Genomic DNA, 142,533 nt, shown 5'->3' on the forward strand with positions numbered 1-142,533 from the left:
TAAACCACATTTATGCAGGTCTATACTGAACATAAAACACAGACTGCCAATTATATTAATAATGTTACCAACCTCTCTATCACATCATCTTATTGGACATTCCATAACATAACTTATTGCATAAGCAAAATAAAACTTATTGCATAAGCTATTGAAACGTCACTGCATCCAGTCTCTGGGCACATATCCTTTTGGCAAATGTGAATCTCCATAAATATGTGGAGACCACCTTTGGAAAACCACTAGTCACAAAAAGCACGGCCTTGTTAGAAGCCAACTCTTTGAACAAGTGATATTCACAAGCATTCATGTAATGGCACACAGGGAACTCAGCTGTTAGACCGAAGAACCATGTCTCTCGACTGCCAAAGGTAAAGATATATTACTACAATAATATATTTGATTAGCAGAGGATGGTTATTTTAACTACCCATTCATCTCTCGAGGGGATTTTATTTTGTCTCCAATATCTATCGTATGCACCGTATATACTCGAATATAAGCCGACCCGAATATAAGCTGAGGCATCTAATTTTACCACAAAAAAGACAGGGAAATCATTGACTCAAGTACAGTAGAGTCTCACTTATCAAACACTCGCTTATCCAACATTCTGGATTATCCAACGCATTTTTGGAGTCAATGTTTTCAATCTATCGTGATATTTTGGTGCTAAATTCATAAATACAGTAATTACTACATAGCATTACTGCGTATTGAACTACTTTTTCTGCCAAATTTGTTGTCTAACATGAAGTTTTGATGCTTCATTTGTAAAATCATAACCTAATTTGATGTTTAATAGGCTTTTCCTTAATGCCTCCTTATTATCCAACATATTCACTTATCCAACATTCTGCCAGCCCGTTTATGTTGGATAAGTGAGACTCTACTGTATAAGCCGAGGGTGGGAAATTTCAGAAATAAAAATAGATATCAAAAATTACATTAATTGGGGCATCCGTAGGTTAAATGTTTTTGAATATTTACATCAAGCTCAAATTTAAGATAAAACTGTCCAACTCTGATCAAATCATGAATCTCATCTTCTTCAATGTCAATGTGCTTATGTATCCTTTTAATAATAATAGAGTAAAATAATACATGTAATAATAATAATAATAATAATAATAATAATAATAAAAATACAGGAAAATAATACAAGTCATAATAGAGTAGAATCATAAAAGTAATAATAATATCAGAGTGAAATAATAAGTGTATTATTAATAATAATAGAGTAAAATAAATGTAATAGTAGCAACAATAATAGAGTACAATAATAAATGTAATAATAATAGAGGAAAGTAATAAATGTAATAATACCAATAATAATAGAGAAAAATAATTAATGTACCATATATTCTCGAGTATAAGCTGACCCAAATATAAGCCAACCAGGACCCTCACCCGAGTATAAGCCAAGGGGGGCTTTTTTTGTCCTAAAAAAAGGGCTGAAAAATTAGACTTATACTCAAGTATATACAGTAATCCTTGCTGTGGTTGTGAGATATGTTCGAATTTTTTCATCATTCGTTCCTGGAGGAATTGTAGAGATGCTCAATAAATATGTCTCTGTTTTTTTTGAAATTTGTTTTTTTGAAATTTGATATCTAAGATTGTCTGATTGTCTAAGATTTTGTGAAGCGTGTTCCATATATGATGGTAGCATCCTTCTTCCTCCCATTTCCAGCATTTTGTATTCATACTTTTATTTATTATTCCTAATTTCTTCGGTGTTCTATGCCATCTATAAAGCATTTTAATCCAATTCTCTTTAGGGTCATATGCGTATGACCCTAAATTTAAGTTTCCTGTTCCAATAGCCTTCCCATTCTTCCATAGATATTGGTCTCCCTATGTTTTTCACCCATTTAATCATACAATTTTTGACTAATTCAGTCTCTGCATTCCATTCTAATAAAATTTTTGTATATCTTTGAAATTAGTTTTCTTTCTGTAAATAGTATTCTGTCCCATAGGTTGTCCTTTTCCATTTTGGAAGTTTTGTGTGCATGTGCTTGCTCCGAGGCTGAGAGACTGTGACTTCCAAGAAAAAGCTAGGTGAAGGAATGTGATGTCTCAGGGACCTTTGGCCCATGACCCCGCAGCCATCATAGATCAAACTGAAGAGGATATGGGTTTTTTCCCATCTTAGCAAGATTCTGTTCCATTCCAGATGTCCCCTGTTAACATTTTCGTGCCAAAGCCAATTACGGACGCCCTTGAAACAGAGCCTGGTTCCCCGGAAAGTGTTGTGTTTGATAGGAAGTCCTTTCTCAAAACACATCGCTCCCATAAGCAATTTCTGAGACGAAGTGCGAGATTAGCGGAGAGAGACGATTGTAATTAAACCGTTTCCCTTGGGAAGTTTCGGGGAGGCAGGCATGTTGAAACATATAACTTCATTTATTTGGACTATTTTTGATCTTTCCTAAAAGGACAATTGCTTGACTATATACTCTGCATACTTTTGTTTTATTCTTTTATTGCATTAATAAAGATATTAGATTGTTTATTGGCCTCCGTGTTGGTTTCCAGTGCTCACACAGTCTAGGGGTGTCAGAAGAAAGGAGGAAAGGAAAAAAAAGGAAGGGAAGAGGGAGACCTAGATCTTCCCAGTAGATAATTTCGGCCCTCCAGGTGTTTTGTACTTCAACTCCCACAATTCCTAACAGCCTACTGGCTGTTAGGAATTGTGGGAGTTGAAGTCCAAAGCACCTGGAGGGCTGACGTTGCACATGCCTGGTATGTCAGGGAATTGGCGACCCCCGACTTGTTGATGAGCCAGGTCTCACCTCAGCTTACCAGTCAGACCACTCTGCAAACGGCAAAAGTGGCACCGACCAAGAATGACAACGTTGCTGATTTATATCTGCTGAAACTCAGCGGCACTGAAGCTTTATTTACATTATTTACAGTGCTAAATCCCAGAGCTATCAGGACACATGTTGCATCCACAAGATCACACATGGAACAATCCGTCTCTCTCAAAGTCCGCTCACAGTGCACTGAAGCACCTCCTCTGCATTCCACAGCCTGCGATGTATCTTCCTGTCACGTAGCACAAACGGAAGTCTTTGCCATTTGCCCTTCCAGCAATCAATCAAGGCTCGCTGCAATTAACCTCTTGACGGCTGGAATGCTTGCCGGAACGAACGCACACATTTCCACAGCAACAATAGATTAAACATTTCACTCAATATCGCAAAAACACTAACATGGTATACATGCTAGTAATGATATAACCTTACAAGGCAATGTCCGCAAAGGTGACAGCCATGACCGCTACCTCCCTGCTGGGGGGTCTGCCCAGTCCCACGCATGGAGTGACCCGTCGCTGGCGGCCGAGAGCAAAGTCCGTGGCCTGGAGGGGTGCCAGGTGTGGGCTGTCACCCAAGGCGGGGTCTCCGTGTCACGGGCGCCGCTCAAGAGGTGTCCTTTGTGGAGGAACAGCGGCTTGGCTTCTTCCGGCATCAAAGGGTCCCAGTGGCGTGTATCGTAGATGCGGACAGTGCCATCAAAGCCTTTGGGAAAGAAGGAAGAGATCAGGATAATCCATACTTTCTCCAGGCAAAGAAATTAAGGTTGAGGTTGAGAAAAATAGCTGCATAAGTAAAAAGCAACATGCAGAGTGTAGAGAAACCCATAATGAAAGGGTTAGGACACTATGAGAAATATATTTAGCCTGCAGAAGAGAAGGTCAAGAGGAGACATGAGAGCCATGTATACATATGTGAAAGGGTGCCGTAAGGAAGAGGGAGAGGCTTGTTTTCTGCTGCCCTGGAAACTAGGACTCAATAGAGCCATGGGTTCAAATTACAAGAAAGGAGACTCCATGTGAACTATAGGAAGAACTTCCTGGCTGTAAGAAGAGCTGTTCAATAGTGGAACTCTCTGCGTGGGAGTCTGGTAGAAGCTCCTTCCTTGGAGGCTTTGAAACAGAGGCTGGATGGCCATCTGTCAGCGGGGTTTGGATTGTGCATTTCCTGCATGGCAGGGGGTTGGACTAGATGGCCCATGTGGTCTTTTCCAGCCTTATGAGTCTGTGACACAAGAGAGTGCATTGCTAGAGCAGGACCTTGCTGGTCAGTGGTGTCAATGCTCAGACCATAATCTATATATATAAAAGAGTGATGGCATCACGGCGACCCACAAAACAACAAAACTACAGGCCCCCCAACCTCGAAATTTGACAACACAACCCATCATCCACGCCTCTAGGTTGATACAACAAAAAGAAAAGAAAAATAAAGTCCTAATTAGAGGGAAAGGAATAATTGTTTTCATCCAATTGCTGCCAGTTAGAGGACTAATCTCTGCCCACTTGGTCTCCTAGCAACCAACTCAGCTCAGGGGACAGGCAGACTTAGGCCTCAGGCCTCTTCCACAGATTATCTAATTTGCACTGGATTATATGGCAGTGTAGACTCAAGGCCCTTCCACACAGCTATATAACCCATTTATAATCTTATATTATCTGCTTTGCACTGGATTATCTTGACTCCACACTGCCATATAATCCACTTCAGTGTGCATTTTATACAGCTGTGAAGAAGGAGCCTCATATAATCCAGTTCTGAGCAGATAATATAAGATTAGAAATATACAGTAGGGTCTCACTTATCCAACATAAACAGGCCAGCAGGATAAGTGAATTATGTTGGATAATAAGAAGGGATTTAGGAAAAGCCAATTAAACATCAAATTAGGTAATAGTTATACACATTAAGCACCAAAACATCATATTATACAACAAATTTGACAGAAAAAGTAGTTCCATGCGCAGTAATGCTATGTAGTAATTACAGTAGAGTCTCACTTATCCAACACTCGCTTATCCAACGTTCTGGATTATCCAATGCATTTTTGTAGTCAATGTTTTTAATATATTGTAATATTTCAGAGCTAAATTTTTAAATACAGTAATTACTACATAGCATTCCTGCGTATTGAACTACTTTTTCTGTCAAATTTGATGTATAACATGATGTTTTGGTGCTTAATTTGTAAAATCATAACCTAATTTGATGTTTAATAGGCTTTTCCTTAATCCCTCCTTATTATCCAACATATTCGCTTATCCAACGTTCTGCCGGCCTGTTTATGTTGGATAAGTGAGACTCTACTGTAATACGATATTAAAAACAACAGTAGATAAAACTAACAAAGTGCCAAGTGTCATACCCTGTTTCCCCGAAAATAAGACATTCCCAGAAAATAAGACCTAGTAGAGATTTTGCTGAATTGCTAAATACAAGGCCTCCCCTGAAAGTAAGACCTAGCAAAGTTTTTGTTTGGAATTATGCCCACCAAACAGAACACCAAAGCATGCAGGCTTGGTAAATGTATGTACTATAGATTGCTGTACATGAAAATAATGATAGTAACAAGAAATTCTTAATAGGATTCACAGTTTGTCTGGTTATGCTGGTTTGTGATGATATCTACTGTACAGTATATAATAAATGTTCATTTTTTTTTGGTTCAACAATAAAAGTGAATTCTTCTTCATGGAAAAATAAGACATCCCCTGAAAATAAGACCTAGCGCATCTTTGGGAGCAAAAAAAATATAAGACACTGTCTTATTTTCGGGGAAACACGGTAGGTCTTTCACATATAGGACAAACAGATAAATACATAGAAACCAGATTAATAAATATAATATGAGATACACCATTAAAATACTATATAAATCATTCAAACGCTGTATAAATCACTGGAACGCATAAGGTCTTATACTTGGGTAAGTCAATTGTTATGGTTGAGCCTTCGGGCTCCGATAATAGAAGAAGGGGGCATAAGACTCCTCGAGAGTCAGACTCTTTCGAGGAGCGTGAACGAAAATGGCTCCGGGACTTGTTTACAGACCCGACAGATGAGGACTCATTTGAGGGTTTTTCTGAGGGTTTGGAGGAAGAGATGGCCAGCTCGGAGGAGGATGACATGGAATGGACTCGTGTGAGGGAGGATTTGGGTGTTGGGGAAACAGGCAATGAAAGCATGGGAGGTGAGTGGCGGGTTGCAGGATCAGACCCATGGACTGGCTGGAGGGATGGAGCGGGATCCACAGCTGGGGATGCTGTGGGGCGTAGTCAAAGGTGCTTAAGCTCTGATGAGGATGAGGATGTTGGGGCGCCTGGAATTGGGATGGCAGCTGACAGCGATGATGAGCTTGAACTGGGATAAATTGGGGTTTGGGATCAATGTCTAATTGCGTTGGGCAAGGTAATCTGGACGGACGCTTGGGCTTTTGTTGGGGAACTTCCTGAAGACGGGTGTGATTCGTTGCTGGATACGTAAGTTACCAAGGACACTGGGCATCGACGGCGGGAGGAACTGTGCGGGGTTTTTCTCTGTGCAACTTGTGTTTAATCTCAATAGCTTGGACCTCCGTCGTCTTTTTGACGGGCAATACCTACTCACACTGGATTGACGCTGGACTGACTGACTTCGATTCTGGATTATCCCTTCTGCTGCTTATCGGTGAGACCTTTGGATTCCTAGACGACTACGTTTGGCTATTGACCTCTGGACCAGATTGGGACCCTGCTGACTGCCGTTTCCCTGACTGCTGAGCCTGGACCTGGATATCGTTGGCTGTTGAACCTTAAATTGAATCCTGACTACGACCACGTTTTCCTTCGCTGCAGGGAGGAATAAACAAGCCTGGTTTAGTCTCCTGCTGTTTCTGAGTAGCAGAGAGGAATCTGCTACCAGTCTGTTGTTTACATTCTGACTCCTGTTGTCCTCCTTTGTTTGCATTGTTTGCCAGGCTGAAGTAAGCACTTTTGATTTAATCCGGATTATACTTCTGTTTAACCCGGTTTTTCCCTTTGAGTTGTTTAAGCTCAATCTGAGTTGTTTTTTGTTACCTATCACACTGAAGTCAAGTGTTTGCCCTGTTTTTTGTCTCCTACGGGCATTTTTAGTTCTGTAATCTCAATAAACTGAGTTTTGCTTTACTCACTGGCGTTCTGTCTCTGACATCAATGCTACAATGCCTTAGCTTCCTTGCAATAAAGGCAGCGCATGGTCGGTATCACTTACCCGAGACGGAGAGGCATCCCCTGAGGAGGGGCGCAAAGGAGACGGAGAGGAAATCTGCCCCATGGAGGCCGGATGTGGGTCCGCAACACTGAGCCGTGGCCAGGGTGTTGGCCGTGTCCCTGAGGTCCGTCAAAACCACGCGCCCGGAAGAGGAGAGGCGGGCGATCAGGGGGTCATCCGTGGCCGAAGCGTCCGCCTGGCACCTCCGGACGGCCGCGCACCAGCTCTGCTCTCCCGGTGCCGATGTTTCCGGCTGTTGCCCAACCGTGGTCAAGAGATTCGAGGCTTGCCGGGTGTCCGCACGGAAGAGCTGCCCCTTTGTGCTGCAGGCCAGGGCCGTGGCTTCGTCCAGGAAAGCCAGGGTCGAGATCCCTTCGCTGTTCACGGAGGCTAGAGAGGAAGACGAGAGAGGCGGCTACACTGTGGAATGAATGCATCTCAACACCTGGGAGTTGTAGTTCGGTGAAGCACCAGCACCCTTGGGCTAAAGACCTTGCAAAACTACAGCTCCCACCTTCCAGCCCTAAAATATAGGGCATCCCTTAAATACCCTGTTTCCCCTAAAATAAGACATCCCCAAAAAATAAGACCTAGTAGAGGTTTTGCTGAATTGCTAAATATAAGGCCTCCCCCGAAAGTAAGACCTAGCCAAATTTTTGTTTGGAAGCATGCCCGGCGCCCACCAAACAAAACACTATAGCATGCAGGATTGGTAAATGTACATACCAGTTGTATATGGAAATAATGGTAGTAACTAGAAATTCTTGACGGGAGTCACAGTTTGTCTGGTTTAGTTATATTGGTTTGTGATGACAACTACTGTCCAGTATAGAATAAATGTTCATTTTTTTGTTCAACAATAAATGTGAATTCTTCTTCATGGAAAAAATAAGACATCCCCTGAAAATAGGACCTAGCGCATCTTTGGGAGTAAAAAATAATAAAAGACACTGTCTTATTTTCGGGGAAACATGGTACAAGTTCCCTGTGTTGGAAATAATTGCACCCAGTCTCTGGGCACATATCTCTTTGGAAATAAATGACAATCATAACCTTATTGAAAAGGTCAATTCGACAAATGTGAATCTCCATGAACATGTGGAGACCAGCTTTTGAAAACCACTATTATTTATTATTATTTACAGCATTTTTACCCCCACCCTTCTCACCCGAGGGGACTCAGGGTGGCTTACAAAGATCAGCAAAATTTAATGCCCAAAACACAATCATTAAAATCAAAACAATACATACAAATCAGTTAATAATACTATTAAAACACAATATAAAACTTAAAAGCATGTATATAATTAAATCCATTCACCCAGAACCTTGTGCGTAAACTTTAATTCAAGAAAAGTATGACCGTGTTAGAAGTCAACCCTCTGAACAAGTGATATTCATAAGCATTCATGTAATGGCGCACAGGGAACTCGGTTGTTAAACTAAAGAACCATGTTTTTGGACGGCCAAGGACAAAGACATGCCACTACAAAAATATATTTGGTTAGAAGAGGATGGTTGTTTCTTTAAAGTTGAAATTGCAGCTGCAGTTTTCCCAAAATATATACACTCCTTTGAAACCCCTTAGTTTAAAATATGCACCCAGAGATAAACATATATATTATTTATTTATTTATTTCCTTCATTTCTATTCCGCCCTTCTCACCCGAAGGGACTCAGGGCGGCTTACAATCTGGCAAAAATTTAATGCCAATATACAATACAAGAAGATAAAACATAAGCAATTAAAACAATGTACTAATTTAACAAAATACAATAAATACATTTAAAACCATACAGTATAAAATCCTTGAGCCATTCGTCCACAAAACCTTGTCTTCTTTGGAAAATAACAAAGTCTTCTTTGGAAAATAACAAACATCTTGTATTAATTCCCCATACAGGCACATTTCTTATTTAACTTCAGTTATAGATAGGATATAGTTCTCTCTGTGTTGAGTTCACAGGATATCAGCCTTAATCAATAGTCCATAGTCTTTAAGTATAGTTGTACTCACTGAAGTCCTAACAGCAACATACATCCACCTCCACTGAGGCCTGATAAAAACATGCATCCACCTCCAATGAGGTGTAAAACAGACATTGAATATAAAAATGGAGTCCTGAGTCTGAACATGCTCAGTACAATTACATGTCTATAGTCCCTCCCACACCAAAGAGGTACAGTAAAACTGGCAAATCAACACACACACAGAATACAGGTTAGCAAATATATACATTAACAAATAAAGAGTGAGAGGCATAGGAGGTTGCTATTTCTGCCAGCCCTATAAGAGGCAAGGAACATGGCAAGGAAGTAAAGGACATCCCTTATAAAAATAGACTCACTTGCCAGCTCTATAATAAGAGGAAGGAATTCCTGGTCCTCAAATAAAGGACATCTCTTAATAAGGGCATCTTCCAGTGCTATAAGGGACAAGGTTTCTGGCTCTCAGAGAAGGGGCATCCCTGTTAATAAGGCCTTCAAATATCATCACAAAGGTCATGGATTCTTTGAAGCTTCTAGAGCTTCTGGCTCTAATGGTTGGGTCCTGCAGAAGGTGGACACCTGCACGAGACAACACGGTTAGTGTGTTCTGTTGTTAAAGTGAAATGTTATATCAAGTTATGCTGTTGAGTGTTTGCAACTGTGTGTTTCCGGCAAAGCACTCCAGCAGTGCAAGAGTTAAGCACAAGCCAACTTGATTGATTGCCCACAGGACCAATAGGTCAGGGCTTCCGTTTGAACTGTCTGACCGGTGGAACTTTCATCATGAACTGAGGAAAGGTGAGCGGAGAAGACTCGCCATGTGTCCAGAGAGCTATGGCTTTCAGTAAGTGTAAATACTTGTAAAATAAAGTAATTAGACCTGCTGAGATCAGCAGTAAAACGACGACTGAGCTGTCGTTTTGTTGGTGCCACTTCTGCTGCTGCATCAAGTGGTCCTTCGGGTGAGCAGACGGAGAGAGCTGACTCACCAAATCAGTCAGGGTGACGGATGATTGATTTAACTCTTTAGCCCATCATCCATCCCCAGACCCTGACAAACACTTACCTGCCATGAAGAGGGTCTGCTTGGTTTCGATGTCTGTCACCTGGACGTTGTCCGTTCTTGTCCCATGGAGGACCCGGGAGGGTTTCCCGGAGGTAGTGGCCATCTTTGCCCAACCATCCTCTCCTCCCGGCTTGGTAGGGATGCTGGTCACGGGCTTCATGACATCTAAGGATGGCGAGAAGGGATAGAAAATTGAGTGTGACTCCAACAGGGAATGCTGCCCTTCACCTGCACTCAGGTGGCACCTACATCACCTAGGACATAGGTGTCAAACTTGTGGCCTTCCAGATGTTTGGGCTTCCTGTGAATGCACAGTGCCCGCTTTTATTTCTAGTTCTTTTTACTTCCCAGTTAAGACTTGAAATCGAGGAGATGAAATTGCAATAGTTTAATTCTGCAGAGTAACTACGGGGTGGTCTTCCAATTAAGACAAGCCGGAGGTCACGTCAAGAAAAAGTGCCACGTTTTACTATGTCCGAATCACAAGGCCGAATTGATGCCAAACACACATGCATACAAACCAAGAAATGAAAACTTTCATAGAATCATAGTTGGAAGAGACCACATGGGCCATCTAGTCGAAACCCCTTCTTGTTAGAGTATTTGCAGCGCAGCAGTAGTTGGATGGAAGCAGTGGAGCGCAGAACGAAGAGACACTCAGAAACGTTGGTAAAACTATTTACAAAGTTTTACTGTATGCAGCAGTAACCAACACAGACTTGCAGACGACAGACGAACACAGGACTGTTCGGTTCTCCAACAGAACTTGTCTCGAACTCTAGGCAGACAGAACTCAACTGAACTGATGCAATCGTTATGCACAAACACTTGTGTCTGCATACTCCCTAGTTCCAGCCACACATCTGTCAGGGTATTGTGTATTGTGAAATGTTAAAATCAATCTGGATACAGCAATTATGGAGTTAATGAGAGTCTGCTATGATTGATGTATCACAGGACCAATGGGGTCAAGTGTGTTTTGACCGGGACGTACTATCTTGGTCCTGTGGAATGCGAGGGAGTAAAGTTTTCCTGTGTGGAACGGAGAACAGCGATGAGCAATGTGCTGTGTGTATGCATGGGTGCTTTCGGCAAGCACTCATGGAGGAAAGGACTGAATTTGCTCTATCTGTAAATAGTTCATGTAAATAAAGTTTAATCAACAGTTGGACTTCGTCTGCTGGAGTGAGTTTATCCAGTGCTGTTTTCCACACGGGGAAACAGTCTGGAGAGAAGGAGGTGAACCGGGATGGTGAATTTTTTTGGATTTCACTCTGCTACCCTTCATCCCCGCTGACAACATCAAGGTCATCATAACTTCTTGGCAATTAACTCTTTCCACATTATGGTACATTCTGGATGATGCAATCAGTTGCAATACAAGCATGGCACAAATTGCATTTAAACACTATCAATACACAAATCCCACATTAACACTTCTGCCATGCAGGAAAAGCACAAATTATCCCTGACAGATGGCCATCCAACCTCTGATTAAAAGTATCCAAGGACAGAGCTTCCACTGGACTCTGAGGCAGAGAGTTCCACCGCTGAAAGTTCCGTCCGAACTTTGGAAAAGCAAGCAATGGCGATGAACCCAATTTTGTGGAAGCACAGCACTCATTCCACACTGTAGGGGATTCTTTTGACAGTTTGCACTACTGTAACTGCCCAGGCTACATGTTATGGAATTTTTGGAAGCTGCAATATTACAAGTCCCTTAGCCTTCTCTTTCAATGACCATTGGTGCCTTGTTAAACGGCACATTCCGGGGTTCCACAGCCATAGCAATGAAAGTGGTGTCAAGCAGCAGTCCTTCTACAGTTAGGATGCACTTCTTGTGAATTACAAACATGTGCAATTGTGAATTCATTATTGAATTTAGCAGTGAATTGCAAAAATTTGTGATTGTGAATTCATTATGGAATTCAGTAGTGAATTACAAAAAAAGTGCAATTATTGAATTCAGTAGTGAATTGCAAAAATGTGCAATTATGAATTTATTATTGAATTCAGTAGTGAATTGCAAAAAATGTGCAATTATGAATTTATTATTGAATTCAGTAGTGAATTGCAAAAAATGTGCACTTATGAATTTATTATTGAATTCAGTAGTGAATTGCAAAAAATGTGCAATTATGAATTTATTATTGAATTCAGTAGTGAATTGCAAAAAATGTGCAATTATGAATTTATTATTGAATCCAGTAATGAATTGCAAAAAATGTGCAATTATGAATTTATTATTGAATTCAGTAGTGAATTGCAAAAATGTGCAATTATGAATTTATTATTGAATTCAGTAGTGAATTGCAAAAAATGTGCAATTATGAATTTATTATTGATTTCAGTAGTGAATTGCAAAAAATGTGCACTTATGAAATTATTGAATTCAGTAGTGAATTGCAAAAAATGTGCACTTATGAATTTATTATTGAATTCAGTAGTGAATTGCAAAAAATGTGCAATTATGAATTTATTATTGAATCCAGTAATGAATTGCAAAAAATGTGCAATTATGAATTTATTATTGAATTCAGTAGTGAATTGCAAAATAGTGTATTTGTGAAATCATCATAGAATTCAGCACTGAATTGCAAAAACATGCAACTATGAATTCATTATTGAATTCAGTAGTGAATTGCAAAATAGTGGATTTGTGAAATCATCACTGAATTCAATACTGAATTGCAAGAAACGTGCATTTGTGAACTTATTTATATCCTGCTTTTTATCTCTTTGATTGAACGGTTTTGTCTCTCAAAGAGATAAAAGTGGTATATAAACTAACAAACCAACATAATTTAATAGCAGAAATGTGTCCCTAAAGTCTTGTTGTGCAAAAATCACTTTGGTGGCTCTCTTGTGTAGTAATTTGGGGGTGGGGGTGGATTTTTATTGCACTTTTAATTGAACCTTCATTGTATTTTAATTGTTGTACCCATGACACAACTATTTAATTGTTTTTAATTCCTTGTATTTTCCTTGATGTTTTGTATTGTGTTATCGATACCTGCCTTGAATCCTTATGGGGAGAAAAGGGGAGGATAATAACAAGTAAATAAATAAATGTCAGGGCTGCTGTATTTCTTTGTTCTAGTGTGTTGTGTGATTGATAGCTGCCTTGAGTCCTTATGGGGAGAATGGGGAGGATAGTAAGTAAATAAATAAACACCAGGGCTGTCCCTTGCTGAAGATGGATGTTGCAAAGCTCCATTCCTTTTCCTTTCTATGTCCACTTACAAAGGAGCAAGTTGTGTACATCATAGAGTTGTTGTGACCCAAACTAGACTTGTTTGATGTGGCATCAAAGTGAAAAGACACCTTTGCCTTGCTCACCTGTCTCATCCGGCTCCATGCGCCAAACCTGAAGCGCATTGTCGGGAGGTCCGCTTGTCAAAAGTAAACTAAAGGGAAAAAAGAAGCAAAGAAGGAAACTCTTGAGCAAAGGAGAGGATCTGTTATGATCACCTGTTGGATAGGATCTGCTGGAGTGAGCCTTGAAACTGACCAAGAAGGCAGACAACAAACAACACATCAGTATTTTATAGGATTTCAGACTTATGCCGAAAGTGAATATCTAATGCATGTGTGGTCATCCTGATCCAAGGTCTATGTGACCAGTGCTGAATATATCCAGAGCTTGTTTGTTGTTTAGGAAGATGCTCTCAAGATATTCCACTGGATGTAGCCATAGCCTCTGGGTGTTATCCCTGGTCATATAATATTGCATTTCGCAGCATTTCTAGTATAGCATAAAGGACAGAGCTCCGCAAACAATAAAGGCATCAGCTGTTGTCAAAATGGACTTGGTCAGGCTCACTAAAACAGATCAGCACACAGCTGAGTCCTTCATTCTTATTTCACTTCTTCACTTCACTTCACTTCACTTTATTTCTTAATTAGTCGCTCTTCACCAGAGTGCTCCGAGCGACTTACAATTTAAAGTATCATTCCACAATATAAAAACATTCAACATAAAAACATTCAACAGTGACTATTTGGCAAATTAGATCTGATTTACTTAATTCTCACCAACACACCCTCTTCCCAATCCCCAAGCTCTGGGCAACGACTCCTTTGTGGTTTCCCTCCAAGATTATACGAGGGTTGAATGAAAAGTAATGCCTCCACCTTCGTGACTTGGGTTTGGATGGGAATATTTTAATAAATCAAATGCAGAAATAATCTTTTTTTTTCCTTCAAAATATTCTTTATTTAAGTTTTTGCAATATATGCATTAAAAAGACATTAAGGTCAAAAGGGCAGGTAGGATGGCTAGATAGATAAGAAAAGGGGAAAACTAGAGAAAGAAAAAAAAGTAGAGGACGAAAAAGAGAGAGAGCAAGGAAAAAAAAGGGAGAAAAAGGGGAACCGGGGAACAGGGTGGGGGTTTTTTGACTTCCAAGTCAGTCCCAGCAGTTGTTTATTCTTTCTTTTTGTTGTTGTTATATATATATTTATTGAAGTATAAAATTATTTAATACAACGAAAGAGTGAGAATATTTTTGGTAATAGAAAGTGCAGAAAGGAAAGTTAAGATAGTAAGAGAAAAGTTTAAAAACCTAAAAAGGAAAAACCAAAAATACAAAAAGGAAAAAATAATAAAAAATAATACTGATTTAAAAAAAAAAATTACTTCCATCTTTGCCTTTGCGTTTCCCATTCTCTAGTCATGAAAAAGAGGGTGATCTGTATAATAAAAGACCACTATAGATCAGCCTCTGTCACTATCATAATAGAGGCAATCATTCAAAAATTTAAAAAAAATGATAGCCTTTCTGTTGGCTGTGTCACAGATTCTTTGCATTCGATAAACAGTAACTTGAAAATAAGAAGCCCAGAAGAAATTAATCTTCTGCTCATTCAGATTTGACCTTCATTTACTTTTCCTTTCATATTCTTCTACTTTGCTCCAGTCTGTATATTTTATCGGGGTCCCTGTATTTTTCTTTAGTAAAAAGGTTAGTTTGTCCATGTCTTTTATTTCTCTCACTTTCTGTAGCCATTCATCCATGCTCGGTAGGTCTTTTTGCTTTCATCTTTTGGCGAAACAAATTCTGGCGGCTGTCGTTAGATAGGTAAATATTCTGTCATCATTAGCCCCTAATGATGTCTTTTTTTTGTATATCATTGTTCTTTGATATTTACTTCGTTCTTTTCTTACTTCCTTTTTTTTAATAAACGTTTTCTCTTTGGACCATACCAAGGGGGGGTAAGTGTTTCTATTGTCATATGTCCTTTCATTCTTCTTTTTCATTTCTTCTAATCTATTTTATTAATTCTTAAGTAATTATCTACTTGACTCCAGTCGGTTTTTTTCCTTGGTCTTCCTTGTTGTTCGGCCATCAGAAAGGTCAGTCTATCCATATTTTTTATTTCTAGAATCTTGACAAGCCACTCTTCTGTCGGAGCGATTTTATTTTGTTTCCAGTATCTGGCATATGTAATTCTAGCCGCCGTTGTCAGGTATGTTAATATTTTTTCTTCGTTTGTTCTGGGGGGTATTTTGGAAATGTTCCATAGGTAGGTTTCTGGTATTTTCTGTAATTTGATGTCTAAAATTTTCTGCATACACTCATGTATTTTATTCCAGAATTCCTTTGCCATTTTGCAATTCCACCAAATATGGTGGTATGATCATACGCAGAATGCAGAAATAATCTTGAGAATGTGCTCTTTAACTACCACTATTCACTTTTCCACATCATCACCAGACAACTGGATACATTTCAGCCAATAATGAACACGTTTTCTGAAGCCGTCACGGAAGAAGTCGACACTCTGTTTCTGCAACCAACGTCTCACAGTTCTCTCAATGAAGCATAATGATATCCCCGCAGATCTTCTTTCATTCTTGCATTCTCTGATGAATAATAATAATAATAATAATAAAACTTTATTTATATCCCGCCACCATCTCCCCAACGGGGACTCGGGGCGGCTTACATGGGGCCATGCCCAGAACAATACAATATAGCAAAATATAAAAACAACATATCATAATACAATAAATAATCATGTACAGTACAACACAAAATCAAAAAAAGCAATATAACAGGGTGGGCCGCCTTTGGGGAATCTCCTTTGGGGTGACACCTTCTACTGTCAAGAATTCAACGACTGCACGTTGCTTAAGTCGCACTGACCATCTGCGCAGGGTTCCAAACTTCACACTTTAACAACACAACCGTTCAATGCTAAGGCTTCCCGCCAAATGGAACTAACTGTAGAGGAGAGTCTCCTGAACAAGCCAGGACCTGCCACATTTTAGGAGGAGTTACGAAGGTGGAGGCATTACTTTTCATTCAACCCTCATATCAACACTGTTGAATTAATGCAGCTTGATCCCACTTTAACTCTCCTGGATCAATGCTATCGAATCCTGGGAGTTATAGGTTTGCAAGGTCTTTAGCCTGCCCTGCCAAAGAGAGCCAAACTGTAACTTCTTAATCAAAATTAAGTACATAAGGAACAGTTTAAAAACTGCAGGGCCACCTACCTGGTTCTTGGCACATGCTTCAGACTGAACACGGGGCGATCCGAAAACCCTCCGTGCTCCACCTTGAAGTCTCTTTCCGGACACAATCCCTGTAAAAATGCAAGGCCTGAATGCATTGTAAAAATGCCTGAAAGCATCTGGAAAGTATTGTTCCAAAAACCCAGCTATGATTAATGTAGCTGGAAAAAGACACCGAGGCATGCATGTCTATCTATTCCAACAGTGGGTGCATCTACACAGTGGAATTAATGTTGTTTGGCACCACTTTAATACCTGAAGGGCGTCACCTTCTAAACACAACCCTCTCCCCAAATTAATTATTCCCTCAAAACTTCAAGGATGTATTTTGCCAAATTCTCCACATTTTAGATCCAAGAGCAGCTATTTTAAAAGCCAAAATAGACCAAGGGCCCTTCCACACAGCCATATAACCCAGAATATCAAGGGAGATAATGCACAATATCTGCATTGAATTGGGTTATCTGAGTCCACACTGCCATATAATCCAAGACCCTTCCATGCAGCTGAATAAAATCCCACACTTTCTGCTTTGAACTGGAATATATGGCAGTGTGGACTCAGATAGCCCAGTTCAAAGCAGATATTGTGGGATTTTTCTGCCTTGATATTCTGGGATATAGGACTGTGTGGAAGGGCCTTATAATAATACAATTCAAAGCAGATAATGTGGATTTTCTGCTCTGATAACATGGATTATCTGGCAGTGTAGAAGGGGCCCAAGAAAAACATATACTTAGGTTGCTGTGAGTTTTCCATGTGGTCATATGGCTGTGTGGAAATGCAGATAATGTGGGATTCTGTAAAGCCGTATGGATGGGACCTTAGATGAAGAATCTTGGCAAATATACTCGCTATCCCCCTTAAAAGGCATTTTAATAATATTAATATTAATAATACATTGCCGATGTATTCCCGGTGGTGATGGGCACATTGACTGCCGTGCCAAAAGATCTCAGCCGACATTTGGAAACAATAGACATTGAAATAATCACGATCTGCCAACTGCAAAAGGCCACCCGACTGGGATCTGCATGCATCATCCGAAAATACATCACACAGTCCTTGACACTTGGGAAGTGTTCGACTTGTGATTTTGTGGTGCGAAGTCCAGCATGTCTATCTTGTTTGCTGTGTCATACAATAATTATAATACATTGCCGATGCATCACACAGTCCTAGACACTTGGGAAGAGTCCGACGTGTGATCCAATACAACAGCCAGCAGAGTGTCTGCTGTGGACTCTTCTTGTTGTGTTTCATATAATCATCATCATCATCATCATCATCATCATCATCATCATCATCCTTCTTTATTTATATACCGCTCCATCTCCTTGAGAGGATTCAGGGTGGTTTCCAGCATGTACAAAACAGTCAAAACAACATACAACAGCATGAACAAATGAAAACATCTATATCTATAAAAGGGTAATGAAATTTTGGCCTAGGACAAAACAACAAAAATACACATCCCAAAAACACTAAACTTGGCAGCACAACCCCTCATCCATGCCTCTACGTTCATACAACAAAAAGAAAAGAAAAATAAGGTCCTAATTAGAGGGAGAGGATTAATTGTTTTTATCCAATTGCTGCCAGTTAAAAGGCTAAGCTCCGCCCACTTGGTCTCCTAGCAACCCACTCAGCCCAGGGGACTGACAGAGTTAGGCTTCACTTAGGCCTCTTCCCCACTGCCTATAAAATACAGATTATCAGATTTGAACTGGATTATATGGCAGTGCAGACTCAAGGCCCTTCCACACAGCTATATTACCCATTTATAATCTTATATTATCTGCTTTGAATTGGATTATCTTGACTCCACACTGCCATATAATCCACTTCAGTGTGCAGTCGGACACAACTGGACTTAATGTCAGGAGAAAACCTTTACCCTTTACCTTAACTACCACCAATTCCTCAATACTTTATTTTTCCCATACCACCAGACTTCGCCAGAGCAACGCGTGGCCGGGCTAGTAATAATAATAAACCTTTATTTAGATCCCTGTGGGCTGCAAAGCCATCCTTAAGATAGCCAGCTCAACTGCTCCTCAATTAAAACTTTACACAATGCCACAAAAACCATGTTCTGTTCCTGGTTTGAAAGTATTATTTCCTGTTTAATTGTGAGGTCCTGACTTTGAAAGTGGATGTCCTACTCCAGGAACTTGGTTTCTGAGGCTGCCACAATGGGTTGAGACTCTACAGTGAAATACTCATTGGGAAACTAGAGCAAAATATGTTGGTGCCTGCATTACCTGGTTCTCCTTGGCACACAGCCTTGGAGGCAAAACAAGCTGGAGGATCTCATTCCTTCTCCCGTTCCCATATCCAGCGACACAGACACCTAAATAGCGAAAAACAGAATTCAGGAATCCAGGCGGTGGAAGGGGCCCCCAAAGGTCATCCAGTCCAACCTCTCTGAAGGCATGCTTGTTTTTCCCAACCTGGACATTATTCCACAAGTGTGTGTATATATATATATATACACACACACACTCATTTCCAACAGACGTCTGAACAAACCTGAGGATACTTGTCACAGATACAGGCGAAACGTCAGGAGAGAATGCTACTGGAACATGGCCACACAGCCTAAAAAACTCACAGCAATCCAGTGATTCCGGCCATGAAAGCCTTCGACAAAACAAACTCCAATTGCATGCAAAGCTGTTTCCAACTGAAACTCTACCACTCCAATTCCCAGTCTCTATGATTTTGTCTCTCTGACTGCATGGCGCGAGTCAAAGAATTCCACTCACGTTTTTCTCCTGTCCACTCGATGACTCTGGTGGGATCCTGAAGCTCAAACACATGGAGGTCGTTGTACCTATGCAAGAGGAGCAAAGTAGGGAATGTGAGAGGGACCGGGGAGCCTTAGCAAACCTTAAGGTGAACATGAGCCAACATTGTGATGCAGCAGCTGAAAAAGCCAAGGCAATTCTCGACTGCATCAGTAGGAGTCTGCATCAAGGGATCTAGACTCCTATAACAATCCAATAATAGCTGCTCCCGTGACAAAATAAATGCTTGGTAGCCTTAATTGGCAAGTGAAGGTGAGCTTTGTTTCTTGCTGGTTACAAGCTCATATACACACAAACTATGTAAGATTGGGTGGATTAAAAGGCACCCAATCTTACATAGTTTGTTAAACTGCTGAGCTGTTGAATTTGCTGACTGGAAGGCTGGCGGTTTGAATCCGGGGAGTGGGGTGAGCTCCCGCTGTTAGCCCCAGCTTCTGCCAACCTAGCAGTACAAAAACATGCAAATGTGACTAGATCAATAGGTACCAACAGGGCCAGGCTGTGGCGCAGCTGGTTAGTAGCCAGCTTCAATAAATAAATAAATCACTACTGACCGAGAGGTCATGAGTTCAAGCCAGCCTGGGTTGGATTGAGTGCCCAACCATTAAATAGCCTAGCTTATTGTTGACTTAAGCAACATGAAAGACAGTTGCATCTGCCGAGTACGAAATTTAGGTACTGCTTTATGTGGGAAGGTTAATTCAACTAATTTACGACACCATAAAAATGTCCAGCAGAATGCGGGATGAGGAAGTAATCCATCAAGGACTCAGTGTCAGAGTGGATGATAAAGCAGAAGCTTCCCCTGTGGCCAGAATCGAGGACACCCTCATGAAGCCGGAAGCTGTAAAATGTTAAATTGCCTCTGTGTCTGTCTATATATGTCGTATGTCTTTTTTTAAATAGTTTTTATTGAATTTAAAATTTTTCATACATAATTATTTTTATCACATAGCAGATATTTAATGTATCATACAATACTTGTATCATTCTTTTATATCTACTGTTGTGATGCCTCATGGGCCCTGTAGTCCTGTTCCTAGTACTATTGTGACAGATGAAGACGAAAACATGGGGTTTTCGCCGGTTCAACAAGAGCTGGAGTCTCTTCACCTGCCGGATATTGATGTTTGCCCTCAAGAATTCAGTAAAACAGGCCTTGGGCAGAACTCCCCTCCGTTTCCCAGGAAAGAATTTTATTCTAAAGACAGAGGAGTCAGAGAAGCCCAGCGGAGGAGTTTGCGGATTGCAGCCAAACAACAGACTGATTAGGCCTGCTTCCCTTGGGAAAATCTAAGGAGTCTTGCATCTGGACAGAGTTGGGTTTCGTTTCTTGTTCTCTAGGGAAAGAGATTTGTTGGCGAGAAACGAGACCCAATATAGGTGGTTGACACGGGAGATTCTTTGCGGAGTCAATTGATCAGCTTCAGGAGAGAGATCGTGTGTGGACTTCGTAACCCCAGTTCCTTGCTTCCCGGATCAAGCTTCCAAGCCTTTGCCTGGCCTTGCTGTGTAACCACGGATGCTTCATGTTTCATGTTTTGCCCTGTTCCACGGACGCTCCATGCTTCATGTTTTGCCCTGTTCCTGGTCACGGACCTAGCCAAGAATCAAGTTTATTTCCAGCCTTGTTATCAAGCTTCATTGGACTCTAAGACTCTGGCATTTCCCCACACTATTGCTTGGCAAAGTGTGTGTTTCGGTCAAGTGGATTAAAACTTTGAACTCTAATATCAATTATTGGACAATACATTTTTGGACTATATTTGACCTCATTTGAAAGGTCTGCTTCTGAACTATATTCTTCACTTGTTTTTATTGCTTTTATATATTTCCTTAATAAAGATATTAGATAGAGATTGGCCTCCGTGTATGGTTTTTGGTGCCCAGCAGCCAGGGTTCTGACAACTGTTGATTTATATCTACTACATCATTAACATTTATCTATATTTCTTCACCACTGTGTACCCCCCCCCCCCCACCCACCCCGAGCCACTTCTTATGCATTGTCTAACCAAAATCTCATTTCTTCCTGAGGCGGTAGCCCTCCATCCCTTTTTTGGAGTCCTTTCTCAATAAATTTCCCCCATACATCCTCAAAATCATTTTTTTTCCATATTCCTCTTTTAACTTTTAATTTGCATGTTAGCTTATCATTTATTGCCAATTTCCATACTTCCTTATACCATTCTTCAATCTGTACGTCTATTACTTTTCTCCAGTTTCTTGCTATAAGCAGTCTTGCTATTGTCAATAAATTTGTTATTGCTTCTTTTTCTTTTTTATCGATCTTATTGTTATTATATATTGATAATAATGCAATACCAGGGTTTCTTTCCAATATATGTCGTATGTCTAATGGCATTGAATGTTTGCCTTGTGTATGTACATTGTGATCCACCCTGAGCCCTCTCCAGGGTGAGAAAGAAGGGAAGAATATAAACACTGTAAATAAATAAATAAATACCACTCTGGTGGGAAGGTAACGGTGCTCCATGCAGTCATGACCTTGGTGGTGTCTACGGACAATGCCGGTTCTTTGTCTTAGAAATGGATAGCTATTCCATATCTATCTATTAAGCAAGCTCTGCAAGCTGGGCTGCAGTTAAACATCAAGAAAACCAAGATTGTGGCAACCAGACTGATTGATAACTGGCAAATAGAGGGAGAAAACGTGGAGGCAGCGACAGACTTTGTATTTCTAGGCGTAAAGATCATTGCAGATGCAGACTGCAGCCAGGAAATCAGAAGACGTTTCCTTCTTGGGAGGAGAGCAATGGCCAACCTTGACAAAATAGTGAAGAGCAGAGACATCACACTGGCCACAAAGGTCCGCATAGTCAAAGCCATGGTCTTCCCCATAGTGACCTATGGATGCGAGAGCTGGACAGTAAGGAAGGCTGAGCGAAGGAAGGAAGGGAGACGCTTTTGGACTCTGGTGCTGGAGGAGAATCCTGAGGGTGCCTTGGACCTTGGCAAGAAGATCCAACCAGTCCATCCTCCAGGAAATAATGCCCAATGGCTGCTCACTGGAGGGAAGGAGATGAGAGGCAAAGCTGAAGTATTTTGGCCACATCGTGAGAAGACAGGAAAGCTTGGAGAAGATCACGATGCTGGCGAAAATGGAAGGAAAAAGGAAGAGAGGCCGACCAAGGGCGAGATGGATGGACGGTATCCTTGAAGGGACTGGCTTGACCTTGAAGGAACTGCAGGTGGCCACGGCCAACAGGGAGCTCTGGCCTGGACTGGTCCATGTGGTCACAAATAGTTGGAAACGACTGAGTGAATGAAGAAGAAAAAGCAAGCTCTCCAAAGGCTTGGTCACAAAGCCATGTTTTTACTTTCTTACGGAAGGTCAAGAGGGAGGAGACGGAAGAGGGAATTCCATAGTTGAGGGGCTACCACTGAAAAGGCCCCGCCAATCGCAGAACCAAGAGCAGGACCTCCCCAGGTTATCTTAACCTCCAAGGTGGATCATAGAGGAAGATATGTTCGGACAGGTAAGCTGGACCAGAACCCTTTAGGGTTTTATAGGTCAAAGCCAGCACTTTGAATTGTGCTCAGTAGCAGACTGGCAGCCAGTGGAGCTGACATAACAGGGGGGTTGTGTGCTCCCTATATGCCGCTCCTGTGAGGAGCCTGGCTGCTGCCTGTTGGGCTAGTTGAAGCTTCTAAACAGTCTGCAAAGGCAACCCCACGTAGAGCGCATTGCAGTAGCCTATTCAGGGTATAAACAAAGCGTGGACTACCGTGGCCAAGCCTGACTTCCTATAATTAAGTAATAATGCTACAACCATCATTGAATTAGGAAAAGCAATGCTACCGCAATAATACTAATTATACTTAAGTAATAGCTACAATTTTATATGGTTGTTGTATGTTTTCCAGGCTGTATGCTCCTTATTTGCTGTTCTGATTTTGGAGTTTTTTTTAATACTGGTAGACAGATTTTGTTCATTTTCATGGTTTCCTCCTTTCTGTTGAAAATCAGAACAATAAGGAGCAGGAATCAATCAGGGGCAGCTAATGACTCTGAAATAAGGATTCCCCCAGGCCAGGATGTGAGGCTGGGAAGGCAATTTAATGCTAATCGAGGTGATTAATTCCAACATTCACACTGGCATCCAACAGACAAAGAGTTCTTTCCCCCACCCAGGAACTTCCACAGATATATAAACCTTCCTTGCTTAGTTTCTCCATATGCCTCACTACCTCTGAGGATGCCTGCCATAGATGTGGGTGAAACATGAGGAGAGAATGCTTCTGGAACATGGCCATACAGTCCAGAAAACATACAACAACTCTGTGATCCCGGCCATGAGAGCCTTTGACAACACATATAATCATCTATATATATAAAAGAGTGATGGCATCAGGGCAGCGGACAAAGCAACAAAACTACAGGCCCCCCAACCTCGAAATTTGACAACACAACCCATCATTCACGGCTCTAGGTTGATACGACAAAAAGAAAAGAAAAATAAAGTCCTAATTACAGGGAGAGGAATAATAGTTTTTATCCAATTGCTGCCAGTTTGAAGGCTAAGCTCCGCCCACTTGGTCTCCTAGCAACCTCCTCAGCCCAGGGGACAGGCACAGTTAGGCCTCACTTAGGCCTCTTCCACAGATTATCAGATTTGAACTGGATTATATGGCAGTGTAGACTCAAGGCCCTTCCACACAGCTATATAACCCATTTAGAATCTTATATTATCTGCTTTGAACTGGATTATCTTGAGTTCACACTGCCATATAATACACTTCAGTGTGCATACTAAACAGAAAGACAACCATACAACAGACATTCAATACCACCACTACCTCAACAATTTCTCACCAACACCACCAGACAATGCAACAGCAACGCGTGGCCAGGCACAGCTAGTTTTATATAATATAATTTTAGCAATACAGTAAAGTCTCACTTATCCAACGTTCTGGATTATACAACGCATTTTTGTAGTCAATGTTGTCAATATATCATGATATTTTGGTGCTAAATTCGTAAATACAGTAATTACTACATAGCATTACTGCGTATTGAACTACCTTTTCTGTCAAATTTGTTGTATAACATGATGTTTTGGTGCTTAATTTGTAAAATCACAACCTAATTTGATGTTTAATAGGCTTTTCCTTAATCCCTCCTTATTATCCAACATATTTGCTTATCCAACGTTCTGCCGGCCTGTTTATGTTGGATAAGTGAGACTTTACTGTAATATTATTTTAGCAATAGTTGCACTCAATCAAAGCAACGGGATGCCGTGAGTTTTCTGGGCTGTATGGTCATGTTCCAGAAGCATTCTTTCCTGACGTTCAGCCTGCATCTATGGCAGGCATACTCAGAGGTAATATATATAGGTGTGTGTGTGTATATACCTACAGTAGAGTCTCACTTATCCAACACTTGCTTATCCAACGTTCTGGATTATCCAACACATTTTTGTAGTCAATGTTTTCAATACATTGTGATGTTTTGGTGCTAATTTCGTAAATACAGTAATTACTACATAGCATTATTTCATATTGAACTGCTTTTTCTGTCAAATTTGTTGTATAACATGATGTTTAATAGGTTTTTCCTTAATCCCTCCTTTTTATCCAACATATTCGCTTATCCAATGTTCTGCTAGCCCGTTTATGTTGGATAGGTGAGACTTTACTGTAATATAATTTTAGCAATAGTTGCACTGAATCAAAGCAACGGGATGCTGTGAGTTTTCTGGGCTGTACGGGCATGTTCCAGAAGCTATCTCTCCTGACGTTCAGCCTGCATCTCTGGCAGGCATCCTCAGAGGTAATGAGGATGCCTGCCACAGTTGCAGGCGAAACATCAGGAGAGAATGCTTCTGGAACATGGCTGTACAGCCCGGAAAACTCACAGCAACCCAGTGATTCCGGCCATGAAAAAGTCTTCGACAATCATGGCAATAATAATAATCTTATAACAACTACAGCCATAATATAATTCAGTGTTGTAGCAATGACACTAAGAATAAATGTATAGTAGAGTCTCACTTGTCCAAGCCTCGCTTATCCAAGCTTCTGGATTATCCAAGGCATTTTTGTAGTCAATGTTTTCAATATATCGTGATATTTTGGTGCTAAATTCGTAAATACAGTAATTACTACATAGCATTACTGCGTATTGAACTCCTTTTGCTGTCAAATTTGTTGTATAACATGACGTTTTGGTGCTTAATTTGTAAAATCATAACCTAATTTGATGTTTAATAGGCTTTCCTTAATCCCTCCTTACTATCCAAGATATTTGCTTATCCAAGCTTCTGCCGGCCCATTTAGCTTGGATAAGTGAGACTCTACTGTATTATTATTATTATCTACCTATAATAAAACATATTCAGTAGAGTCTCACTTATCCAACTTTCGCTTATCCAACGTTCTGGATTATGCAACGCATTTTTGTAGTCAATGTTTTCAATATATCGTGATATTTTGGTGCTAAATTCGTAAATACAGTAATTACAACATATGTTGTCGAAGGCTTTCATGGCCGGGATCACAGGGTTGTTGTATGTCTTTCGGGCTGTGTGGCCATGTTCCAGAAGCATTCTCTCCTGACGTTTCGCCCACATCTATGGCAGGCCCGTTTAGCTTGGATAAGTGAGGCTCTACTGTATATACTTATAGGAGTACCAGCAATAATAATCAAAATCATAATAAGCCTGGGCACTTACAGCCTCAAAGACTCGAAAAGCCACTCTTCCTCTTCCTCTTCCTCCATTGTTTCCTTTTCTGCTGGGGGAAAAACACGTGCTTCCGGGAAAGATGGGAAGGCGGTCACGTGAATGCGGCCTCACGTGACTGAGCCTGAGTGTTTCATCCTCTCGCCCAATCAGCGCCTTCCTTGGCTGACGTCAGCGGAGGGGAGGGGAAAAAAGGAGGTGCTCCTCGACACGCGTCGAGAAACAGCGCTGCACGTGTGAATGCGTCCAAGATGCTGGAATAACTGGAATGCGGCTCCAGATGAATGAAGGGAAGCTTTTATCATTTTCTTAAGGGTGTTAACAGTGTTGAGCCCCCCTTTCCACCCCCTGCCACAGCAGACCCGTGTCAGGTTAAGGGATCACGTGTACAATGCGTGTTCCAACCCGTCCCTGGTTTCAGTGTGGATTCTGGTCTGGCCTTAATTCATGTCATGTATTATTATTATTATTACAGTAGAGTCTCACTTATGCAAGCTAAACGGGCCGGCAGAAGCTTGGATAAGCGAATATTTATTTACAATTTTTTTAATTTATTTACAACATTTATACCCCGCCCTTTTCACCCGAGGGGACTCAGGGCAGCTTACAAAAATTGGCAAAATTTAATGCCCAAAGTGCAATAATAAAAACAAAACGATATAAACAGATCCATTAATAACATTATTAAAACACATTATAATTTTACAGAAAAAGTAGTTCAGTACGCAGGAATGTTATGTTTAATTACTGTATTTATGAATTTAGCACCAAAATATCACGATATATTGAAAACAAAAATGGCTTGGATAATCCAGAAACTTGGATAAGTGAGGCTTGGATAAGTGAAACTCTACTGTATTATTATTATTATTATATTTACATCTATAATAATAATACAATAGAGTCTCGCTTATCCAAGCTTCTGGATTATCCAAGCCATTTTTGTAGTCAGTGTTTTCAATGCATTGTGATATTTTGGTGCTAAAACATGGCTATGTGCCCAGGCTTTTGAAGATTAAACGATAATGACGACCCGGACTGATTTACGGCTACAGCACGAGGATTTTGGAGGAATGGATTTTAATCATATGTTTTTATATTTTTTATATTGTTTTAATTGTTTTATTGGATTTTTATAGCTGTTTTAATTATGTATAGGCATTTTGTACGCCGCCCTGAGTCCCTTCGGGTGAGAAGGGCGGGATATAAATGTTGGAAATAAATAAATAAATAAATAAATTCGTAAATACAGCAATTACTACATAGAATTACTGCCCATTGAACTACTTTTTCTGTCAAATTTGTTGTAAACATGATGTTTTGGTGCTTAATTTGTAAAATCATAACCTAATTTGATGTTTAATAGGCTTTTCCTTAATCCCTCCTTATTATCCAACATATTCGCTTATCCAACATTCTGCTGGCCCGTTTAGCTTGGATAAGTGAGACTCTACTGTATAATATAATAAATTCATGTCATGTACCCTCAAGTCATTTATAGTGGCCATAAGTGAACCTGTCTCTTTAAGAAAGGCTTTGGCCTTGGCCTTTCTCATTAGGCCTTACCAGTGTTCTCTGAATACAGGTGAACTATAACTCACTGATACCGATGTCAGTCACCCCCAAGCCCTGCCAGCATTCACAGTTGGCCATCTTGGGCCTGTGTGCCAAGTGTGGTCCAGATCCCTTGTTAGCTGGGTTCAGTGCTCTCTGGATAAGGGTGAACTACAACTCCCATATGCCAAGGACAACCACCCCCAAACCCTGCCTGTATGCATAGTTGGTCACGTTGGGTCTGTGTTCCAAGTGCTGTCCAGTTCCCTCGTTGGCTGGGGTCAGTGCTCTCTGGATAAGGGTGAACTACAACTCCCATATGCTAAGGATAACCACCCCCAAACCCTGCCTGTATGTATTGCGCCAAAATGCTAATGTGTATATATGTGTGTGTGTAAAGAAATCCTTGCAAAGATGTTTGCAGGAGATCTCTGCAAAAGAGCTCAGCTTTGCAGAGGCAAAGCCACGCCTCAAAACAATGTATCTGTTTGCTGGCAGATGGCTTGGTTTGTCAGTTGGTTAGTCAGTTGGAATTTGAGCTTGCTGGGAGAGCACAGAAAAAGGACAGGCTCTCTGGCTACGGTCAAGTAGCTGATTTAAATATGCTATGCTGTATATATATTAAATGCTGATTGATTAGTTATTGATCCTATGCAACTACAAGGACATTGTACGATTGCTGAACTGTTTATTTGACTTCAACGCAACAGTAAAGTTTCCTTTTGTTCTTTCAATTCCTCTGTCTGGTCTGAGTCTTTTGCACATGGTGTTAGCTGGACTCTGCTGATTCCGCTGTACACTCACCTGGTAACAGTATGCACAGTTGGTCACGTTGGGTCTGTGTTCCAAGTGTGGTCCAGATCCCTCGTTGGCTGGGTTCAGTGCTCTCTGGGTGAGGGTGAACTGTAACTCCTCGATTTCAAGGTCAGTCACCCCCAAAGTCTATCAGTATTCAAAGTTAGCTATGTTGGGTCTGTGTGCCAAGTTTGGTCCAGATGTGTCATCTGCTGGGTTCAGTGTTCTCTGAATACAGGTGAACTAAAACTCCCAGATGCCAAGTTTAATCATCCCCTGAAACCCCGCTAATATACAAAGTTGGCCGTGTTGGGTCTGTGTGCCAAGTTTGATCCAGAGCAGTCGTTGGAGGTTCAGAGTGCTCTTAAGACTGCAGGTGAACTATACATCCCATTTCCTACAATCCCTATAAATCATGGTCAATTCTCCACAAACCAGCGGTGCCCAGGTCATTTGAGAAAGGCATTTGTTTGTCTGTGTCCCAAGTGTAGTTTGATCCAGATCCGTTGGTGGGAGTTCAGAGTGCTCTTAGATTGCAGGTGAATTATATATCCCAGTCCCTACAATTCCTATAAATCATGGTCAATTCTCCACAAACCTCTCTTTCTAGTATGATCAGTCGCTTGGGGACCCAGCGGTGCCCAGGTCATTTGAGAAAGGCATTGTTTGCCTGTGTTCCAAGTGTAGTCTCGATCCAATGTCAGCTGGGTTGAGTGGATGCGGGTGAACTACAACTCCCATATGCAAGTCCCATTGTCCATGGTCCATCCCCCTCCAAACAGCGCCAGGATGTAGAGTAGGTCATGGGGACTCTGTGTGTCAAGTTTGATTTTGATCAGTCATTGGTGGGGGTCGCCGTGGTCTCTGGAAGTGAGTGAAGATACTGCAAGTCCCATCATCCATGGTCCAAACTCTTCCAAACCGCAGCAGGATGTAAAGTGGGTCTAGGGGGTTGCGTGTGCCAAGTTTGGTCTTGATCAGACATTGGTGAGGGTCGCCGTGGTCTCTGGAAGTGAGTGAAGATACTGCAAGTCCCATCATCCATGGTCCAAACGCTTCCAAACCGCAGCAGGATGTAAAGTGGGTCATGGGGGTTGCGTGTGCCAAGTTTGGTCTTGATCAGTCATTGGTGGGGGGCGCTGTGGTCTCTGGAAGTGAGTGAAGATACTGCAAGTCCCATCATCCATGGTCCAAACGCTTCCAAACCGCAGCAGGATGTAAAGTGGGTCATGGGGGTTGCGTGTGCCAAGTTTGGTCTTGATCAGTCATTGGTGGGGGTCGCCGTGGTCTCTGGAAGTGAGTGAAGATACTGCAAGTCCCATCATCCATGGTCCAAACTCTTCCAAATTGCAGCAGGATGTAAAGTGAGTCATGGGGGTTGTGTGTGCCAAGTTTGGTCTTGATCAGTCATTGGTGGGGGTCGCCGTGGTCTCTGGAAGTGAGTGAAGATACTGAAAGTCCCATCATCCATGGTCCAAACGCTTCCAAACCGCAGCAGGGTGTAAAGTGGGTCATGGGGGTTGCGTGTGCCAAGTTTGGTCTTGATCAGTCATTGGTGGGGGTCGCAGTGGTTTCTGGAAGTGAGTGAAGATACTGCAAGTCCCATCATCCATGGTCCAAACTCTTCCAAATTGCAGCAGGATGTAAAGTGGGTCATGGGGGTTGTGTGTGCCAAGTTTGGTCTTGATCAGTCATTGGTGGGGGTCGCCGTGGTCTCTGGAAGTGGGTGAAGATACTGCAATTCCCATCATCCATGGTCCAAACTCTTCCAAACTACAGCAAGATGTAAAGTGGGTCATGGGGGTTGCGTGTGCCAAGTTTGGTCTTGATCAGTCATTGGTGGGGGTCGCCGTGGTTTCTGGAAGTGAGTGAAGATACTGCAAGTCCCATCATCCATGGTCCAAACTCTTCCAAATTGCAGCAGGATGTAAAGTGGGTCATGGGGGTTGTGTGTGCCAAGTTTGGTCTTGATCAGTCATTGGTGAGGGTCGCCGTGGTCTCTGGAAGTGAGTGAAGATACTGCAAGTCCCATCATCCATGGTCCAAACGCTTCCAAACCGCAGCAGGATGTAAAGTGGGTCATGGGGGTTGCGTGTGCCAAGTTTGGTCTTGATCAGTCATTGGTGGGGGTCGCCGTGGTCTCTGGAAGTGAGTGAAGATACTGCAAGTCCCATCATCCATGGTCCAAACGCTTCCAAACCGCAGCAGGATGTAAAGTGGGTCATGGGGGTTGCGTGTGCCAAGTTTGGTCTTGATCAGTCATTGGTGGGGGTCGCCGTGGTCTCTGGAAGTGAGTGAAGATACTGCAAGTCCCATCATCCATGGTCCAAACTCTTCCAAATTGCAGCAGGATGTAAAGTGAGTCATGGGGGTTGTGTGTGCCAAGTTTGGTCTTGATCAGTCATTGGTGGGGGTCGCCGTGGTCTCTGGAAGTGAGTGAAGATACTGCAAGTCCCATCATCCATGGTCCAAACGCTTCCAAACCGCAGCAGGATGTAAAGTGGGTCATGGGGGTTGCGTGTGCCAAGTTTGGTCTTGATCAGTCATTGGTGGGGGTCGCCGTGGTTTCTGGAAGTGAGTGAAGATACTGCAAGTCCCATCATCCATGGTCCAAACTCTTCCAAATTGCAGCAGGATGTAAAGTGGGTCATGGGGGTTGTGTGTGCCAAGTTTGGTCTTGATCAGTCATTGGTGGGGGTCGCCGTGGTCTCTGGAAGTGGGTGAAGATACTGCAATTCCCATCATCCATGGTCCAAACTCTTCCAAACTACAGCAAGATGTAAAGTGGGTCATGGGGGTTGTGTGTGCCAAGTTTGGTCTTGATCAGACATTGGTGGGGGGCGCTGTGGTCTCTGGAAGTGAGTGAAGATACTGCAAGTCCCATCATCCATAGTCCAAACTCTTCCAAATTGCAGCAGAATGTAAAGTGGGTCTTGGGGGCTCCGTGTGCCAAGTTTGGTACTTATTCGTCATTGGGAGTTGGCATGCTCTCAAGAAGTGAGTGAAGATATTGTAAATCCCATCGTCCAAGGTCCATCTGCTCCAAACAGTGGCAGGATATAGAGTTGGTCATGTAGAGTTAGACACCCCTGCCACATACACACATACACATTTTGACTTTTATTATGTGTATCTATATATATAAAAGAGTGATGGCATCACGGCGACCCACAAAACAACAAAACTACAGGCCCCCCAACCTCGAAATTTGACAACACAACCCATCATCCACGCCTCTAGGTTGATACAACAAAAAGAAAAGAAAAATAAAGTCCTAATTAGAGAGAGAGGAATAATTGCTTTTATCCAATTGCTGCCAGTTAGAAGGCTAAGCTCCTCCAACTTGGTCTCCTAGCAACCCAATAAAAAATAATAAAAAACACTAAAACATTAATACAATAAAATACTATAATAACTAAAAATAATACAAGAAAATAATAAAATATAACTTACAATAAAATTAATAAAAAATGCAAATAACATCAAATAAAAATTACACAACAATTTTTAACCAATACCACCACCACTTTGCCACAGCAACGCGTGGCCGGGCACAGCTAGTAGATATATATATTGAAAGAAAGACTCATTTTCTATCCAATATTTTTATTTATTTCACACCAATGGGAATTACAAGAAGCCAAAGAGGAAGGAAAATGGGGGAAAACAAAGGAAATAAATAGAATTTCAAAAGCAAAGATAGAGACGCACGGGGCGACGAGTGCGAATGAAACCGGAAAAACAAGCCTTTTTCCTCCTCTTCCATGCCTTTCACGGTGAAAAAAAAATCTCTCGCCGAAAGAGGCGGTCCTACGTGTTATTGAACAGGGTTATATCCTCCGTTTCCTAAAAACAAAATAAATGTCACCGTTACCTTTACCTTATTGTATTAGGCATTTCCTGTACATTTCTTGTTGATGATGTTGTTTCAGGGAACGACATCAGATAGGAGTCCAAGGCCCTCATCAACACTGCCATATTGAACTGTATTACATGGCAATATGGACTCATCATATAATCCAGTTCAATGCAGTTGAACTGTGATCTGGCATTGCATTTTATGGCAGTGTAGTTGGGGACCTGGCCCAGTGCTTAGACCACTATGTCCTTCAAGAAATCCCAGCCAGCATAAACATTTCCAAAGGATTGCAGGTATGGTTCTGGTCTGAAAGATACGAAGAAAGTCTGAGAATGGACCTTCCTCTAGAAAGGAAAGACACTTACATTCTCATTTGTAACAGAATCGTCGTCCAGAGAAGCGTCCAGGGGCTCCATAGATAGGTTCCCCTTTAACCCAAGCTTCTTGCTGCAAAACGGGGAGAACTTAAAGTTACCGCCTGTCTGCACTTTTGGCAAACGAGAAACTGTATCTAGGATTATACACAAAGATTTTCCCCTCAACCCACTAACCATGAAAACTTGCTAAAAATAATAAACTGCACCGGAAGAAAGCAGAGAATACCACCTTATTTACACACAAAACTCTTAGCAACAAGGTGCAACACTTACGGTGAATTTTGCAGAAGATGCTTGAGAGCTGGACTCCGCCAAAAAGGAAAACCAGCCTGTTTAGGAAACCCTTCAAATGCTGATTTATTATTAGTAAACATTTGAATTTCCCCCCTTATTTTATACCTATTTGCCTGGGAATCACTCAGGAGGAAAAGGTGTCAGTGTTTTTGTTGATATACAGTGAAATGTTCAATCTATTGTTAGCTGTTGGACTGTGTGTTTCATTCCGGCAAGCATTCCAGTAGTCAAGAGGTTAATTCTGGCCAGCCTTGATTGATAGCCGCAAGGGCAAATGGCAGAGGTCTTCCGTTTGAGCTACCTGACAGGAAGATGCATCACAGAGTGTGGAATGCAGGAGGTGCTTCGTGCACACAGAGAACGGACTTTTGAGAGACACAGACATGCAAAATGTGTCCGGATAGCTTTGGACAGTAAGCTTTGTAAATACTGTAAATAAAGCCTTAGAGCTGCTGAGTTTCAGCAGTAATAAATCAGCAAGGCTGTCATGTTTTGCCAGTGCCATTTTCGAGCCATTCACAAAGTGGTCTGACAAGGGTGAGCTGAGGGTCAGCTCATCAATCTAGTCGGAGTCACCGCTTGAACTCTGACAAAAGGGTTATGAGCAGAAATAGTTTAAGCAGCTTTTCTCACAGCAAACAGTTTCAGGAAGAATATACTGAGGGCCGGACTGTGGTGCAGCTGGTAAATTGCCAGCAGCAATAGATAACTGCTGACTGAAAGGTCATGAGTTCGAAGCTTGCATTGGATTGAGCACCCGACCGTTTAATAGCCTAGCTTACTGTCCACCTAAGCAGTTCGATACAGCTGCAGCTGTGAGTAGAGAAATTAGGGATCTCTTAAGTGGGGAGGTTAATTTAATTTATGACACAAAAGCAATAATAATAATAATAATAATAATAATAATAATAATAATAATAATAATACTTTTTTTCTATTCCGCCCTATCTCCCCATGGGCAGATTCCAACATACAATGGCAATCATTCAATAAAACAAATACATACTAACATAAAATCCCAGAGAAACCCCGCATATAAAAATAACATTAAAACCTAACATCAATTTAAAATCTAACATCAGTAAATTAAACCTAACATCAATAAATTAAACTACATGTAGTTAAACAAAATTATATAATAACAAAATCCAAACAAACATCCACATTAATTTACAACAGCCAACTAGAGTTCACAGTGTGGGTTGGTTATGTGGTCAAACGATGACCATTGGGTCATAAAACTGTAACTATAAAACTATAAAACTGCCAGCGAGCGAAGAGCAAGGAGGAAATACTACAAAATCAAAAAGGACTCAGTGCCATAGTGGATGAAGCGACAGCTCCCCCTGTGGCCGGAATCGAACATAACCTCCTGAAGCCGGAAGTTGGAAAATGTTGAATTACCTCTACTGTCTGTATGTGTGTTGCATGTCTAATAACGGCATTGAATGTTTGCCATGTGTAAGTGCATTATGATCTGCCCTGAGTCCCCTTCAAGGTGAGAAGGGCGGAATATCAATACTGTAAAAAATAAATAATGCAGGTCACTATGCAGAGACAGAATGCAAGAACTACTGTGACTTACCAAGCATAGAAATATCTCTTGGCCATGACGCTAACAGTCAGCAAAAGCAAAGCCACGCCAACCAGGGAACCCAGCATTAGCATTTTTTGAGATTCTGGAGGAGATAAAAAGAAAGGAAGAAGAAAGAGCTTGCCTCTGTTCATAGTCTTACATCATAGTCAAACTTTGACCCTTCCTCAGGTGTTTTGGACTTCAACTCACTGTCCTGTTTTGTCTTTCAAGAACAGCCTTAAAACTCTGTGGTAAGTAAATGAAAACTGCTTTACTTCAGCAAAACATAAATAACAGCTCACTCAGTGGAATAATGCAGAAGGAAGCAAGGATGTCTTAGGGCAAACACAGTTCTTAGTCTCTGATAAATTCCCAAATCAAACAGCAGCCTTACTTCAGACAAAGAAACAGCAATAAATCCTTAGGAGCAGTTTCCCAGATGCAGACTTGAAGCAGGCACAAGGGGAGCGAAGAGTCAGTTTGTTACCAGCAAGAGCTGACTGCACCTGCTTCTGCTTTATAGCCCTGAGTCCCCTCACAGCTGCTCGGGCAGTTCCTAATTCCTCAGCTGCATTTTTGGCAGCTATTCTAGCTGAACGACATCCCTGCTCTGTTTCCTTTCGCCTCTCCTGAAATGTGGGTACTTGCAAAGTGTCCTCCTCAGATTCCAACTCATCCTGAGATTCATGAACACTTTCCTGATCCCCTTCCGCTTCTGAAGAAGAGGAATCCTTAACACCGTCCCACCCAGCACGTTCCTGGTCACCCTCCCTCCCGGCCTGGCCTGGCCCTCTCAGTCAGGCCACAATGCGGCCCCAAGGCAAAAATGTTTACCCATGCCTGTAATAATCAATTAAGACAAACCCACAAGGTTGGGTTGAGACATCTAATGCAAACAGTTATGACATTTTGGTTTACTAGATAGTACATACATGATGTGGACCATGGAACATCTCACCTGGTGTAATGTTTAATGATTAATATAAGTTGAAGACAACTGTTTACATGATTTAACAATTAATATAAATTTGAGGCAACTGTGGACGTGTCCCTTGAATCAATGATTAATTTATATAAGTTTGAGGTAACTGTGCATGTCTAAGGATTGCATTAATCAGTAAAATTCCATTGTTAGCATTCTGCGCATGCTTGTAAAATGTTATAACTGGAAGTCCACTCCAATAAGGTTTGGGCAGTTTTTTTTTTTAGCATGAGCTGAGAGTTGTCACCACTATTTTGTAAATAGTAAAGGGGTTGAAATCCAATTTGCTGTCCGTCTCTTCCTTCGGCTGAGCTCAAACGAATGTGACAGGTAGATTTCCCCAACAGGCCAAACGTTGTCCATACCTTAAGGAAACATCCCTAGAATAGTTTTCCAAACCTTCTTTGGAGAGAGAGGACACATCTTTTTGCATTATACACATGAAAACAAAGTCCAAAGCCATGCATTTAGGGTAAGCCTTGGAAAGTCCACGGAAACCCAAAGTGCAGACGCCGTGATACTCACTGGCGTTTTCCGGAGGGGGCCCGCTGTCAATGCTTCCTCCGAATCCACGGCCGCTGCAGGATGGAGGGGCCCACCCGTATTCGCAATGGCAGTTCTGGTTACTATTGCACACCTGGAGGATATCGAGAATGTGAGCAGCAGCGCATGGAATGAACCGAGAATCAGTCCCCCGTTTGCCACACTGGCCAAGACACATTTTGGCACCTCCGGTGTTAGCCCTGTCTGTCATACCCCAGCCACCTTTGGCTTCTGAACCTTATCTAGAAATGAACTTTGACCAGGATGAAGCTTATTCTGACCTTTTGCCCAGTTCTCCCAGCTCCTTTCAGTTACAGCTGCCGGCTGTTGATAGTTCAGATGCTTCCTTAATTGGGAGAGATACTAGAGATGTTACTCCCGTGGCTGAACCAGATGTCCAGAGTTCCCCAGAGAACATGCCCTTCAACCAAAGGGAGCTTCTTCATTGCCAGAGATCAGAAAAACAAGGGCTTAGAAGGAGTAACTGCTTGGCATCTCGAGGGGATTGTGGATAAGAAGATTCCCTTGGGAACCTTTGGGGAGTTTGGTCTCCCTTCGTTGGGATCTGATCTTCGTTCCATAAAAGTGTCTTGCACTGCAAACACTTTGCGGTGTCAACGTAGCATTTTCCTGAGAACACTTCACCGACTCCAGTTCCCTGAGTTCACCAAGCCAAGCCTCCTGTTCCTGGCGGCCAAGCCGAGCCGCGACTCTCGATTGAAACCGGAGTAAATTCACTTCCTTGCCTTGTTCCTGAATCAAGTTTGATCTTTGCTTCGTCTTGTTCCTGCTTTGATATCCACGATCTCCTAGTGACTTTGGACCTTGTTATTCAGCCTTGCTTCCTTGTTGTTTCCCGCTCAAACTTTCCAACAGTTTGAGCGTGTTTTGGTTTCGCATTTTGGACAATAATATTGGACATTTTCCTTCATCTTTTTGGACTTATTCATGCCTTTTCACAAAGGACTATTTCCCATTCATCCATTCCGCTTATGCATTCCTGAATTTATATTTGCTTTAATAAAGATATTATATGATTATTGGTCTCTGTCTAGTTTCCAGTGTTCACGCTGCCTTGGGGTGCAACACTGTCTCTCGGTATATTTGACCTGCTGATTCCAAAAATGGCACCAGTTTTTCCCCTTCAGCTCTAGTTTTTGAGATACTGATCATATGTCCGCTCCATAAAAAGCTAAGCTTGATGAGACACAGCACATCAGTTACTTTGGGTTTAAGCTATTTGGCAAGATGGGAGGTTGTCTGTGTAAGTGGACACCTTTGCCACATACGCACATACACGTTTTCACGTTTATTATGTTTATTATAGATGTCAAACATAGAGTAGTGCTTTCAAAAGTCATTACTGTAGAGTCTCACTTATCCAACATAAACGGGATGGCAAAACATTGTATAAGCAAAAATGTTGGGTAATAAGGAGGGATTAAGAAAAAGCCTTAACAGCCTGAAAGACATACAACAACTCCAGCCTTAAAACCTATTGGACCAGTGTGTTAAAGTGCTGAGCTGCTGAACTTGCAGACCAAAAGGTCCCAGGTGCGGAATGAGCGCCCGCTGTTAGCCCCACCTCCTGCCAACCTAGCAGTTCGAAGACATGCAAATGTGAGTAGATCAATAGGTACCACTCCGGAGGGAAGGTAACGGTGCTCCATGCAGTCATGCCGGCCACATGACCTTGTCTATGGACAATGCCAGCTCTTCGGCCTAGAAATGGAGATGAGTACCAACCCCCTGGACTTAACGTCAGGGAAAACCTTTACCTTTACCTACAGACTAAGAAAGCATTTCTCTGTCCTTGAGTTCCCACACGTTTCCCAGCTATTCTCAGAGAACGCCTGGGAAGATGAACCCTTAACCTTAACTTTGCATCTCGATCTAAGGAAGACTCCTCTGGCTCGCTGCCAGAGCCACCTGGACTTTGTTGACGTTCAAAATCCTGTGAAAGGTCACCCTTATCACTAACTTCAACTTCCCTGCTAGTCTGCGGCCTTCCTAACAATTCAGAGCCTTTAACATTTCCTTGGTCAACCTGCTGAAACCCAAATCCCCCTTCATCATCAGACTGAACCAAAACAGGGAAAACCTTTACCTTTAGCTAAGGAAAAGCCTATTAAACGTCAACTTATGTTTGATTTTACAAATTAAGCACCAAAATGTCATATTTTGCAACAAATCAACAGAAAATGCAGTTCAATACCCATATCGTTATGTAGTAATTACTATATTTATGAAGTTAGCACCAAAACATCACAATGTATTAAAAACATTGACTACAAAAACATTGTGTTATCGAAAGTTGTCATGACCGAAATCACACATTATATATACCTCATACCCTCTGAGGATGCCTGCCATAGATGTGGGCGAAACGTCAGGAGGGACTGCTTCTGGAACATGGCCAGGCAGCCCAGAAAACACACAACAACCCTACAGAAACATTGATTACTTTAAAAATTGACTACAAATTAAGATAGAATTGCTGCCTAGAGAAACAGCTGTGGATCTGGACGAGAGGCAGACTGTGTTGGATAATACAGAATGTTGGATGAGCGAAGGTTGGATCAACTCTACTGTATCAACAACAAAAAAAGCACTTCGTCCATTGATGATTTTTTCCAATTCCACTTACAATTTCTTCTTCTTCTTCTTCTTTTTTTTTTTTGATATTTTTCTAAATTCTATGACAGACTGCCATTCTTGAACCCTAAAGGGGTGGCATTTTCACAAGGAACACAGTGATGCAAAATAAAATAAATATATATAAGCTTTATATCCCATATTGGCTTATATCTATCCTGGCCTGGGAGGTTAACATCCTGGCTACTTACGCCTCGGTTGCTACACTTGGAGAAACTGCAATCGTAATTCAGAGACATCACTTCGACACAAGTTCTATTAATGCACATCTAGAAAAGGAAATGTCAAACGTCATGATTAAGTAATAGGGATATTCACGTCTTTCCCCCCATGTGCTGGATTGTGTCCAGACATATCTGCTCTGGTGCATCTTAGTTACTTTTAATATAAAACATATAAGCATGAGTCTCAAAAGGGTTGTGATTATCAGTATACAACATTCAAGTGCTGAGTTAGTATGAATTCATGTTGTAAATGTAGCTTGGCATGTTGTAAATGTAGCATGGCATCCGGTTGTTGTGATCATTTTAATTATGATACGCTTGATGATATTGATTTTTGTGTGATATTGTATGTAAATGATGCAGAAGATGCACGAAGGAGCATGATAAGCATTTATTTTACATTTATGTTACACTATAAGCATTTATCTTACATTTCTATATGCATTGATAAGAATATATACTAGAGTATAAACCGACCCAAATATAAGCCGAGGCACCTAATTTTACCACAAAAAACTGGGATAACTTATTGACCTGAGTATAAGCGAGGGTGGGAAATGAAGCAGCTACTGGTCAATTTCAAAATAAAAATAGATACCAATAAAATTACATTAATCGAGGCATCAATAGGTTAAATAACCTCCGAACCAGGATGAAGAACTTGATGAAGCCTTTTGTCAACAGCTGACCAAACAGGCACAAAGAAGAGATGTAGTAGTCATGGGCGACTTCAACTATCCTGATATCTGCTGGAAAACAAACTCAGCCAAGAGCACAAAGTCCAATAAATTCCTCACTTGCCTTGCAGACAATTTTATGGTCCAGAAGGTAGAAGAGGCAACAAGGGGATCAGCAACTCTTGATCTAATCTTAACAAATGCTGCCCTGCAGACTAGGACGCAAGGGAACAATGGCTTCAAACTACAGGAAAGGAGATTCCACCTGAACATTAGGAAGAACTTCCTCCCTGTGAGAAAGGCTGTTCAGCAGTGGAACTCTCTCCCCCAGGCCGTGGTGGAGGCTCCTTCTTTGGAGGCTTTTAAGCAAAGGCTGGATGGCCATCTGTCGGGGGTGCTTTGAATGCGATTTCCTGCTTCTTAGCAGGGGGTTGGACTGGATGGCCCATGAGGTCTCTTCCAACGCTACTATTCTATGATTCTATAATGTATATGGATACAGATATACAGGTACATGGATCTATATGTATATAGGATTTGCAAGGACCTGCAAACACATGAGGGGAAAATTCATATATAAAATTAATGTAGATAGATAGATAGATAGATAGATAGATAGATAGATAGATAGATAGATAGAGATATTTAAGTACATAGGGACTGCAAATGCATACAGGGGGTTAATGCCTATATATCTGTAGGAGAGATTGACAAATATTTCAGGGGAAAGGGCTTTTATAAGATTAATGGATATATATATTTCTTCTTCCTGACTTGCAAGGGCTTCTCTCCCTTTTCAAAACATTCCCTGGGTTAAGAGTGAGAGAGGCTTTGGAAAAGAAAAGCCTCTCTTTTTTGGAAAACACACTGATAAGGGAGGGTAAGAGAGGAATAGATCATAAATTGCAAGCAATGGCCTTGAATTCTGTTGTCTGGCCTTGAACTTGACCCCATTATAAGCCAAGGGAAGCTTTTTCAGCTCAAAAATAAAAGGCTGAAAAAACTTGGCTTATTTTTGAGTATATACGGTAATCAAATCAATGTCATTCCAAAAGTGTATTTTGGTATCAAGTGGGGACATATTGTTGGGAATCACCCTGGACTACTCAAGTCTAAATGTAGTCAGATAGATGATAGAGTTAGATTGAGGGAATCCTTTCCCTCTTTTCCAAGGCATGCCTAGATTGGCTTTACTGTATTTTCACTCTATCTTGTTCACGTCACATCCCTTGCTTTGAAGTTAGTAGAAGTGTGAATCTCCAGGGACACTAACTTCTCATTGGTCAGAATGTCTTTTATGGCCCCAATAAACTGGACCATGAGGTTGGAACCATTTTGGTTCTCTCTTCTCCCTTTGTTCTTCTAGATAACAAGTAGCGTCCTGCCATCTCTCCTGGCAAGATGTAACTATTTAGATGTTTGTTATTTTTCCTTTCTTATTTTTCCTTAGAAACCAGTCTAGAGTAGACTAGACAGCTCCCAAGCCTTTCTATCTACAATCGAGTTCTTTTTACCTGAATAAATACTTTTTGAACTTTTATTGAGACTCTGCACTCCATTGCAATCCTAAATGGTCAAAGGCTTCTCTTGAATTTATCGTTTAGAAGAGGGGGGTTGTTGCTTTTTTGACAACACGTTCTGTCCTGTTTTGTCTTTCAAGAACAGCCTTAAAACAATATGGTAAGTAAATGAAACTGCTTTACTTCAGCAAAACATAAAGAACAGCACACTCAGTGGAATAATGCAAAAGGAAGTAAGGAAGTCTTAGGGCAAATGCAGTTCTTAGTTTCTGATACAGTCTCAAATCAATTAGCAGTCTTACTTCAGACAAGGAAACAGCAATAAATCCTTAGGAGCAGTTTCCCAGATGCAGCCTCGAAGCAGGCGCAAGGGGAGCGAAGGCTTTGGCATTAGAGTCAGTTTGTTACCAGCAAGAGCTGGCTGCACCTGCTTCTGCTTTATAGCCCTGAGTCCCCTCACAGCTGGTAGGGCGGTTCCCAATTATTCAGCTGCATTTCTGGCAGATATTCTAGCTGAACGACGTCTCTGCTCTGTTTCCTTTCGTCTCTCCTGAAATGTGGGTACTTGCAAAATCTTCTCCTCAGATTCATGAACACTTTCCTGCTCCCCTTCCTCTTCTGAAGAAGAGGAATCCCTAACATATTGATTCTATAGTGAAAATGCAGCCTTGGTGATATCTAATATTTCTTAATGCCTTTCCTATCCCTTCTGGCTGTCTACAACTTGTGTTAACTTACCATGTCGGGACCACACTTTGACCCGTCTCTTATCGCCCCGAGGTCGTACACATCCCCCTCTTCGTGAAATTCAGTGCCCAAACACAAGATGTCATCCACAGGAGTCTGTATCACGCCTTGCCGGGTCGAAGTCCTTGGGATTTTCTTGACGTTGGTGCACTGGATCCTTCCGCAGAAGACGTCTCTGGTACAAAAGGAGAAGGATGAAAATTTCAGGAGGTCCTTCTTCGTCTTGGATGAGAGCCACCAAAAGCCACCTTAAGGGACCTTAAACTCTGGGCCATCTTCCAGCTTCACCTCTCAATCAGGAAGAAGAAAAAAGAAGAAGAAGAGGAAGAAGGAAGAAGAAAGAAGATGAAGATGAAGAAGAAAGAAGAAGAAGGAGAAAGAGGAAGAGGAGGAGGAGGAGGAGGAGAAGGAAGAGGAGGAAGGAGAAGAAGAAGAAGAAGGAGGAGGAGGAGGAGGAAGAGGAAGAGAAGGAGGAGGAGGAGGAAGAAGAGGAAGGGTCCAATTCTGGGCACCACAGTTGAAGGGAGATGTTGACAAGCTGGAAAGCGTCCAGAGCAGGGCGACTAAAATGATCAAGGGTCTGGAGAACAAGCCCTATGAGGAGAGGCTTAAAGAGCTGGGCATGTTTAGCCTGCAGAAGAGAAGGCTGAGAGGAGACATGAGAGCCATGTACAAATACGTGAAGGGAAGTCATAGGGAAGAGGGAGCAAGCTTCCTTTCTGCTGCCCTGCAGACTAGGACAAGGAACAATGGCTTCAAACTACAGGAAAGGAGATTCCACCTGAACATCTGGAAGAACTTCCTCACTGTGAGAAGAGCTGTTCAGCAGTGGAACTCTCTGCCCCAGGGTGTGGTTGAGGCTCCTCCTTTGGAGGCTTTTAAGCAAAGGCTGGATGGCCATCTGTCAGGGGTGCTTTGAATGTCATTTTCCTGCTTCTTGGCAGAATGGGGTTGGACTGGATGGCCCATGAGGTCTCTTCCAACTCTACTATTCTATGATTCTATGATTCATTATGAGAAGAAAACGGGATAGTACTAATTATAATCATTACAATAATGATGATGGTAACAATAAGGTCCTTCTGGCTGTCAAGTCACTCCATTACGTAAGAATATTAGACACATGCCCTAGAAGTCTAGGAGGAACTTACTCTTCTCTGCATTTCTTGTACTTATTGCCTTCCTTCCCACAGTTGCCAGTCCGGTCTCCTCTCATGTTCAGTGTTTTGTAGCAATTCAGTGGAGCAGGTTTCGCACCTAGACATTGGCGAAAAGGAGAAATTGATGGTCAGTAAGATCGAAAGAGAACATCTGCCTAAAGAGCCCACAGCTTCCATGATTCCACAGAATGGAGACATGGCAGTCGAAGTGGTGACAAACCCTTAAAAATCCACACACTGTTGGACTCTAAGGGTTGCAATCTGTGGAGGACAGATCCACTGAAATGCGTAAATGGTTCTGCAGCACATGCTCGGATTGCCTGAAGTGTCAAGGTAATGGTTAAATGTAGTGAAATGTTTAACTCATTGTTTCAATGTAAGAGTGTGTTTGCTTCGGTAAGCAATCCAGTACAGAGGTAGTTAATCGCATAGAGCAATGATTTGCTGCCTAGAAGGAAAAGGAATGAGACTTCCATGTGTTGTCGAAGGCTTTCATGGCTGGGATCACAGGGTTGTTGTATGTCTTTCGGGCTGTGTGGCCATGTTCCAGAAGCATTCTCTCCTGACGTTTTGCCCACATCTATGGCAGGCATCCTCAGAGGTTGTGAGGTATGGATAAACTAAGTAAGGAAAGGAAAGAATATATATCTGTGTAGAGTCCAGGGTTTGGCAAGAGTCCTTTGTCACTGGGAAGCCAGCATTAATGTTTCAGTTAATCACCCTAATTAGCATTGGAAAAGTTTTTGTCTCTTGCCTGGGGGCATCCTTTGTTCAGTCATTAGCTGTGCCCTCAGAGTGTTGGTTCCCATCTACTGTTTTGATTTTAAAGTTTTGTAATACTGGTAGCCAGATTTTGTTCATTTTCATGGTTTCATGATGTGGGCGAAACATCAGGAGAGAATGCTTCTGGAACATGGCCACACAGCCCGAAAGACATACAACAACCAAATAAGACTTCCGCTTTTGCCTACGTAGAAGGAAATAAGTCACAGAGAATGGAATTTGGGAGGAGTTATTCTTCACTGATAAGAGTTCTTGTAGTCGCCATTAATCTTGCTGTTAGAGCAACATGTGTCTGAGCAGCTCCGGCTGCTATTTGTATATATAGCTGTGTAATAAAGATTTATTGTTGCCGGGATCGGCAGACAGCTATGCAGTCTTATTTGTTTGTGCTACTAGGCAGATGCTGAGTTGCGTGGTGGAGCCTCCTTCTATGGAGATTTTTAAGCAGAGGCTGAGTGGCCAGCTGTATATTATACCCTGTTTCCCCGAAAATAAGACATCCCCGGAAAATAAGACCTAGTAGAGGTTTTGCTGAATTGATAAATATAAGGCCTCCCCTGAAAGTAAGACCTAGCAAAGTTTTTGTTTGGAAGCATGCCCGCCAAATAGAACACCAGAGTATGCGAGATTGGTAAATGTATATACCATAGAGTGTTGTACATGGAAATAATGGTAATAACAAGAAATTCTTGATAGGATTCACAGTTTGTCTGGTTATGCTGGTTTGTGATGACAACTATTGCATAGTATATAATATATGCTATGATCCTAAGCAAGATTAAATGACAGCACCCCATCACCCCAAGTAAGTGAGGAGCGAGTCTTGCCTTGGCCGAAGAGAACCGTGCAATGGTGTTGGAGGTCCAGGCATGCTCCAAAGTAGCAGTGGTGGTCGGTCCCGCATGGTATCCCATCCATCTTGTAGACGTCGGCTGGGCAGTCGGCCGAATCCCCGCTGCAATATTCTGGCAGGTCGCATTCATTAACGGCTTCCCTGCAGAGCGTCCCTTCGATGCTAACCTGTGGGAAAGAAGCAGAAACCTCACAGCTGAATCCAGGGGTCGGCATGAATCCTGTGAGGGTTTGTAAAAGAAGCACCGTGATGTAGAGAGTTGACTGGAAAGGGCATGTGTCGACAGCTGATTGGCTGAGCCAGTTACGAGCAAAGATTCCGATTGGCTGCTGTCTCTAGCTTGGTGCTGAGACAAACTGTTTTAACTGCCACTTTCACCTCGGAGAGTGACGAGAGTGCTGACTGGAAATAGTCAGGAAAGGAAATGGCTGCCAACTCTCCAAAGCCTGATTATTTATAAGGCAAATGAGTTATATTTAAAGACTGTTTAAAGGGACTATTTATTCCCTATGTTCTCTGTGTGAATTCAGAAAGACTGCTATATAAGCCATCCTTGTTTATCCTACCTTGTCAGCTCACCACAGCCGCTCCTGAATGAACACACGAGACTCTCTGTGGTATCACCAGGAACTTTTACTGTAGGAAACATGAACATCAGAAAAGCCAAGAATGGGAGGCTCCGGCCAACCCTCCTTTATATACCCTCCCCCTCATTTGAACAGTCTCTTCCCGCTCAGTAAAACCCCGCGCAAATTCCCCGCCAAGTCCATCAGCCGTTTCTCCTCCGAGTCCTGGGACGCAGGTGTCTTATCAATGTCAGTGACCCTGAAACTCAGAGCCACATCCAGGCTCTAGTAGCAGGGTTCTGACATGGCGTCCTCCTCCCCTTCGTCCTGGAAGGAAAAGATTAAACACAACTATTGTTCTCCGCTGTCCAGAGTTCCTTTATACTTTTTTAACAGGCTGCAATGGAATACCGGGTGTACCTTTCCTAGGTCCTTTGGTAGCCTCAGCTCATAGGTCACTTCGTTTATTCTTTTTGCTACCCTGAATGGCCCTATATAGCGTGGAGCCAATTTCTTGGATGGGAACCCCAATTTCAGGTTTTTTGTGCTCAGCCAAACCAGATCTCCTTCGCCCAATTTGTCCCCCTCTCGGCGCCTACGATCCGCAAAGAGCTTGTACTTCTTTTGTGTTTCCCGCAATGCCTCTACCACGGTTTGCCACCCTTGCTTGATTTTGGCCGGCCATTCCTCGTCGGTCTGGCCCTCCCCTTCCTTCCACTCGGGTAGCCTGGGGAAAGGTGCCACCTCCTGTCCGTATACTATTTCGAATGGGGCACGACCTGTGGCCGAATGTACGGCCCCGTTAAAAGCCATCTCAGCAAACGGAAGAAGGTCCGCCCAATCATCCTGTCTATAATTGGTGTACATCCTTAAGAATTGGCACAGTGTCTGTTGGGTACGTTCGACCCCCCCGTTGGTCGCGGGATGAAAGGCCGAGCTCAGGTTCCTTTCTGCTCCTAACAGCTGTAAGAATTTTCCCCAAAATTTTGCAGTAAATTGGACTCCCCGGTCACTAATTATCTTGTCGGGACACCCATGTAGGCGATATACATGCTTCACATACAAATCAGCAAGTTTTTCAGCTGAAGGGAGTTTTGGCAGAGCCACAAAGTGTGCCTGTTTTGAGAATAGGTCCAATATTGTCCAAATGTATCTGTGGCCTCTGCTGGGGGGTAGTTCGCCTACAAAATCCATGGCTACGCATTCCCATGGCCTCATGGGCTCCACCACCTTCTGCAATAGCCCCTGGGGCTTCCCCGGTGGTGTTTTTCCCTCTGCACATAATTCACACTGCGTGACGTACCCCCTGGCGTCTTTCCTCATTCCGGGCCACCAGCATTGTTTGGCCAACAGTTTAATAGTCCTGGTGGGGCCTAGATGACCCGCACCCTTGTTATCATGGTACTTCCTTAACATTTCTCGTCTTAAACATTCAGGAATATACAATTTCTTATTTACAAACACCAAATCCCCACACAATTCTCCCTTTTCTTTGTTTGTTTGTAACCATTTGTCCATTCCATACGCTCGCTTCAACTCTTCCTCCCATATTTCTCCTCCCCCCGTGGAAATGGCAGTACGTTTGTTTTCTTTGGCCGCTTGTGCTCGAGTTAGTACTGCCAGGCCCCATTGCTTATCAAGAAAAATACTCCCTTCAGATTCCTGAATTCCTCCCCCGTGCTGAGGCATCCGAGAGAGAGCGTCAGCGAGTATATTATGTTTCCCCTGGAAGAATCTGAGTCTGAAATCAAAACGGCTGAAATATTGGGCCCATCTAATTTGCTTCGCTGATAGTTTACGAGGGGATCTTAGATACTGTAAATTTCTATGGTCAGTCCACACCTCAAACGGTGTTCCACTTCCTTCCAGAAAGTGTCTCCAGCACTCTAGTGCTTTTAGAATCGCTAAGGCTTCTCTCTCCCAAATCGGCCAGTTTTTTTCTGTATCGCTAAACTTTTTTGACAGATAGCCACATGGCTTCAGGTTCCCCCCCTCGTCTTTCTGTAGCAGAACTGCCCCATATGCCCGGTCTGACGCATCGCAATGTAATACAAAGGCTTTAGACATATCAGGGTGCTGTAGGACAGGCTCCTCAGTAAAACGCTTTTTAAGGGCTTCGAAAGCTTCCTGGCATTCTATTGTCCAGGTCAGTTTGGCCCCTGGGGCCTTCACTTTGGCTGTTTCTCCCCTACCTTTAGTCTTTAACAAATCCGTTAATGGCAAAGTGAGGCGCGCAAAGTCCTTGATAAATGTTCTATAGAAGTTTGCGAACCCTAGGAAGGATTGCAGCTGCTTCCGTGTTTTGGGGGCTTCCCACCCCCTCACGTCTTCTACCTTCGCAGGGTCCATCGCCACTCCCTGGGAGGAAATCCTATACCCCAGAAAGTCTATCTGGTCTTTATTGAACTCGCACTTGGCAAGCTTCGCATACAGTTTTGCTTCTCTCAACTTTTGCAGGACTTCCCTGACTAGTTCTATGTGTTGCTCCTTAGTCCGAGATACTAACAATATGTCATCTAAAAAAACAAAGACTCCCTTGTACAACCATGGATGCAACACTTCGTTGATTAATTGCATGAACGCGGCGCCTCCGCCGCACAAACCGAAAGGGAGCACACGATAATTGAATAATCCGAACGCACAGGAGAAGGCCGTCTTCCACCTGTCCTCTGGTTTAATCTGCAATTTATGGTACGCTTCAATTAAGTCCAATTTAGTGAATATCTGTCCCTCCGATAACTGTGCGATCAAGTCCTTCACTAAAGGTAGGGGGTATTTATTTACAGAACTGATTGCATTCAGGCCCCTGTAGTCAATGCAGAGCCTCAGCGTTTGGTCCTTTTTGCGCCTGAACAACACAGGCGCCCCTAGAGGGGAATTTGAAGGCTCTATGAAACCCCTCGCTAGGTTTTTATCAATGTATTTTCTCAGTTCCTCCTTTTCCCTAGCCGACATTGGGTATATTTTTGCCTTAGGAAGCTCTGCTCCTGGGACTAGCTCTATCTTCACTTCAACTCTCCGCTTCGGTGGGAAACTGTCTGCTTCCTTCTCATCAAATACGTCCACAAAATCCCGATACTCTGGGGGTAATTTATCTGCCAGTTCTGCTATCCTGATAGAGTCTTCCTCCCCCCTTTTCCCCGGCTCCCTTTCCACTTCCTGGCTCCCTCCTTCCAACTTCATCCTGAAGATCATGCTCTTATCCTCCCAGTTGATTTGCGGGTTGGCCTGCCCCAGCCATGGCATGCCTAGTATAACATTATAGCTGGCTATTTGTGATATCACAAATGACACCTTTCCTTCCCAACTCCCTATCTTACACTTTACATCTTCGGCACTGTACTTAGCTAATGATCCCGATGCTGTGGATCCGTCCAACTGCGAAAAAGCTATTGGGGATTCTAGGTTCGTTCTTTCGCATCCCAATCCCTCGGCTAATTCAGGGGAGATGATGTTCCTGGAACATCCACAATCCACAAATGCTTTGCAGGTTGCTTGTTTGCTGCCACTTTCCAGCTGAATGGGGACCACTATCATGGCTTTGTCCTGACTTACCAACCCCCCCGAGTGGTGCCTCATCGGTGGTTCTTCCTCGGCGCGTTTCCCTGCCACGGCTCTTGGTTTGGGCGGGCCTCCGCCTTCCCCTTTTCTCTGCCAGCACTCGGCAGCCCTGTGGCCCAAACGGCCGCACACGAAGCAGCCCCTCCTGCTGGTGCTCACGTTCCCTGTCGGCTCCGTTCTCCTCCCGGCTGGGGTTGATCCCTCCTTCCGGCTCCCCTCTTTCATCTGCGGCCGCTGCTGTAGCCCTCCTCGGTGCCTCCTCGCCTGGGCCAGCGATGTCTCGATGCGCCCCGCCAGCTGAATCCATCCGCGCAGTGTGTCAGGCTCATCACGATGCACCGCCCAGGAGAGGATCTCCCACCTGAGCCCCTCTTTGAAGAGTTCTATCTTTGTCACTGCAGACCATTCCGGCACCTTTTCAGCGAGGCATTGGAACTCCTCCGCATACTCAGATACCGACCTCTGCCCCTGGGAGACGGTCTTCAACTCCTCCCTCGCCCGGATCTGCTCCAGTGGATCTCGGAAACGGGTCTCCAGGGCCCCCATAAAGCGTCGGAGTGACCCCAGACATGGGTCGCGCCGCGCGTGTAGTTGAACGTACCAGCTGGCCGCTCCCCTCTTCAACACTGCACCAATGGCCCGTACCCGGCTGGATTCCGTTCTAAAAGTGTGGGCATTGTCCTCCATATAGCCCCTCACCGTGGTCAGGAAAAAATCCAGTTCAGAGGACTCTCCCCCAAACTCGATCCTTAGTTCCTCTCGTCTCGGTAGGGGTCCCTGTGGTGGCAATCCCCAATTCTCCGCCCGTCGCAAGCCCCCTTGCGGGCCAGTGGGCCCCGCTGCTGCTTCCCTTTGTCCTGTGCCACGCCCGGCATTCGCCAGGGGCACCAGGGTCTCAGTTGGGAGCGTAGCCGGGATTCTCGGAGGCTTTTCCCCTTCGTCGTCACTCTCCTCCACCCGCGTCAGGCTCGTTTGGATCTTGGGCCGGGCACCGGGCTCCTTTCGCATTTCCCTTCCCTTCGGTGCTGGGAGGTCTGCAAAGCCCTGGCTGCTTCCCATGCTCACGTCCCACATTGAGCTAGCCCGGAGTTCCCTTCCTCGCTCCGGCTCCGCCAAAACCGCCAGGCGCTCCATCGCCCTCGACATCACTGCCAGGGTGGTCTCCATCGCCGACATCCTCTCCTCCAGAAACACCATCTTTTGCGGGCCTGGGGAAGGTGAACCTTCCTCTCCTCCGGTGCTATCTCCCCGCACCACTCCGCGCCTCTGGGTTACCCCATTTGGCTGGGCATAAGCGGTGGATGACGCCAGGGCCGCCAGCTGGTGGAACTCAGCGTCCGTCTCGGGAGTTGCCCTTTCCGACCTTCCTCCTCCGGCGCCCAAGAGCTCTTCATCCTCCACTTGCATGTTACACCTCACCGCTACAGCGGGATGGTGTCCGTATTCTTGGCTTAGTGTCAGCTCACCACAGCCGCTCCTGAATGAACACACGAGACTCTCTGTGGTATCACCAGGAACTTTTACTGTAGGAAACATGAACATCAGAAAAGCCAAGAATGGGAGGCTCCGGCCAACCCTCCTTTATATACCCTCCCCCTCATTTGAACAGTCTCTTCCCGCTCAGTAAAACCCCGCGCAAATTCCCCGCCAAGTCCATCAGCCGTTTCTCCTCCGAGTCCTGGGACGCAGGTGTCTTATCAATGTCAGTGACCCTGAAACTCAGAGCCACATCCAGGCTCTAGTAGCAGGGTTCTGACACTACCTCAGTGTTTCCCTTTTTACTACAGCACTTTTTATGTACTTTATCAGATTATAACCCATGCATTTTTGCACCACTGCCTAGCTTTTCACTATTTGTACCTGCTGAATTGTTTCTTTTGGTGGTTTTATTTATGGTCATATTGATGTTAAAATGCTGTTTTAATCTATGTAATGTTATATGCCTATTGTGTTCGTTTTATTGTAATGTATTCTTTTTGTTTATTGTGGATATTTGGGCTTCGCCCCATGTTAGCCACCCCGAGTCCCTGCAGGGAGATGGAGGCAGGATATAAAAATAAAGAAGTTGTTGTTGTTGTTTTTGTTGTTGTTGTTGTTGTTGTTGTTGTTGTTGTTGTTATATTGTTGCCCTGTTTGAACTTTTGAACTGAAGTAAAGATACTGTTACTTGTTACACAAGCCTGAGTGAGATTTTATTATACTGCAGGGTTTATCTTGATTCAGAAACTGTGTTAAAGCTTCAAATTATTTATTTCTGCAACCCTCAACAAATCCCAACTGCCTTTTGGGGGTCCCTGACACGGTCACCCGTGCTTTCCCCTCTCAATGTGATAAGGTTGAAGATCCCCATCAAAGCAAAATACCACAAATTTAAAAATGTAAGTTTTTAACCTGAAAGAACAGGATTATGTCCAACACCTGCTGGGAACTGAACATAGAAAAGTTCCAGAATCTCACTGGAGGAAAATTTCCAGAGTCTCAATGGCGGAACTAAACATTCCTAGAAACATTTTCATCCAAAACATTTTCATCAAATCTGGGGATAATTGTCAAGAAATTGTTAAATTGAGACTCATTCACCTTCCATCTCAACTTACCTCTTTCTCCAGCGATCTAGCTATCTGCTTAGTCGTACATACATAAAATGACTGTCACTTCCTGACTGTCAGCTGAAGCCAGCGGCTCTTATCTTTATTGAAGTAATTACTGTATATACTTGAGTATAAGCCTCATTTTTAGCCCTTTTTTAGGGCTGAAAAAGCTCCCCTCAGCTTATACTTGAGTGAGGGTGCAGGCCGGCTTCTATTCAGGTTGGCTTATACTTGAGTATATAGGTATCCAGAGTTGGACAGTCTTATCTTATTAAAGTCTTATTATTATCTTAAATTAGTTTTATATAAATATTCAAAAACATTTAACCTACTGATGCCTCAAATAATGCAATTTTATTAATATCTATTTTTATTTTTGAATTTGACCCGTAGCTGCTGCATTTCCTACCCTCGTCTTGTACTCGAGTCAATAAGTTTTTCCAGTTTTTTGTGGTAAAATTAGGTGCCTCTGCTTATATTCGGGTCGGCTTATACTCGAGTATATATGGTACATAGTCTTGCTGGAGCATAGCATTCGAGCACCCAACTTGATCGATTGCTGCATGGGAAGCCCTCTCTGCTGTCGCCGCTCACATTCCACAGCAATGACTAACATCCTGATGCGTACCAGAAATCACTCACTGTTTCCCTCTAGCAATAAATCTCTACTCTATACATTTAACTCTTACATTACTGGAATGCTGGATAACTTGTTGCATTACAGACACACAATCAGTTTGCTTTAAATCACTCACTGTTTCCCTCTAGCAATAAATCTCTACTCTATACATTTAACTCTTACATTACTGGAATGCTGGATAACTTGTTGCATTACAAACACACAATCAGTTTGCTTTAAATCACTCACTGTTTCCCTCTAGCAATAAATCTCTACTCTATGCATTTAACTCTTACATTACTGGAATGCTGGATAACTTGTTGCATTACAGACATACACAATCAGTTTGCTTTAATAATTCACTGTTTCCCTCTAGCAATAAATCTCTACTCTATGCATTTAACTCTTACATTACTGGAATGCTGGATAACTTGTTGCATTACAGACACACAATAAGTTTTCTTATATCACTCACTGTTTCCCTCTAGCAATAAATCTCTACTCTATGCATTTAACTCTTACATTACTGGAATGCTGGATAACTTGTTGCATTACAGACACACAATCAGTTTGCTTTAAATCACTCACTGTTTCCCTCTAGCAATAAATCTCTACTCTATACATTTAACTCTTACATTACTGGAATGCTGGATAACTTGTTGCATTACAGACACACAATTAGTTTGCTTTAAATCACTCACTGTTTCCCTCTAGCAATAAATCTCTACTCTATACATTTAACTCTTACATTACTGGAATGCTGGATAACTTGTTGCATTACAGACACACAATCAGTTTGCTTTAAATCACTCACTGTTTCCCTCTAGCAATAAATCTCTACTCTATACATTTAACTCTTACATTACTGGAATGCTGGATAACTTGTTGCATTACAGACACACAATCAGTTTGCTTTAAATCACTCACTGTTTCCCTCTAGCAATAAATCTCTACTCTATACATTTAACTCTTACATTACTGGAATGCTGGATAACTTGTTGCATTACAGACACACAATCAGTTTGCTTTAAATCACTCACTGTTTCCCTCTAGCAATAAATCTCTACTCTATGCATTTAACTCTTACATTACTGGAATGCTGGATAACTTGTTGCATTACAGACACACAATAAGTTTTCTTATATCACTCACTGTTTCCCTCTAGCAATAAATCTCTACTCTATGCATTTAACTCTTACATTACTGGAATGCTGGATAACTTGTTGCATTACAGACACACAATCAGTTTGCTTTAAATCACTCACTGTTTCCCTCTAGCAATAAATCTCTACTCTATACATTTAACTCTTACATTACTGGAATGCTGGATAACTTGTTGCATTACAGACACACAATTAGTTTGCTTTAAATCACTCACTGTTTCCCTCTAGCAATAAATCTCTACTCTATACATTTAGCTCTTACATTACTGGAATGCTGGATAACTTGTTGCATTACAGACACACAATCAGTTTGCTTTAAATCACTCACTGTTTCCCTCTAGCAATAAATCTCTACTCTATACATTTAACTCTTACATTACTGGAATGCTGGATAACTTGTTGCATTACAGACACACAATCAGTTTGCTTTAAATCACTCACTGTTTCCCTCTAGCAATAAATCTCTACTCTATACATTTAACTCTTACATTACTGGAATGCTGGATAACTTGTTGCATTACAGACACACAATCAGTTTGCTTTAAATCACTCACTGTTTCCCTCTAGCAATAAATCTCTACTCTATGCATTTAACTCTTACATTACTGGAATGCTGGATAACTTGTTGCATTACAGACGCACAATCAGTTTGCTTTAAATCACTCACTGTTTCCCTCTAGCAATAAATCTCTACTCTATACATTTAACTCTTACATTACTGGAATGCTGGATAACTTGTTGCATTACAGACACACAATCAGTTTGCTTTAAATCACTCACTGTTTCCCTCTAGCAATAAATCTCTACTCTATGCATTTAACTCTTACATTACTGGAATGCTGGATAACTTGTTGCATTACAGACACACAATTAGTTTGCTTTAAATCACTCACTGTTTCCCTCTAGCAATAAATCTCTACTCTATACATTTAACTCTTACATTACTGGAATGCTGGATAACTTGTTGCATTACAGACACACAATTAGTTTGCTTTAAATCAGTCACTGTTTCCCTCTAGCAATAAATCTCTACTCTATACATTTAACTCTTACATTACTGGAATGCTGGATAACTTGTTGCATTACAGACACACAATTAGTTTGCTTTAAATCACTCACTGTTTCCCTCTAGCAATAAATCTCTACTCTATGCATTTAACTCTTACATTACTGGAATGCTGGATAACTTGTTGCATTACAGACACACAATTAGTTTGCTTTAAATCACTCACTGTTTCCCTCTAGCAATAAATCTCTACTCTATACATTAAACTCTTACATTACTGGAATGCTGGATAACTTGTTGCATTACAGACACACAATCAGTTTGCTTTAAACCATAAGTGAAATTTCAAAACTACACAAAACAATACCCCAAGGATAATCACACCCACGAAAGTCAAACCTGTAATTGTGGAGGGTCGACAGTACTTTTTGGGAAGAACAAACACTTTGGGCCTCAAATGCGGAAAGGACCAGGGCTTTGATCTTACCTTGCATTTTTTGCAGCAGCTTCCGTAATAGCAGCTGGTGTTCAGTTTCAGGGTGCAGTCCTTGAGGCAACATCCACTCCTTTGGCAGACCTGTTGGTCAAGGGGATGATCGGGTGGGTTATGCATTCTTACTGGAGATTCGTGTTTTTAATGGAAGCCCCTGGTGGTGCAATGGGTTAAACCCTTGTGCCGGCAGGACTGCTGACTTGAAGGTTGGGTTGCTGACCTGAAGGTTGCCGGTTCGAATTTGATGAGCTCCCTCTGTCAGCTCCAGCTCCCCATGCGGGGACATGAGAGAAGCCTTCTACAAGGATGGCAAAAATATCAAAACATCTGGGTGTTCCCTGGGCAACGTCCTTGCAGACGGCCAATTCTCTCGCACCAGAAGCGACTTGCAGTTCCTCAAGTCGCTCCTGACATGAGAAAATGTGTTTTTAATGTGTTTTAATCTTATGTTTAGGGTGCATCTGCATCGTACGATGAATTCGGATTGGCAGAACCTGAACTGCCAAGGCTTAATGCTGTGGGATCCTGGAAGCTGTAGTTTCATGAGGTCTTTAGCCTTCCCTGCCAAACAATGCTGCAGCCTCACCAATAATAATAATTCACCAATACATCACACAGTCCTATTAAAAAATCTGGCTACCACTATTAAAAACTCTAAAATCAGGACAGTAAATAAAGCACAACACTCTGAAAACTGGGGAATTCCAGACATGAAACAATCGGGTCTCCCAACAAAGGATTCGCCTAGGCAGGAATCAGCCCGGCCTTGAAGCTACAAGGCGATTAATTGCAACATTCACACTTGCCTCAAACAACAAGAGTTCTTTCTTCCACCCTGGAGATTCCACAGATATATCAACCCCACTTGCCTAGTTTTCGACAGACCTCACAACCTCTGAGGATGCCTGCCATAGATGTGGGTGAAATGTCAGGAGAGAATGCTTCTGGAACATGGCTATACAGTCCAGAAAACTCACAGCAACCCAGTCCTACACACCTTGGCAGTATCCCATGTGTGATTGAATACAAAAGCTAGCATAGTGATCTTGTTTGTTGTGTACTAATCTTGTTGAGTATCAAATAATAATAATAATAATAATAATAATAATAATAATAATAATAATGATAACAACACAACACACCAGACATCACAGTTGTGGAAAAGAAAAAGGTTTGGATAATTGATGTTGCCATCCCAGGTGACAGTCGCATTGATGAAAAACAACAGGAAAAACTCAGCCGCTCTCAGGACCTCAAGATTGAACTTCAAAGAATCTGGCAGAAACCAGTGCAGGTGGTCCCGGTGGTGATGGGCACACTGGGTGCCGTGCCAAAAGATCTCAGCCGGCATTTGGAAACAATAGGCATTGACAAAATTATGATCTGCCAACTGCAAAAGGCCACCCTGCTGGGATCTGCACGCATCATCTGAAAATACATCACACAGTCCTAGACACTTAGGAAGTATTCGACTTGTGGTTTTGTGAAACGAAATCCAGCATATCTATCTTGTTTGCTTTGTCATACAACGTTGTTGTGTCAATAATAATAACAATAATAACAATAATAACAATAACAATAATACCTGTCATAAGATATACTGCTGGCATCATAAATTGGACACAGGCGGAACTGGACAATTTGGACAGAAAAACAAGAAAACTCATGACCATCCATCATTCACTGCACCCTCGCAGTGATGTTGACCGGCTATATCTGCCTAGAAGATCAAGGGGCAGAGGACTCTTACAAGTCAAACAAGCAGTCAAAGAAGAAGAACATGCCCTGGCAGAAGATGTCAAGCAAAGTGAAGAACCTGCTTTGATTGAAGTCAAAAATCAGAAACTCCTCAAAGCACAGCAGACAAAAAACCAGTACAAGAAAACCGCACTACAAACTAGAGCTGACAGCTGGCACAACAAAATATTGCATGGAAAGTTCCTTGACAAAATTGAAGGAAAAGCTGACAAGGAGAAGACCTGGCTCTGGCTCACGAATGGGACCCTGAAGAAGGAGACAGAAGGCCTGATCCTTCAGCCCAGGAGCAAGACATCAGGACAAAGGCAATTCAGGCCAAGATCGAAAAATCAGCTGATGACCCAAAGTGCAGACTGTGCAAGGAAACCGACGAAACCATTGATCCTCAGCTGCTGTAAGAAAATCCCACAGACAGACTACAAACAGAGGCACAACTATGTGGCCCAAATGATTCATTGGAACTTATGCCTCAAGTACCACCTCCCAGCAGGAAAGAACTGGTGGGATCACAAACCTGCAAAAGTCTTGGAGAATGAGCACGCAAAGATACTGTGGGACTTCCGAATCCAGACTGACAAAGTTCTGGAACAAAACACACCAGACATCACAGTTGTGGAAAAGAAAAAGGTTTGGATCATTGATGTTGCCATCCCAGGTGACAGTTGCATTGACGAAAAACAACAGGAAAAACTCAGGACCTCAAGACTGAACTTCAAAGACACTGGCAGAAACCAGTGCAGGTGGTCCCGGTGGTGATCGGCACACTGGGTGCCAGAATAAAATAATAATACCCTGCGTTATATCTCCTGCAGGAGAGCCTCAGCTCCCAGGATTCCATAGCATTAAGCCTTGGCAGTTCAAGTGGGGTCAAATTGCATCAATCCTACAGTGCGGATGCACCGCCTAATGCAGGATCTCCCGTTTTTGGCACGTTCAGGAAATCCAGTTGATTTTAAACTCTTGAGTTCTAAATTTACGTTTTCTTGGTCTGTATGACTTTAAGGTGGCTCTGATTTTTGCCCTATGTCAGTGGTTCTCAACCTTCCCAATACCCAGCACGCCCACATTTGAATACTTGTGGGGTTTCGGGGGAGATTGATTTTGTGATATGGGAGTTGTAGTTGCTGGGATTTAGAGTTCACCTACAATCAAAGAGCATCCCGAACTCCACCAACAATGGAATTAAACCAAACTTGGCACACAGAACTCCTATCACCAACAGAAAATACTGGAAGGGTTTGGTGGGCATTGACCTTGACTTTTGGAGTTGTAGTTTTCCTGCATCCAGAGAGCACTGTGTGGACACAAACATTGATGGATCTGGACCAAACTTGGCACGAATACTCAATATGCCCAAATGTGAACACAGGCGGAGTTTGGGGAAAATAGGCCTTGAAATTTAGGAATTGTAGTTGCTGGGATTTATAGTCCACCTACAATCAAAGAGCCCCTTGAACTCCACCAATGATAGAATTGGGCCAAACTTCCTACACAGAATCCCCAAGACGCTGCTCTATGTCTTTTAATGGTCTGATGTTTGATGTGTGTGGGACCTGCCTCGAACCATGAATAGTAGTATTAATAATAATAATATTGCAATGATAATAATAATAATAATTTTCTTAGTTATTCACTTGCCCTCCCACATTACGTCAAGTCGCCGCAACACAGAAGCGCTCACCTTATCCGTACCGCAGTCACACATTTCGTCGCCTTCCACCACGCCGTTTCCGCAGATCTTTATAAAATTATTGTCTTTGGGCAAGTTCATGAAGCAGTCCTTGCCTTTCTGGGCTAACAGGTTGCGGTAGGCGTTTTTGCTGCAGTTGCTGAGCTTGTAGCACTCCCTGCGACAGAATCAACACAACGGGCGTTCAATTGGATGACAGTGATGATGATGATGAAGAATATCCAGCTCCGATCTCTCGATTGGTTTACTTGCTTGCAAAGGGCCGGGCTGTGGTGCAGCTGGTTAGTAGCCGGCTGCAATAAATCACTACTGACCGAGATGGGCCGGATTAAGCTCCTGACCATTAATAGCCTAGCTGGCTGTTAAACTAAGCAGCTGAAAGACAGTTGCATCTGTCAAGTAGAAAATTTAGGTACCGCTTTATGCAGGGAGGCTAATTTAACTAATTTATTACACCAAAAAAAAAAAAAACATCCAGCAGCATGCAGAAGAATGAGGAAGTACTACCATCAAGGACTCAGTGTCACAAGTGGACGGTAAAGCAAACAATCAAGTGCCAGTTAACACCTCCCTAACAGAGGGCATCTCCAGAAAACAACAGCCAGGCTAACTCTGTGCAGACAACCTCACTGGTTGACTTCATGGCTACTCAATGCTAATCAAGCTGGCTAACTGCAACATTCACACTTGCTTTAAACAGACAAGGGTTCTTTTTCCCATCCTGTACATCATTCCACAGATATATATACACTCCACTTGCCTCACCTCCAACAGACCTCTGAAGATGCCAGCCACAGATGCGGGGAAAACATTAGGAGGGAACATAACCATACAGCCTGAAAAACTCACAGCAACCCACTAAAGTAGAGTCTCACTTATCCAACACTCTGGATTATCCAACATTGTTTTCCTCCCTCCCAGATCCACAGCTGTTTCTCTAGGCAGCAAGGATTGAACTTTTTATGGATTTAATTTCTGACAATGTTGTTACCTTAAGTTCATTTTATGCGATTCTATCTTTATTTGTAGTCAATTTGTTAGTAGCCGATGTTTTTTTAGTCAATGTTTTCAACACATTGCAATGTTTTGGTGCTAAATTCGTAAATACCGTAATTACTACATGACGTTACCATGTTTTGGACTGCTTTTTCTGTTGATTTGTTTGTATAACATGATGTTTTGGTGCTTAATTTGTAAAATCATAACGTAATTTGCTGTTTAAGAGGCTTTTCCTTAATCCCTAATGAAGTATGAATTTTTGGTTTACAGATGTTATGTTTAATTGTGTGTTTGTGTTTTAAAAGGGTAAGTATTACAGTTATTGCATCTCAGCACTCAGAGGCTGGTTGCCATGCAGAAGCAGGCGGAGCCAACTGCCCTTTTGTTGAAGAAGTGCAGAGTTTTTAAAAAAGCTGTCTGTGCTCTGATGAGGCACAGGGAAGATTGATCCTAGGTCGAGGGATCAAGGAGACTCAATTGTTCATTTTGAGTCAGTTTAAAATAAGTTTGGTGACTTATTTAATGTAGTCTGTGTCCTGGTAAGGAACAGAGAATCTGTGATCGTATATCACAGGGGTGACTGCGGTTTAAAAGTAGCAGAGGAAGAAGTTAGTTTGACTCACCTCATTCTAGTATTGTGACTGTTAATAAAAGTGCCTCTAAGTGAGAAACAACATTGTAACCACTAAGCTCTGTGCCTGAATCTTTACAAATTGGTGGCAGCGGTGGGATAAAAATATTCCCCCTGCCTGAAAGAACCTTAGTCGTTCATAGTCCCTTCACACCAACATTTTCACTTATTCAATGTTCTGCCAGCCCGTGAGACTCTACTGTATTTGAATAATTTGCTTCCCGACCTAGGTCAGGTAGAGGCCAATGTTTCCTTTTCCAGATGTAAAATAACATGTTTAATAGCTGCATGGTAATAAGAGTGGACTAAAATATAGTTTATAGAAGGGAGTGAGAGATCTGGGGGAGGTGGGGAGGCCTGGGAGCTTTCTGCAAAAGAGAGAACGGATGCTGCTGTATCTCATTCTGGCTTATTGCCCTTGAAAAACTATAAATCCCTAACTATAAGTCCTTTTTTATTGTTGGGAATCACCCTGGACTACTCAAGTCTAAATGTAGTCAGATAGATGATAGAGTTAGACTGAGGGAATCCTTTCCCCGTTTCTAAAGCATGCCTAGATAGGATTCACCATTGTTTCCTGCTTCACATCCTATTTAGGTCAGCCCACCCTTTGATGTTCCTAGAAATGTAATCTCTCCTAGGGCTTTGACGTAACTTCCCCAATTTGGTCCTTTATGGCCCTAGAGAAGAAGCAACCCACAAACATGGTCGCCATTCCTGCTTCCTGCTTTGTTCCAGAGAGGACGCACCTCTGTCCTCTATTAGTCAAGATGTAGCTTATCTAGAACTTTGTTATTTTAATCCGTCTATGTGTATTAGAACAGGATAGATTAGATAGTTAGCTCCAAACCTTTTCTATCCATCAATGGATTTCTTTTTACCTCAATAAATGCTTTTAAACTTTAAAGCTAACTTTGCATCCCTTTGCCTTCCTGATGACACAGAGGCCTTCCAAAACTCACACCGCGTAAGTATCACAGCTGCTGCAATTTTACTCTGCCATTTTAATGGGAATTTACCTCATAAAGAGGGTGATTAGAGCTTAACGGCTCGTCCATTCCCAACATTTATTAGGGGTGTGGGTTGTGGTGTTCGATAACAATTCTACAGTGTAGATGCACCCTGAGTCTCACACGTCTCCAAATGCAAACAGACACGAGTGCTACTCACGCAACAGCAGAGTACATGATGCAATGGCCCGGTTTGGAGTCACAGTCGCAATCACAGTTCTGGCCGTTGGGCCTCGGAAAATCATCATCATGCGCAAAGCCAATGGCATGGCCCAGCTGGTGTGCGGCAGAGGCCCCGCTTTGTAGCAAGGAGGGGAAGACCTGCTCACAGCCACAAAGAACGACAAAGAAAGAAGACAATGCAGGACATAGCCGTACAACAGTGATTGCAGAATCATTATCCGAATGTTGCTTATGGCAGATCAACATCCACAGTTACGAGAAGCTGAGGAAATGCTTTGCTGAGGCCGATAGCTAAACCTGTTATTGTTTTGTCCAGAACTGGACACAAGGCTACTATTCCAGGCGAGGAGGTCTGGCCGAAGCAGAAGAGAGTGGCCTATGTCTTCCCTCGATCTAGACACTAGACTCCTGTTTTCCCCTGAGGTTGCATGTCTGCATTCCGTTCAAAGTTGGAGAAACAAAAATTGTGCATTGTTTGCCTAAATCAGTGCAGACGTGCACACACAGGTGAAATGAACACTCCTGTCACGACCCAGGCTGCAGAGCACCAATAACCATACACAGAGGCCAGAATCTATCTAATATCTTTATTAAGGAAATATATAAAGTCAATAAGAATAAGTGTAGAATGTAGTTCAGAAGAAGACCTTTCAGGAAAGGTCAATTATAGTCCAGGAAAACAATGTCCAATATAAAATATTAAGGTCCAAAGTTGTAATCCAATAACCGAAACACTCACTTTGCCAAGCAAAGTGAGGGGAGATGACAAGGTTCTTAGTCCAAGGAACTTGAGGCAAGGCTAGGAAGTAAACTTGATTCTTGGAACACAAGGCTTGATACAAGGCAGCAAGGAACGAGGAACAGGGACAAAATCCGTGGTAAAATACTTGGCAAGGTCCTGGAAGACAAGGCTGAGTCCTAGGAAGCAAGGCAAGGTCCGTGGAGGTAAACAAGGCTGGGAACGGGAACGAAGGCTTGGAAACAGAAACGAAGGCTTGGAAGCGGGAGTAGCGCTGTCCACACACAACCTACTCCAGTTGCTGACGAATTGACTCCGCAAAATTCCTTCAGGGCAAAGAACCTAAATAGGGTCTCGTTTTCCCACCAAAGAACACTTCTCTGGGGAACCAGAACCGAAAGTCAATCTCTGTGTCCAGATGCATGACTCCCTAAAATTTCTCATGAAAGCAGTCTTAATCAGCTGAATGCCTGGCTGCGATTCTCAGGCTTCTGCGATTAGCCTGTTGAACTCCTTTCTGTTGTTGATAATAGTTACGGCGAGAAAATGGGGGAGATTTTGACTCAGGGCTTGTTTGGCAGCTTTCTGGAAGACAAACCTCCTGCAGGTGCAAGGGCTCCAATTCTGGCTGGGAAAATTCCAATTCTGACTGAAACGGTGGAAAACCCAAGTTTTCCTCTTCATCTGTCACCACAGCGCTAGGAACGGGACTACATGGCCCATGAGTCATCACACTATCCCCCTCCTCAAGCCCCCTCTCAAAATAGGGCTCTCTCCCCGAGGTGCGGGGCCGCGGCTTGGCAGGGTAGGTCTGATGGAAGCGGCGGGTTAAATCGGGGGCATGGACTGTGGAAGCGTCTTCCCATGAGCGTTCCTCGGGGCCAAAACCCACCCAGTCAATGAGATATTGCAGGCGGCGGCGGTGAAAGCGAGAATCCAAAATGTCCTGAACCTCGAACTCCTCCTCCCCATCCACCAAAACAGGAGGGGGGGCCGGCCGGTCTGCATCAGGGCGCACACCATCCGCCGGAAGGAGCAGGGAGCGATGGAACACTGGATGAATGCGCATAGAGCGCGGAAGTTGGAGTTTGAAAGTCACGGGGTTAAGTTGCGCCACCACCGGATAGGGACCAATGAAACGGGCATCTAACTTCCGGCAAGGGCGATGGGAGGGCAAAAAGCGAGTGGACAGAAGAACCCGGTCTCCTACCTTGATTTCGGGGCCCGGCTGGCGATGTTTGTCAGCGTGGCGTTTATAGTCCTCCTTGGCTTGGTCTAGTTGCTGGAGTAAAAGTTGTTGCACCGCTGTGAGTTCCTGCAGCCAGTCCTCTGCTGCGGGAACTTCTGAGGTTTCAACAATAGAAGGGAAGAAACGTGGATGGAAGCCGTAGTTTGCAAAGAACGGGGTTTCTTTAGTTGAAGCCTGGACACCATTGTTATAGGCAAACTCTGACAGCGGTAACAGGGAAGCCCAATTGTCCTGCTGGTAGTTTACATAACAGCGAAGGTATTGTTCCAGAGTGGCATTGGTGCGCTCAGTTTGCCCATCCGTTTGGGGATGGTGAGCTGAAGATAAACGAGAGTCTATGCCCAATAGTTTTTGTAGTGCTTTCCAGAAACGAGAGGTGAATTGAGACCCACGGTCTGTGACCAAACTCTTGGGCAAACCATGCAATCTGAAAACATGCTGAAGGAATAAATCTGCAGTCTCCTTGGCCGTGGGGAGGCCATCGCAGGGAATGAAATGGGCTAGCTTGGTAAAAAGGTCCACCACCACTAGGATCGTGGTGAATCCACAGGAAGGTGGTAGATCAGTGATAAAATCCGCAGAGATTATTTCCCATGGGCGAGATGGGGTAGGAAGGGGATGCAGAAGCCCTGAGGGCTTCTCTCTTCTTGTCTTGGAGCGCTGGCATACTGGGCAGGAATTGACATATTTTTCCACATCCTTGCGGATCTTGGGCCATCAGAAATCTCTTAGGATCAAATGCATGGTTTTAAATAGTCCGAAATGCCCTGCTGGCTTGCAGTCGTGACACAGACGAAGTGCCTTTTCCCTGCCCGGTCCTGGAGGGATGTAGACATGGTTTCTATAGCAAAGTAACCCATCCTTAAGCGAGAAGGGAAACTGTAGTCCTTGGCGAAGTTGGTCCTGAGCCCAGGCATCTGCTTGTTGACTGGCCCTGATTTCCTGAGCACAAAGGGGCCCTGGAGTAGAGGGAGCTGAATCAATTAGAGTGGATTTGGTATTTCCCACAGTGAGCGTGGCAAAGTTCTCGGGCTGCAGCAGTTGGGATTCAAAGGTCTCTTTGCGCCCTGCAGCATATTTCGGTTTCCGTGACAGTGCATCTGCTTGCTTGGTCTGGGCTGGGGTTACATAGTGGATTTGGAAGTTGAAACGCTCAAAGAATAAAGCCCAGCGTTGTTGCCTCTGATTTAGCTTGCGGGCAGTTCTTAGATGCTCTAGATTCCGATGATCAGTATGGACCTCAATGGGAAATTTGGCCCCTTCTAACCAATGTCTCCAAGTTTCAAAGGCTGCCTTTATGGCCAAAAGTTCCTTTTCCCAAATAGTATAATTTCTCTCTGGTGCGGTCAGTTGACGGGAGTAAAAGGCACAAGGGTGAAGATGATCTCCCACTGGTTGTAAGAGTACAGCCCCAATTGCCACATCGGAGGCGTCCGCCTGTACGACAAAAGGGGTTTCAGGATCTGGGTGTTGAAGGATTGGCTGGGACGTGAATAATTTCTTTAGCTGTTGGAATCCTTTCTCTGCTTGCTCTGTCCAGCGGAAAGGCTGCTTCCCACGGATGCAGCTGGTGATTGGATCAGACCAGCGGGCAAAGTCTGGAATGAACTTGCAGTAGTAGTTCGCGAACCCCAAGAATCGTTGCACCTCTTTCTTGTTGGTTGGCGCCCGCCATTCCAATACTGCTGAAACTTTTGCCGGGTCCATGGTGAGCCCTAGTGGCGAGACACGATATCCCAGGAAATCTACCTCTTGTAGATCAAAAGCGCATTTTTCCAGCTTGGCATAAAGTCCATGATCCTGCAATCGTTGTAACACCATTCTAACGTGGTTCTCATGTTCTGATTGTGATCTAGAAAACACCAAAAAATCGTCCAGGTAGATAATCAAGAACCGGTCTAGATAATCCTGAAAGATATCGTTGACAAAATGTTGAAACGTTGCGGGAGCTCCACACAAACCGAAATTCATGACCAGGGTTTCGAATAAACCGAATTTAGTCTGGAAGGCGGTCTTCCACTCGTCCCCTTCCCTGATGCGAACTAGATTATAAGCTCCTCGAAGATCCAGTTTGGTGTAAACCTTGGCCCCTCGAAGCCGGTCTAATAGGTCCGAGATCAAGGGCAGGGGATACCGGTTTCGCTTAGTGATATTGTTCAATGCTCTATAGTCCACCACCAAGCGTAGGTCCCCTGACTTCTTTTTTACAAACATCACTGGGGAAGCGGCTGGGGATTGAGAGGGTCTAATAAACCCCTTGCGGAGGTTTGTCTCTAAAAACTCCCTGAGAGCTTCTTGCTCCGGTTCAGTCAGGGAGTAGAGGTGTCCTCGCGGGATCGGGGCCCCCTCCACCAAGTCAATGGCACAGTCATAAGGTCTATGCGGGGGTAGTCTCTCGGCTTCTTTTTCATTGAATACGTCCCAATACTCTGAGTACTTCTTGGGCAAGGTGATGATGGGTTCAGCGTCTGTGGCATGGCAGACCTTGGCTACAAGACAATGGTTTTGGCAATATTTTGAAGCAAACTGCAGTTCTCTGTTGGACCAGGAGATGTTTGGGTCGTGGAGTGTCAGCCATGGGATTCCCAAAATCACAGGGAAGTGGGGAACCTCGGTAACAAAGAAGGAAATCTCTTCCATGTGTTCCCTTATCCACATTCTGGTGGGTTCTGACCACTGGCTTACTGGACCTGTCTTGAGGGGGCGGCCGTCTATGGCCTGCACCACACGGGCGTTCTTGAAATCGTGATATTGTAATCCCAGAGAGTCGGCATACTCTCTATCAATGAAATTGTTTGTGGCTCCTGAGTCTATCATGGCATGGATCATGACGGGTCCTTTTTTCGCTGACCACAAGGTGACCACTAGGAGAAATAGGACCCCGGTTGGCGGCTCTTGAGTGGGGTTTTTGACCGGGTTGGCGAGCCTCTCTACGCCCGGTCGCTGGCTTCCCCCGCCGGCTTCACGCCAGCCGCCTCAGACGCCTTCGTCTCCGTGGAGGACGCCGCCGCCAGACGGGCGGCGGGCTTCCCTTTGGCTGGGCACTCTCTGGCAAAGTGGCCCCCGTTCCTGCAGTACCAACAGAGATTTAGGCGTTGGCGGCGGGCCTTCTCGGCAGCATCTAATCTGGGTCGCACATTGCCCAGCTGCATCGGCACCTCCTCGCTTCCTCTGGGGTATGGGGCTGGTGGCGGGGGTCTCCACACTGGATGCGGCTGGACGCCGGTGGGAGCGGGAGGTTTCACTCCAGCCCTACCGCTCTGGCCTCGGATCCATTGCTTTCTGTTGGCAAGCATGACTTCAGCCCGTAAACATTGTTCAATGAGTCCTTCAAGGGAGTGTGGAGGATCCACCTTGGAGATTTCCTCCAGCATCTCGATGTTGAGACCCTCCCGAAATTGTCCTCTGAGGGCTATGTTGTTCCAGCCGGTGTTATGGGCCAGCACTCGGAACTCGGCTATGTACTGGGACAAGGGTCTGTCCCCTTGGGAGAGGCGCCGGAGTTTGTGGCCGGCTGTCTCCAAATTGTCTTCGATCCCCCAAGTCGCCTTAATGTGATCCAAGAAGTGTTGCGCTGATCTTAGATGTGGGGAGACTTAGTCGAACAGTGCCGTCGCCCAGTTGGCCGCTGGCCCGTCTAGGAGACTGTAGATCCACGCCACCTTGATGTCTTCTTGGGGAAACTCGGCATTACGGGCCTCTAGATAAGCCTGGCATTGGCGACGGAAAACATGAACCTTAGAAGCTTCTCCAGAAAACTTGGTTGGCAACGCCAGGGCCGGGAGACGGATTCCGCGTTCCTTCAATCCCCTTATTTCTCCCTCCTGCGCATTGAGCTTATCACGGATGCGGTCCACTTCATCCTTGTCGATGGTGTAGCTGAGTGGCTGGGCCCCCGGTCCGGCTCCGGTAGACATTCTGGCCTAGGTTAATTGGTGCTTAGGGGGGCGGAGTCAAACTGTCACGACCCAGGCTGCAGAGCACCAATAACCATACACAGAGGCCAGAATCTATCTAATATCTTTATTAAGGAAATATATAAAGTCAATAAGAATAAGTGTAGAATGTAGTTCAGAAGAAGACCTTTCAGGAAAGGTCAATTATAGTCCAGGAAAACAATGTCCAATATAAAATATTAAGGTCCAAAGTTGTAATCCAATAACCGAAACACTCACTTTGCCAAGCAAAGTGAGGGGAGATGACAAGGTTCTTAGTCCAAGGAACTTGAGGCAAGGCTAGGAAGTAAACTTGATTCTTGGAACACAAGGCTTGATACAAGGCAGCAAGGAACGAGGAACAGGGACAAAATCCGTGGTAAAATACTTGGCAAGGTCCTGGAAGACAAGGCTGAGTCCTAGGAAGCAAGGCAAGGTCCGTGGAGGTAAACAAGGCTGGGAACGGGAACGAAGGCTTGGAAACAGAAACGAAGGCTTGGAAGCGGGAGTAGCGCTGTCCACACACAACCTACTCCAGTTGCTGACGAATTGACTCCGCAAAATTCCTTCAGGGCAAAGAACCTAAATAGGGTCTCGTTTTCCCACCAAAGAACACTTCTCTGGGGAACCAGAACCGAAAGTCAATCTCTGTGTCCAGATGCATGACTCCCTAAAATTTCTCATGAAAGCAGTCTTAATCAGCTGAATGCCTGGCTGCGATTCTCAGGCTTCTGCGATTAGCCTGCTGAACTCCTTTCTGTTGTTGATAATAGTTACGGCGAGAAAATGGGGGAGATTTTGACTCAGGGCTTGTTTGGCAGCTTTCTGGAAGACAAACCTCCTGCAGGTGCAAGGGCTCCAATTCTGGCTGGGAAAATTCCAATTCTGGCTGAAACGGTGGAAAACCCAAGTTTTCCTCTTCATCTGTCACCACAGCGCTAGGAACGGGACTACATGGCCCATGAGTCATCACAACTCCACACTCTGATTTCCTTTGTGTCTTTCGCTATTTTGAGTCTCTTTTAAGAGAGGAAAATGGGATGTAAAATATTTTTATTACTTGCATATTTACCCAGAGTTGCCCAGGTGTGCCGCTGCCTCCCACTTTCCCTTCTTTCTCTTTCCCTCCCTTCATATGTTTCCCCCTTTCTAACTTTCCTCCCTTTCCCCTTCTTCTTTCTTCCCCCTCCATCCTTCATTTCTCTGTTCCTTCCTTTCCATCATTTTTCTTTCTTTCTTTCCTTCTTTCTTTCTTTCCTTCTCTTTCCTTCCTTCCTTCCTTCCTTCTTTCCTTCCTTCCTTCCTCTTTTTCCTTCCTTCCTTCCTTCCTTCCTTCCTTCCTTCCTTCCTCTTTTTCTTTCCTTCCTTCCTTCCTTCCTTCCTTCCTTCCTTCCTTCCTTCCTTCCTTCCTTCCTTTCTTTATTCCTCTTTTTCCTTCCTTCCTTCCTTCCTTCCTTCCTTCCTTCCTTCCTTCATTCCTCTTTTTCCTCTTTTTCCTTCCTTCCTTCCTTCCTTCCTTCCTTCCTTCCTTCCTTTCTTCCTCTTTGTCAGAACCCTGGCTGCTGGGCACCAATAACCTTACACAGAGGCCAGTCTCTATCTAATATCTTTATTAAAGAAATATATAAAAGCAATAAAAACAAGTGAAGAATATAGTTCAGAAACAGACCTTTCAAAAGATGTCAAATATAGTCCAAAAATGTATTGTCCAATAAATGATATTAGAGTTCAAAGTTTTAATCCACTTGACCGAAACACACACTCTTGCCAAGCAATAGTGTGGGGAAATGTCAGAGTCTTAGAAGTCCAATGAAGCTTGACAGCAAGGCTGGAAATAAACTTGATTCTTGACTAGGTCCGTGGCTAGAAACAAGACAAAACGTGAAGCGTGGAACAGGGTCCGTGGTTAAACTGCAAGGCAAGGCAAGGCTCGAAAACTTGATCCGGGAAGCAAGGAACTGGGGTTACGAAGTCCACACACGATCTCTCTCCTGAAGCTGATCAATTGACTCCGCAAAGAATCTCTCGCGCCAAACCCCTATATTGGGTCTCGTTTTCCCGCCAGCAATCTCTTTCCCTAGAGAACAAGAAGCGAAACCCACTCTGTCCAGATGCATTACTCCTTAGAATTTCCCAAGGGAAGCAGGCCTAATCAGCCAGTTGTTTGGCAGCAATTCTTAGACTTCTCCGATTAGCTTCTCTAACTCCTCTGTCTTTAGAATAAGATTCCTTCCTGGGAAACGGAGGGGAGTTCTGCCCAAGGCCTGGTTTACTGAATTCTTGAGGGCAAACATCAACATCCGGCAGGTGAAGGGACTCCGGCTCTTGTTGAACCGGCGAAAACCCCATGTTTTCATCTTCATCTGCCACAATAGTACCAGGAACAGGACTACAAGGCCCATGAGGCATCACACTCTTTTTCCTTCCTTCCTTCCTTCCTTCCTTCCTTCCTTCCTTCCTTCCTTCCTTCCTTCCTTCCTTTCTTTCTTTCTCTCTTTCTTTCTTTCTTTCTCTCCTTCCTTCTTTCCTTCCTTCCTTCCTTCCTTCCTTCCTTCCTTTCTTTCTTTCTTTCTCTCCTTCCTTCCTTCTTTCCTTTCTTCCTCTCTTTCTTTCTTTCTTTCTTTCTTTCTTTCTTTCTTTCTTTCTTTCTTTCTTTCTCTCCTTCCTTCCTTCTTTCCTTTCTTCCTCTCTTTCTTTCTTTCTTTCTTTCTTTCTTTCTTTCTTTCTTTCTTTATTTCTCTCCTTCCTTCCTTCTTTCCTTTCTTCCTTTCTTTCTTTCTCTCCTTCCTTCCTTCTTTCCTTTCTTCTCTTTTTCTTTCCTTCCTTCCTTCCTTCCTTTCTTTCTTTCTTTTTCTCTCCTTCCTTCCTTCCTTCCTTCCTTCCTTCCTTCCTTCCTTCCTTCCTTCCTTCCTTCCCTCCCTCCCTCCCCTCCCTTTCTCCATTCCTTTCTTTCCATCCTTCCTTTCTTCTTTCCTTTTTCCCCTCTCTTCCTCCCTCTCTTCCTCCCTCGCTTCCTCCCTCCACCTTCCCTTCCCTTTCTCCCTCCCTTCCTTCCTTCCTTCCTTCCTTCCTTCCTTCCTTCCTTCCTTCCTTCCTTTCCCTTCCCTCTCTCCCTTCCTCTTTTCCTCCTTTCCTTTCCTTTTTCCCTTCTCCAGCTCTGAGAGGGTCTGCCTCACAATGTCCCCTTGGCAACAAGGCTTGCTTTCTCCCCTTCCCTTCATATTTATTTATTCATTTATTTATTTACATCATTTTTACCCCGCTTTTCTCACCCGGAGGGACTATGCCACCTCCATGCACCATCACAGAGGTTGACGTGAACTAGCAACAGGCAATCCAGTAACATCACAAATGGCTAGTTCACCTAGCCTTTGACATAGATAGACAGACAGATTCCCCACTTACTTTGACAGCAGAAACTGAGACTCTGTTTGGAAGGCAAAGGTGTTCCTGCCACTGCTTTCCAATTGGCTTGTTCTTGTCCAATATCCTAAAATATGGAAAGCCTTGATGTCAGTGGTAGAGTTTCATCCTTAGTGGATTCCATTCTGAGTGTGTTTTGCAATAGTGGTCGGCATCTCCGCTGTGCCGGAACATTGACTCAATGCTGGGTTTTACAGGCAGTGCTTCTGTCCACACAGGATCTCTCCAGGGTCCTGAATCCTATTCCCAAAACTGATTCAGTGATAAGGTTGCTGGGTTGTTGTATGTTTTCCGGGCTGTATATCCATGTTCCAGAACATACAACAACCCTGTGATCCCAGCCATGAAAGCCTTCGACAACGATAAGGTTACTTTTTGGCACTGTTATTCCCATAACATGTGCAGGCACCACAGTCTTATCATAATGCAATCATTTTGTTCCTCGTGATTCTTTGCTGACAAGGGCATCTGCACTGTAAACTGAATATGGTTTGACACCACTTTAATGCCCATGACTCAAGGGCATAGAATCTTGGGATTTGTAGTCTGATGTGACACTGGAGAAGACTAAAGACCTTGCAAAACAACATCTCCCAAGACTTCATACAATTGAGCCACAGCAGTTAAAGTGGTGCCAAAGTGCATTAATTCTTCAGTGTAGATGCACCCAAAAGGCTGGATCTGCAATGAGCATTGAAGATGTAGTGTAGTCTGTAGTGAAAACCTAAATAGTGCTGACCACTATGTAAACAATATATGCGTTGCTGTGGCGTCATCCTAAGTGGGTTTTTGTTTGTGGAGGCAAGTATGAATGTTGTAATTAGCCACCTTGATTAGCGTTGAATGGGCTTGCAGCTTCAAAGCGTGGTTGTTTCCTCCTTTGTTGGGAGGTGTTAGCTGGCTCTGGTTGCTTCCTGTCTGGAATACCCTTATTGTCAGAGTGTTGTTCTTTATTTACTGTCCAGATTGTAGAGTTGTTTAAATGGTGGTGGCCAGGTTTTGTTCATTTTGATGGTTACCAGGAACCCAAATAATAATAATAATAATAATAATAATAATAATAATAATAATAATAATGGCTCTGAGGAAAGGGAAGGAAGCCTTGCCCTCGGCACGTGGTGGCCGTTGAAGCCCTGCCCACGTGGCTGATGTCACCAAGTTTCCCGGGGGACCTCTGCGCATGCGTGGTTAGTAATTTTTCGTTTTGGGGGGTTTTCTGCAATTTTGACCTAGGTTTTTAGGGTTTTTTATTGAAAGACATAGATTGGATGGCAGAGTCCTTTGCGGACAAATTTGGTGTGATTTGGTCCAGTGGTTTTGATGTTTATGTTGGTGTATTTTGGTGTAAGGGTGAAATGTTGAATCAAGTGTTTTGCTGTTGGAGTTTTACAACTGTGTATTCCGATATGCTTTCCAGCAGCACACGGGTTAATGGCAGGCCAGCTTGAATGATAGCCTGCCTAGCCAATAGGTCAAGCCTTCCAGTCTCAGAAGGGCGGACAGGACATTCGTCATTCTGCTATGGAATGTGGGAGTTGCCGGAAGAAGAGCTTTACAGATGATCGGCAAAGAGAGAGGACATGCTTTGCCTTGCTTAGGGAAGCATGGGTCCTATGAGCGATGGACTTTGTAGTTGTATATAGTTTGTATATAATAAAATCTTGGAACCGCTGTTATCAGCTGAATTACGACTGTGGTGTCGTTTGTTGGTGCTGCTTAGCTGGATGCTAAAGCAGTCTGATGGAGGATGGATTGGTGAGAGGCCTGGCTCACCAATTAATCAGGGTGGTTCGGAGCTGATTAACCCCCTGTCAGTTCACTCCATGGGAATTACACACATTACATTTGTGTGTGTGTGTGTGTGTGTGTGTGTGTGTGTATTTGGCTCTCTGTATCCAGAGATTCTCCATCCATGGATCCCATCCATGCCTTTGAGGGCAACCATGAGGCTGATGGTGCCCTCCATGCAATGGGTTTGAGTATGTATATATCTCTAGTTATTTATTGATCTATTGCTCTATCGATCTGATATATATAAAAAAAACAAAACAGAAGAGCCTCACGTGAAATAGGCCGCGTGGTCAAGGACGACGTGCGGCCGAAGCTGGGTGGAAGCGTACTTGTGAAACGCATCCAGGGTTTGGTGCCCACCTATGATCAAATCCCGCTCCGTCCACAGCTCTATCCCTGTCAAGACAACGTGAAGGCCGATGTCTTCATATACCTGGGGAGGAAAAAGGAAAACAAGAAAATCACCGCCTTGCCATAGAATTTATAAGCAATGCTATGATTTAAAATCTATCTAATTTCTTTATCTGTCATTCTATCCACCTAATTTCTCCGTCTAATTTGCATTTCCTCACTCTTGCAAGTGACCTGCTGCCCCAACCCCAGTGAATCTGTCTGTCTATCTGTCTGGCTGTCTATCAGTCTGTCTGTCTGTCCGTCAGTCCATCCATCCATCCATCCATCCATCCATCCAATTTATCTGTTATCTACCTAATTTCTCCGTCTAATTTGCATTTCTTTACTCTTGCAAGTGACCTGCTGCCCTAACCCCAATGAATCAGTCCGTCTGTCTATCTTTCTGTCTATCTGTCTATCTGTCTGGACATCCATCCATCAGTCTGTCTGTTCGTCCACCTATCCATCCATCCAATTTCTCTATCTGTGATTCTCTCTTCCTAATTTCTCTATCTAATTGGCATTTCCTCACTCTTGCAAGTGACCTGCCACTCTAAACCCAATGAATCTATCTATCTTTCCATCTTTCTTTTCATCTTTCTTTCTGTCTGTCTATCATTCTATCTACCCATCCATCCAATTTCTCTACTTATCATTCTCTCCACCTGGCCCAATGGGTTTAATCCTTGTGCTGGATGAACTGCTGACCTGAAAATCTGAAGTTCCGTGGTTCGAATCTGTGAGACAGGGTGAGCGCCCGTCTGACAGCTCCAGCTTCCCATGCGGGGACATGAGAGAAGCCTCCCAGCAGAGTGGTAACACACCTGGGAATCCCCTGGACAACATCTCTGCAGATAGCCAATTCTCTCACACCAGAAGCAATTTGCTTTTGACATGATTTAAAAAAAAATTCTATCCACCTAATTTCTCTAGCTAATGTGCATTTCCTCACTTTTGCAAGTGACCAGCTGCTCTAACCTCAATGAATCTGTCTGTCGATCTGTTTCTCTCTCCTTCCTTCCTTCCATCCATCCATCCATCCATCTAATTTCTCTACCTATCATTCTGTCCACCCAATTTCTCTATCAAATTTGCATTTTCTCACTTTTGCAAGTGACCTGTTGCCCTAATCCCAGTAAATCTATCAATCTTTCTATCTGTCTATCTATCTATCTATCTATCTATCTATCTATCTATCTATCTATCTATCTAATTTCTATCAATGTTTCCTTCCATCCATCCATCTAATTTCTCTATCATTCTATTTAATTACTCTATCTATCTATCTAGCTATCTAATTTCTATCCATCTTTCCATCCATCCATCTAATTTCTCTATCATTCTATCTATTTAATTTATCTATCTATCTATCTATCGATCGATCTATCTATCTAATTTCTATCCATCTTTCCATACATCCATACATCTAATTTCTCTATCATTCTATCTATTTAATTTATCTATCTATCTATCTATCTATCTATCGATCTATCGATCTATCGATCTGTCTACCTATCCATCCATCCATCCATCTATCTAATTTCTATCAATGTTTCCATCCATCCATCCATACATCCATACATCTAATTTCTCTATCATTCTATCTATTTAATTACTCTATCTATCTATCTATCTATCTATCTATCTATCTATCTATCCATCTATCAATTGATCTAATTTCTATCTATCTTTCCATATATCCAACCATCTAATTTCTCTATCATTCTATCTATTTAATTGATCTATCTATCTACCTATCTATCTATTCATCTATCAATCGATCTAATTTCTATCTATCTTTCCATATATCCAACCATCTAATTTCTCTATCATTCCATCTATTTAATTGATCTATCTATCTACCTATCTATTCATCTATCAATCGATCTATCTAATTTCTATCCATCTTTCCATACATCCATACATCTAATTTCTCTATCATTCTATCTATTTAATTACTCTATCTATCTATCTATCTATCTATCTATCTATTCATCTATCCATTGATCTATCTAATTTCTATCTATCTTTCCATACATTCATCCATCTAATTTATCATTCTATTTAATCTATCTATCTATCTATCTATCTACCTATCTATTCATCTATTCATCTAATTTCTCTATCATTCTATCTATTTAATCTATCTATGTATCTATCTATCTATCTATCTATCTATCTATCTATCTATCTATCTATCTATCTATCTATTCATCTATCCATCCATCCATCCATCTAATTTTTCTATCATTCTATCTATTTAATTACTCTATCTATCTATCTATCTATCTATCTATCTATCTATCTATTCATCTATCCATCTATCTATCTAATTTCTATCCATCTTTTCATACATCCCTCCATCTAATTTCTCTATCATTATATCTATTTAATCTATCTATGTATCTATCTATCTATCATTCTATCTATCTATCTATCTATCTATCTATCTATCTATCTATCTGTCTGTCTGTCTGTCTATCTACCTATCTACCTATTCATCTATCAATTGATCTACCGGCTGTTAGGAATGGATGGAGTTGAAGTCCAAAACACCTGGATGGAGGGCCCAAGTTGGCCCATGCCTGTGGATCAGTGTTGTACTTACATGGTGTAGAAAGGAAACGATCTGAAGGATCACCAGTATGACGCGGGTTGCGTTGTGCCCATTTTGCTGAAACTGAAAGAGAGAGGGGAGAAAATAGGAGGAACTCTCTTAGCATATTAGCTCATGGTCATCTACACCTGCTATGTGCATGAGATCAAAGCTTCTTAAACTGAGATCAAAACTTCTTAAACTTTGGGCCGCGACTGGATGCCGTGGGTTCATGACAACACTTGAAGCTTTTTTGAACAAGCAATGGCCAGAAATAAATAATATGGATACATCCCCACCTAGTGGCTGTTTTAGGCATTTGCTTGAATCTGTCAGCAAAGACGATGCAGCAAATGCTTCAGCTGGGCTTCATAAAAAGAGGAAATCAACCTGCCTGGTTTAGCGAACCTTGCAAATGCTCGTTTTGTTGGAGTATGGTTGTATTTGTATGAAATGTAAATCAAGTGTTTACTGCTGATGAGCTAGAGTGTGTATTTTCAGTAATGAAATAGTTAACAGCAGGCTAGTTTTGACCGACAGTCTGTTGTGATTACTGTGACCTATCAGGATTGATTTCCGGCCTTTGAGGGTTGGAACTTCCTCCGATCTGAGGAATGCTGTTTATCTTATCTGTGGTTTTCAGCTTGAGCTCTCGATGGAGATGGACTATGAAAGCTATGCTCTGAAGCCGAGAAATGCAACTGTAAATAGATTATGTAAATAAAGTTAATCAACAGTTGGACTTCGTCTGCTGGAGTATTTCTTGACCAGTGCTGTTTCTCAGCATGGGAATACAGTCTGGAGAAGGAGGTGAGACCGGGATGATGAATTTTTGGAATCCACTCTGCACCCCATCATCCCCTGACACGTTTTGCTTTCAGTTTCAGAAATGCTTCCCGTCACATTTTTTAAAATTTAAATATTTATTCTTTATTGAAAAACATATAACATAAGTTATAAACTCACACACATACCACTGTGCGAAAAGTACAGAACAATAACATAAGAAAAAAAATAAAAAAGAAAGAAAAGAACATGAAAAAGAAAAAGGTAAAGAACAAAAAAAAGTTAGAAAATAAAGAATTAAGGCCTAAATTATCCCTACGGACTTCACATCTATACATAAACAATACAATCACACTAACATTGACCTCCTTCTATTGTGTGGTGCTTTAAATACTATTCTTTTTATGCACAATGCACCTTTATTTCCCTTATCTGCTTACTTTCTCTTTATTATGTAGCCTGGGATGATCTTGGGATGATCAAATTATGGTATAATAAAATTTTTGAAATAATGAACATGGACAAATTAAACTAACAATTTTCAAGGAAACTCAAGTTTCAAACCTATGTTGCTCGATAACGGCAAATTCTTCTTGAACTTTTAATAGCAGATGACTGATGTTTTTGATTTCAATTGGGTGTGGATTATATGAATCCGACTTAGTTTGTTAGAATCAAAAATGTGATGGGACGATCCTTTATTCGTTTGCTCTTCCCTGAACCATTTTCATATTATTATCTTGCATTTTTCATTTTTTATATAATTTTAATTAATTCCCAATTTGTTTGTTTTTTTGATTTTCCTTGAGTGTCTGTCAGGAGGGCTTTGATTGTGTCTTTCTGCCTGGCAGAAGGTGGCCTTTCCAACTCAATGATTGTAGGACTTCTGTGATGGTTGAATGAAAATTAATGCCTCCACCTTCGTAACTCCTCAACAGATGGCAGTCCTGGTAGTAGCAGGTCCTGGCTTGTTCAGTAGACTCTCCTCTAGAGTTAGTTCCATTTGGCGGGAAGCTTTAGCATTGAACAGTTGTGTTGTTAAATTGCGAAGTATGGAACCCTATGCAGATGGCCGGTCAATGCAACTTAAGCAACGTGCAACCATTGAATTCTTCACAGCAGAAGGTGTCACCCCAAAGGAGATTCATCAGAGGATGCCAGCTGTTGATGGGGATTGTGTTGATGTGAGTCCTGTGCGTCGTTGGGTGAGAAAGCTTAAAGATGTTGAAGTGGTAACATCTGACTTGTGTGACAAACAAAGAGTTGGACGTCGTGTGAGAGCAAGCACCGAGTTTCACAAGCAAAAGGTTGAGAGATTGATTCAGGATGATCGTCATATCACTCAGAGAGAAATTCCAAGCATAATCGGCATTTCACCAGAACATGTGGGTCACATTATTGCTTTGCTTGGCCGTCGGAAGATCTGTGCACGATGGGTTCTGTGAGACGCCGGTTGCGGAAACAGAGTGTCGACTTCATTTGTGACGGCTTCAGAAAACTTGTTCATGGTTGGCAGAAATGTATCCAATTGTCTGGTGATTATGTGGAAAAGTGAACAGTGGTAGTTAAGGAGCACATTCTAAGGATTTTTTTATTAAAATATTCCCATCCAAACGCAAGTAACGAAGGTGGAGGCATTACTTTTTATTCAACCCTCGTATTTGTAGGCTGCGAATGGAGATGCAACTGAGACCAAATCTAAACGGAAGAGACGGCTGGCCTTCTGAACTGTCAGAACCAATCGTGCCGCAAATGTTCCGGAGAGACGCCGCAGCTCCATAAATGTCATTACCCACCTAAGTAACAAGATTTCCGCTGCAGAAATATATCAACTTTCCAAAGACGTTGCTCAGCAGAGACAGCTCCTTGCGCTGTAATCTGGAAATCAATTTCCCTTTTCTGAAGGGAGAATTCAAGTGATGAAAACAATGCACCAAAGAGCTGAATATCTATTAATACATCGCCATTGTAATGCACGGTAGTAGTTGCCATAACATACCATCGAATTTATAAACAGTATCCGTTCCAAAGAGAGAACTCATTGAAAACAATCCATAAATGTTATTACAATCCACTCATGTTGCACAAAAACTAGAGGGGATGCAGAGTGTGACAGGGTGGTTAGTTAATTAAACTCTGATACACCCTGATTTATTGGTGAGACAGATCCTCTCACCTTCTCCTCTCCAGTCAGACCGCTTAAGCATCCAGCGAAAGCAGCACCGACAAACGACACCACAGTCGTAATTCTGCTGATCCCAGCGGTTCTAAGGCTTTATTATATACATCTATATACAATTACACGGTCCATCACTCTTAGGACTCATGCTTTCCCCAGCAAGAGTAAAGCATGTCATTTCTCTTTGCCAAGCTTACAGTTCCATCCATGCTGCTGAGTCCGAAAGGCTTGACCTATTGGCCCTGCAGGCAGTCAATCAAGCTGGCTTGTGATTAACCCATTGCGCTGCTGGAACACAGATGCACAATCCAAACAGCAAAAAATTGATCTAACATTCCCCTCTAACAACAAAATACACCAACAGAGTGTTAGGTGATTGGAATCATGTTGTTGTTGCTGTTATGATTTTATGTCTTGATTTTGATCCAAACCATATCAAAAGATACGAAGGTTTTGGGAATAAGTCTTAACTTGGGAAAGGCAAATAATATAGAAGGAAATGTCTAAGGGCCTGGGCTGTGGCGCAGGCGGGAGAGCAAGCCAGTGCAATTAACTGCAATGAATCACTCTGACCAGGAGGTCATGAGTTCGAAGCCGCTCGGAGCCTATGTTTGTTTGTCTTTGTTCTATGTTAAAAGGCATTGAATGTTTGCCTATATGTGTAATGTGATCCGCCCTGAGTCCCCTTCAGGATGAGAAGGGCGGAATATAAATGCTGTAAATAAATAAATAATAAATAAGGGCATTACTATTTATCTAATTACTTGAAGGCATCATTAAAAATCTATTGAATAAACACCATGGATTATTTTTTGTATGTGTTGCAAGGATGTAGAAGAGATCATCAATGTATGGGGAAATATAAGCAAAAAGTACTGGCGGTCTTTGGGGAAAATTCACCTTGATTTGGGGGAGTTGTAGTTCACCTACATCCAGAAAGATCTGGGCCAAACTTGGCACACAGACCTGATATGCTGACATTTGATTACTGGAGGGGTTTGCGGGGAACCGACCTTCCTTTCTGGGAGTTGTAGTTCACCCACAACCAGGAAAATTGTGACCTCCACAATTCCCTGATTCGCTGGAATCAGGGAATAAGGCAACTGAGTGGAGAAAGGATAACATATTCTTTAAGGAAATCTCAAAGAAAGAGATAAAACAAATTGGAAATATATCATTAAGTAATATAATGGAAATATGGAGCAAATATAAAGGACAGTTAATCAATAAGAACTCAGTTTTAACGCCGATAATAATGGAAAAAGATTTTCCAAAGGACTTAAAAGGAACGCTAGATTAAGAATTAGAAAAAGGGGAACTAAAAAGGGTGGGAATTTGGACAGAACAAAAATGGAAAAGGTAAAAATGAGAGAAGAATTGAGAGGAATAAATATTTCTTGGATTCATTGGATTCAATTAGAAAAATGGAATGAAAACTGGTGGTCCCAAAATAAAACTGGAAAACAAATAATGCAATTGGAGGAATTAATAATAAAAGCATTAAAAAGAGAAAATAGTGAGCAATTAAAAGGAACAACAAGTAAAATATATAAAATACTAATTAAAGACATAGAAAAAAAGACAAGATTAACATTAAGAGAATCATGGGAGGAGGAAGTAGGAACAAAGATAACGGAAAAAGAATGGGAGGAGATATGGAAATCAAGACAATTAAAAAACATGTCAATTAGAATAAAAGAAAATTACTATAAATTAATTTGGAAGTGGTATTTAACACTGAGAAAGTTAAATATGATGAATAAAATAAGAATAATGATGAAAAATGCTGGCGAGGGTGCCAGGAAATTGGAACCTACATGTATATGTGGTGGGATTGTAAACATGTTAAAGATTTTTGTGAATTGGTTATAAGGGAAATAGAAAATATTATGAATATAAAAATTAGAAGGAATCCAGTGGAAATATTACTTTTAATTAAAAAAAAAGAGGATGAGAAAGATAAGAGGGGAAAAGATTTAATAGACATACTATTAACAGCAGCTTGATTACTAATTGCAAAATATTGGAAAGGAGAAATGAAAATACAAATTAATGAATGGTATAAAGAAGTTTGGAGAATGGCACTGAATGACAACCTAACATCAAATTGAAAAGTAAAGAAGGGATTATGGGGAAAAAATAATTTTGAAAGTATTTGGAAAAAATTTCTAGAAAAATTATTGGAAAAAGAAGACGGGACTGACCCACCATAGTGGGAGTTGTAGTTCACCCTATAACCAGAGAGCACACTGAACACCACCAATGATGCACCCAGAGCAAACTTGCCCAACATCACAAACTGTAAGTACTGATGGAGTTTTCAGGGTTAGCCTGGCATGATGTGAGTTGTAGTTCACCCACATCCTTATGCATTTTGTACAAGTAAAACGCTGACTCTTTCCAATAACCCGGTAATGCCAGGGTCACCACAACATCTGTTATAGAACTCCAATATGCTGATGACAACGTAGTCTGTGCGCATTCAGAAGAAGACCTACAAGCCACTCTAAACACCTTCGCAGAAGCAGACGAGAAGCTCAGCCTCTCACTGAACATCGATAAAACCAAAGTGCTCTTCCAACAGGCACCAGCTCATCCCTCTGCAATGCCAGGAATACAGCTTAATGGTGTCATATTAGAAAATGTTGACCACTTCCGCTACCTTGGCAGCCACCTCTCCACTAAAGTCAACATCGACACTGAAATACAACACCGCCTGAGCTCTGCGAGTGCAGCATTTTTCAGAATGAAGCAGAGAGTGTTTGATGAGCGAGACATCCGTAGAGAGACCAAGGTGCTTGTTTACAAAGCCATTCCCCTCCCAACCCTGCTCTACACCTGCGAAACGTGGACTGTGTACAGACGTCACACCCAACTCCTGGAGCGTTTCCATCAGCGTTGCCTCAGGAAAATCCTGCAAATCTCTTGGGAAGACAGGCGGACAAATGTCAGCATGCTTGAGGAAGCAAAGACCACCAGCATTGAAGCGATGCTCCTACGGCATCAACTCCGCTGGACTGAAGGCCACGTTGTCCGAATGCCCGATCACCGTCTCCCAAAGCAGCTCCTCTACTCCGAACTCAAGAATGGGAAACGAAATGTTGGTGGGCAGGAAAAGAGATTGAAAGATGGGCTCAAAGCCAACCTTAAAAACTGTGGCATAGACACTGAGAACTGGGAAGCCCTGGCCCTTGAGCGCTCTAATTGGAGGTCAGCTGTGACCAGTAGTGCTGCGGAGTTTGAAGAGGCACGAACGGAGGGCTTAAGGGAGAAACGTGCCAAGAGGAAGGCCTGTCAAGCCAACCCTGACCGAGACCGCCTTCTACCTGGAAACTGATGTCCTCACTGCAGGAGAATATGTGGGTCAAGAATCGGTCTCTTCAGCCATCTACGGACACCCCCCCAAGATGGAAGACAATCGTCCTCGAGCTACGAGGGATCGCCTAAGTAAGTAATAGGCTTGCTCAAATAATTTGATTTCCCCGTTTGTCGTTAGTAATTCGTTAGTTTTGTAACTTGTGAAGCAATATTCGACCTAGATTGTCCACTCGTGTGGATCCCGCTGTTTCGAACCGCAATAGGCCCTTTTTCTAATGTCGTCTTTTTTTTCGTTAGGAAAACAAGGTTTGGCAAATCACCCAAACTTGTTTAAGTGCACTGGGGCAACCTAGATATTGTTTCCACCTTGTGGCCAATCAGAGAGCACGTTTAACCCAGGGGAGGGGCTTGTACGTCCTGAATGAAAAGAGCGTGCAAGGGAGCCTCGTGGCTCATTTGGCTCGGGATCTGAAGAGAGAGGGTGGTTGGGACTGGGATTCCAGGCAGGCAGGCAAGATTGCTTCCTTCCTTGGCTGAGCTAAAGAAGACCGAGAGAAAGGGTGGGTGGGTGAGGACTGAGGAGGAAAACGGGTGGGTTAGGGTGCTTGGGTTAGGGTGTTTTTTCAAAGGGCCTGTGGGCTTTTTCCCCCACCAGCTTGGCGTTTGCCATTTGCCCACCAGCCCTGCAATTTTTCTGCTGCGCCATATTGCCTGGTGTGGGGTGGGCTTTCGTTTGATTAGGAAACTTTTCTTTGCATAGGCATTAAAGTGAGTTGCAAATAGAAGAAATCAAATATTCCAATTTTCATTTTGCAAAGTCTGGCAAAACTCCCCATAATCCACCGAAAAACAACTTGGGGAAAAGGGAGAGTGTATTGTTTTTCCCTCTTTCCTTTCATTGCGCTGCAAATCTCTTTCTCCTATCAACGCTAGCAAAGTCTGGCAAAAGGTTGCAAGTCCCATAATCCTCCGCAATACCACTTGGTTTGGGCAAAAGGGAGGGTGTATTTGTTTTCCCCTCTTTTCTTTCTTCCCTGAGCTGCTCATAGGGCTGGCAGCAGTGACTCTCTTTCCCTATCAACGCTAGCAAAGTCTGGCAAAAGGTTGCAAGTTCCATCATCCTCCGCAATACCACTTGGTTTGGGCAAAAGGGAGGGTGTATTTGTTTTTGTAATTTGTTTATTTGTATTTGAAGGACTTTCACAGTGAAGGAACCTCTATTGAACAGGAAATAACAATTCAAAAGCAGGAACAGATTTTTGCAATTGTTAAATAAAGTTTTTTAATATGAACTATGAAATTGCGCAATAAATCTTAGGAAAGGGCAAACGCTCTGCAATTTAGCGAGCAAGCAGGGTGGATTGTGTTCTCCCACTGTACCAAATTTGATCAGTATAGCTGAAAAAATGAGTGCAGGAGAGCCCCATAACCCCCCCCCTTGGGCTGTTTTGGGCCACTGCGCATGCGCGTCCGCCATTAACGAATTACTTTTGAAACTAACGAATTTTCGTTAATTTCGAATTTTTGGGGGGGCAAAATTCGGAAATGACATCAGAAATGAAACGCTACCCCCCCTACTTTTGAAACGAGTTTAGAATCAATTTTTTCGTGGATCGCTCAAGCCTAGTAAGTAAGTAAGTAATGCCAGGGACCTAAGGTAGTTATTAGTAAAATTAGAAAAGCAAGTCAAGTATAATTTATCAGTAACAGGATTAACAAGGAAGTAGTTTGTCAATGTCTATGACTTGAGGAGGGGAGGGAGAGAGGATGACACCAAAGCGAGATTTTACATTATGATTTATTGCTGGGCTCTAATGGCACATATATGGTGAAAATTTAATAAAATGATATATAAAAGAGATAACTTACCAAGGAATTGCTACAAACAGCAAAGTACCCGAGGTAGCGAGACGGTTCATGGCTCCCAGGAAACTCCGCCTGCAGTGAAATATGGACAGTTTAGGGATTGGAAAGGGAAAATTGCACACAAAGTAATGTAGAAAGGGTATCATGATCTCCGATCTTTGACATCTCCGGACACAGAGCAAGCATTGACAAAGAACAGATGCCAGCCATAAAACAGGCCAGCCATAAAACCTCAATGACCCTCTGGTATGTGAGAGCCCATATATAAATGGGCCAAAGAGAAGATTCTGGTATTCTGTACAATAAAAACCTGTTGGAATCTACCAGCGTGTGTCTTGGTGCTTTCTTCTGGTGGAAGACTTACCCACAGCACAATTGGAAGAAGAGAACCTAACAAAGGGATGCATTTACTCACTGGAGGACATGGACACAATGGAGCAATGGATTTAAACTGAAGGAAAAGCTGCTTCGAGTCTCATTTGTGGAGAGAAAAAGCAAGGTATAAATAAACATAAATATAAATATAAACAGAAGCATCACCGTCATAGATTCCACCTGAATTTTAATGGAAACTTCCTGTGGGTAAGAGCTATTGGGAAAAGAAAGAGGGCATCGGAGGACATTTTTAGCTTAGCAGCCACATCAGAGTGTCTCATGCAACCTATGGAGGTGACTCCACCGACGGTCACTTTGTGGCCTCTTGCTTTGTCCACTGTGGTCCCCAAACGTACCTCATTGTCCCCCAAGGGCTTTGTGGCCGGACTCTTGGCTTCCACGGCTTCTTTGAGTCGGATGCCTTTGCTCGCTCCTTGCTGCTCGGGGACTGTCGGGCAAGGCTCCTGCTGCTCCGGATCCTTCTGGAAAATCAGGTGCTGAAACGCCGAGGAATTCTCCACCGGCTGGATTTCATACTTCACTCCTCCGGCTTGTATATATCCCCTGGAAAGGAAAAAAAACACAACATGAGACCCTTCACTGTGGCTGCAGAAGGAACTAAATGCACGATGGAGAACTGAGGCTGCATGCTGTGGAATTATGGAAGTTATGCATACAGCCTTGATTGGCATAAGGTAAAGGTAAAGGTTTCCCCTGACGTTAAGTCCAGTCGTGTCTGACTCTGGGGGTTGGTGCTCATCTCTATTTCTAAGCTGAAGAGCCGGCGTTGTCCGTAGACACCTTCAAGGTCATGTGGCCACTGGCATGACTCCATGGAGCGCCGTTACCTTCCCACTGGAGCAGTACCTATTGATCTACTCACATTGGCATGTTTTCGAACTGCTAGATCGGCAGGAGCTGGAGCAACAGCGGGCACTCACTCCACTCCCGGGATTTGAACCTGGGACCTTTCGGTCTGCAAGTTCAGCAGCTCAGTGCTTTAACACACTTCGCCACCGGGGCTCCTATCTTGATTGGCATACAACAATAAAATCACAACACAGGCATATACAACAAGAGGAAGTCACAGAGCAAAAGGAAAACATACGCAAAAGTTACAAATCTCAAGAATAAAATTTGCAACAGTCTCACAAAAGAATGCATCAGAAGTTCTTCAGAAGATAGGGAATTTTATAACATCCTTGCCACTGTAAATACTGTAGGCAAAGGTAAAGGTAAAGGTTTTCCCGTGACGTTAAGTCCAGTCATGCCCGACTCTGGGGGTTGGTGCTCATCTCTATTTCTAAACCGAAGAACCAGCGTTGTCCGCAAACACCTCCAAGGTCATGTGGCTAGCATGACTCCATGGAGCGCTGTTACCTTCCTGTCGGAGCGGTAGCTATTGATCTACTCACATTTGCATGTTTTTGATATGCTAGGTTGGCAGGAGCTGGGGCTAACAGTGGGAGCTCACTCCGTTCCCCGGATTCGAACCGCCAACCTAGCGGTCCACAAGTTCTGCAGCTCATAGCTTTAACACGCTGTGCCACCGGGAGCTCCTTTCTACAGTGAATCCATATATTGTCATATTTAGGGCAGGCAAACAACGAATGGTGAAGTGTTTTCAACACAGACCAAGGTGCAAGAACAAACAAACCCTTTTGGAACGCTCTAATTTTTAATATCTGTCACACCTCAGGTTAGCTTCACCTTGCTAAATACGCCAGGCTGTACACAGGTTGAAGTGTTTTGTAGTTTATTAGGAAATAGGAAATAAATAGTTCTTAAGAGCCAAAGTAAAGTTCCAAAAGATTGTTGAAAAACCAAGGCTATAAAAAATAATCCAAGAAAACATTAAGTATAAAACAAGGTTCTATTAATGCATGACAAAGTCCCATGAACTTGAATACTCAAAGCTGTAAGAGCTTGCTTCTTGACTCCCAGATGAGACATTGCTTTTGACAAAGGTTTTTCTCTCAGCACACACTTTAATATTCTCTGCATTGGGGCCAGGCTGTGGCGCAGGCTGGTGAGCAGCCTGCTGCAATAAATCACTCTGACCAGGAGGTCATGTGTTCGAGGCCAGCCCGTGGCAGGGTGAGCACCCGTCAATAAAAAATAAAATATAGCCCCTTCTCGTTGCTGACCTAGTAATCCGAAAGATAGTTGCATCTATCAAGTAAGAGATAAGGTACCACTTATTAAAAAATGGGGAGGCAAATTTAACTAATTTACGACGTTGGAATGAGGAAGTGCGGTCAGAGTGGATGATGAAGCAGCTGCTCCCCCCTGTGGCCAGAATCGAACATCCCCTCAGGAGAAGGTTAAATTGCCTCTGCGTCTGTCTCTGTCTCGGTTCTATGTGTATTTGGGCATTGAATTTTTGCCCTGTGTGTGTATAATGTGATCCGCCCTGCGTCCCCTTCGGGGTGAGAAAGAAGGGCGGAATATAAATGCTGTAAATAAATAAATAAATAAATTGCTTGAACGCCTTTCTTTGGCCTCTGACCTCTTTCTTGTTTGCTATTCTAACACTCCTGCGAACCCGAAATTCCAAACGGCCAGCTCGATCGAGAGATTCCGTTTCATCAAGGCCAGACAGCTCATTAGCAGCAGCCTCTGTCTGCATGCTATCTAACTGGGAGCTATCCTCCCTTTGCACCTGACTAGCTTCAGTATCATCTCCAGTATCAACAACACCATTCCCTGCCGTGGGAATGCCTCCCTGCTCCTCATCTCTCACAGCAGGGACACTCTGAACCTGAATCCCATAATTCCCATCAGAGTCATCTTGAACCTGAATCTCATCATCTTGAACATCTGGAACCTGAATCCCTCAATTCCCATCAGAGTCACTCTGAGACTCCAGCTGAGTTACAACAATATCTCCCATCCAGAAGAGTGGATGATAACTGTTGAAAGTATTATAATGTTACAAAATTATATTGTTCATGTACCTTTAACAGGTAATATGCTTTGTCAATTTGATACAGGTGGAGCTGTGTTTGTTATATATATATTCTTTGCACTTTGCACTCTGCCTGTTCTTTGAGTTTTGTTTTGTTCCTGCATTATGCTTCTGTATTAAATTAAGTTTGACTACATTACTTCAGGGCTTTTGTTTCTGCTGCAGCTTTATTTTTTAATACTCTGCAACCTAAGGATTTTACCTTTGCTAACAGGTTATGGGCCCAGAAAACTACAAAGCCAATGTGTTTGTGCTGATGTTTTATTTTGAAGTATGTGGTTTGAAAAGTTTTTTTTTTGCTCCTGCTGTTTTGAAGAGCAGCGAAGTTTAAAAGCGGCAGTTTGCTGCTGAATGCTGAACCTTGGGAGAGACCTGGAGTCATGAAGAAGATTTATAGCCTGCTATGGTGAAGTGTTTGTTTGGTTTGCCTTCTACATGCTTGTGCAACTAGGGCCAATTTTTTGTTGCTTTCCTTTTATGCCTTGCATGGAAGGTTTTCTCTTCAGTAAATATTTTGGAAGCTGAAAGAAGAAACTAAAAGTCTGTGAGTCAGACCCTGCTTGTATTCCAAAGAAATACAGCGAAGTTTGGAAGAAATCAGTAATTTCATGGAGGAGTGAGTATAGACTGGCTGGTCTGAATTTTTTTTTCTGGAACTTTGGAGCTTTAAAGTAAAAGAACACAATGGCCTTGCCACCTGTTCAAGTGAGTTCACTCCCGTTTGAGAGACTGAATGATAAGAATTGGCTGAGTTGGAGTATAAGATTTAAAGCTTATCTGGTTTCTCAGAATTTATGGAAAATAATTGAGAATTTGCCAGCTCAATTAACTCCTGCTGAGCAACACCAAGATGAAAGAGCATTGGCGCTGCTTCAGTTGTCTGTGACGGATTCTTTGTTGGTTCACCTTCATAATATTCCTCATGCACAAACTGCATGGAATTTGTTTAAAGATATGTTCCAAAGACAATCAAGTGGCTCAAAGATAATTCTTATGCGCCAGCTGTTTAACCTCAAACATGAGGAAGGCACTCCAGTTCAATCTCACATTACAAAAGTTGTGGCTCTTTTTTCGGAATTGAGAGCATGAGATATTATTTTTCCTCCTGAGCAACAAGCATTAATTTTAATGGGGTCTTTATCTCACTCTTATTATGCATTTATTGACTCTCTTCATGGAATTCCAGACACGGATCTCACGATACCGTTTATTTCGGGGAAAATAATGGAATTTGAAGCTCAACGTAAATTGAGAAGTGTTGATTCTATACAGAAGAATCTGGGAACTGTTTCTAAGGACACTGCTTGTAAAGACACTGCTTGTGTTGCTAAGCCAAAATCACAAGTTGTATGCTATAAATGCAAAAAGAAAGGGCATTATGCTAAGAATTGCTGGCAGAATCCAGGACAATGGAAAAATAAGCAGGTGGAGAGACCTAGTTCTTCAAAGGATTTTCAGCATGCTTTCCTGGTGACTTCTAAAATGGATACCATGAACTCTTTCATCATTGACTCGGGCTGTTCTCAACATTTGGTAAAGTGTAAGGAACTGTTATCAAATGTGAGAGACTCTGATATAAATTTTATTTCATTGGCAGATGATAGAAAAGTACAAGTAATTTCTTGTGGTGATCTTTATGTTGATCGTCTAAAATGTACTTTTGAGAATGTGTACTATGTAAAAGAAATTGTGTATAATATTCTCAGTGCCAACATACTTTTGGATGAAGGTTTTGAGGTGTCTTTAAAGAAAGAAAAGTCTATGCTGGTTGATCCTCAAGGTAACGAAGTGAAACTGATACAAGAAAAGGGATTTTTTATTTTAAAGTCATCTGATAATGCTAATATGTCTGCTTGCATTAACCAGATACCTGATAATCCCAGGCCATTACATAGCAAATGTATTCATGAATTTCATAGAAAAATGGGTCATTTGTCATGGCAGTATTTAAGGCAGACAGCTGAGTTGTGTGAGATTCCTATTCAAGGATGTAAGAATTTTCTAGATTGTGAAATTTGTGCATCAGAAAATCTTAAGAAAGCTCCTATTGCAAAATACAGTACTAGAGTTTCAAAAAGGATCTTAGAGCTTGTTCATATTGACATATCTGGTCCTCACCCTACTTCTGTAGGAGGGTCAAAATATTTTTTGATTTTGGTAGATGATTTTTCAAGGCTGAAATTCACCTTCTTTCTAAAGACTAAAGGTGAAGTTTTTCAAAAACTTTCTGTTTGGCTGAAGTTAATGAAGACACAGTTTCCTAAGTACCCGGTAAAAGCTTTTCAGAGTGATCGTGGTGCTGAGTTTATGTCCAAACAAATGCAGAATTTGTTTAAAAAGTTTGGTATAGTCCACAGGTTAACAAATCCTTACTCACCCAGTGAAAATGGTGTTGCAGAAAGGTGGATAGGCGTTGTAAAGGTTGTGGCTAGAAAAATGCTAAGAGATGCTAGTTTATCTGATGGATTGTGGGCTGAAGCCGTGGCAAACGCTACTTATGTGCTCAATCGTTCGTTTTGTAGAAGTGTTAATAGTATTCCTTATGTATTGTTTTTTGGGAAAATTCCTGATTTGAGTTCAATCAGAGTTTTTGGAAGTGACTCATTTGTCTTAATTCCTTCTCAACAAAGACATAAAAAGGATGCTATCTGGAAGAAATTGAAATATCTTGGCCCTGCATCTGAATCAAAAGGTTGGAGGTTTTGGTGTGGTGACAATCGAGTGATTGTGTCTAGAAATGTGAAGTTCCAACAATATAGTGGTTGGGAAAGGATACATTCAAATAAGGAAGTGTTTGTGCCTTTTGAAACTGCTCAAATGCACACACCTCAAGTCACACAGCCAACTACACAACAAGTTTCACAGCAGACTGCTACACAAACGAATACACAGGTGCAATCAGTGTCACAACAGACTGCACAGCAAAATATACAACCAAGCACTTCCCAAGTACACAGTTGGGAACACAAGTGCGAGTGGAGCAAGAATCTACTACTAGTCAGTTACAAGTTAGTAGTCCTGTGATTAAACAAAGTGAATCTCAAAAGAGAAAAGCTGAAGTTTATAGTTCAGAAAGTACTAGCTCTAGTAGTTCTGAGAGTGATGAGACTAATGGAGGAGATAGTACTAGGACTATTCCTAGACGCAGTTCTAGGAAAAACAAGGGTATTCCTCCAAAGAGGTACCATTGTGAAGCTGTGAAAATACAGGAACATGACTGGTCTGAACCTCATAGTTATAAAGAGATGTTGAAAAGAGATGAATCTGAGAGAAATCTTTGGTTAAAAGCAATGCAAAGTGAATTTGATTCTTTGAAAGATTTGCAGGTCATGGTGAAGTCTGAAACACCTGACAATGTAAAAGTTCTAAGTTGTCGTTGGGTTTATAGACGTAAACAAACCAAGGATGGTGGTTTTTTGTATAAGGCCAGATTAGTTGCCAGAGGCTTTGAACAGATATATGGAGAAAATTTTAATGAAATATTTAGCCCCACAGTGTCTGGGGAAGCATTAAGAATATCCCTTGCAATTGCTAGCAATAGGAATTTAAAAGTTAAACATTTTGATGTGAACACTGCATATCTTCATGCAAACTTGGAGGAGAAAGTTTATATATCTGCTATCCCAGGTTTTGAAACTGACCTTCCTGAAGGGTCTTATCTTCTTCAGAAAAGTCTTTATGGTCTCAAGCAGAGTGCGCGTAACTGGAATTTACATTTGGACAAAGTGTTAACAAAATTGGATTTTGTTGCTAACAAATTTGATCCTTGTTTGTACTCAAAAGGAAGTGGAAACACACAAATGTTTGTTGTAATATATGTGGATGATGTGTTATGCATTGGTTCTGAGGAACAAATTCAGGAAGTATTTCGGAGTTTGAACAAAGAATTGAAAATCAAAAATCTTGGAGATGTTAATAAATATCTTGGCATAAATATTGTTAGAAATGAAGGAGGTTTTGAGTTAAACCAAACTGACAAGATTTATGATCTTTTGAGAAGAACAAGAATGGAAAATGCAAACACTGTTAATACACCCATGGCACTTCAGTTTTTACAACATGTAGATGGAGAAGTGTTCGATAATAATTTCATTTATCGTTCAGTTATTGGTTCTTTATTGTATATTGCAAATAACACAAGGCCTGATATTTCTTTTGCTGTTGGTATTCTAAGTCAAAGGATTCAAAATCCTTCACATACAGACTGGGAAGGAGTGAAAAGAATTCTGAGATACTTAAAGCAAACAGCTGGAAAAGTTTTCAGAATTTGCCCAGATGATAAAGAGTCTTTAACAATACATTGTGATAGTTCTTTTGCAAATTTAAAGGAAAATAAATCTATTACTGGTTTTGTGATAAAATATGCAAATACACCAGTGTGTTGGAAGAGTAGAAGACAGAAAATTGTGGCACTAAGTACTGGAGAAGCTGAGTTCTCAGCTTTATCTGACGCTTTGACATCAGCAGAATGGTTAGAATCTTTAATTAAAAGTCTTAACATTGATTTAGAATTGCCAATGCAAGTTTTTGTTGATTCTCAAACCTGTATCGCTTTGAGTAACTGTCAAAATATGAAAACAAGGTCCAGATATATTAATGTCAGATATTCAAATGTACAACAATTTGTTAAAGACAAAAGAATTGTTCTCAATTATATTCCTTCAGTTGAAAATGTTGCTGACATTTTTACTAAACCTCTTTCTTTTGAAAAACATAATGAGTTCTGTAAGAAATTGAATTTATAAATGTGAACTAATATAATTTTGTGGAGGAGTGTTGAAAGTATTATAATGTTACAAAATTATATTGTTCATGTACCTTTAACAGGTAATATGCTTTGTCAATTTGATACAGGTGGAGCTGTGTTTGTTATATATATATTCTTTGCACTTTGCACTCTGCCTGTTCTGCTGTGTTTTTCTCTTTGAGTTTTGTTTTGTTCCTGCATTATGCTTCTGTATTAAATTAAGTTTGACCACATTACTTCAGGGCTTTTGTTTCTGCTGCAGCTTTATTTTTTAATACTCTGCAACCTAAGGATTTTACCTTTGCTAACAATAACAACACATTACGTCTTGCATCTAGGTGGGATGAATCAAAATGCGGAGATAATAAGCTGTCATGACTGCACTCACATGGAATTAATGAAGTGGTGGGGGAACAAGTTAGCTTTGCTGCAAGATCACAAGTCTGCTCTTGACTGAGTTTCAGGCTTCCACATTTACAAGCAAGTATTAAGTGCTTCCAAAGACAGGCTGATTGCTTCAGTGATCTTTCTGAGAATCAAATAATACCAAAGCCACAGTCCTTACCAAAGTCCGGTGCAAGTGGAAAGCATGACGACCGAGCCCGGGATGTCTCTCACGTATCCACGATAATAGCAGTCAACCTGCAACAATTTTTTTTTTTGGGGGGGGGGGGGGTTTAAAAACAAATTACACTATGTCACACGGTTTTCGTTCATGAATTATAAATGTCACCTGATGTACCTAATTGGTTCTATCACAAAAACATGGGAAAAGTGGATTAAACTGTGAAAAAGTTTTGCTCTAGTTTTTCAATGAACATCCCATGGAGTTTCAACCAATTCAACTTAATTTGTGGCAACCACAAAAACAACATGTATATGTAAATCATGATCCGCCCTGAGTCCCTTTCAGGGTGAGAAAGAAGGGCGGAATATAAATACTGTAAATACTGTATATACTCGAGTACAAGCCTAGTTTTTCAGCCCTCTTTTTAAGACTGAAAAAGCCCCCCCTCGGCTTATACTCGGGTGAGGGTCCTGGTTGGCTTATATTTGGATCAGCTTATACTCGAGAATATATGGTACATTTATTATTTTTCTCTATTATTATTGCTTTATTACATTTATTATTTTTCTCTATTATTGTTGCTACTATTACATTTATTTTACTCTATTTATTATTATTAATAATAATACATTTATTATTTCACTCGGATATTATTATTATTATTATTATTGCATTTATTATTTTACTCTATTTATTATTGCATGTATTATTTTCCTGTATTTATTATTATTATTATTATTATTATTATTATTATTATTACATGTATTATTTTACTCTATTATTATTGAAAGGATACATAAGCACATTGACATGGAAGAAGATGAGAATAATGATTTGATCAGAGTTGGACAGTCTTATCTTAAATTTGAGCTTTATGTAAATATTCAAAAACATTGAACCTACCGATGCCTCAATTAATGTAATTTTATTGGTATCTCTTTTTATTTCTGAAATTTACCAACCTTGGCTTATACTGGAGCCAATGTTTTCCCAGTTTTTTTGTGGTAAAATTAGGTGCCTCGGCTTATATTCAGGTCGGCTTATACTCGAGTATATACGGTAAATAAAAAATAAAGCTCCCCCCATCCAAAAAACTAACCATTTAGAGAGGGTAAGGACATGAAGGATGGCTAAAGTTAATAATAATAAACATAGTCCAAAGGTTACACATTGATGTGCAGGGTTGAACTTCTGGGCTCAACTAGGGTCCCATCTATACTGCCACTATACTGGGAGTTATAGTTTCACAAGGTCTTTAGATTTTTGAAATCCACCTTGTTGTGATATTTTGATCCTTCTGAAGCTATGAATCGAGTGTACTACCTACCTTTATAAATGGATGATCTTCCTGCCGGTTGCCTTCCAGGTCCAAAGAGTAAACAGCCATGTTCCGAAATGCAAAAGATCTGCAGGTCATGATATATATATATTTAAAATGCAGCATTAGAAACTCAGGGTTTGCTTACCAATGAAGGGCTGATCTATTGAATAAGGATGTGATCCTAGGTGATGTGTTGAATAGTGTCAAGATCAGTGCCAGGGGTCAGGGTGCGTGATGGATGGGTTTCTTCAAACACCATCGATCAATCATGCTCCGTACCAGCACCCTGATGAATTGGTGATTTTTTCTGCCCTCACCAATTCCTCCAAAGTCAGACTCAAAGACATCTGCAGTATGAAGTTCAAACATCTATTTTAATATTTACAAAGATATTTACAAAGCAGCAAAGTCCATCGTTTGTCTCTCACAGTACAACACAGAGATAAGAAAGCACATTCCTTAGTCCGAAGGAAGTTCCGACCTCCAAGGCCGGAAATCATGTCTCATAGGTCACAGCAGGCTGTCAGTCAAACTGGCCTGCTGTTAACTGTTTCATTGCTGAAACACACACTTGCAAAACCAGCAGAAAAACTTGATTTACATTTCATATACACACAACCAAAATCCAACAGAAAAGTACACATCTGTGTTTTAGATGGATTAGGGATCAGCTGGTTTTCTCTGTCATAAACCGTAAGTCAGGAAGAAGAATATAAGGTAGTAAAGGTTTCCCCTGACGTTAAGTCCAGTCGTGACTGACTCTGGGGGTTGGTGCTCATCTCCATTTCTAAGCCGAAGAGCCAGCATTGTCCGTAGACACCTCCAAGGTCATGTGGCCGGCATGACTGCATGGAGCGCCGTTACCTTCCCGCCGGAGCAGTACCTATTGATCTACTCACATTGGCATGTTTTCGAACTGCTAGGTTGGCAGAAGCTGGAGCTAACAGCGGGCGCTCATTCCGCTCCCGGGGTTTGAACCTGGGACCTTTCGGTCTGCAAGTTCAGCAGCTCAGTGATTTAACACACTTCACCACCGGGGCTCCTAGGAGTTGTATATAGCTTGTAAATAAAGTATAGTACCGCTGGGATCAGCAGATAATTTACGACTGAGGTGTCGTTTTGTCGGTGCCACTTTGGCCGGATGCCTAAGTGGTCTGACTGGTGAGAAGAAGGTGAGAGACCTGACTCATAAATAAATCAGGGTGTCGATTAATCCCCTGACATGAACTACATCCAGTGAGCACTGTGAACCCAATGGATCTGCACCAAACTTGCCACAGATGATGGGACTTGCAGTACTTTCACTGATACTGTGACCCCTGCAGCGGTTAGTGGGATGGACCTTGATTTTGGTAGGTATAACGTGAGAAACCGTGACCCCCACGACAATTGGCTAGGACCAAATTTGGCACAGAGAAGCCCCATGACCAACTGAACATACTACAGCGGTTGGTGGGATGGACCTTGATCTTGGGAGTTATAGTTAACCTACATCCAGATAAACCGTGACCCCCACCGACATTGGATTGGGACCAAATTTGGCACAGAGAAGCCCCATGACCAACTGAACATACTACAGCGGTTGGTGGGATGGACCTTGATCTTGGGAGTTATAGTTAACCTACATCCAGATAAACCGTGACCCCCACCGACATTGGATTGGGACCAAATTTGGCACAGAGAAGCCCCATGACCAACTGAACATACTACAGTGGTTAGTGGGATGGACCTTGATCTTGGGAGTTGTAGTTCACCTGCATCCACAAAGCACTGAACCCTGCCCATGTCAGATCTGGACCAAACCTGGCACACAGACCCAACATGGCTAACTGTGCATATATGGCTAGTTTGGGAGTGACTGACCCGGGATCTGGGAGTTATAGTTCATCCTTATCCAGAGAGCATTAAACCCATCCGACGATGGATCTGGACCAAACTTAAGTGATATTACCTAACATCTCAAAACAAATAATGTCTTCTTCTAACAATCCGGGCACCGCTAGGTCCCCAAGCTAGTATTAATATATAATTGAATATAAATAAATAATATTATTGATACCAATCTATATATATAAAAGAGTGATGGCATCAGGGCAGCGGACAAAACAACAAAACTACAGGCCCCCCAACCTCAAAATTTGACAACACAACCCATCATTCACGGCTCTAGTTTGATACAACAAAAAGAAAAGAAAAATAAAGTCCTAATTACAGGGAGAGGAATAATTGTTTTTATCCAATTGCTGCCAGTTAGAGGGATAAGCTCCGCCCACTTGGTCTCCTAGCAACCTACTCAGCCCAGGGGACAGGCAGTTAGGCCTCAGGCCTCTTCCACATTGCCTATAAGATACAGATTATCTGATTTTAACTGGATTATATGGCAGTGTAGACTCAAGGCCCTTCCACACAGCTATATTACCCATTTATAATCTTATATTATCTGCTTTGAACTGGATTTTCTTGAGTCCACACTGCCAGATAATTCACTTCAGTGTGCATTTTATCCAGCTGTGAAGAAGGGGCCTCCTATAATCCAGTTCTAAGCAGATAATATAAGATTATAAATATACAGTGGAGTCTCACTTATCCAACATAAACAGGCTGGCAGAACGTTGGATAAGTGAATGTGTTGGATAATAAGCATTCACAACACATGGACAACGTATAAATACTATACAATACTACACAGGGACATAGACCCCCTCTATCCTCACCACTTTCACAGTACACAAACAACCAAATGCATACTAAACATAAAGACAACCCTACAACACACATTCAATACCATCACTACCTCAACAATTTCTCACCAACAACACCAGACAAAGCCACAGCAACGCGTGGCCGGGCACAGCTAGTTCTTAATAAATGTTGACTGGTGTACATGAATAAATAAGACGTATCCTGAAAATAAGCCCTAATGTGTCTTTTGGAGCAAAGCATAATGCAAGACCTGGTCTTATATCGAACTACAGTGGCCCAATGCAACGGAATTCTGGGAGTTGTAGTTTTTTGCAAGGCCTTTTGACATCTCTGCCAAGGCGAGAATACTGGGGCCTCACCAAACTACACCTCCGTGGATTCCATAGCATCGAGACATGGCAGCTCAAGTGGGGTAAAACTGCATCAATTCCGCAGTGTGGATGCATCCCACATCAGGCGCTGAGAAGGGAACGAAGCCACTTACATTTGGCGAAGGTGAACAATCCTGTTGAATCCCCCAATTTTGATCATGTAAGTCGCTTCTCCCTAAAACAATGCAAAAGAAAGATGTTGTTATATGAAATATGGATTAATTCTACAGTTTAGATTTATTTATTTAATTAAGAATACAGTTATCTGTCTATCTATATATATAAAATGATAAAGTTGTTTGCACAGTGACTATAACAACAGAACTAAACGTCCCAGAAATACGAAACTTGGCACACAACTAAACGCCCCAGAAATACAAAACTTGGCAAAACAATGCAAAAGCCTTGCCTCCCATTTGTAACAACACAACCACACCACAAAACCACAATCCGGACCCACAAAACTCACAACAATGCATCATAACTATAACAACACAACTAAACGCCCCAGAAATACGAAACTTGGCAACACAACACAAAAGCATTCTCTCCCAATTGTAACAACACAACCACACCACAAAACCACAATCCGGACCCACAAAACTCACAACAGTGCATCGTGACTATATCAACACAACTAAACGCCCCAGAAATACAAAACTTGGCACACAACTAAACGCCCCAGAAATACAAAACTTGGCAACACAACACAAAAGCCTTGCCTCTCAGTTGTAACAACACAACCACACCACAAAACCACAATCCGGACCGACAAAACTCACAACAACGCATTGTGACTATAACAAATACAAAATTTGACAAAACAACTCATCCACCTCCCCAATCCCTACATTCACACTTGGCCTCCAAAAAAACAATTACAATAATAACAATGACAACAACAACAACAATAAGAATCAACACCATCACAGGCAAGAAACAGCCAGGCACTGAGGCTGAGAGGCCAGTCAGTGCTACACTGGGCCTCCAAAAAACAATACAGTAGCATCTAACTTATCCAACCTTCATGACTACTACAACAACAATAATAATAAACACCTACACAGGCAAAACAAAAAAAAACTATTGTACCACAATAAAAATATAAACCGCACTCAGCAGAATCAGACATTACAACTAACAACAAACCAAAGACAACAGGGATCTCAAGTAATTATCAATCAACACAAAAATTGAAGAAGGTAACAGACTTCAAATACTACTACTAATGTGAGTATAAAGAAGGTGGAGCTCACAGCATAAATACAACCTAATGTAGACTGACCAACACCACCAGATTCAGCCACAGCAACGCGTGGCCGGGCACAGCTAGTCTATATATATAAAAGGGTAATGAAATTTCGGCCTAGGACAAAACAACAAAACTACACGTCCTAGAAACACTAAACTTGGCAGCACAACCCCTCATCCATGCCTCTACGTTCATACAACAAACAGCTCCAGCTACTCCAGAAAACGGCCAGGCTTTGAGACTGCAAGGCTATTCACTGCTATTCCATCTGGCCAACAAAGGATTCCCATAAGCCACAGCAACGTGTGGCCGGGCAAAGTTAGTATATAATAAATAATATACGTATATTGTATATAAATATAATATTGATAATAATATTATGATGTAATACAATGTAATAATAATAATAATAATACAGTATTATAATTGCATATTTATATTACATTTAATATTACTAATAATATTGCAATATAGTTGTATAGTACAATCTATATATATAAAAATGGAATGTGATGTTTTACTATGGAGTAAACAACAGAACCACTGAACCAAATCACACCAAATTTGGCCACAAAAGACATAGTCATACAGTCTATGCCTTTCGATAAAAAAAAACCTAGAAAAATTAAGCCCAAATTAGAGAAGGAGAAAGATTATGATTCCCATAAGCCACAGCAACGCGTGGCCGGGCACAGCTAGTCTATATATATAAATGTAATGTGCATAATTCCCATGGAGTAAACAACAAAACCCCTGGACCAAATCACACCAAATTTAGCCACAAAAGACATAGTCATCCAATCTATGCCTTTCAAAAAAAAAAACCCTACAAAAATAAAGTCCAAATTACAGAGGACAAGGAAGAGCCATTCCCCCCCTGGCTGCCAGTTGGAAGGGTAGGCCCGCCCCCTTTAGGCCCTGCCCACTTCATGTCCTAGCAACCGTCTCAGCCACAATGGCCGAGAGTTCACTTAGGCCTCTTCCACACTGCCTATAAAATACAGATTATCTGATTTGAACTGGATTATATGGCAGTGTAGACTCAAGGCTCCTCCACACAGCCATGTAACTCAGAATGCCAAGGCAGATAATCCACAGTATCTGCTTTGAACTGGGCTATCTTGAGTCCACACTGTCATATAATCCAGTTCAATGTGGATTTTATATATAGTTGTGTATAGAAGGGGCCTCATATAATCCTATCTATCTATCTATCTATCTATCTATCTATCTACCATATCTATCTGTCTGTCTATCTATCTACCTACCTACCTACCATATCTGTCTATTTATCTACCCTATCTATCTATCTATCTATCTATCTATCTATCTATCTATCTATCTATCTATCTATCTATCTATCTATCTACCATATCTATCTATCTATCTATCTATCTATCTATCTATCTATCTATCTATCTATCTATCTATCTATCTATCTATCTATCTATCTATCTATCTACCATATCTATCTATCTATCTATCTATCTATCTATCTATCTATCTATCTATCTATCTACCTACCTATCTATCTACCATACCTATCTATCTACCATATCTATCTGTCTGTCTATCTACCTACCTACCTACCTACCATATCTATCTACCTACCTACCTATCTATCTATCTACCATATCTATCTGATCTCTTTTTTCGATAGAGTTACGAGTTGGGTCGATACAGGGAATGCTGTGGATGTAGCGTACCTGGATTTCAGTAAGGCCTTCGACAAAGTCCCCCACGACCTTCTGGCAAGGAAACTAGTAAAATGTGGGCTAGACAAAACTACGGTTAGGTGGATCTGTAATTGGCTAAGCGAACGAACCCAAAGGGTGATTCTCACCAATGCGTCGTCTTCATCATGGAAAGAAGTGACAAGTGGAGTGCCACAAGCAGGGCTCCGTCCTGGGCCCGGTTCTGTTCAACATCTTTATTAACGACTTAGACGAAGGGTCAGAAGGCACGATCATCAAGTTTGCAGACGACACCAAACTCGGAGGGATAGCTAACACTCCAGAAGACAGGAGCAGAATTCAAAACGATCTTGACAGACTAGAGAGATGATTGGCCGAAACTAACACAATGAAGTTCAACAGGGACAAATGCAAGAGACTTCACTTCGGCAGAAAAAATGGAAATCAAAGATACAGAATGGGGGACGATGCCTGGCTTGACAGCAGTGTGTGCGAAAAAGACCTTGGAGTCCTCGTGGGGAACAAGTTAAACATGAGCCAACAATGTGATGCGGCAGCTAAAAAAGCCAATGGGATTCTGTCCTGCATCAATAGGGGAATAGCGTCTAGATCCAGGGAAGTCCTGCTCCCCCTTATTCTATTCTGCCTTGGTCAGACCACACCTGGAATCACACTGTGTCCCATTCTGGGCACCACAGTTGAAGGGAGATGTTGACAAGCTGGAAAGCGTCCAGAGGAGGGCGACTAAAATGATCAAGGGTCTGGAGAACAAGCCCTATGAGGAGCGGCTTAAAGAGCTGGGCATGTTTAGCCTGCAGAAGAGAAGGATGAGAGGAGACATGATAGCCATGTACAAATATGTGAAGGGAAGTCATAGGGAGGAGGGAGCAAACTTGTTTTCTGCTGCCCTGCAGACTAGGACACAAGGGAAGAATGGCTTCAAACTACAGGAAAGGAGATTCCACCTGAACATCAGGAAGAACTTCCTCACTGTGAGAAGGGCTGTTCACCAGTGGAACTCTCTCCCCCGGGCCGTGGTGGAGGCTCCTTCCTTGGAGGCTGTTAAGCAGGGGCTGGATGGCCATCTGTCGGGGGTGCTTTGAATGCGATTTCCTGCTTCTTAGCAGGGGGTTGGACTAGATGGCCCATGTGGTCTCTTCCAACTCTACTATTCTATGATTCTATGATTCTATCTGTCTGTCTGTCTACCTACCTACCTACCTACCTACCATATCTGTCTATTTATCTACCCTATCTATCTATCTATCTATCTATCTATCTATCTATCTATCTATCTATCTATCTATCTATCTATCTATCTATCTACCATATCTATCTATCTATCTATCTATCTATCTATCTATCTATCTATCTATCTATCTATCTATCTATCTATCTATCTATCTATCTATCTATCTATCTATCTATCTATCTACCATATCTATCTATCTATCTATCTATCTATCTATCTATCTATCTATCTATCTATCTATCTATCTATCTATCTATCTATCTATCTATCTATCTATCTACCATATCTATCTATCTATCTATCTATCTATCTATCTATCTATCTATCTATCTATCTACCCTATCTATCTATCTATCTACCCTATCTATCTATCTATCTATCTATCTATCTATCTATCTATCTATCTATCTATCTATCTATCTATCTATCTATCTACCCTATCTATCTATCTATCTATCTATCTATCTATCTATCTATCTATCTATCTATCTATCTATCTATCTATCTATCTATCTACCATATCTATCTATCTATCTATCTATCTATCTATCTATCTATCTATCTATCTATCTATCTATCTACCATATCTGTCTATTTATCGACCATTTCTTTCTTTCTTTCTTTCTTTCTTTCTTTCTTTCTTTCTTTCTTTCTTTCTTTCTATCTACCTACCATATTATCTATCTATCTATCATCTATCATCTATCTGGCATATCTGTCTGTCTGTCTATCTATCATCTATGTCTATCTATCTATCTATCATCTATCTATCTATCATCTATCTATCTATCATCTACCATGTCTATCTATCTATCTATCTATCTATCTATCTATCTATCTATCTATCTATCTATGTCTATCTATCTATCTATCTATCTATCTATATATCTATCTATCTATCACTCTATCTATCTATCTATCTATCTATCTATCTATCTATCTATCACTCTATCTATCTATCACTCTATCTATCTATCTATCTATCTATCTATCTATCTATCTATCTATCACTCTATCTATCTATCTATCTATCTATCACTCTATCTATCTATCTATCTATCTATCTATCTATCTATCTATCTATCACTCTATCTATCTATCTATCACTCTATCTATCTATCTATCTATCACTCTATCTATCTATCTATCTATCTATCTATCTATCTATCTATCTATCACTCTATCTATCTATCTATCTATCTATCTATCTATCTATCTATCTATCTATCTATCTATCTATCTATCACTCTATCTAACTATCTATCTATCTATCTATCTATCTATCTATCTATCTATCACTCTATCTATCTATCTATCTATCTATCTATCTATCTATCACTCTATCTATCTATCTATCTATCTATCTATCTATCTATCTATCACTCTACCTATCTATCTATCTATCTATCTATCTATCTATCTATCTATCTATCTATCCATCCTATCTTTCAGCCAGTCTGCTGTTCTTTTACACAATTTACACTACATTTTTTTCTTTGCAAATGCTCTCAAAGCAAGGACCTTCTGTGAAATTGCTAGCAACAACAACAACAACAACATCAATGTTCAACACCTAGGATGATCCCTTTAAAGTGTGCAAGAAATCCCAGAGCGGATTCGGCCATTCACTGACATGGATGCTTTCAACCAAAATAAAGTCCCATATTGAGAGGAAGGCAGGATATATTGATTGACTGATCAATCAATCAATCAATCAACAATGGGGCAGGGTCTGAATATCAATGTATAATTGATAAACATTTTAACTACGTCAAAGTTTCCGTCACGCCCCAAGGATGCCTCCCTCCAAATGGAAACTTCTAGATGTTTGCACTGTAATCTCTATCAACCCCAAACCACCAAGTGTGGGTTTGATGGGATTTGTAGTTTAACTATGCAAGGAAAAGGTTGGAAAAGACTGGCATTTTTTTTTTAATTTTCAGCTGCATTTTTTAATGCTGAATATTGATGATTAGGAAACCTGGGTTACCTTGGCTTCGTTGTCAACTTGGGTCTCAAGCAGCTTCGGCACAATGACTTCGGAGTAAAGGTATTTCGAAGTTCCTACGAAGCCTAGGAAGAGAGGCAAGATTTTTTAAAATAAAAAAATAAATATAGCAAAAATGTATTTGCAAATTAATGTGTTGCCTTTGGAGTGAGCATCAAATCAGAGAGCTAGAAGGGATGTCGGGGTCATTAAAGGAGCATCTGCACTGCAGATTGAATGCAGTTTGACATCAATTTCACTGCTATGGCTCATGCTATGGAATCATAAGAGTTGTAGTTTTACGACATCCTTCGGCCTCACCAAACTACAACTCCCAGGACTCCATAGCATGGAGCCAAGGGCAGCTCAAGTGGTGTCAAACTGCAATAATTCTACAATGTAGACACACTTTTTGTGCTTCTCAGTGTTTGTGCAAGACCCAATCTATTTTGGCTTCAGCACCTTGGAGAGCTCCTTAAAAAATTCATGCTAAGGTATTTCTCTTATTTGATGGCCTCATCTAAACTGACATATAATGCAGTTTAAAACTGCGTAATATGGCCAGTGTAGACTCATATAATACAGGTTATCTGCATATTATATTATATTATTAATATTGATAATAATATTATAATGTAATACAGTAGAGTCTCACTTATCCAACATAAACGGGCTGGCAGAACATTGGATAAGCGAATAAGTTGGATAATAAGGAGAGATTAAGGAGAAGCCTGTTAAACATCAAATAATAATAATAACAATAAAAACATTGCATGGAAAGTTCCTTGACAAAATTGAAGGAAAAGCTGACAAGGAGAAGACCTGGCTCTGGTTCACGAATGGGACCCTGAAGAAGGAGACAGAAGGCCTGATCCTTGCAGCCCAGGAGCAAGACATCAGGACAAAGGCAATTAATAATAATAATAATAATAATAATAATAATAATAATAATAATAATAATAGAAGACCTGGCTCTGGCTCACGAATGGGACCCTGAAGAAGGAGACAGAAGGCCTGATCCTTGCAGCCCAGGAGCAAGACATCAGGACAAAGGCAATTAATAATAATAATAATAATAATAATAATAATAATAATAATAGAAGACCTGGCTCTGGCTCACGAATGGGACCCTGAAGAAGGAGACAGAAGGCCTGATCCTTGCAGCCCAGGAGCAAGACATCAGGACAAAGGCAATTAATAATAATAATAATAATAATAATAATAATAATAGAAGACCTGGCTCTGGCTCACGAATGGGACCCTGAAGAAGGAGACAGAAGGCCTGATCCTTGCAGCCCAGGAGCAAGACATCAGGACAAAGGCAATTAATAATAATAATAATAATAATAATAATAATAATAATAATAATAGAAGACCTGGCTCTGGCTCACGAATGGGACCCTGAAGAAGGAGACAGAAGGCCTGATCCTTGCAGCCCAGGAGCAAGACATCAGGACAAATGCAATTAATAATAATAATAATAATAATAATAATAGAAGACCTGGCTCTGGCTCACGAATGGGACCCTGAAGAAGGAGACAGAAGGCCTGATCCTTGCAGCCCAGGAGCAAGACATCAGGACAAATGCAATTAATAATAATAATAATAATAATAATAATAGAAGACCTGGCTCTGGCTCACGAATGGGACCCTGAAGAAGGAGACAGAAGGCCTGATCCTTGCAGCCCAGGAGCAAGACATCAGGACAAAGGCAATTAATAATAATAATAATAATAATAATAATAGAAGACCTGGCTCTGGCTCACGAATGGGACCCTGAAGAAGGAGACAGAAGGCCTGATCCTTGCAGCCCAGGAGCAAGACATCAGGACAAATGCAATTAATAATAATAATAATAATAATAATAATAATAATAATAATAATAATAGAAGACCTGGCTCTGGCTCACGAATGGGACCCTGAAGAAGGAGACAGAAGGCCTGATCCTTGCAGCCCAGGAGCAAGACATCAGGACAAAGGCAATTAATAATAATAATAATAATAATAATAATAATAATAATAATAATAATAGAAGACCTGGCTCTGGCTCACGAATGGGACCCTGAAGAAGGAGACAGAAGGCCTGATCCTTGCAGCCCAGGAGCAAGACATCAGGACAAATGCAATTAATAATAATAATAATAATAATAATAATAATAGAAGACCTGGCTCTGGCTCACGAATGGGACCCTGAAGAAGGAGACAGAAGGCCTGATCCTTGCAGCCCAGGAGCAAGCCATCAAGACAAAGGCAATTAATAATAATAATAATAATAATAATAATAATAATAATAATAATAATAGAAGACCTGGCTCTGGCTCACGAATGGGACCCTGAAGAAGGAGACAGAAGGCCTGATCCTTGCAGCCCAGGAGCAAGACATCAGGACAAATGCAATTAATAATAATAATAATAATAATAATAATAATAATAATAGAAGACCTGGCTCTGGCTCACGAATGGGACCCTGAAGAAGGAGACAGAAGGCCTGATCCTTGCAGCCCAGGAGCAAGACATCAGGACAAAGGCAATTAATAATAATAATAATAATAATAATAATAATAATAATAGAAGACCTGGCTCTGGCTCACGAATGGGACCCTGAAGAAGGAGACAGAAGGCCTGATCCTTGCAGCCCAGGAGCAAGACATCAGGACAAAGGCAATTAATAATAATAATAATAATAATAATAATAATAATAGAAGACCTGGCTGTGGCTCACGAATGGGACCCTGAAGAAGGAGACAGAAGGCCTGATCCTTGCAGCCCAGGAGCAAGACATCAGGACAAAGGCAATTAATAATAATAATAATAATAATAATAATAATAATAATAATAGAAGACCTGGCTGTGGCTCACGAATGGGACCCTGAAGAAGGAGACAGAAGGCCTGATCCTTGCAGCCCAGGAGCAAGACATCAGGACAAAGGCAATTAATAATAATAATAATAATAATAATAATAATAATAATAATAATAATAGAAGACCTGGCTCTGGCTCACGAATGGGACCCTGAAGAAGGAGACAGAAGGCCTGATCCTTGCAGCCCAGGAGCAAGACATCAGGACAAAGGCAATTAATAATAATAATAATAATAATAATAATAATAGAAGACCTGGCTCTGGCTCACGAATGGGACCCTGAAGAAGGAGACAGAAGGCCTGGTCCTTGCAGCCCAGGAGCAAGACATCAGGACAAATGCAATTAATAATAATAATAATAATAATAATAATAATAGAAGACCTGGCTCTGGCTCACGAATGGGACCCTGAAGAAGGAGACAGAAGGCCTGATCCTTGCAGCCCAGGAGCAAGCCATCAAGACAAAGGCAATTAATAATAATAATAATAATAATAATAATAATAATAGAAGACCTGGCTCTGGCTCACGAATGGGACCCTGAAGAAGGAGACAGAAGGCCTGATCCTTGCAGCCCAGGAGCAAGCCATCAAGACAAAGGCAATTAATAATAATAATAATAATAATAATAATAATAATAGAAGACCTGGCTCTGGCTCACGAATGGGACCCTGAAGAAGGAGACAGAAGGCCTGATCCTTGCAGCCCAGGAGCAAGCCATCAAGACAAAGGCAATTAATAATAATAATAATAATAATAATAATAATAATAATAATAATAATAGAAGACCTGGCTCTGGCTCACGAATGGGACCCTGAAGAAGGAGACAGAAGGCCTGGTCCTTGCAGCCCAGGAGCAAGACATCAGGACAAAGGCAATTAATAATAATAATAATAATAATAATAATAATAATAATAATAATAGAAGACCTGGCTCTGGCTCACGAATGGGACCCTGAAGAAGGAGACAGAAGGCCTGATCCTTGGAGCCCAGGAGCAAGACATCAGGACAAAGGCAATTAATAATAATAATAATAATAATAATAATAATAATAATAGAAGACCTGGCTCTGGCTCATGAATGGGACCCTGAAGAAGGAGACAGAAGGCCTGATCCTTGTAGCCCAGGAGCAAGACATCAGAACAAAGGCAATTAATAATAATAATAATAATAATAATAATAATAGAAGACCTGGCTGTGGCTCACGAATGGGACCCTGAAGAAGGAGACAGAAGGCCTGATCCTTGTAGCCCAGGAGCAAGACATCAGGACAAAGGCAATTAATAATAATAATAATAATAATAATAGAAGACCTGGCTCTGGCTCACGAATGGGACCCTGAAGAAGGAGACAGAAGGCCTGATCCTTGCAGCCCAGGAGCAAGCCATCAAGACAAAGGCAATTAATAATAATAATAATAATAATAATAATAGAAGACCTGGCTGTGGCTCACGAATGGGACCCTGAAGAAGGAGACAGAAGGCCTGATCCTTGCAGCCCAGGAGCAAGACATCAGAACAAAGGCAATTCAGGCCAAGATCGAAAAATCAGCTGATGACCCAAAATGCAGACTGTGCAAGGAAACTGACGAAACCATGGATCATATCCTCAGCTGCTGTAAGAAAATCCCACAGACAGACTACAAACAGAGGCACAACTCTGTGGCCCAAATGATCCATTGGAACTTATGCCTCAAGTACCACCTCCAGCAGCAAAGAACTGGTGGGATCACAAACCTGCAAAAGTATTGGAAAATGAGCACACAAAGATACTGTGGGACTTCCGGATCCAGACTGACAAAGTTCTGGAACACAACACACCAGACATCACAGTTGTGGAAAAGAAAAAGGTTTGGATCATTGATGTCGCCATCCCAGGTGACAGTCGCATTGACGAAAAACAACAGGAAAAACTCAGCCGCTACCAGGACCTCAAGACTGAACTTCAAAGACTCTGGCAGAAACCAGTGCAGGTGGTCCCGGTGGTGATGGGCACACTGGGTGCCGTGCCAAAAGATCTCAGCCGGCATTTGGAAACAATAGACATTGACAAAATTACGATCTGCCAGCTGCAAAAGGCCACCCGACTGGGATCTGCACGCATCATCCGAAAATACATCACACAGTCCTAGACACTTGGGAAGTGTTCGACTTGTGGTTTTGTGATATGAAATCCAGCATATCTATCTTGTTTGCTGTGTCATAATAAAATAATAATAATAAGTTTATTTATATCCCACCTCCATCTTCCCCAGAGGGGACTCGGGGCGGCTTACAGCAAAATCAGATACAAAACAATGATAAAATATGAAGCATCAAAGAACAATAACAAAAACCAATAATAATATATACACAGCAACCGAAAAAACACAACGCGGTATTAAAACATCAAATTAAAAACAATGAAGTTGCAATAGTGGATAAGCAAGGTGCACATTATGAGTTACACATTTTTAAATAGATAAAGTGCAATAGATTCATTTAAGGTTAAATTAGGTTATGATTTTGCAAATTAAGCACCAAAACATCATGTTTAACAACAAATCTGGCAGAAAAAGTAGTTCAATACGCAGTAATGCTACGTAGTAATTACTGTATTTACGAATTTAGCACCAAAATATCACGATGTATTGAAAACATGGACTACAAAAATGCGTTGGATAATCCAGAACATTGGATAAGCGAATGTTGGATAAGTGAGACTCTACTGTACAATATTATACTAATAATAATATAATATAATAATATTAATTATATATTATATATTAAATGTAATATTACTAATAATATTACCATATAATGACATAGTACAATATAGTAATTTAATGCCTATATTGTGCTATGCTAATAATATATTGTATGTTCATTTGATTTGTAAGCCTCTCTGAGTCCCTTCCAGGGTGAGCAAATAATAAATGTAGCAAATAAACAAATACATACATAAATTATTATATCAGTTTGAAACTGCATTAGATAGCAGTGTAGATGGGCCCTACCATATTTATTTTGTTCTCAGGCCCATCTAAACTGCCACATAATGTGTTAACTGCATTATATTATATTATTATATTATATTAGTTTGAAACTGCATTAGATATCAGTGTAGATGGGGACTACCATATTTCTTCTCTTCTAAGCCTGAAGGGGTCACTGAGACACCAAAGTGACTCCAATTTAGAATGCTTGTCTGCTTGGAAACTAGATCAGTCTCCCCTCTGAATTAAAGATAAAACTTGCTGTTTTGCAGCGTGTGTTCTAAGTTTAGCAGGAATCAGTTTCGATAAAGCTTGTGGTTAGCACATCCTGGAGTTGTTGACAAGGCAGGATGTAGCTAGCTAACCACAAACTGAACTGGGGGATTTCCAGTAAATCTAATCCAGAAAGGGGAACTAGAAATGTAGTAAACAAGTAGGGTATATATTGTCCGGGGCTGATTAGCTCTGGACAGACAGTTTGGATCAGCAACAGCCCATGTTGCCCTGTCTGTCGGTAGCTACCTAATAAAGGTGTTTTTGTCCTCAACTATTTTGGGCTCTTGAGTGGTGGTCTCATAGCGGCTTGGCGAACTCGGGTAATGTATAAATGTCTGGGGGACGCCCAAATCACCCCTTACATTTCTGGGGGCTCGTCCGGGATTTCGGAATTTTGGGATTTCTAGTGTTTTGCCAAGGTTCCGTTGTAGCCCACTCAAGAGCTGCTCTTGGGAGCAAGGCGTGTCCACTTCCCCTTCCGGGGTGCTGCGTACGGTCCGCGCCGAGACGTGCGCACGGCCTCTAAATAGAGGTAAAGACCGGTGGTTCCCTTCGCGGCACCCGAGCGAAGGAAAGGCGTGCTCTCCTCCAAAACAGAAGTTGTGAGACAACCACCGCTGGGAAAGTCGGCCGGCCGCCGCGGGACGGAACGAAAATTAGGCAAGTATACCTCTTAAAACCGCTTGTTGTTTAGCATTGCGGGGAGGGAGAGTTTTAAATTGTAGAAGCAGTTCGGGGTCCCGTAGGAATCCCTTGGGAACCAAGAGAACCCCAAAGGGAAGAGAGCTCTGGGAAAGACCTGCAAGGGGAATCCGACCAGGTCCGGAGGCAGGCCCTAGTAGCAAGACGTGCAAGGATGGTCCGACCACGGTCTGGGGACATACTCCACTAGGAAAATAATCTTTCACGTCCAGTGGGAAAGCGGAGGAAGACCGTTGATCTTCCGGCTGTGCGGGCCAGGGTCAAATCCGCGTACCCCAATGGGTGGGAAAGAATCGAAAGGGACAGGAGGGCCAATGACCCCCCTCCGATGTATGTTGAATAACTTTGAGCAATTGAAGGAGTACACAGCCGAGGCAGGAATGGTGCCTTGTTTGGAGGTTTGGATGCTGTGTTTGGTTTGGGTTTGTGTTTGGAGGTTTGGATGCTGTATTTGGTTTGTGTTTGTGCTCGGTGCACTGTTTGGAAGTTTGGATGTTGTGGATGTATACCAAGAGAAAGTGTTCCCAGAGAGAGTAGACCCTCAAGGGGATCTGAATACAGCAAATGGTAGAAACTCATTGAGGCTGTATCAGAACCTGAATGTTTGTGCCCTGGAAAAAGGGACTCCAAGAGTTCCAAATTTGAGAAAGATCTACCAGATGGAGCAGGAGCAGAATGAAAGTCCAGTAGCATTTCTAGAAAGGCTCAGGGAAGCATTTGAAAAGTTTTCTCCATATGACATGGATGATCAGAGGGATCAGGCGGCAGGAAAGATAGTGTTGAAGAGTGTTTTCTTTAGCCAGTGCAGCCCAGACATACGGAGAAAGTTACAGAAAGATGCTGGTTTGGCTCACTTGACTTTGGAAAGGATTTTGGAGATTGCAAACCAGGTTTATTTGTCCCGGGAGGTGGTGCAAGCCAAACGGGAAGAGGCAGCGGTGTCTCGTAGGGCCAAGGTTATAGCCGCTGTGTTAGGGCATGAGCTTGGAAAGAATAAATGCGCACGGTGCCACAAGCAAAGGCACTGGGCGGCGGATTGTAAGGTGGATCTTGGAGGAGGACAGAATAGGAAAGTGCAAAATGGGAGTGGAAGTTGGAAAGGAAGGAGACAGAACCGTGGAGCTGTTAACCAGCCCAGTAGGGGTCCGGTTGCAATTGGATTGGTTGATCCTGCATGGGATGAAGCATGGGCTGGTTTTTCTGAGAGAAGATGATGAATTTGAGTTTCCAGGAATATCTATATAAATGAACAGAAAGGGAGCTGGGGCATTGTGCCCTACAAGAGTGAAAATGCATGATTGTATGAAAATGTATATGGCTGTTATTTGTGTGTGTATGAGAAGAACATAAAGTGCATGACACTATAGCTTATTGGAAGCTTTGCAGGCGGATAATAGAAAGGAATAAAGGCATGCAAGTTGCGTGTGTCGCGTGAGATAGAGTGGCCCTCATTCCCCTTCACTCCCCAGTGACTTTCCGAAGGTTCACTTGATCCTGTTTACACTTTAAGAGTTTGTGTATCTGTGTGAGGTTGTGCGAAAGGATCCAGAATGGGTGGAAGAATGTTAGTGTATGGCAGAAAACAATGGGATGACTGGAAGGAATAGAGTTATAGTTACAGGTGGTTCCCAAATGGAAATTGGCATCCTAATGGAAAGGAAAAGGGGAAGGCAAGACCTCCCCTATCCAGACTCAAGGTGTGTTTTGTGAGTTTTGTGGGACCAGTGTGGTTTTGTGTCATTATAACCTAAGATGCTTTGTTTGTTGCGTGTTCTTAGAACAGATAGTAGAGAAGAATGTTTGAGAGGAACTAAGGCTTTGTTATAGTTTTGTTTTGTGATAAAGGTTACAAGGTTTTGGGAAAAAAGGCTCAGCCAGTGTTAAGTGCATGGGATTTCGTTTGGGAAAAAGGTCTCCGGAGGCTAGAGGTGGAATGCAAAGAAGCCATTTGCTCCATCCCTACCCCCCGGACTAGGAAACAGGTTAGAGAATTCCTGGGAGAGGCAGGGTTTTGTCGTATATGGATTCCGAACTTCGGACTATATGCCAAACCCCTCCACGAGGCTACCAAAGGGAAGTCAGGAGACCCCTTGGCATGGGGAACTGAACAGCAAGATGCGTTTGAGCAATTGAAGAAAGCTTTGATGTTTGCCCCAGCATTGTATGTATGTATGTATGTATGTAGGAGAACGCAAAGGAGTGGCTGTAGGAGTGTTGACTCAGCCGGTGGCTTATTTGTCTAAGCAATTAGACAATGTGGCCTGTGGATGGCCTTCATGCTTGAGAGCTGTAGCGGCTGCTGCGGTTCTTGTGGAAGAAGTAAACAAGCTGACCTTAGGGCAGCCTGTGATTTTAAAATGTCCCCATGCAGTAGTGACTTTAATGGAACAAAGGGGACACCATTGGCTCACCAATAGCCGAATGCTTAAGTATGAGAGCATGTTGGTAGACAATCCACAGGTTAAATTGACAGTGTGTGCCACTTTGAACCCAGCTACCTTGATGCCAGTGGAAGAAGGAGAATTGATGCAGCATGATTGTTTAGAAGTGATGGATGAAGTGTATTCAAGTAGGCCAGATCTCAAAGATCTGCCACTACAAACTCCGGAATGGGTGCTTTTCACAGATGGGTCAAGTCGTGTGGTTGGTTCCGAAAGGAGAGCGGGGTATGCAGTGGTGAATAGCAATGGGGAGACCCTAGAGGCAAAGGGGTTGCCTCCGGGGACTTCCGCACAGCGGGTCGAGTAGATTGCTCTGATAAGAGCCCCCCCAATTGACTAAAGGAAAAAGAGTCAACATTTATACTGACTCAAAATATGCCTTCACCACTTTGCATGCCCACGGTGCCATTCATAAGGAAAGGGGACTGCTGACCTCTGCAGGACAGCAGATCAAAAATGCAACAGAAATTTTGCAACTTTTAAATGCAGTATGGGAACCAAAAGAGATAGCAGTCATGCATTGCAAAGGACATCAGTATGGTGAGGATCAGGTAACACAGGGAAATCGCCTGGCAGACCAACAAGCTAGGAAAGCAGCAGATGAAAGCACATCAGAAGAAGCAGTTTTACAATTGGATGTTACGCCCGTAGTAGAGTCCATGACTTACTCTGCACAAGAGAAGGAGTGGGCCCTAGCAGAAGGGGAAAGATGGAAGGGTAAGGTTTTTATCTTACCCAATGAGAAAATTTATGTCCCAAAAGCTTTGGGATGGAAATTATTAAAGAAATTAGTAGACAAACCCATTTAGGTGCAATTGGAATAGCTTCACTCTTGGAGGGGCAGCTCTGGGTGGATGGCTTGCAGGCCTTGGCCGGAGCTGCTGCCCCAGGATGTGAAATTTGTAAACAACACCCTTTAAATCTTTTGAGTCCTTAGTAGTTGATTTCGCCGAAGATGCCAAGGGTCTGGAGTATTCAGGGTGGATTCCAACCACCGCTGAAAGAGTTGTAGAGGTCAGGCGTGCTTTGTCAAGGGATGCAATCCCTGGGCACGGGATGCTCTACACATTGGGGTGACAATGGCTCAGTCATTTGGTCACCAGGTGGCAGAGGCCCGCGGCCTTTGTTCACCAGGTCCTTGGGTGCCTAGCCCAGGTGGGAGGCACCGCTTGGAAATTGCATTGTAATTGACCCTAATCTTTGGGTAAAAGAATGAACAGGGCTCTGGAAAGAAGTCCAATCTTTGGACAGGTTGTTAACCAACATGTATGAAAGTACCAGGCTTTTGCCAACCTTATGAATTGTTGTATGGAAGACCCTCTCTGAGAATTAGACCTCTGCAATGAGACATACATGAATTGGGAAAACAGGAATTGATGAAAGAGGTCCAAATTCTGAATATGGTGTTAAACAAACTGTATAAACTTACTGGAATGCTGCGTTATCCCTTTCCCTGTTACTGCGCTACATGTTTTTCTCACCAGGAGACTAGGTTTGCCTGAAAGATTGGAAGTATGATCCCCTCGGCCAAGGTGGAAGGAACCACTGGAGGTGTTCGACCACTGGAGGTGGTCCAAATAACTCTTACTACTGTGAAGTTAAGCGATGTGGAGCCGGGGGTACATTACACCTGCATAAAAAAAAAAAAAGGACTACACCACCAAAGACCCTGACATCTGGAAGGTAAACCTGCGTAAGGACAATCCACTCAAATTCACACACCCTAAGGGTCAAGCTACCAAGAGCTGCCCTGAAGAGGAGGGGCCCGAAGCTACCTAGAGCTAGCCCCAGAGGTCAGGTTACCTAGAACCGCCTTGAAGAAGGAAGGAGGGTACACTTCCGAGAGTGTCCCAAAAGACCGAATGGACACTGGGTTTTGGGTGTGGGGATTTGTGGGTTGTATTGTATTCTGTTTTTGTGCTCTGTGCTGTAATATTGAGGACAAACACAAGTGTGAAAATGAGGACACAATTATGCTTTTTAATATTGATCATGATGCCATTGGTGCAGGCCCAGATGGGTTGGGACAGAAACACGTTCCACCAACTAATTAAAGATATAGTAAAGAAGCAGAGGTTAAAGACTGCTGGATTTGTGCCCATAGCCCTCACTCTCAATATGAGGGTTGGGTCATGAAAGCAGGGCCACTGCTGGATGTATCTGGATGGAAATTGTTCACCCCTTGGACATATGCTGACCAAGAGGGGTTGACTGATTCGGCTCAATTTATGTTGGCCCATGATGATTCTGCACCAACTGCATCAGCTTGTTTGGCAAGATTCACAGATGGGATCTCAGAAATTGATCATAAAAACTTCCCCCAAGCCAATCTCATAGAAGTAGGAGATTACCCTCATTGTAATCTCACTCTCCCTGTATATTATGACAACATATTCATGAGAGTTGAATAGCCACAGAGAGATGGTCACCTGAAAAAAAAAATCAAGAAGGCAAGCTTCCTTGCCAGAGGGTGATGGTAAGAAACCACCTTCTCGTTCGGCACGATATGTGGTTAAGCCCGGGTCGGAGCTGCCTCGTGCAGCAACTCAGCCACCTGCGGCGGGAGGCAAGCCTCCACCACGACAAGATCTGGTCCGGACACAAGGAAGCTTCCCAATGGAATACCAAATTCCTGAAAGGCCAAGGCCCGGTATTTTGCTTGATAACCATGCCATGGGAGGATTGCCTCCGGGGTATTTCTGGATATGTGGGAAGTGGGGAGGTAAAGTCTTGCCTCCACTTTGGGTTGGTACTTGCACCATTGGTACCCTAGTCCCCACCAATATTGAGATACACCCGCGAGAGTAGCCCCTGCAGGCATTGGGCAACAGACCGGTGAAACAGGCCTAAAAGAGCTTATGATGAAAACGTGGCTATGATCCTGATATCTAACTGAGGGAGAAGGATTTAGAACAGGTTCGCTGATTACCTTGTGGATTGGGTGGCTGAGAGACCTCATCAAAATATTATTTGTCATGTTGCTAATCATGATTTTTGCCTTGTCTCTTTTGCCATGTATCAGGTCGTGCTTGAAGAGAAGTTCAACATGTTACATACAGCTGAATACCTTGGAATACCCCACTGTAATTGGACACCTGTGCAACCAAGAAATTGTCTTTCTTGGTTACATGAAAAAACGGGGGAATGAAGGGGTCACTGAGACACCAAAGTGACTCCAATTTAGAATGCTTGTCTGCTTGGAAACTAGATCAGTCTCCCCTCTGAATTAAAGATAAAACTTGCTGTTTTGCAGCGTGTGTTCTAAGTTTAGCAGGAATCAGTTTCGATAAAGCTTGTGGTTAGCACATCCTGGAGTTGTTGACAAGGCAGGATGTAGCTAGCTAACCACAAACTGAACTGGGGGATTTCCAGTAAATCTAATCCAGAAAGGGGAACTAGAAATGTAGTAAACAAGTAGGGTATATATTGTCCGGGGCTGATTAGCTCTGGACAGACAGTTTGGATCAGCAACAGCCCATGTTGCCCTGTCTGTCGGTAGCTACCTAATAAAGGTGTTTTTGTCCTCAACTATTTTGGGCTCTTGAGTGGTGGTCTCATAGCGGCTTGGCGAACTCGGGTAATGTATAAATGTCTGGGGGACGCCCAAATCACCCCTTACAAGCCTACCATATTTATTCTATTCTAAGGCCCCATCTAAACTGTCACATAATGTGTTAACTACATTATATTATATTATTATATTATATTAGTTTGAAACTGCATTAGATAACAGTGTAGATTGAGACTACCATATTTTTTCTATTCTAAGCCTACCATAATTATTCTATTCTAAGTCCCCATCTAAACTGCCATATAATGCATTATATTATATTATTAGTTTGAAACTACATTAAATAACAGTGTAGATGGAGACTACCATATTTCTTCTATTCTAAGCCTACCATATTTATTCGATTCTAAGGCCCCATCTAAACTGTCACATAATGTGTTAACTACATTATATTATATTATTATATTATATTAGTTTGAAACTGCATTAGATAACAGTGTAGATTGAGACTACCATATTTTTTCTATTCTAAGCCTACCATAATTATTCTATTCTAAGTCCCCATCTAAACTGCCATATAATGCATTATATTATATTATTAGTTTGAAACTACATTAAATAACAGTGTAGATGGAGACTACCATATTTCTTCTATTCTAAGCCTACCATATTTATTCGATTCTAAGGCCCCATCTAAACTGTCACATAATGTGTTAACTACATTATATTATATTATTATATTATATTAGTTTGAAACTGCATTAGATAACAGTGTAGATTGAGACTAACATATTTTTTCTATTCTAAGCCTACCATAATTATTCTATTCTAAGTCCCCATCTAAACTGCCATATAATGCATTATATTATATTATATTAGTTTGAAACTACATTAAATAACAGTGTAGATGGAGACTACCATATTTCTTCTATTCTAAGCCTACCATATTTATTCGATTCTAAGGCCCCATCTAAACTGTCATATAATGTGTTAGCTGCATTATATTATATTATATTATATTATATTATATTATATTATATTATATTATATTATATTAGTTTGAAACTATATTAAATAACTGTGTAGATGGGGTCTACCGTATTTCCTCTAATCCAAGTCTACCATATTTTTTCTGTTCTAAGGCCCCATCTAAACTGCCATATAATGTGTTAGCTGCATTATATTATATTATATTAGTTTGAAACTACATTAAATAATATTGTAGATGGAGGTCTACCATATTTCCTCTATTCTAAGCCTACCATATTTATTCTATTTGAAGGCCCCATCGAAACTGAAATATAATGTATTAGCTGCACTATATTATTATATTATATTATATTATATTATATTATATTATATTATATTATATTATATTATATTATATTAGTTTGAAACTGCATTAGATATCAGTGTAGATGGGAGCTACCATATTTCTTCTATTATCAGGCCCCATGTAAACTGCAATACGTCTTAGCTGCATTATATTACATTATATTAGTTTGAAACTGCATTAGATATCAGTGTAGATGGAGGTCTACTGTATTTCTTCTATTCTAAGCCTACCATATTTGTTCTATTCTAAGGCCCCATCTAAACTGCCATAGAATGTCTTAGGCATTATATTACATTATATTAGTTTGAAGCTGCATTAAATAACAGTGTAGATGGAGACTACCATATTTCTTCTATTTTAAGCCTACCATAATTATTCTATCCTAAGGCCCCATCTAAACTGCCATATAATGTGTTAGCTGCATTATATTATATTATATTATATTATATTATATTATATTATATTATATTATATTAGTTTGAAACTGCATTACGTAACAGTGTAGATGGGAGCTACCGTATTTCCTCTATTCTAAGTCTACCGTACTTTTTTCTGTTCTAAGGCCCCATCTAAACTGCCATATAATGTGTTAGCTGCACTATATTATATTATATTATTATATTATATTAGTTTGAAACTGCATTAGATATCAGTGTAGATGGGAGCTACTGTATTTCTTCTATTATGAGGCCCCATGTAACCTGCAATATGTCTTAGCTGCATTATATTACATTATATTAGTTTGAAACTATATTAAATAACATTGTAGATGGGGACTACCGTATTTCTTCTATTCTAAGCCTACCATATTTATATTCGATTCTAAGTCCCCATCTAAACTGCCATATATTGTGTTAGCTGCATTATATTATATTATATTATAATATATTATATTATATTATATTAGTTTGAAACTACATTAAATAACATTGTAGATGGAAGTCTACCATATTTCCTCTATTCTAAGCCTACCGTATTTTTTCTGTTTTAAGGCCCCATCCCAACTGCCATAGAATGTCTTAGGCATTATATTACATTATATTAGTTTGAAACTGCATTAGATAGCAGTCGAGATGGGGACTACCGTATTTCCTCTATTCTAAGCCTACCATATTTATTCGATTCTAAGTCTCCATCTAAACTGTCATATAATGTCTTAACTGCGCTATATTATTATATTATATTATATTATATTATATTATATTATATTATATTATATTATATCATATCATATTATAATATAATATAATATATTATATTATATTATATTAGTTTGAAACTACATTAAATAACAGTGTAGATGGGGACTACCATATTTCTTCTATTCTAAGCCTACCATATTTATTCGATTCTAAGTCTCCATCTAAACTGTCATATAATGTGTTAACTGCATTATATTATATTATATTATATTATATTATATTATATTATATTATATTAGTTTGAAACTGCATTAGATATCAGTGTAGATGGGAGCTACCGTATTTATTCTATTATCAGGCCCCATGTAAACTGCAATATGTCTTCGCTGCATTATATTACATTATATTAGTTTGAAACTACATTTAATAACAGTGTAGATGGGTTCTACCGTATTTCTTCTATTCTAAGCCTACCATATTTATTCGATTCTAAGTCTCCATCTAAACTGTCATATAATGTGTTAGTTGCATTATATTATATTATATTATATTATATTATATTATATTATATTATATTATATTATATTATATTATATTAGTTTGAAACTACATTAAATAATATTGTAGATGGAGGTCTACCATATTTCCTCTATTCTAAGCCTACCATATTTATTCTATTTGAAGGCCCCATCGAAACTGAAATATAAAGTATTAGCTGCACTATATTATTATATTATATTATATTATATTATATTATATTATATTATATTATATTATATTATATGTTTGAAACTGCATTAGATGGGAGCTGCTGTATTTCTTCTATTATCAGGCCCCATGTAAACTGCAGTATGTCTTAGCTGCATTATATTACATTAAATTAGTTTGAAACTATATTAAATAACAGTGTAGATGGAGGTCTACCGTATTTCCTCTATTCTAAGCCTATCATATTTATTCGATTCTAAGTCTCCATCTAAACTGTCATATAATGTGTTAGCTGCCTTATATTACATTATATTAATTTGAAACTGCATTAGATATGTGTAGATGGGAGCTACCATATTTCTTCTATTATCAGGCCCCATGTAAACTACAATATGTCTTAGCTGCATTATATTACATTATATTAGTTTGAAACTATATTAAATAACAATGTAGATGGAGGTCTACCGTGTTTCCTCTATTCTAAGTCTACCGTATTTTTTCTGTCCTAAGGCCCCATCTCAACTGCCATAGAATGTCTTAGTCATTATATTACATTATATTAGTTTGAAACTGCATTAGATAGCAGTCTAGATGGGGACTACCGTATTTCCTCTATTCTAAGCCTACCATATTTATTCGATTCTAAGTCTCCATCTAAACTGTCATATAATGTGTTAGCTGCATTATATTATATTATATTAGTTTGAAACTGCATTAGATATCAGTGTAGATGGGGACTACCATATTTCTTCTCTTCTAAGCCTACCATATTTATTCTATTTGAAGGCCCCATCAAAACTGAAATATAATGTGTTAGCTGCACTATATTATTATATTATATTATATTAGTTTGAAACTGCATTAGATATCAGTGTAGATGGGAGCTACTGTATTTCTTCTATTATGAGGCCCCATGTAACCTGCAATACGTCTTAGCTGCATTATATTACATTATATTAGTTTGAAACTATATTAAATAACATTGTAGATGGGGACTACCGTATTTCTTCTATTCTAAGCCTACCATATTTATATTCGATTCTAAGTCCCCATCTAAACTGCCATATATTGTGTTAGCTGCATTATATTATATTATATTATATTATATTATATTATATTATATTATATTAGTTTGAAACTACATTAAATAACATTGTAGATGGAAGTCTACCATATTTCCTCTATTCTAAGCCTACCGTATTTTTTTTCTGTTTTAAGGCCCCATCTCAACTGCCATAGAATGTCTTAGTCATTATATTACATTATATTAGTTTGAAGCTGCATTAGATAGCAGTGTAGATGGGGGTCTATCCTTTGCACCCACCCAAACTGAGGAGCAGCAGGAGGGCCGCATGTCCAGACATTCCCAAATTTTGGCGTCGAAAAGGATTTCAATGGCCGGAGAAGAACTTCTTTCCCAACGAGATGCCTCTGCTCCGAGCGCCAACTGCCACTGCTTGGAAGCACATGGAGGGGGGCGGGACATGAGGCTGAAGGGGCCAATCAGGGCTCAGCTTGAGCTTGAGTGGCACTTTCAGGGTTGGCCTGCCCATTGGCCCTCTATGGTTAAGATTATTATTGAAAATATAAATTCTTATTATAGAATCCTAGATTTGGAAGAGATCCTCAAAGGCCATCCAGCCCAACCCCATTCGACCAGGGAGAAAGGCACAATCCAAGCCCTCTTGTCAGATGGCCATCCAGCCCCTGCTTAAAAAGATATTATTATTATTTAATTATATACACACATTTATATATTGTATATATTATATTACAGTAGAGTCTCGCTTATTCAACATAAATGGGCCGGAAGAACGTTGGATAAGCAAATATGTTGAATAATAAGGAGGGATTAAGGAAAAGCCAATTAAACACCAAATTATTATTATTATTATTATTATTATTATTATTATTTAATTATATACACACATATATATTGTATATATTATATTACAGTAGAGTCTCACTTATCCAACATAAACGGGCCGGAAGAACGTTGGATAAGCAAATATGTTGAATAATAAGGAGGGATTAAGGAAAAGCCTATTAATCACCAAATTAGGTTATGATTTTACAAATTAGGCACCAAAACATCATGTTATACCACAAATTTGACAGAAAAAGTGGATCAATGCGTGGTAATGCTATGTAGTAATTACTGTATTTACAAATTTAGCACCAAAATATCACAATGTATTGAAAACACTGATTACAAAAACATTAGACTACTAAAAGGCAGACTGCGTTGGATAATCCAGAATGTTGGATAAGCTAATATTGGTTAAGTGAGACTCTACTGTATTATATATTACAACTATATCTTGTGCTTAATCTTAGTTCTGTGTATTAATACAATATAATGCTAATAATAACACAATATAATAATATTAGTTACTGTATATACTCAAGTATAAGCCGACCCGAATATAAGCCGAGGCACCTAATTTTACCACAAAAAAACTGGGAAAACATTGACTCCAGTATAAGCCGAGGGTGGTAAATTTCAGAAATAAAAATAGATACCAATAAAATTACATTAATTGAGGCATCAGTAAGTTAAATGTTTTTGAATACAGTAGAGTCTCACTTATCCAACACTCGCTTATCCAAAGTTCTGGATTATCCAATGAATTTTCGCAGTCAATGTTTTCAATATATCGTGATATTTTGGTGCTAAATTCATAAATACAGTAATTACAACATAACATTACTGCGTATTGAACTACTTTTTCTGTCAAATTTGTTGTCTAACATGATGTTTTGGTGCTTAATTTGTAAAATCATAACCTAATTTGATGTTTAATAGGCTTTTCCTTAATCCCTCCTTATTATCCAAGATACTCGCTTATCCAACATTCTGCTGGCCCATTTAGCTTGGATAAGGGAGACTCTACTGTATAATCATAGCAGAAATGAACATGTGGCCAATGTGCTGGAATCCATGCTACAAGCGATATAGACCTTTGCTAGACATTAGGCCTGAGCATTTATTTCGTTTGTCCCCGTAATTCGGATCAAATTTGTTAAATTCGTACTTACGAGGCAATATCCGACATGTGGCAAAAACTTAAGAATCGAAACTTGCCCAATACTGGGTTGTTGTATGTTTTCCGGCCATGTTCCAGAAGCATTTTCTTCTGACGTTTCACCCACATCTATGGCAGGCATCCTCAGAGGCTGTGAGTTCTGTTGGAAACTAGTCAAGTGGGGTTTATATATCTGTGGAAGTTCCTGAGTTGGTGGAAGAACTCTTGTCTGTTGGAGGCCAGTGTGAATGTTGTAATTAATCACCTTGATTAGTATTAAATGGCCTTCCCAGCCTCACATCCTGGCCTGGGGGAATTTATTTATTTGCAGTATTTATATTCCACCCTTCTTTATCACCCTGAAGGGGACTCAGGGCAGATCATATTGTACACAGGCAAATATTCAATGCCATATACACATAGAACAGAGACAGAGACAGACATAGAGGTAATTTAAACCTTCTCCAGCTTCCAGCTTCCTGAGGGTATGCTTGATTCCGGCCGCAGGGGGAGCAGCTGCTTCATCATCCACTGCGACGGCAACTTCCTCATTCCAACGGCAGCTGGGTGATTTTTATGGTGTCGTAAATTAGCCTCCCCACATATAAGTGGTACCTAAATTTCCTACTTAATAGATGAAACTATCTTTCGGGTTGCATAATAATAATAATAATAATAATAATAATAATAATAATAATAATAATAATTTTATTATTATACCCCGCCCCATCTCCCCGAAGGGACTCGGGGCGGCTTACATGGGGCCAAGCAATGAGCAGGGGCTATATTTAATTTTTAATTGTCGGGTGCTCACCCCGACATGGGCTGGCCTCAAACTCATGACCTCTTGGTCAGAGTGATTTATTGCATCTGGCTTCTAACCAGCCTGCTCCACAGCCTGGCCCTTTGTTCAGAGTCGTTAGCTGCCCCTGATTGATTCCTGCCTGGAACTCCTCTGTTTTCAGAGTGTTGCTCCTTATTTACTGTTCTGATTTTGGAGTTTTTTTTAAATACTGGTAGCCAGATTGTGTCAATTTTCATGGTTTCCTCCTTTCTGTTGAAATTGTCCACATGCTTGTGGATTTCAATGGCTTCTCTGTGTAGTCTGACATGATAGTTGTTGGAGTGGTCGAGCATTTCTGTGTTCTCTAATAATATGCTGTGTCCAGGTTGGTTCATCAAGCTAATAATTTTTTGTTTGAATTTTGTAAATCTTGGAAGCCTCCCAAAGCCAGTTTCATGTTCGGCACAAGGAAGGAAAGCAAAGCCAAAAAGGCTGCCTTTCCTCTTTAAACGAAAGGCCTCTTGCCATGAGGAGAGGGAAGTAGCAAGGCAGAAAAAGCTGAATGAGCTGGGAAAGAGACTGAGAGAGCACAGAACTCTGGGAAATGTAGTTTGGGAAGTCGATGAGCCCTATGGCAGAGAATGCAAAAGGCCCTGCCCTGAACTTTTCTGAATTTTCCTAGAATTCTGCTCAGCTTCAGGAAGCCCCAATGTAAATCAAGTGTTTTCTGCTGTTAGGCAAGAGTGTGTTTCAGTAATGAAACAGTTAACAGCAGGCTAGTTTTGACTGACAGCCTGCTATGACCTATCAGGCATGATTTCTGGCCTTTGGAGGTCGGAACTTCCTTCGTACTGAGGAATGTGTTTCTTGTCTCTGTGTGTTGAGCTGGTGCTTGCTGAGGCTAGAGGCTAAAGAGAAATGCCAGCTCAGAGCGATGGCTTTTGCTGTGCTTTGTAAATATGTATTATAGATATTGAAATAAATGTTTGGACTTCAGACTACTGATGTGTTTGAGTCTGACATTGAACAGGAATTGGTGAGGCAGTCGATTGCAACCAATTCATCAGGGTGCTGAGGATCCGAAGCAGATGATCGATGGTGCTTGAAGAAACCCACCTGGCACGCACCCTGACCCTCCACGCTCCCATGTATGACTATTTCTGAAAGTTGGAGGAAATGATCCCTTGTTATGTTGTGTCGTTGTGTAGAACATTCAAGCTTGCCATTTTTTAAAAAATGTTGTTTATAAAAACCTTGAAAATTCTCCAAATATTCCTGGATGAGTTCAGAAACTTGATGGGCTGACCGTGGGGAATGTGTTTTATAATCGTAGCAAGTTTCATGTCGGTAGTTCTAACAATGAGGGAGAAAGCAGTCCCTGAAGTTTCCCCACTTTGGCAATAATTATAACAAAAAAGTAACTGAATTTAGTCACTCTTGTTATATAGTAATGACATTTTCACTCACAATACTTTAGAAACGCTTTAGAAATGTAACACCAGGGCCCCTAATTTTGTAATGAGTTTTGAAACATTTGTTTCATCGATTGCACAGCCTTACTGGAGATAGTGCAACTTATTGCCTGCATGATGTTGTGTTACTCCCAAATCATACCCACAAAAACACCTAGATTTGTCCCCCGATGTCTCCATTTTCCTCTGGAGTCTCTCTCGAAATGGTGACAGGAAGGGATTAGGCCACCATTTTGAGGGGGAAATTGAGTGTCCCTTTAACCAAATTGGCTGTTTTGAATTTTTAAAAAAGATTTGAGAATACCTGTATTTGCATATTTGTGTCTATAATGAAACTTCTTGGAGATGGGACTGAAGTCTGAACACAAAATTCCTTACAGACCAGTAGTTCCCAATGCTTCTTGACCAGGACCACTTTGACCAGGCATCACTCTCCAACATTAGTACCAAAAGGGTTACGAATCAGTTTTTGGTCAACTTTAGATTCAGTTTGGTTATTTGGGGTGTGGATTCAGAAAACTGCATTAAATAGACCACATCAGCTCTTGTTTCTGATGCATGACATATGCCGTCCACTAGTCACCATATGCTCGCCCACAGAAAACCATATTTAATAATCTAGAGCTGTTGTGGTCTATCCAATACAATTTTCAGAATCACCACCCCAAATAACTCCAGACATCGCACTTCTAGGCGCCACATGGAACAGCCACGCTAAGGTGAGGGGAGGAGGAGGAGAAGCAGCAGTCAGGAGGCTTGTTGTCGCACCTGCCTTTTGTAGGTAGTCATAGAATCATAGAATCATAGAATCCTCTCTCCGACTGCCATCCCCCTTGCCTTGGCAGTAGAAGAGGCTTTAACAAGACCAGTTGTTCTTGTTGCAACAGTGTAGTAACGGTGACACCGCGGACCATATTTTAGTTCTTGGGGACCACTGGTGGTCCATGGACCACAGGTTGGGAACCACTGTTTTAGACCATATTATATACACACACAGCCTAATGGTCATTTGTACTAATGTACAATACACAATATTTCTACGAATATTTGTACAAAGTTGGTGTGCATTGGACTAGCAGGAAGCAATGGGGTCACTCTCTCATGCAGAAAACTTTGGAACATGATTTGGGAATTCCAGATGACGGAGATGTTAGTGTTTTTGTGATATGTGGTGAAATGTTTAATCTATTATTGCTGTGGAATTGTGTGCATTCCAGCAGTCAAGAGGTTAATTGAGTGAGACCTGATTAATTGCTGAAAGGGCAAATGACAAAGACTTTTGTTTGTGCTACGTGACAGGAAGATATATCACAGGCTGTGGAATGCAGAGGAGGTGCCTCAGTGTACAGAGAACGGACTCTGAGAGCTCCATGTTTGATCTTGCGGATTCAAGATGTGTCCTGACAGCTTTGGTCATTAGCACTGTAAACATTGTTGTAAATAAAGCTTCAGTGCTGCTGGGATCAGCAGATAAAATCAACTAAGTTGTCGTTCTTGCTTGGTGACACTTTCGCCATTTGCAGAGTGGTCTGACGGGTGAGCAGAGGTGAGATCTGGCTCATCAATCAGTCGGGGTCGCCAGTTCCCTGACAGGATATTGGGCCTGTATTTGGGCTTGCTGTATGTGGGAGAGGATCAGGGGAATTGGCCCTTGGATCTCATGCATTTGCCCATCACGGCTATACATTTCTGTGTCGTTAGAAGGCCCTTGAAGAGACATTCCTGACGGTATCCATGTCGATCCAGCTCTCCAATACCCACCATTTGAATGATAACTCATGAAAAGCATTGTCACTTGGGTTCCTTGAAATCGTGAGCACATTTGCTGTGGATCACAATAAAAGAATCATAGAATAATAGAGTTGGAAGAGAGACCCCAAGGGCCACCCAGTCCAACCTCCACAACCCAAGCCCTCCCAACAGATGGCCATCCAGCCTCTGCTTAAAAACATCCAGAGAAAGAGATTCCACCAGGTGCCAAGGCAACAACGTATTCCACCGTCAGACAGTTCTTATCATCAGGAAGTTCTTCTTAATGTTTAGGTGGAATCTCCTTCCATCCAAATCCATTTCTCTACAGGAGCAGAAAACAAGCTCTCCTTCCTCCTTAATGTGAGACCCTTTCCGATATTTTCATCTTTCCACCCCATACGATTACTACTTGTCCAGCTCAAATCATAGTTTTAAATAGTTCTTGTTCTTTTCCATTAATTATCTTTAAGATTTCCTAAGATTCTCATTAGTATCATGTCTAAATTTACTTGTATGGGTATTTTAAATATGCTTTCCATCGTTTCTGTTATCATAGACACAAGCTGGAATGTGTCCAGAGAAGGGTGACTCAAAGGATCAAGGGTCTGGAGAACAAGCCCTATGAGGAGCGGCTGAAAGAGCTGGGCAGGTTTAGCCTGCAGAAGAGAAGGCTGAGAGGAGACAGGATGAGTGACATGGATCAAGAGGTATGGGGATGTCATAGGGAGGAGGGAACAAGCTGGTTTTCTGCTGCCCTGGAGACTAGGACGTCGAATAAAGGAAAGAAAGGAGATTCCATCTGAACATGAGGAAGAACTTCCTGACTATTAGAGCTGTTCAACAGGGGAACTCTCTGCTCTGGAATGTGGTGGAGGCTCCTTCTTTGGAGGCTTTCAAACAGAGGCTGGATGGCCATCTGTCGGGGGAGCTTTGAATGTGATTTTCCTGCTCGTTGCCAGAATGGGGCTGGACTGGATGGTCCATGAGATCTCTTCCAACTCTAGGATGGTGAAAAGTGATGATATGTCTCATCCGGCCAGTAATTTCAGATGGTTGTTGCAAAACTCATATAAACACTGCACTTAAGTTCAAGTGGAGTTAAATGTATATTTTCTCCTTATTTCAAACATGAATGGTGCTCTTCAAGAAATAGGGAAGTTTTTAAGAAGTTGATAGTTCGTCCAGAGCTTGCAGACAGACCAATGTTGCCATATCTCACTTTTAAAATCCCTCTGCTTTCTTGAATTAGGCAAATAAAGCCACAGCCCAGCCTTTCTTCTTTCAGTGTAACTGCAAAGCTACACTGACCATCGATCCTCAATGTTGTTGTGTGTTTTCCGGGCTGTCTGGCCATGTTCCTGAAACATTCTCTCCTGACGTTTCACCCACATCTATGGCAAGCATCCTCAGAGAGGATATTGGAAAAACTAAACAAGGAAGGTTTATATATATCTGTGGAAGGTCCAGGTTGAGAGAAGAACTCTTGTCAGTTGGAGGCCAGTGTGAATGTTGTAATTCATCACCTTGATTAGCATTAAATGGCCTTCCCAGCTTCGTTTCCTGGCCTGGGGCTACTGGTAGCCAGATATTGTTCATTTTCAACAGAATTTCACCAGAAAGGAGGGAACCATGACAATGAACAAAATCTGGCTACCAGAATTTAAAAAAACTCCAAAATCAGTAAACAGTAAATAAGGAGCAGCACTCTGAAAACAGAAGAATTCCAGACATGAGTCAATCAGGGGCAGCTAATGACTCTGAACAAAGGATTCTTCAGGCCAGGATGTGAGGCAGGGAAGGCCATTCAATGCTAATCAAGGTGATTCATTACAACATTCACACTGGCCTCCAACAGACAAGAGTTCTTTCCTCCATCCAGGACCTTCCACAGATATATGAAGCTTCCTTGCTTAGTTTCTCCATATACCTTCCAACCTCTGAGGATGCCTGCCACAGATGTGGGTGAAACGTCAGGAGAGAATGCTTCTGGAACATGGCCATACAGCCTGGAAAACACACAACAACTCTGTGATCCAGGCCATGAAAGCCTTCGACAACAGATCCTCAATGTTTCCCAACTGCCGCGTGTTGCTGTGGCCTCGTCCTAAGTGGGTTTTTGCTTGTGGAGGCAAGTATGAATGTTATAATTAGTCACCTTGATTAGCACTGAATGGGCTTGCAGCTTCAAAGCATGGTTGTTTCCTCTCTAGGGGAATCATTTGTTGGGAGGTGTTAGCTGGCCCTGGTTGTTTCCTGACCCTTACTTTCAGAGTATTGTTCTTTATTTACTGTCTGGATTGTGGAGTTTTTTTAATGCTGGCTGCGAGGTTTTGTTCATTTTGATGGTTCCCAGGAACCCATTAATAATAACAACAACAACTACTATTACTACTACTACTACTACTCTGAGGGGGAATCTTTTGTTGGGAGGTGTTAGCTGGCTCTGGTGTTTCCTCTTATTTTCAGAGTGTTGGTCTTTATTTACTGTCCCAATTGTGGAGTTTTTTTAATGCTGGCTGTGAGGTTTTGTTCATTTTGATTCATTTCCGAGGAACCCAATAATAATAACAACAACAACAACAACAACAACTCCTCTGAGGGGGAATCCTTTGTTGGGAGGTGTTAGCTGGCTCTGGTTGTTTCCTATCTGGAATATGTCTACCTGTGCTCAGTCACACATTGAAGCCCCGCCCACCTGGCTAATGTCACCAAGTTTCCCAGGGGCATGTGTGGTTTGTAATTTTTGGTTTTGGGTTTTTTCTGTAATTTGGACCTAATTTTATGGGGGTTTTTGATGGAAAGGCATAGATTGGATGACTATATCTTTTGTGGCCAAATTTGGTGTGATTTGGTCCAGTGGTTTTGTTGTTTACTCCATGGGAATTATGCACATTTTTATATATATAGATAACTAGCTTTGCCCGGCCACGCGTTGCTGTGGCTTATGGGAATCCTTTGTTGGCCAGGTGGAATAGCAGTGAATAGCCTTGCAGTCTCAAAGCCTGGCTGTTTTCTGGAGTAGCTGGAGCTTTTTGTTGTATGAACGTAGAGGCATGGATGAGGGGTTGTGCTGCCAAGTTTAGTGTTTCTGGGATGTGTAGTTTTGTTGTTTTGTCCTAGGCCGAAATTTCATTACCCTTTTATATATATACCAGAATGAAACCAATGATAATGCATTTCCAGGCACAGCTTTGGATCGGACCCCAATCATCCGGTTTGTGAAAAGGCCTTCAAATATTGAACTGAAAACAAGTATGTTTCCCCACTAATATGTTATGTGACTCTTGGGGACCAGAAGCTTAACCGAGGTCCAAATCGGAAAAGATCAAAAGGAAACCCAGAAAATTAACTTAGGAAACCTGTATTATTTGTAGAAAGGATGGATGGGGAATTCTGCCCATTGCTGGTGAGCACCAGAGGCTACAAACGCGGAATAACCCCAGGTTGCATCATATGGGGGCCCAGAATTCGGTGGAATGGCGTGAGAATGAGGGCGACTTGAAACCCTGTTTGCAAAACCTTGGGTTGCTTCTCCTTCACTTACAGACCACCAATGGACGAGCCTGGTCATCCATTTGTAAAGCTGAATTACAAAGTAAAGTTCTTTCAAAGACTCCCTTGGTTGGTTCATCCCCAAATATTCTTCCCTGCCCAAAGAGAATTCAACCCAGAGGGAGAAGACAATGAGTGAGAATGCTTTGTCCATATCTCTGGCCATTGAGGGCCTCCTTTTTCCTGCAAAACTGAAGCCCTGGATTTGGTTTCTATCTGAAAAGCAGAGGTCCAGAATGTGGTATCTACCTTGCAAACCAGATGCCCTGGATTTGGTTTTGACTTGCAGACCAGAAGCCCTGGATTGGGTTTCCATCTGCAAGCCAGATGCTCTGGACTGAGTTTCTAACTTCAAAGCAGAAGCTCTGGACTTGTTTTTTATCTGCAAACCAGAGGCCCTGAATTGGTTTTGACCCCAAAACCCGAAGCTTTGGACTTGGCTTCTATCTGCAAAGCAGACATACTGGATGAGGTTTCTACCTTGCAAACCAGATGTCCTGGATTTGGTTTCGACCTGCAGACCAGAAGCCCTATGTTGGTTTCCATCTGCAAACACCCTGGATTAGAGTTCTACCTTGCAAACCAGATGCTCTGGATTGGGTGACAAACTTAAAAGCAGACACTCTGGATTTGGTTTCTATCTGCAAACCAGAGACATTTGATTTGGTTTCTATCTGAAACCGGAGACATTTGATTTGGTTTCTATCTGCAAACCAGAAGCACTGAAATTAGTTTCAACCTTGCAAACCAGGAGCCCTGGATTTGGTTTCTATCTGCAAACCAGAGGCCTTGGTTCTGTTTTTCTATCTGCAAATCAGGGACCCTGGATTTGGTTTCTATTTGCAAATCCGAATCATTGGATTGGGTTCATCTGTGATCCAGAAGCCCTGGATGTAATTTCTATCTGCAAACCAGGTGTCCTGGTTTTGGTTTCTATCTGGCAAACGAGAAACACTGGATTTGACTTCTGCTTGCAAACCAGGATCATTGGCTTAGGTTCTATCTGCAAACCAGAAGCCCTGGATTTGCTTCCTACCCACAAACCAAAAGCCCTAGATTTTGTTTCTGTCTGCAAACCAGAAGCCCTAGATTTCGTTTCTGTCTGCAAACCAGAAGCCCTAGATTTTGTTTCTGTCTGCAAACCAGAAGCCCTGGACTGAGTTTCCACCTGCAAACCAGAAGCCAAAAACGACTCTCTAGCAAGATGTCAATGGTCAATGTTGCAATGTTTGAACCAAGGAAGCAGTGGAAGCGGGGGAAGCAGGGGAGAGGAGGACTGTGAGAAGGTTGTGCATTCATCAAACTCAACAACGCAACAGTGCAGTCAACAACCGCAAGCTGGCAGAGTCCTGTGGGTCAATGGATGAAGCCGGGGAGAGGCAGGAGAGCATCATGGGAGATGGGGTGGGGGCGGTGTCAGGAGGGCTTGGGTAGAAGAAAACGCTTGCCGCGAGGGGGGCCTGTAATATAAATAAGAACCATGATTGTTTGTTTCCAAAAATCAGCCCCATCCTGGTTACAAAAAGTTGCACTTGTGTGTGTCCGGTCCCTGCAAAGTAGGGGAGGTGGGGCTTCCTCCCGGCTCCGCCTCCCCAGGGCGGGGCATCATTCCAGCTCCTCCCCCTCCTCCAGGTGCCCGTCTTCCAGGCAGCCGTTCATCCTGATGCTGTCCTCGCTGTCTTCTCCCATGGTCTGCAGGTCGTATTCTTCATCCAGGAAGTCCAGGGAGTTGTTGCTGGGCAGGCCCCGGATGGTGAACTTGTGCGAGACTTTGGTCCAGTGCTCCCGGTTACTGGCCACCCGCTCATACAGCTCGGCCGACCGGGGGAAGAGGTCTTGGAGCAGCCTGCGGAGAGGAAACAGGCCAAAAGTCTGCTAGATAGAAATGGCAAAGCATTTCTAATGGTAGAATAAAATACTGTTTGATGAACATATAGTATATTGAAAGCACCTGGATGTGACTGTGAATGACATGATGCAATACCTAAGGGGGTATAATAATGGCTGAGACATAACAGTATGACGGTTATTGCAAACAGGTTGCATCAGCCAGAGACCCTTATCGATGACCTATCAGCAGGTGGCTATATAAGGAGGATGAAAGGATCCATCTTTCTCTCTCCTTTGTGACTCTGTGAGTATCTGCATATGTTGTATATGACTATCTGATGACTCAGATTGTTTGCAATAACAAGCTGAAAGTGAGTCCGGTTATCCTGATTGTACATTTGTATATATTGCAATTGTGAAGATTAAAGCCCACAAATATTTTGGATGAAAACCTGAATCCGTGAGTTTATTAAACAGTGTGTAGATAAGGTCAGATGCTGGTAGTTGGACTCTGCTGATAGACGGGGTGAAGCATGTTGTTGCTGGGAAAGGACTTTGCTGTATTTTGCTTGCTTCTGGGATACTTGCTAGTATCCAGCTTGCAGCGCTTCAGGGAGGAAATGATTTGAAAACTATGAATCACTTCACGTACTAGCATCCCGTGACAAAGTCAACCATCAGGCAATGATGTTGTAGAATCAAAGGGTAGGAACCTAAATGCAGGGCAGGAACCTAAATGTCTTGCGTTGACCTTTATGGTATGGCTTTAAAAGGGTCATGACAATAATGCTGTAAGAAAGATGTTGAGGCCTGTGAAGCCTCTGAGGATGAGGGTTAGGATTTTCTGGTTGAGACTGGTGTTTCTGTGGGGGAAAACGAAAGTTCTTTGAGACGATGGGAATGTTTTGGGTAGATCTGTTGTAGGGGAAACAGGGAGTGATTCTCATGAGAATCGGCCAGGAATGTGGAGGAGACAGGAGAGTTACTTATAACCCAGCATTTGCAGATCAAAAGGGATAGTGTGAAACAGAGACAAATTCATTGTTCCCAGAGACTGAAAGATCAACAAAGGGAACCCAGCTGTGAGAAAGAGTGATGTTATGGACAAGCGGGAGTATTCTTAAGGAATTGGAATCAATGTTCGGTGGGGAGATCAACGTTGGATTTTCATGTGTTGAGTTGCCTGTCTTGGGAGCTCCGAGTTGGGAGTTCTGTTCTTGGGTCTGGATCTTGTTTTCCTATTTAAGTTCCATGCCTCCTGTTTAGATTACAAATCTTTTTTCAAGTTTCAAGCCATTGGGATTATGGTCAAATTCAAGTATCAAGGTTTTGGATTATGGTCATGCTCATGCTTTCAAGCTTTAGGATATAATTATAGTTTAAGTGCAGCAACCCTTGGATTACATTTCTTACTTTTGCCTTAAGTGATTTTTGGGATTCCTATTCAGAGTTGGTCCTTGCTTTTTTTAAAACTCCTGGAAATCTAGCTCATGGATGTATTTTGAAAGTGTTTTTATATTAGATACTATTTTCTTAATAAACTTACTATTCTTGTTCATATGTGTGGTGTTTGGGTGGAAAAGGGATCAAGTAAGCAGCAGGGCTACAACAGCAGGCATGGGCAAACTTTGGCCTTCCAGGTGTTTTGGACTTCAACTCACATAATAAGGTAATGTTAGTGCAGAACCAAAGCAAAAGGGGAAGCTGCTTCAGGAGCTCCTTTTGAGGGACACCATCGCTAATTTAATGGCTATACCTCAATGCTATGAAATCCTGGGATTTGTAGTTTGGTGAGGCATCAGCATTCTTTGGCAGAGAAGGCGAAAGACCTTGTAAAACTAAGTGATTTCATACCATTCAGCCAGGGCACTTAAAGTGGATCCATTATGCAGCATAGATGCACCCCAAGGTTTTCCTTTTCCATTACTGGTTCAGTGTTCTAACACTTTGGTTTTGGGAGAACAAATTCTAAGCAGGCAGCAATTGTAATGCCAAATTACAAAGAGTACCCTCTTTGCTGCATTGTTGTTAGTACTTACTTGTAGATGGGCATTGCAATGTGCTCCATGAAGCTGATCTGCAGCTCTGGGATGTAGGCCTTCTCCCGGTCCATCATCTCCATCGGCCGGTTGCCCATGGCTTTCTCCTAAAGAGAACATCAGATGGGAGCGTCAGTCGTGGCATCCGGTGTTCCCATGATATTTTGGGAGGCCTTTAGGGCAAGCACTTGCAATTTGGGGCAGGAATCCATAGGGGAGAGCCCCAAATATACTCTTTGACCCTCCAAAGTTGCCGACAACTCAGGATGGCTTCCATGTCTTTGTACTTACCAGGTCTCCCTGGGAGAAGAACTCCTTGTAAATCAGCTCCTGGAACAAGAAGCAAAAGCCATTGAAGAACATATAAGAAATTGTTAGCGTGTTTTGTTGTTGTAGAGTGAAATGTTACATCGAATGTTTGCTGTTGGATTGTGCTTCTGTGTTCCGGAAAGCTTTCCAGCAGTACAGGAGTTAATTACATGCCAGCCCTGATTGATAGCCTGCAGGGCCAATGGGTCAAGACTTCCGTTTCAACTGCATGACCGAAGAGAACATTCGTCATAGACTGTGGAATGTTGGGAAGACTTGTTCAGATAACAGATTGTCGGCTTGCTGAATGGGCGTGCCATGCTTTTCCCTTGCTGGGGAACATGTGCCCGGAGAGTTATGGTGATTGGAGTTGTAAATAGCCTTGTATATAAATAAAGCCTATTACCGCTGGGATCAGCAGATAATCAACGGCTGAGGTGTCGTTTGTCGGTGCCACTTTGCAGAAGCACATGTGGTCTGACTGATGAGTGGAAGGTGAGACTTATCAACAGGTCAGGGCGAAGGTCGGATTTCATCTCTCCCCCTGACAGAAATGTCTTATTTTAATTTTTGAAATAGACATACAGTTTGGAAAAAATAAATGATGCTTCAAAGTCATTAATAGACAGGTACATTTCAACAATGTACTGATGGAAATCAACTTAGGTCTCCAAGGGAATTAATTCCAAATATGGGCATAAGTTTTGTTCTTATCCTGACTAAAGTAGACCCATGGAATCAATGGGATTTGCTTTTGTGTTGACTCACCATTCAACAGATCGAATGGGTCCCTTTTAGTTGGAATTAACCAACGAAATGTAATTCTTGGGGTGCCACAGCCAAAAAGGTCCTTGCAACATCATGCAACATCAACCAATGCAACATCAACCAATGCTATCACAGTGAATTTTTAATTGTTTGGAAGCTCTCTTCGATGTCTACTAGGCTTGTTCGATTGATGGAAAAAATGTTTCAATTCTCGTTTCTAAAGTAGGGGGTGCCGGCTCTTCGATATAGAAATGATTTCTTAATGTTTCACCCAAAATTTTCGGATATTTCCGAAAATTCGTAATGTTTCTAAAATGTTTCTAAAATGGCGGACACGCATGCGCAATCGCCAAAAAAACAGGAAACCGGGGGGGGGACTTTTCTGGGGGTCTCCCGCCCTCATTTCTTGAGCTATTCTCATCAAATTTGGTACAGTGGGAGAACACATTCCACACTCTTTGCTCAACAAATTGCAGAATGTTTCCTATGATTTTCCTATGTCTCCTATGATTTTTGGCGAATTTTCATAACTTTTTATAATACACTATTTTTCAATATTTGAAGAAACCTGTTCCTGGTTTGAAAGTCTTATTTCCTGTTCAATCGGGTTCTTATCACTGTAAAAGTCCCTCTTCTACTTGTGTAGACTTTGGATTAGAAATGCAGCACACGCCAAGCAATGCCTTGGCAGGAGTGCCACTGTCCTTTGGAAACTATAAATTGCCTTTGAACCTTTTGATCAATGGTGCCACTGGCTGACCTTGTGATTGCAAAAATGAAACTCTGGCTGAGGACTTTGGATTAGAAATGCAGCACACGCCAAGCAATGCCTTGACAGGATTGGCAACGTCCTTTGGAAACTATAAATTGCTGTGGACCCTCTATTGAATCAAATCAATGTCTGACTTTGTGACTGCAGAAATAAAACTCAGCCCAAGGCTTGGGAATAGAAATGGAGCGTGAGGGAAGCAATGCCTTGGCAGGTGCCTCACGTCCTTTGGAAACTATTTCTTCCAATGTACCCTTTAGGTTTGAAAACAATGTGTGTCTTTGTGATTGCTGCAATAACACTCAGCCTGGGGGCTTGGGATTACAAATGGAGCGGGAGGGAAGCAATGCATTTGCAGGAACGCAGACGTCCTTTGGAAACTATTATTTTCAAGTCCCCCCCCCCCTTTCAGGATTGCAAAGAAGGGCTGATGTGGTGATTGCTAAATTCCAAAAAAGAAAACAAAAAGGCAAAAGGTCTCCCACAGGAGTAGATGGAAAGCACCCCAAGCTCAGCACTAGCAGGGACGCAGACGTCCTTTGGAAAAAAAAGTTCCCTAAAGCCAGCCACAGCAAGGACTCTGCCCCAAGCCCCCAGCCAATTTCCCCCCAAAAAAACACAATATCAAACCAGCAACAACAGAAACACTCTACCCCCAGTTAGCCCTCTCTCCCCCAAACAAGCAAGCAGCAGCTTCCTAGCGTGCGCCAAACACCCTCACTCCTCGGTATCCCAACCCAGAATGGCTTGGGTCGGCTGTGGTTGGGGATTTTCATAGAGATCCTCCACGTGGACACGAAGGACGCTAGCCCCCACCTTTGGCAGCCATCGTGGAAGACTCTGATTGGCCAGGGAGTGGCCATGTTAGGCTGCACTAGGCTCCCATTCATGTTAGGTTGCAGAAACAAAAAAATAAATAAAAAATAATTTTTAAAAAATATTAAAAAAAAATTTGGAAGGAAAAAAATTAACAAAAATTTTAAGATAGAATTAGAGAATGGGCCAATGATGGTTTGAATTACATTGCCAGTTGCGCCCAGGGAAAACGTTTCAATACTCGTTTCAAAAAACGAGAACAATCCGAAATAATTACGAAACGAGAAACATAACGAATATTTGGACAACCCTAATGTCTACTCTAATGGGGACAAGCAACTGCTATTGTTACACAGTTATTATTACATAGAGTAATAAATGGTTTTAGAAGCCTCTTTGGACCTCACTCTCGGAGATAGGTAGCCTGGAAATGCAATAAAACAAGCAATGCAATGATGGCTGATCAGGGACTTGAACCCTGGTCTCTGGGGTCACAGTCCAATGGCCAAACCCCTCCGTCCCACTGGCCAAAAGGTCCCTGAATGACCACAGCTCCCATCCTTTCTCCACTGGACTTGTCATTCTGCCCTTTTAGGCTGGAAACCTAAAACCCAGGTTACTACCGCCAGACCATTTCTTCACTCACCGCAATCTTGCGGGTGGTTTTCCAGCCCTTGGTCTGGTCCGAGAGGTCGCAGGAGGTCATGAGAAGGCAAATCAGGAGGCTGTGGTGCTGTTTGTTCTTGGGGTCGTAGCCGACTGGACGGGGAAAGGAAACAGCAGCTCAGCCCAGAGGTTGCAAGATATTGCACATAAATAAATCTTACTACCATACCTCCAATCCTGATGATGCTCACTGCGCCTAGAAGGCTATTGGTTATTATGAGTATTTTTATTGTATTTTATATGCCTTTGATTATACATTTTTATATGTTTTAAATGTACTTTGTTGTTATATTTTGTAGTGTATTTTGGGCTTGGTCCCCCTGTGAGCCGCCCCGAGTCCCTTCGGGGAGATGGGGTGGGATACAAGAATAAAGTTGTTATTTTATTATTTGACACAAAGACAGAGTATGACACAGCAAATGAGATCTATATGCTGGATTTCATATCACAAAATCACAAGTCGAACACCACCCAAGGGTTTAGGACTGTGACTGTGTGATGTATTATTATTATTATTATTATTATTATTATTATTATTATTATTATTATTGACACAAAGGCACACTATGACACAGCAAACAAGATCTATATGCTGGATTTCGTACCACAAAATCACAAGTCAAACACTTCCCAAGTGTTTAGGACTGTGACTGTGTGATGTATTATTATTATTATTATTATTATTATTATTATTATTATTGACACAAAGACAGAGTATGACACAGCAAATGAGATCTATATGCTGGATTTCATATCACAAAATCACAAGTCGAACACCACCCAAGGGTTTAGGACTGTGACTGTGTGATGTATTATTATTATTATTATTATTATTATTATTGACACAAAGGCACACTATGACACAGCAAACAAGATCTATATGCTGGATTTCGTACCACAAAATCACAAGTCAAACACTTCCCAAGTGTTTAGGACTGTGACTGTGTGATGTATTATTATTATTATTATTATTATTATTATTATTATTATTGACACAAAGGCACACTATGACACAGCAAACAAGATCTATATGCTGGATTTCGTACCACAAAATCACAAGTCAAACACTTCCCAAGTGTTTAGTACTGTGACTGTGTGATGTATTATTATTATTATTATTATTATTATTATTATTATTGACACAAAGGCACACTATGACACAGCAAACGAGATCTATATGCTGGATTTCGTATCACAAAATCACAAGTCGAACACTTCCCAAGTGTTTAGGACTGTGACTGTGTGATGTATTATTATTATTATTATTATTATTATTATTATTATTATTATTGACACAAAGGCACACTATGACACAGCAAACGAGATCTATATGCTGGATTTCGTATCACAAAATCGAACACTACCCAAGTGTTTAGGACTGTGACTGTTTGATGTATTATTATTATTATTATTGACACAAAGGCACACTATGACACAGCAAATGAAATCTATATGCTGGATTTTGTATCACAAAATCACAAGTCGAACACTTCCCAAGTGTCTAGGACTGTGTGATGTATTTTTGGATGTTGTTGTAGTTGTTGTAGTAATAATAATAATAATAATAATAATAATAATAATAATAATAACAACTACTACTATTACTATTATTAACATCAGGTAGACTGCTCAACAGTGTGAAGCTAAAAAGCCAATGTGATTCCAGGCTTCATCCCTAGTGACTAGTGATATAATTTGTTATATGTTTCTTGATTGGCATTGAATGTTAGCCAGATGTATTGGGAACCCCCCTGAGTCCCTCTGGGATTCTATAAATAACGTGTTGTTGTTGTTGTTGTTGTTGATGATGATGATGATGTCTAGATCAAGCATGGGCAAACTTCAGCCCTCCAGGTATTTGGGCTTCAGCTCCCACAACTCCCCACGTGTAATAGGGGAAATGCAACCAAAATAGGTGAAGTACAGTTCAGGAATACCTGGCTACTCTATACGAATTTGTTAGTGTTTTTGTTGATATAGAGTGAAATGTTCAATCTATTGTTTACTGTTGGATTGTGTGTTTCTTTCCGGCAAGCATTCCAGCAGCCAAGAGGTTAATTCTGGCCAGCCCTGATTGATTGCTGGAAGGGCAAATGGCAAGGACTTCCGTTTGTGCTATGTGACAGGAAGATACATCACAAGCTGCCAGAATGCAGAGGAGGTGCTTCGTGTGTGTCCGGATAGTTTTGGTTAACTAGCTATGTAAATATTGTAAATAAAGCCTAAGTGCCCCTGGCTTCAGCAGACATAAATCAGCGAAGCCACTTTCGCTGTTTGCAGAGTGGTCTGACGGGTGAGCTGAGGGCTAGCTCATCAATCAGTCACGATTCAAGAAGTATTTATCCAAGTTGAAACATGTCCAGAGAAGGTCAACCAAAGTGGTCAGAGGTCTTGAAGCTATGAATCCCTTAAATATGCTAAATCCTCTGCACATGAGGTCTCTCTTTACTGACCAGATTTCAGATCAGTTCATAAAAATCAGGAAGACCATGGCATGGTCCATCCTAACTTGAATATTTAATGGTAGCAGCTTTATACTTGAGGATCTCAGCTAACTCTATCATAGCTGCCCTTCCAAGTCTCCTTCAGTTTGCTTTACTACAGTCTCCATTCTGATTAAAGACAGAGGCAAAGCATCGAAAAACTTTCTGTATTTTCTTTGCAAATGTTAAAATGACAGAATTCACCTCTGGTCGTTATGCAGCTTAACCATCCCTGACCCAAAAAAACCTCCAAAATCCCCGAACGGTCTCCTTAGGTAGCTTTGAGAGTAACACCTTTGCTTCCTAACAGTTCAACATACATAAATTTTGTTCCATCCCCAAAATTGTTTATAATATCCAATGAAATTACCTTTAGACTCTATGTGTATAAGGTGTCTCTGACATATAGATGGGTTTCATGTTCAGACTTGGTTCCTATCTCCAAGGTATTGCATGATGGACATGCAAGTATTCCAAAATGCAAAACACCGAATACTTTGGCTCCCAAGAGTTTTGGATAAGGGATACCTTATACTTGTCTTACTTTTCTGTATTACTCGATGGTTGCACTCTCTCCCTTAAGGTTCTCCCCTGTCATCTTACCTTCAGCCATCTTCTGGAGATCTTTGAAGATCCTCAAATGGTGGGCCAGGTCCGTGGCCAGGATAATGTCTCTCATGAGGTCCAGCATCCTTTGGTAATCCTATGGGGGCAAAGAGACACTGTGTTACCATACTGTGTGAACACTGTTGGAGTAAAATAAGAGTATAACACTCAGTTGTTTGCCAATCTGTTTTACTGAGCCTAACTAGCTCCATCTTGATCATAGCTGATGTCTCATCATGGCTTGTATAGTTTGCTGGGCTTTGTCATTTCTCCTGTACATGCAGTACTATACTATGGCCATGTCCCAGCAGCATTCTCTCCTGATGTTTCACCTACATTTGTGGCTGGCATCCTTAGAGGTTTGTTCAGAGGCCTGTGAGAATGAGGCAAGTGGGGTGTACTGTATATACATATCTATAGAATAATGTCCAGGCTGGGAGAAAGAACCCTTGTCTGTTTGAGGTAAGTGTGAACATTGCAATTAGCAAGCTTGGTTAGCACTGAGTAACCATGAAGTTGCAAAGCCTGGCTGTTGTTGCCTGGAGGCACCCTCCATTTGGGAGGTGTTAACTGGCATATTTCTGAGTGTTGTTCTTTATTTCCTGCCTTGATTCTGGTGGTTTTGTTTTTTTAATAATGGTGTCCAGATTTTGTTCATTTACATGGTTTACTCCTTTCTGTTGAAATTTTCCATGTGCTTGTGGATTTCAGTGGCTTCTCTGTGTTGCCTGACATGGTGGTTGTGAAAGTGGTCCGGCATTTCTGTGTTCTCAGATAATACTCTGTGTCCAGGTTGGTTCATCACGTGCCCTGCTATAGCTGACTTCTCTGGCTGAAATAATCTGCAATGCCTTCCCAACTTCAACTCCTGACCTGGGGGAATCCTTTGTTCAGAGTTATTAGCTGCCCATAATTGATTCCTGTCTGGAATTCTTCTGTTTTCAGAGTGCTGCTCCTTATTTACTGTTCAGATTTTGGAGTTTTTTTTTTAATACTGGGAGCCAGATTTTGTTCATTTTCATGGTTTCCTCCTTTCTGTTGAAGTTGTCCACATGCCTATAGATTTCAATGGCTTCTCTGTGTTGTCTGGCACGGTGGTTGTTGGAGTTCTTTCTCCCACCCTGGACCACTTGCCTCATTCCCACAGACCTCGGAACAAACAAAGATGCAATTAGCCACCGTTGCAGGTGAAAGTCCAGGAAAGAATGCTACTGGGACATGGCAATACAGCTCAAAAGACTCACAGCAACTCAGAAATGGTAAATTCCAGGAAGGGGCTGGAGACTTGAGAAATAGGCTCTAGGAATACTGAATTAAACATCAAAGGTGGGAGCAGGGCAGGTGGAGAGAGAGGATGTGCTAAGGGATGGGTTTCCCTGACCAAACTTTCACAAGATCCTATCTACTGATCTATCCATTTCCCATCACGAGGATGATTTTCTTATGGAGAGCACTGTTGAATCTCAACCTAGATGAGAGAAGTCCTAGTCCCGCTCTCTTCTAATTTGGTCAGAGCTCTTTACCTGGAATAATAGTCTCGTGTTGGTTCTGGGCCAAGCAAATCAAGAAAGAGATGGACGAGATGCAAGAGGTCCCAAATACCAATGTTTTCCCCTCACCTGCCCAAGAAAACTGACAGCAAGACTCACCTTCCGGGAGAAATGATCAAAGATATTACATCCCTGGGTGTTCAAGATAGCGATCGCTTGAGCAAAATGGTGTCTCTGCACAAAGAACAGAAGAGAAGAGAGCTGGTTATTATTGGTGAGTGGGATCCAGGGTTCCTAACTTCATCTTAGTAAAGGGAAGCAATGCCGACATACAGAACCTGTGCAATCAGGTCGACTGAGAGAAATACACTGAAATAATAATAATAATAATAATAATAATAATAATAATAATAATAGATTTATATCCCGCCACCATCTCCCCATGGGGACTCGGGGTGGAGCTCGACGACATAATTGCACAAAATAAACAACAACATAAACACAACTCACAGTATAAAAAGATAAAAACAGTAATACAATATAGAAACCAGACTATTATAACAATAGTTGATAATATCAGTCAACAACCAGGCACAGTTCTATCATCTCCATAGGTGGGAAACTGAGGCAGCAATGCAAAAATAAAATGATGAATTAATGTGCACAGAAGGTAAGGACCTAATAAAATGCAGGATAGATTATTAATACAGTAGAGTCTCACTTATCCAACATTCGCTTATCCAACGCATTTTTGTAGTCAATGTTTTCAATACATCGTGATATTTTGGTGCTAAATTCGTAAATACAGTAATTACTATACAGCATTACTGCATATTGAACTACTCTTTCTGTCAAATTTGTTGTGTAAGAAGATGTTTTGGTGCTTCATTTGTAAAATCATAATCTAATTTGATGTTTAATAGGCTTTTCCTTAATCCCTCCTTATTATCCAACATATTCGCTTATCCAACGTTCTGCCGGCCCGTTTATGTTGGATAAGTGAGACTCTACTGTACCATCTAGAGCTGATTATATAAATTTCTACCTATCTTTTAATTGATTTTGTCTACCTTCCAGCCCTGATTACTGTATTGGACTCCTTCATGTTGTTTAGTACTGGAACTGTGTTTATTTTAGATGGAACTGCTTTTACTGCTGTTTTACGATATTGTTTTTATTACATTCGTTTGTTCATGCCGTTGTATGTTGTTTTGACAACTGACTGTTTTGTACATGCCGGAAACCATCCTGAGTCCTCTTGAGGAGATGGAGCGGTATATAAATAAAGGTTTCTTACATTATTATAAATCTATCTCTCGGAAGTAAGGGAAATCCACCATATTATTATCTTTAGCCATGTGCACAATTCTCTTTTTATTTTAATAATGTTTATTAAAGATTTGGGGGTGCTCAAAAATGTGGTAAATAAAAAGAGGAAAGTTTGGATGTGAGGGAAAGATACGAGGGTTGAATGAAAAGTAATGCCTCCACCTTCATAACTTCTTAGCAGATGGCAGTTCTGGTCTGTGGCAGGTCCTGGCTTGTTCAGTAGACTCTCCTCGACAATTCCATTTGGTGGGAAGCCTTAGCATTGAACGGTTGTGTTGTTAAAGTATGAAGTATGGAACCCTGCACAGATGGGGAAGCTTTAGCATTGAACGGTTGTGTTGTTAAAGTGTGAAGTATGGAACC

The 142,533-nt window shown here is 41.7% G+C and overlaps 4 protein-coding genes across 4 annotated transcripts; all 4 read right to left on the reverse strand.

Moving 5' to 3' along the window:
- Positions 1-2,865: 2,865 nt before the first annotated feature.
- On the reverse strand, positions 2,866-26,282 carry wdr73 (WD repeat domain 73). Its single transcript, XM_008123427.3, has 8 exons — positions 26,140-26,282; positions 19,397-19,464; positions 18,893-18,981; positions 16,611-16,699; positions 13,448-13,515; positions 10,109-10,273; positions 7,053-7,442; positions 2,866-3,527 (listed from the first exon to the last, which is right to left on the reverse strand). Exons 1-8 carry the CDS (start codon positions 26,184-26,186, stop codon positions 3,289-3,291), a joined length of 1,155 nt encoding a protein of 384 aa, XP_008121634.2. The 5' UTR covers positions 26,187-26,282; the 3' UTR covers positions 2,866-3,288.
- Positions 26,283-32,086: 5,804 nt separating this feature from the next.
- LOC100568147 (disintegrin and metalloproteinase domain-containing protein 29) lies at positions 32,087-120,128 on the reverse strand. The gene is made up of 21 exons (XM_062974405.1): positions 119,804-120,128; positions 102,534-102,616; positions 96,459-96,520; positions 93,278-93,356; positions 91,948-92,024; positions 84,024-84,231; positions 83,296-83,364; positions 75,156-75,227; positions 72,427-72,587; positions 70,346-70,430; positions 60,995-61,155; positions 58,186-58,351; positions 54,741-54,830; positions 44,722-44,914; positions 43,103-43,208; positions 41,943-42,126; positions 38,975-39,052; positions 36,111-36,222; positions 34,613-34,706; positions 32,722-32,803; positions 32,087-32,343 (listed from the first exon to the last, which is right to left on the reverse strand). The coding sequence occupies exons 1-21, from the start codon at positions 119,841-119,843 to the stop codon at positions 32,308-32,310; spliced, it is 2,238 nt and encodes a 745-aa protein (XP_062830475.1). The 5' UTR covers positions 119,844-120,128; the 3' UTR covers positions 32,087-32,307.
- On the reverse strand, positions 45,316-50,634 carry LOC134297308 (uncharacterized). Its single transcript, XM_062974412.1, has 2 exons — positions 48,869-50,634; positions 45,316-45,640 (listed from the first exon to the last, which is right to left on the reverse strand). The coding sequence occupies exons 1-2, from the start codon at positions 50,414-50,416 to the stop codon at positions 45,599-45,601; spliced, it is 1,590 nt and encodes a 529-aa protein (XP_062830482.1). The 5' UTR covers positions 50,417-50,634; the 3' UTR covers positions 45,316-45,598.
- An 8,730-nt stretch (positions 120,129-128,858) lies between the features above and the next one.
- Positions 128,859-141,075, reverse strand: pde2a (phosphodiesterase 2A; the record flags this gene model as incomplete). The annotated part of the gene is given in 6 exon segments (XM_062977049.1): positions 128,859-130,911; positions 132,935-133,041; positions 133,226-133,264; positions 136,243-136,355; positions 139,349-139,448; positions 141,001-141,075. Coding segments are annotated over 6 exon segments (675 nt in total), but the record flags the coding sequence as incomplete, so codon positions are not given.
- Positions 141,076-142,533: the final 1,458 nt, after the last annotated feature.

The sequence above is a fragment of the Anolis carolinensis genome, chromosome 3 (genome assembly GCF_035594765.1).
Source record: "Anolis carolinensis isolate JA03-04 chromosome 3, rAnoCar3.1.pri, whole genome shotgun sequence".
NCBI classification, from domain to species: Eukaryota; Metazoa; Chordata; class Lepidosauria; order Squamata; family Dactyloidae; genus Anolis; species Anolis carolinensis.

Coding starts and splice junctions, on each gene's coding strand:
- LOC100568147 (XM_062974405.1), bottom strand. CDS start 119,843: ATGTCTGGACATGCGGCCCTCCTGCTGCTCCTCAGTTTGG. Junction 44,915..54,740: donor GCTGCTGCAAAAAATGCAAG/GTAAGATCAAAG, acceptor TCTTTCCCACAG/GTTAGCATCGAAGGGACGCT. Junction 39,053..41,942: donor CAAAGTGTGGTCCCGACATG/GTAAGTTAACAC, acceptor TTCCTTTTCTAG/ATGTGCATTAATAGAACTTG.
- wdr73 (XM_008123427.3), bottom strand. CDS start 26,186: ATGGAGGAAGAGGAAGAGGAAGAGTGGCTTTTCGAGTCTTTGAGGCT. Junction 13,516..16,610: donor AAGCATGTGCCAAGAACCAG/GTAGGTGGCCCT, acceptor TTTTCCCTTTAG/TTTACTTTTGACAAGCGGAC. Junction 10,274..13,447: donor CATGGAGCCGGATGAGACAG/GTGAGCAAGGCA, acceptor CGCCATCCTTAG/ATGTCATGAAGCCCGTGACC.
- LOC134297308 (XM_062974412.1), bottom strand. CDS start 50,416: ATGTTCATGTTTCCTACAGTAAAAGTTCCTGGTGATACCACAGAGAGT. Junction 45,641..48,868: donor GGCACCACTCGGGGGGGTTG/GTAAGTCAGGAC, acceptor TTTTCCTTCCAG/GACGAAGGGGAGGAGGACGC.